The sequence below is a fragment of the Hydra viridissima genome, unplaced genomic scaffold, assembly GCF_058129835.1.
Source record: "Hydra viridissima isolate aposymbiotic clone 2 unplaced genomic scaffold, HvirCarnegie_v1 scaffold_8, whole genome shotgun sequence".
NCBI classification, from domain to species: domain Eukaryota; kingdom Metazoa; phylum Cnidaria; class Hydrozoa; order Anthoathecata; family Hydridae; genus Hydra; species Hydra viridissima.
In genome coordinates, this window is record NW_028324307.1 from 16,935,895 (window position 1) to 17,040,724 (window position 104,830).

General features: G+C 30.4%; 6 protein-coding genes and 10 pseudogenes across 15 annotated transcripts; 5 read left to right on the forward strand and 11 right to left on the reverse strand.

The window, feature by feature from the left end:
- Nucleotides 1-13,629: 13,629 nt before the first annotated feature.
- Nucleotides 13,630-17,475, forward strand: LOC149885390 (uncharacterized; annotated as a pseudogene).
- LOC149885391 (uncharacterized) lies at nt 14,962-15,562 on the forward strand (annotated as a pseudogene).
- A 54-nt stretch (nt 17,476-17,529) lies between the features above and the next one.
- LOC149885392 (uncharacterized) lies at nt 17,530-19,468 on the forward strand (annotated as a pseudogene).
- A 5,035-nt stretch (nt 19,469-24,503) lies between these two features.
- LOC149885393 (uncharacterized) lies at nt 24,504-27,050 on the forward strand (annotated as a pseudogene).
- A 2,082-nt stretch (nt 27,051-29,132) lies between these two features.
- LOC149885394 (uncharacterized) lies at nt 29,133-30,772 on the reverse strand (annotated as a pseudogene).
- A 3,512-nt stretch (nt 30,773-34,284) lies between these two features.
- Nucleotides 34,285-36,473, reverse strand: LOC149885395 (uncharacterized; annotated as a pseudogene).
- A 16,984-nt stretch (nt 36,474-53,457) lies between these two features.
- LOC145181841 (uncharacterized) lies at nt 53,458-54,512 on the reverse strand. Its single transcript, XM_080057015.2, has one exon. The coding sequence runs from the start codon at nt 54,374-54,376 to the stop codon at nt 53,618-53,620; it is 759 nt and encodes a 252-aa protein (XP_079913141.2). The 5' UTR covers nt 54,377-54,512; the 3' UTR covers nt 53,458-53,617.
- Nucleotides 54,513-54,868: 356 nt separating this feature from the next.
- Nucleotides 54,869-56,232, reverse strand: LOC149885396 (uncharacterized; annotated as a pseudogene).
- Nucleotides 56,233-58,344: 2,112 nt separating this feature from the next.
- LOC149885397 (uncharacterized) lies at nt 58,345-59,759 on the reverse strand (the record flags this gene model as incomplete). Its single annotated transcript, XM_090094680.1, has 1 exon — nt 58,345-59,759. A coding segment is annotated over one exon (747 nt), but the record flags the coding sequence as incomplete, so codon positions are not given.
- A 276-nt stretch (nt 59,760-60,035) lies between these two features.
- On the reverse strand, nt 60,036-65,541 carry LOC149885398 (uncharacterized; annotated as a pseudogene).
- An 8,481-nt stretch (nt 65,542-74,022) lies between these two features.
- Nucleotides 74,023-81,684, forward strand: LOC149885399 (uncharacterized). Of its 3 annotated transcripts, none has more exons than XM_090096054.1 (3): nt 74,023-74,239; nt 80,111-80,215; nt 80,348-80,581. In XM_090096054.1, the coding sequence occupies exons 1-3, from the start codon at nt 74,232-74,234 to the stop codon at nt 80,520-80,522; spliced, it is 288 nt and encodes a 95-aa protein (XP_089952180.1). In that variant the 5' UTR covers nt 74,023-74,231; the 3' UTR covers nt 80,523-80,581. The 3 variants fall into 3 exon arrangements, 2 of the variants coding, with proteins under 2 accessions (XP_089952180.1, XP_089952179.1); XM_090096053.1 differs by having other exon boundaries at nt 74,043-74,297; nt 80,348-80,577; XR_016455015.1 differs by lacking the exon at nt 80,348-80,581 and adding an exon at nt 81,597-81,684 and having other exon boundaries at nt 74,044-74,297.
- Nucleotides 74,551-77,678, reverse strand: LOC149885400 (uncharacterized). Of its 2 annotated transcripts, XM_090096653.1 has the most exons (3): nt 76,863-77,678; nt 76,424-76,744; nt 74,551-76,130 (listed from the first exon to the last, which is right to left on the reverse strand). In XM_090096653.1, the coding sequence occupies exons 1-3, from the start codon at nt 77,644-77,646 to the stop codon at nt 74,662-74,664; spliced, it is 2,574 nt and encodes an 857-aa protein (XP_089952779.1). In that variant the 5' UTR covers nt 77,647-77,678; the 3' UTR covers nt 74,551-74,661. The 2 variants fall into 2 exon arrangements, with proteins under 2 accessions (XP_089952779.1, XP_089952780.1); XM_090096654.1 differs by lacking the exons at nt 76,424-76,744; nt 76,863-77,678 and adding an exon at nt 76,215-76,362.
- A 3,660-nt stretch (nt 81,685-85,344) lies between the features above and the next one.
- On the reverse strand, nt 85,345-92,577 carry LOC145184144 (uncharacterized). 7 transcript variants are annotated; one of them, XM_090096463.1, is made up of 12 exons: nt 92,513-92,577; nt 89,048-89,140; nt 88,662-88,770; nt 88,246-88,350; nt 88,050-88,121; nt 87,694-87,777; nt 87,296-87,466; nt 86,795-86,899; nt 86,435-86,628; nt 85,897-86,056; nt 85,610-85,716; nt 85,345-85,480 (listed from the first exon to the last, which is right to left on the reverse strand). In XM_090096463.1, exons 2-12 carry the CDS (start codon nt 89,135-89,137, stop codon nt 85,403-85,405), a joined length of 1,275 nt encoding a protein of 424 aa, XP_089952589.1. In that variant the 5' UTR covers nt 89,138-89,140; nt 92,513-92,577; the 3' UTR covers nt 85,345-85,402. The 7 variants fall into 7 exon arrangements, 5 of the variants coding, with proteins under 5 accessions (XP_089952589.1, XP_089952590.1, XP_089952588.1 ...); XM_090096464.1 differs by having other exon boundaries at nt 86,435-86,613; nt 88,050-88,133; XM_090096462.1 differs by having other exon boundaries at nt 88,050-88,133.
- Nucleotides 92,578-95,186: 2,609 nt separating this feature from the next.
- Nucleotides 95,187-97,220, reverse strand: LOC149885401 (zinc finger BED domain-containing protein 4-like). Its single transcript, XM_090094681.1, has 2 exons — nt 96,916-97,220; nt 95,187-95,755 (listed from the first exon to the last, which is right to left on the reverse strand). The coding sequence occupies exons 1-2, from the start codon at nt 97,193-97,195 to the stop codon at nt 95,187-95,189; spliced, it is 849 nt and encodes a 282-aa protein (XP_089950807.1). The 5' UTR covers nt 97,196-97,220.
- Nucleotides 97,221-98,908: 1,688 nt separating this feature from the next.
- LOC149885402 (uncharacterized) lies at nt 98,909-100,187 on the reverse strand (annotated as a pseudogene).
- Nucleotides 100,188-102,639: 2,452 nt separating this feature from the next.
- Nucleotides 102,640-103,658, reverse strand: LOC149885403 (uncharacterized; annotated as a pseudogene).
- Nucleotides 103,659-104,830: the final 1,172 nt, after the last annotated feature.

Here is a 104,830-nt window from a genome sequence, read left to right on the forward strand (position 1 = left end):
ATGGAATAACCAAAAATATTCAAGAATTTCAGCTTTTTGATGATAGGGAAAAAAAATTGCCAAATGGTCTTACATCGCATCATCACATAAAATAGATTCAAATTAAACGAGTAATTGTTAGACCGCGATCCGTGCATGCTAATCGCATCGGTCTGTGACCTCCCTCTCAGAACCAAGTAATTTTTTCAAAAATAGTACTTTGTAATATGTAATAACATTATCGAAAAAGTTCCCAAGTTTTTCTTCTGCAGTTTTTGAGAAAAAAGTGTTAGAACCCCCTATAAAAATCGATTTACACGACTATCGTTTAGTTTCGTTGAAAATTATAAATAAAAAACTGAACATATTTTTGAATAATTTTTCTCTATCTCATTTAAAATAAATGCGTGCGGCAAATTACTCTTCTTCTTAACAATCGAAACAAAATAAAAACATGGCTGCGGCCGAGTCTTGCAAACTCTCATGTCTTATTCATTTTTCGAATTGTGAAGTTGAACAATTAAGAAATTTTACTAATTTAACTTATGAAAAATTTATTTTATCACAAAATGAATGGCTTATGATAAGTGACGAAAATTTAGAAGCTACGGGTATAGCGCATAAAGATGTAAGTTGCCCTGAAAATTTTGATAAAAAATCTCATTTGGTATATCATATAAAATGTTACAAGTATTTTACAGATGTGTCTAAAATTGAAAGAGCCAAAAAAAGAAAACTGAATAATATATCTGAAAGTTTTAAAATAGAAAAAAAAAAGAGAAAATCTTCCCGTTTGTCATAAGTTAGTATTTCAACAAATTCTTCAGTTTTGCAGCCATTTTGTATTATTTGCAAAAAAAAAAATCTTTACTATACAGATTTTCACGACAAAAAAAGAAAAATACAAAAACTTAGTTTATGTCAAACTTTTGATGGTGGCTTATTGCGTCAAGCAGCTGAAAATAAAAATGATGAAAGTATTTTGTTACACATTAAAGACAAGGATTGCGGTGCTGTTGAGGTGAGATACCATAAAACATGTTACAATGAATATACAAAACTTTATAAATCCTTAATACCACCGTCAGAGACATCTACCAGCAACTTAATGTATAAGTTGTCCTTTGAAGCATTTTGTAGACAAGTTATTGACACTAAAATCATCAAGTTAAAAAACGTTTATCGCCTTTGTTATCTTACTGAATATTTCATAAAAATTGTTAAAAGAGTAGAAAATTTGGATGCTAGCAATTATAAAAGCTGTCGCTTAAAAAAAAAATTAATAAATTGTTATCCTGATTTGGTATTTTATCAGCCATTTCATCACAGTCAAAGTGAATTTGTTTTTTTTGGGGATAGTGCAGTTGTTTTAAATGAAGAAATTGATAAGCTTGATTCTCAAAGTTCACAAGAGTCAGATCTTTGAGAAAATAATGAAACTGAAAGTGAACAAGAGAATAACTTATTTGATGTTAGTTATTCTGCCTTTCATCAAGTTTGTATGAAAATAAGAGAATCCCTTAGATGTGGAATTGGGATTAAAAGTGGTTGGCCACCACCAGCTTCAGATTTTAGTCTTGAAAATATTGAAAGTGGAATTTCACCTACTCTTTTTAATTTTCTGTCAATAATTCTTGGTTATACAGATGAAGTTAATTACACGAGTTATGTCAATAAAGAGTTCAAGCTAAAGTTGAAAGTTTTATCTATTGCCCAAGATTTATTGTTTATCTTTTCAAAAGGTAAAACAATAACATATAAGTCTTAAGCATAAGCTACAGCTATCAAGCAAATGTCCGGCTCCAGTAAACTTGTAAAAATTTTAAATAACTTTGGACATTGCTGTTCGTCAATGACTTTGAGGGGGTTTGAAAGTGCAATTGCAACTTTAAACTCTAATTGCGAATATTCGGTTGTACCAAAGAACATTCAACAAAATATCTTTACTACACTTGTATATGATAATGCAGATTTCACAGAAGAAACTCTTAGCGGTTCTGGAACAACCCATATTGCACATGGTATTTGCATACAAAAACTGCCTAATTGTAATAAACCAGATAATGATTTTTTTTTGAAGTTAGCAAGCGCATAAGGACAGTAAATGTTGAATTGAGTGAAATACCAGTTTATTTTCTGGGAAAAAAATCTCTTAACGTAACAAAATTATTTGAACACAAAGATGTAGTTATAAATGATACTGACATTTGTCAGGAATATTACAGACATCTTAATTTAGCATACATCACTTGTAAATTATCTCAGTTAGATGCAGCAGGAATTTTGCCGTGTTGGACAGGTTTTAACACAATACGCTCATTATACAGTTCAAATAAAGGAAGTATTTCAACAATTACATACTTACCAATTATAAATGCTCCTTTTACTGATATATCCACAATTCATGAAACTTTAAATACTGGTATTAACATAGCTAACAAACTTTTACGTCATCAAAGTGTAATGGTTTTTGATGAGGCGGTTTATGCAAAAATACAGATGGTAAGATGGAAAAACACAGAATTTGTTAATCGAATTGTTGTAAGACTTGGGGATTTCCACATGGTCATGTCCTTTATGTCAGCTGTAGCTAAACTATTTAAAGATGCTGGTTTACAAGTAAAATAATTTTTTTTATATATATTTGCATATATAATATTTGAAGGTTTTTTGCCTTTAAAAACACTTTTATTTTTGTTCTGCATACTGTTAAATTTATTCAAATATATAAATTTTGTTTTATAAGGATATACTCATTGAGTCTGGTGTTATTGCTTGTGGCTCATGCAATGGAGTGATGTCTGGCAAACATTATAATCGTGGTGTTAGAGCTCATAAATTGATGTATGAAGCACTTAGTCGTCTGAGGTTTCAGTCGTTTCTTGCTTCAAAGACCAGAGAAGAAGCTGACATTTTAAATTTTATTTCTGGTATGAAAGAATGTTATGAAGATCCAGACTTTGATGACTATATTCAAAGTCCATTCTTCCAATATATTATTATATGCTATTAGATTTATGTTAATTACCAATGTTCAAAGTCCCAGTTGTTTTATTTCTGGAGTGTCTACTTAGAAATGGTGCAATTAATGCTGCTTCATTTAAGAGCAGTTCGTACTGGAAATTGGGATCTGCATCTATCTACAGTTAACTCTATGTTGGGATGGTTTTTTGTTACAGATCGTATCAACTACAGCAGATATGCATCTTGCTATTGGTTAGAAATGAGTGTACTTAATCAAACTCATAAAGGTATTACCTATTTTTTCTTTTGTGTTGAAGTGTTAAGATCAAGTAAAAAAATTTGTTTTACAACAATATATAGTTTACTTACAAGATATTTATTTTTTGTGTTTTTAAAAACAATATAGAATTATCTTATATGTTTTGATTTTTCCTTTTTTATGTTTGACAGATATTTGTCATGAAATAAGAGAAAACTGGACGGTTAAAAGACAGGCATCATATGGCTTTGCAGATATTGCATGTGACCAAACTTTTAACAGGAGTAGTAAAGTTACAGGTGGTATTGTAGGTATGACACATAAGCCAGGAGCTGTTAAAAGATGGGTGTTAACCCAAGTGGAGAGGGCTTTGTTAACTGAAGCAGCTGAGGAATTTGCAGGTGTATCTTCAATAACACGGTAGACATATTTCTAGTAATAATCCTTCTTTTATTTATGAAAATACATAATTGATTGAATGAATATAATTTTACATTCTAAAATTTTTGAAAAGTTTTATAATCTTGTTTTTTTTATAGATTTTTTAAATTTTTTGAAAGAATGTTTCAAAAGTATATTTTTAAACATGATAGTTGTAGAAAAGACTTGGATGATTCAAGAATTAAAAAGGATGAAGAGGATGTTACATCAATTCTGGAGACTATTAATACAATGGTAAACCTTTTTGATGATGAAAGAAAGGAACTTTTACAGTTAGCAAGTGGGCAAGTTGCCACAGAAAATACTTTAAGAGATATGCTTAGTCTTTGGGAAATAGGAAAACAAAAAGCTGAGAGTTTTATTAACAAAAATATTATTTGCGAAGAGCCAGACATATTTTCTCCAATTAAAAAAACAGTGTTACATACATTTTCCAACATGCACAATAAAGTGCATACTAAAAAAAAATAGGGGAAATGGTGTAAATAAAAAACACCAAAAACTTGTTTGCTAAATTAATCTTGATGGCAAAAAGCAGAGATATTGACATGAAGGAAGATTTAAAGTATCCTCTACGACCTCACCCCTCACCTTATGCCACCGTAGATCATGGATGGCTACAATAAGGCCCGCGGGCCAACTCCGGCCCTGAGCAACATTTTATCCGGCCCGTCAGTTAATTGTAAAGATAATAAAAAAAACTATAAACATATCGATGGCTCCGCGCAAAATCGGACAATCTGCAATCTCCGCGGAAAACAAATTTGGCATATCTGCTTTCTCCGCCAAAAACAAAATTGGCATATCTGCAATCTCCGCGTAAAACAAAATTGGACTATCTGCATTTTTGCCAGATACATTTTTGGACTATCTGCGTTTTTCGGGTGCATAAACTTTTTGTGGTGTTTCTTTAAATATTTGAAGTTTTTTATAAAATTCTACAATTTTTTAAATAATAGCGATTATTTAAACATTTATTAATAGCGATTATTTAAACACAAAACCTTGATCATAACTTGATTAAGTTTGTGAATAATCAAGTAGTTTTAGTTAAGATAAATATGTTAAAAATAACTTATGTTATTGTTAATAATAATATAGCATATGTAACAAAACATTGTTATGTTACATACTAATTGCTAAATTCATCACACATACTTTGTCAATTTTATTTAGCCTTGTTGTTGTGACTAATAACTTTAGATCAAATTAAATTCTTGTTATGTTATGTTGCAATGTAGCTAAGTGGTTTTTATACGCAAGATCTGCATATAAATATATACAGGATGTCTGCCAAATCAGGGAAATGCCAGGGAATTCGGATATCTTCAAAAAAATCAGGGGATTATCAACGAAATTAGGTTAAATTTTATAAAAATCAGGAAAGATGAGTCTTTATCAAACTTATATAACTTAGATAAGTTGTATATAGTTCACGTAATCTAAAAGTTTATTTGGCAGATAGTTTTATGAACTTCACTTGATATATTTAATGTGGGTTGTTTTATTTTTTATAATTTTGCAGTTGAAGAGCATTTTTCTAAACGAGAAATAGGTAAATATCAGGGAAAAGCTAGGAAAATCCAACTTAAAATATTGGCAGACACCCTGTATATATATATATATATATATATATATATATATATATATATATATATATATATATATATATATAAACCTATGTTAGTGTATTCTATAAATAGAGTGCTCAATGGTCTTAAAGAGCAGAGCAGTAAAAAATTAGTAAAAACACTTGTCTATATTTTTCTTCCACAACTTGTTTAACCATCAATATGTAATCAGGAAGGTTAACAAATTAATCAGTAGTTAACATGTTATATATTAACCTTATATATTTGTAAACTTATCTCTCACCATCACTAGGTTCATCAGACTTCCTGATGAACCTACTGATGGTAAAACAAGCTGTCAAAGAAAAAATTAGATAAGTATTTTTGCTAATTTATATACAGCTGCGGACAAAACTACGTGAACGATTGCAAATAGTTTTTTTTAATGAAATTTTCAATGTCTTAAAATAAGTTTGTAGTTTAATACTATATATGGTTGGATAGAGCGTTTTTTGCTCTATAAGACTGTGTAAAGTGTATTCTCTAATAATTTGTTTAAAATTAAACATATCTAAATGTTCAAAAAGCATCAAATATTTTGCGCGACAAAACCACGTGAACGATTTATAAAAGCGTCATTTTTGATGCAACTTATATTATATTCACATCGAAATCAGTGCTTTTAAAAATCGTTCATGTGGTTTTGGTATTTTAAGAACTTACAATCATTTAAATTTCTCAAGATTATTCTGTTTAACATCAAAAAATTAAAAAAATTAAACTATAATGGTTCGTCAAACTGATTCAAAAATTGAAAGCTTGGTTTTGCGTTTGCGCAAAGAAGAAAAATGGTCCATTGGGCAAATTGCAGCTCATGTGAAGATGTCAAAAGGTGGAATACATAAAATTATACACCGAGAAAAGAGCAAAAAGATCGTTAAGAAAGGTGGTCGTCCACGTACTACGGATAAGCGGTAATATTCCTTTAATTTTATTTTTTTAAATATTTAATCTTAATAATATTAATGTTAATGTTAATTTTAATGTTTAACATTTTCTTTTTTAGTACTGATCGAAAAATTGTGCGAAAATCTCTTGAGAATCCACATTTGACAGCCCCTGAAAGCACACGAACGATTCAAAGGCGTTTAAACGAAGGAGGTCTTTATGGGCGCAGACCTGCAAAGACACCATTCCTTAAGCCCAGGCACGTCAAAGATCGCCTACAGTTCGCTAAAGATCACTTAAACTGGACGGTTGAAAATTGGAAAACAGTTTTATGGTCGGATGAAAGTAAATTTAACATGGTTTGCAGCGACGGTCGAGGTTATGTTAGGCGTCCAGTAGGAAAAAGATTTGCAAAAGAGTATACAATAGGAACTGTAAAATTTGGGGGTGGCAATATAATGGTTTAGGGGTGTTTCTCCTGAGCTGGAATTGGTCCGTTGTACCGTGTAAATGGACAATGGACAAATGGTACAATGGACCAACTACAGTGCAGGGAAATATTATCTAATGAAATGTTGCCACACGCTTTAGAAAAAATGCCTCACAATTGGGTTTATCAACATGATAATGACCCTAAACATACAGCTTTGACTGTAAAAAATTGGCTCATAAATAATAGCATAACGGTTTTGAAGTGGGCTGCCCAATCTCCCGACTTAAATCCAATCGAAAATTTATGGATTGAAGTTGAGCGACGCTTGGGAGGTCGCAAATTTCAAAAACCGGATGAACTTTTTCGAGCCGTACAGTATGAATGGGAGGCATTACCAAAACAGTTACTAGAAACTCTTGTAGAATCTATACCAAGACGGTGCAAGGCTGTTATCGATTCTAAAGGCTATGCAACTAAATATTAATGTATGTTTTTTTTAGAATCTATTATTTGTTGATGTTAGTAAAATTATTCTTTTACGTTTGTATAATCGTTCACGTGGTTTTGTCGCGCAAAATATTTGATGCTTTTTGAACATTTAGATATGTTTAATTTTAAACAAATTATTAGAGAATACACTTTACACAGTCTTTTAGAGCAAAAAACGCTCTATCCAACCATATATAGTATTAAACTATAAACTTATTTTAAGACATTGAAAATTTCATTAAAAAAAACTATTTGCAATCGTTCACGTAGTTTTGTCCGCAGCTGTATATATATATATATATATATATATATATAGTAACCTAGATCGTAACTAACAAAAATATTGTTATTAACCTATTTTTGTTCATTAAGCAATCAAACTATGTGGAGTTTTCTTTGTTGTCTATTTAAAACCATTCTTTTTTGGAGATGCTACTTAACTGAACACAAACTAGTTAAAAACTCATGCATGAGTATTAAACATTATGGTTTCCAACTTTTCTTAAACTTGGTTTATCAATAATTAGGATCAAAATCTAACTGAACCTAAGGTTCAGTTGGATTTGAGCTCTAAACCATTAAACATTGGTTTAATCAGATGTCACCTCAACTGCAGTGATGATCAAACAATTTTGGTCCAATTATATTTGATAATTTTACATATCCAAGACTTTGGGATGTAATGATATATAAAAAAGGGTTGTAATTTTTTTACTATGATACAATATAATACAATCAAAAATAGCTGTATTTTTTCTATAAAAGAATAATTACAAAATAACAAAAAAATGCTGTTTTAAATAAACATATCCTTAACTTGCAAATTGATCTGAATATCAGGCTTTTATTACTTTTACAGTATACCCAATATAATAAATCATCACATTTGTAATAGACAATATCAATTACTTGAATTTAAATTATAGTCACATTTAGGTTACTTTTAACTTTAGAAATTATAATTTAACATACAAACACAACTTATCTAAAAACATCTATAATTTTGTAGCCCTAACATATTTTTAAGATCTAACATATTTTATTTGACGATAGCAATAATACACTTGAATTAATTAATTTTGTGAAACTTTGTGTTAAAACTTATATGTGCTAGTATGTTTAATATGTAATGATTCGGTTTCAGTGTGCAAAGTATATAATTTAAGGAGGCACTATGATACAAAACATTCAAAAACTTATAATCAGTTTGTCAACGAGGTGCGGAAAGAAAAATCAATTAAATTGAAAAATAAGTTATTGGAACAAGATTTGTTAAAAAGGGGCAACACTGAAACAGAAAATGCTGCTATTGCAAGTTATGAAGTGACTCTTCTTTTAGCTAAAAATTGTAAACCATTTAGTGATGGGGAAATTATTAAGGAATCTCTTGAAATTGTGTTCAAAAATATTTGTTTTGAAAAATTGAAAATTTTAAGTACTATCTCCCTCTCAAGACAAACAATTACACGAAAAACATGTGATATTGCTGATGATCTGAGCTTGTCATTGACTGAAAAAATAAAAGCATTTCAGTATTATTCAATAGCTATTGATGAATCAACTGATATATCACAAACTGCTCAATCAGCTATTTTTATTCGTGGTATTGATAATGATTTTCTTGTTACTGAAGAGCTACTTGACATCTATCCTATCCAAGGCAAAACAACAGAAGAAGACATTTTTCTTGCCATGAAGAAAGTTTTTAAAAAAATCAACTTGACTTACAACAGATTAATTTCAATTACATCAGATGGTGGCAGCACAATGATTGGAAAAAAAAAGGGTGTTGTTTCCAGACTAGAAAATGAAATGGCAGAAAAAAACTTGTCATTAATTAAGCTGCATTGTATTATTCATCAGCAAAATTTAACAGCAAACAATATGGATGTGGAAAATGTAATGTCTGTATTAGTTAAAGCAATTAACAGCATTAAGTCCAGTGCAATACGAAGTAGGCAATTTGAGGCTTTTCTTGCTGAAAATGACTCTGAATATGGTGGTCTGCTTTATTATACTGAGGTGAGATGGCTTTCTAGAGGTAATATGCTGAAAAGAACTTATGATTTGAGACAAAATATGTTGAATTTTTAAAAATTATCAACAAAGATTATCCACCAGAGCTAGAAGAAAAAGAGTTTATTGAAAAATTTGCATTTCTAGTAGACTTGACCCAACATTACAATATACTTAACAAAGAACTCCAACGAAAAGATAAATTAATTGGAAAAATGCACAACCTTATTCTAGCTTTTCAGTTGAAATTAACTTTGTGGGAGCAGCAGTTGAGAACTGGAAATTTCAGTCATTTTTCCAACTTTGGGTGAGCTGAATTCTGGAAACACAGCAAAATTTGTTACCTGTATTGCTGAATTGAAAACAAGATTTTCAAAAAGGTTTGCAGATGTTAAGAATCATGCAGACAAAATCCAATTGTTCACAGTGCCATTCTCTGCTGATATTGAAACTGTACCAGATAAATTCCAAATGGAGTTAATTGATCTTCAATGCAGCGATGCTTTGAGAGAAGCATGTAATAAACAAAATTTATTGTTATTTTACAAAAATCTTGACCAAAATAAGTACACCAACTTAGTAAACAATGCAAAAATGATGGTGTCTTGTTTGGTAGCACATATTTGTGTGAAAGTGTTTTTTCTCGTATGAAATTTGCAAAATCCAAAACAAGATCTGTACTGACAGATACTAACTTGCAGAATACATTAAGAATCGCAACCAGTCGGTTGCCTATTGACATTAAAAATATTGCGAAAAAAAGGCAGGTTCGCAATTACCAATAAATTATATTCTGTATTATACCTAATAGCCTTGTGACCTAGACTTGTAACACTCAAACACACATATTTACTAGCATATGTTGTTAGCTAGTAAATATGTGTGTTTGAGTGTTATTCCTTTGCAAATCAATATTTTTAAATAAAATATTTTTAAAAAACTATATCATTAAAAATCTCCGGCCCCATTTAACAGTTGAAAAGCTAACTTTGGCCCTTATCAAAAAAGTTGTGGCCACCCCTGCCGTAGATGGAACTTTAGTAAAAACAAAAAAAAGTAATTTGTTGAAAATTCTTGTGGAGCTTTACTAGTGGATGCAATGGCACTGTTACAAACACTACACGTTAGAGTCAAAACGTTTGGTGAGTTTGCTGAATATATATTAAAAGAAATTATTAATCTGTCCAGCTGTTATGGGTGTCAACGTGTTGACTTTGTTTCAGATAGGTATTTTAATCATAGTATTAAAAGTTTAGAACGAGTAAAAAGAATTACTCATGGAACTTCGATTATTCGTATATTAAATACTACAGCCTATACCTCGTCAATGGAAGAAGTTCCTTTTAAATGGCAAAAATAAAGAAGAATTAATAAATTTTTTGTTTACTCATTGAAGTTCATTGAATACATTTTATTTCTCAAATAAGAGTGTTTATTTAACCAATGAAGATAAATGTTATCAATTTATGTTATCAGCAAATAATGTGGTAGTATCTGAAATAATCTCTCTTAAAAAAGACCATGAAGAAGCAGATACTCGATTAATGGCTCACTGTTATCACGCAGCTTCATCTCACCAAAATATTGTAATTTGGAGTCCTGACACTGATGTATTTGTCATTATTTGCAACCGGAAATCAAAACAACAAACGTATAATTAATGTAAGAAAAGTAGCTGATCATTGGGATAGATCTTTTGTAAATGCTGTAGCTGGCTTTCATTCTTTTACAGGTTAATTGGTTAACTTAATTTATCTATCTTTTATTAAATGATTTCCCATTCTTTTTTTGTAAGTTTCACTTCCTTAATACAAACATTTAAAACACTGTAAAATTGTTTAATATGTTTTCTTTTTAGGATGCGATACTACAAGTTCATTTTATGGTAAAGGGAAAGCTTCAGTACTTAAGGTCTTACAAAAAAAAACTGAGTATGAAGGCGTGTTAGCAGAGCTCGGTGAAAATCACTTGATGGCATCAGATTTATTTACTAAAATAGAGATATTTGTGTCACCTTTATGGTAATGACATAGTTTCTTCAGTTAACGAGTTGAGATATGAACTCTTCAAGAGTGGCAATTATAGAGAAGAGCAATTTCCTCCAACTTCAGATGCATTAGTACAACACATACTGAGATGTAATTATCAAGCTTATATCTGGAAACATGCCACTATACCTCTATTGAATATGCCAAGTGTTTTGGAACATGGTTGGACGATGGATGGCGACGAATTGAAGATAAAATGGCTTTCAAATGAAATTGCTCCCGATAGCGTAATAAATTTTTTTAATTGTAGATGCGCGACTGGTTGTAATACAAAACGATGCTCATGTCGGAGTGCAGAACTGACGTGTTCTGATTTATGTCAATGCATTGAATGCGACAATAAAAATTCGAAATTCGCCGAAGATAGCGATGATACTTACAATGGAATAATTTCAAGTGATTCTGATTCTGATATAGATAATCAACAATTGTAAACTTTTATGTTTGTAAGATAATAAAAATAAATTTAAATAAGTGAAATGAACAATTAAATGTACTATCAGTTGTTAAAACGATATCTCAAATTAACTTTTAGACTTACACGATAAAAATTAATTCACTCTTATATACCCATGTAAATGAATGTATAATTGGTTATACATTAAAAATATTTCATATATTTATATACAATTTAGTATTTATGCAGTTACAGCTGCTAAGAACAGTTTTTAGATCACTATTTTATATTACACGACAAAAATCGATTCACTCGATGATATAAAATTAAATCGTAAATTTCTCGAAAACTGCAAGAGGAAAACTTGGGAACTTTTCAAATTCAGAATCAGTATACTTTAAAACGCAAATTTGAAAAAAATAAAGTAGTTCTGAGTGGGAGGTCAAGAAAACTGTTTTCTGATAACATTTTTATATCACGGATCGCGGTCTATGTTTAAATTTAGTAACGTTATGTTTCCAAAACCAATTGAAAAGCAAAAAGTTTAAACTTTTCTGGAAGCATTTTGGGAAGAAACAGTGCATGCCTTATGTGTCAACCAGAGTTAAAAGATGATTACGATGCATTTCTTTTCTTTCTATTCAGAAAATTGTCAATGTTCGTAAACCTTATGCAGATGTACGGATATGTGATCCAAATCGATCTGCTCTTTTTTTTTTTGGTGATTTTTTCTTCAGAAGATATAAGATTTTGAAAAGCGTGGTTATACTTTTGTGGCGCTATTCAACTTTCTCTCTCTCCCCCCCCCCCCCCATAATTTTATGATTGATTCTGATAGAGAATTTAATGCTGATTAAGAATGATATGAAAACATGGGTCAGAAAATTAATGGAAAGTGCTTTTAGTTGAAAGTACAAAGTTATACGACAAATCCCTAATATTCACCATCTTGAATTTCAATTTTACGTTAGACGAAATTTGCTTAAAAAAGTGTTTCCGAATACTTCATGAAGCGTCAAGGTCATCCTCTTCCTTAATGATATTACTAAACTTGTTGATGGTTTAAAAATCGGTATAGTTGTTTTTTATAATCTTCATACTTCAATTAATAATTTCAGTATAAAATACATTTAAGTATTTACAAATAAATGACATTTAAGACAAGCTGAAAAAGTTGATCAAAAAGGAAAACAAAGTTATCATCGAAGTAAGAGTTTGTTCTCGACAATTTTTAAAACGTCATCAAGAAAAAGTATTTTTCTATACTTCTGAAAATTTTAGGAAATTTTATAGATTGGAATATATGCTAAAATCGCTGGCAATTTTGGTAGTAGATTCACTTTTTCTGAAAAAAAATTAAGGCAGTAAATATGCCGTGAAATGTTTTGATTCTGATGTCACGTGACAATCGAACTAGTTTTTAATTGGACTTTTTTAAATCTCTATTGGTTTCGCTAAGTAAATATTATTTATAATTAATATATTTTATAGCATTGCTGTTCATATAAATTCAAAAAAAAGTTTTCTTGTTACATTTTCTAAAACTGGGCTCGCAAAGCAGTATTTCATAGACAACTTTACATTTGCCCCAGATAATAATGAAAACAAATGTTACAATGGACATGTTTTGTTATTGTATATGCAACAATCCAATTCAACTTCAAAAACTGCCAAAAGCATTAATAAAAATTTTGATTTTTATGCAACTCATAGCCAGATATATAATTTGGTAAAGAAATACAAAAAAGTGTACAAACTTAAGTCATCTAACAAAAGAAAACTTGAAGAGTTATGCAAAATCGTTTTTAAAAGTAATGAGCCTTCAACAGTAGCAAAAAGTGGTTTATGTGAATCATCTAATTTAGTTTCAGCACTTATGTAATCAAAAGATTAAATCAAACTATTAAAAGGAAAAACTTAACTAATTCAATTTTAAGGCAAAAACTAGCTGCAGTTTCAGCAAAAAGTTTGATAGTAAAAGAAAATAAATGTTTAAAAAAACATAAAGATAATAAAGCTTAAAAAGAAAGAAAAACAAAATGACTGGAGTTATACCAAATTGATTAAAGATAACCGAATAAAAGGGTCTAGAACATGAAAATATGAACTTGCTATAAAAATTCGATAATTTAAAGGATTCTGCTAATGAGCATTTGCCATTCAAAAAAGATAAAGATATTTACATGGCAGCTACGATTAATGATATATGATGCCATTGTTAACCAGGTACCAACAAAAAGTATTCCAATTTTGTTTCCAAAAATTTTTTAACATTTAGGTATTGCACATATATAAAATATCCCACATCGTAGCACAGTTGAAGAGATGGTTCGTGAATTAGATATAATCAGCGACCTTTATGCTGCTGAAATTGCGATTTCTACAGCCAATCTTACTCTTGGATTTGATGCAACAACCCAAGAAGGAGTACATATAAACTCTATTCATTTTACAACCAAAACACAGTATCATGTTATAGCAATAGATCTGTTGTCAGGTGGTACTGCACACGATTATCAAACTCATTTGTATCTTCAATAGATCAACTTTCCTTTTTGTATTCTAATTTCCATAATTGTGACTATGAAAAGAGCCGCTCAAAAATTATTCAAAACATTACAAACTCTATGACTGACCGAGCTGCCACTAATCATGCAACTGTTCAGCTAATAAATTCTTCTTGGGGAAAAGTTTTAAATGAACTTAATTGTCACTTACACCCTCTTGAAACAATATCCAGCTCTTGCAGGTCTGCATTAAAAATGATTGAAACACATAATGGAGTGCTGTTTGAGAAAGATTGTATCGCTGGTAATATAGTTTTTCAATTGAATAAGATGCAATACAAAGATGGTAAAGGAGATCCTAAAGGTTTTAAAATCTTTTTAGATGAGATGAAACTTACCAAAGGACTCATTCCTTTTTACAGAGGGAACAGATTGCATATTTTGGTTTCATATATGTGGTATATTAATCCAGCACTGCAACTTATTAAATTTTTAAGTACCAGTACAGTTTCATGTGGAGGGCTACAAAGTAGTTTAAGAATAGACTTTATAAATGAAACAGCTAAAAAGGAAATGTGTGTCTCAGGGCTATTGGGAAAGACTTTAACAACACCATGGATGACATTATTTTATCAGTCAGCTACAGGAAGTTTAAGTCATATTGAAGGATAAAGTTGGTTAAAGATGTTTTAAAAAATCTTTATCATGTAAAAGACAATCCTATATTGTTATTTAGCACAAAAGATTTGTTCGGAAATATAATTAAAAATGATAAGTTCTTTGAAGAAGTAGCTTTGGTGTGCCCAAAAGACAAAGAAGTTGAACAAATGATTGTATCCTGTTTATCAGCTATTATTGCTGTTTTGCAAAAGACAATATCAAAGATATTTTAATTTAGAGCTATCAGAACAACTTATAAAAGAGACGCAGACAGCCAGGCTTCATAATATTGATGCAGAAGATGTCATGGGTATGTTCAGTGCTGCTAAACATCGTGCTCCTAACTCTACTTTATGTTTTTTGTCATCAAAATTAAGAGCAATAAAAAATAATGTAAGTGATTACATTGACCAAATAGATAAAGATGAGAAAATGAAAGTTGTCTAATGGGCAATAAACAAAGTTAGAAAAAAGAGAGAGTTAAGTAAAAAAAATATTTTTGAAATAAAGCTTGAAATGATTGATCGTAACATGTTGAAGAAGCAAAAAAAAGAGGATGAAAGTAGAAAAATATTGGCTCTTCAAATTCAAAACCTTAGTTTGTCAGATATTTCAAGAACTAGAGTCTAAGCAATTATCAGACCTCTCCGATATGCTATCAGATACAATAGTTGGTAGAAACATTTGCCATTTATGGTTTAATTCAGAAATGCAAGAAGAAGTGCTTTATTTTGGTAAACTTGAAAAAATGAAGGTAAAAAATGGTAAGCAAGTTTATGTTGAAGCATACTGGAAAGATAATGAATGGGTGGGTGTCAGTGTCAGAAGCAATACCCCCCATCGCCCCTAATCATTTGTTTTTATTCCAACTACTTACAAAATGTTTCTTATTTTTTTCAGCTTTCAATAGATACCAAATTTATGTAAATTGGATCATTTTTACGAAAGTTATGATTAATTTAAGTTAATAATTACAAATTACGATCACAACATTATTCAACTTTCCCTATAAAAAAATTTTGTGCCTAAAAAACACATAACTTTCTGAAATGACAAAAAGATAAAAAATTTGGTATCATTATTTAAGTTATTGAAATCTACTTCTAATAATATCTTTGGTTTTAATACCACAGAATTTTGATTTTTTTTTTTACCACATACCACAAATCATTAAATAAACTGAACTGTCACCTTCACCCCTTTGACACTATCACCAATGCTTGCAAGTCATCACTTAAAGCCTTGGAAACTTCAAAAGGTAAGCTTTTTGGTAGAGATTTTTGTTCAGCTCAATAAACTCCGTTACAAGTACAGCAAAGGTAAATAAATAAATAAGGGTAATGGTAAATAAACTATTTATGATATTATTACTCTAATATTGTTTTGCTAAAAAAATTATGATTTTGAATAATATTCTGAACATAAAAAGTTTGTTGATTAGCATACTTGTTTCAAATTTACAAACAAGCTCTTTGCATTGCACAATTGCTGATAATTTTTTTTTTTAAGGAGATCATCTTAAGGCTTTGTTAACTTTTTGGACAAACATGGCCTGCCCAGAGGAAATAGATTGCACATCCTTTTTCATACCTGTGGAGTTTTGATCCATCACTTCCACAAACTTCAAAGTTTTCTGTTTTCTGGAATACTTTTGTGTGGAGGACTAAGAAATTGTTTGTTCCAAGACTTCACATCTGAAACAGGTTAGATTTTATGGTGTAATAATGACCTTAACATATACTTTATGACATATTTTATTTAATTTAAGGTATCCGTGAGATGTGTGCCCTAGCATTAATTGTAAAGCTACTGACTGGTCCTTGGATGAAAAAGTTCTATGTTGCATCAGCTCATAGACTTGACTACTTGTCTGGCATTCAAGTTGTCAAAGATGTTCGCAACGCACTTGTTGAAAGCAGCACAATGGCCTTTTCTCTTATTCACAGAAAAACAGACTTTTTTGGTGGTGATCTCAATGATCCAGTTTTTAATTCACTTATTGACTTTTCCCCAAGGACTGAAGAAATGAGATGCGCATTAGCCAGCTGCCTAAATGCTATCATTAGTGTTATTGACCGTCAGTATGAGCAACAGTTCAACATGACCTCAACTTATCAATTGAACTCCCAAACACTATCAGCACGACCTCATAACATTGACTCTGAAGAACTAGTAGGTATGTTTAGCGTTGCAAAGCAGAAAGCTTGTAATGCCACTCTTTGTTTCTTGTCATTAAAAATTCGCACATGCAAAAATAGAACAACTCATTTCCTTTCTAAAAAACCAACTGATGTACAAAATAATTGATAGCTTGGTCCATCTCCTCAACCCGAAAAAAGCGGTTAGCAAACATACAATGCCATGAAGAAATGAAGGTGGAGTTGATTAAAGGCATGGCTAAAATGATTAAAATTGAGGAGGACAAATAAAGAAGAAAAGTAGAAAAAGTATTAAAACCTTGCATGCCTCAGCAGATAAAGCAACTGTTTCCTGATTTGGAAAGCAATGCGGCTGCAGATATTGAAGACATTCTCAATAGTACTGCTGTTGGAAAAACTATATGCCACATGTGGCAAGATACTGATACTAACAGTCAAGATATATACTATGACAGACTTCTTAGCATTAAAAAAGAACAGTACCATAAATATAGTTTCTTATTGGAAACCAAATGAGAATGAGGATGATGATGGTGTTGAGTACGATATGACTAAATATCAACTCTCTGCAAACATCATAAGCGGTGATATGGTGATATTATAAACAAATTGTGATTGAATCGATAAAAGTGTGGTATGTTTTATTATATAGAATAAAATGGTTTATATGCTTGTGTTGAATATATCATTTAAAGATAATATGTAAGTCAAATTATTAGAAATATTTTTGCAATTGTAATTATTGTATATATTATGCTCCCCCCAGCATTTTTTTTTTGTAAATTTTTGAAATGATATATTTCTCTCATTTATTATTCGTATATATCAGATCTTATTTCAGGAAGTGGGGTAGTTATTGACATCCAATATTTGTTTGGATGCTGATTCATTAACTAGACAAAATGCTGGTGTTTGGTTATTTTAACAAACCAGTATAACTTGATCAAAGACTAGCCATCCTCTAATGGCTAGTCTATGAACAGATCTATACTTTTTCATTATCATTTTTATATATCACATCTATTTTATTTCAGGTATTATTGTGAGGATTTGTCAAAGCAAACATTAAAAGATCGACTTACTTCTATCGATGTTTAAATGGTAAAATGTGTTATGCATCAGGAGTTAAGTTATTTTGATTTATTTTTAACCTAGGGCATACCAGATATAATTTATTTTGCTTATTATCGCAAGGTTTTATCAGAGCATACTGAAAGTTAGACTTTTGCTTCTGTGGATATTGATACCTCCAGAAGACAAGAATCTACATTTTCTATCTATGATGTCAATTCTGTTTGGTAAATAGAAAAGATGCGTCTTGATTGGATTAGGCTGTCACAATCAGCACGAAAAAGGCTATTTTCATAGCCACAATTCTGTTAAAAACATTACTAAGCAAATGAGTTTTTTTTTTGTTTAACTATTTACATTTATTGAAAAGTTCAACTTCTTGGGGGGGGGGGGGGGGGGGGAGAGAAGTAGAAATCGAAATAAATCGATTACTTTTTTTATTAAAGTGCTATCCGAAAACAGGATCACGAAAATTAGGTATAATTTAAGAAACCAAGAATCGATAAGTTCGTTTTTGACTTCTAGCTGGGTATATAAATACACACTATACACAGCATAAAATAATATATAGTAATGGAATACGCCTTTAATTATATACACAGTATTCATTAAATACTAAAATTGTCGATTTACGTCGTATTTATGTCAAAAGACATCGCACGATGTCAGAACAACGTTGGTAAGACAACATCGTTTTGACGTCGTTATCGCGACGTTATAACAACGTTGTAATAAGTCGGTTGACATCGCCGATGAAAACCCAACGTAAACCCGACGTCGGTTTGACATCGCGTGCCCACTGGGAAGGAGAGTTTTTTGGATGGTGGAGAAAAACGAACTCTTGGTTCCCTCGATTATCATTACAGAAAATACACAGAAGCTGGAAAACCAAAATCAAAGATGGCTGATTATAATAAAAATCTTATTAATCCAATATTATTATATCTTGAAGAGGATCCAGACACAATTATTGAAAATTTAGTTCTAGTACCTGAGTTGCATACATTAATCGGAAGTTACAACTTTTGAAAAACTATTATCAAAATTATGGCCTGGCTTTGAAAAGTGGTTAAACTCAAATTACATATTTTTCAGAGGTTACCATGGCATTGGATTTGATGACAACAATGCCAACAGACTTTTAGATAAGTTAGATGTTCTTTCTCGTGATATTGCTGATCAAGGAAAGCTTGATTTACCACCAGTAATTGAATGTTTAAGAAAGTTTAGATCAATGAAGCAAGCCACCTTTGGAGAAAAAATTGGTGATATTGAATCTGTTGTTTTCGAATTCAAGATGTCTTATGCTAATTTAAGGGATTATATTAATACTTACTTTGAAAACATTTCCTTGAATATACCGTGGAAAGTTCATATTGCAGTTAACCATATTGTACCATTTCTAAAAAGTACCAATACTGATAATGGGCTTGGAATTTACTCTGAATAAGCAGGTGAATCTGTTCATCATGAGTTTAAAAAGACATGGAATAAATATAAGAGACGACAAAGCCACCCAGACTATGCTAAACGATTAAAGTCAATTGTGTAATTTTCAACATTTAATAAATAGCTAACAAGTTTACTATTCAATTTAATATATTTTGCTACACAACTATGCCAAAATTATTATTTACAAAGTATTTTAATAGCATGAAAAATACTTTTAATTGAGTATTGATAAAATAGAATGCTATTTTTGTATTTCAAAGCTTAGTCAAGATATTTTTCACATTAAATGCATTTTATTGTTGTTTTTATACCTACATTCTTTTTTTTTGTAATCTGTTATATAAATGTTCTAACACTTTTTTAATGCCTTTATATTAAGGGAGTACACAAGTATAGAGTAAAAGTTAGGTTTCTTCATGAAATAATGTGAAATATATGAACTTCAATAAAGTTAACGGTGTACCGCCCCTCCCCTTTTATCTAAAGTTTAGATGTGTAAAAATTTTATTCTAGCCATTCCTACAGAGGTTAATACCTTTACTTAACTTATATACTATGTTACTTCTTAATAAGAAAAAAAAAAAATTGGATGTGGGGAGACTTCAAACCTGGCGGTTATTGTGATTCACAGTGCTTTTAGTTGAAATATGCTGTTACTTTTTTAATTTTGTCATCGCGTTGAAAAAACGCCGAATATTTGCGTTTTTCGTGTGAGTTTTAATTTTTATCTGATTGAGCTCAGAGTAAACTAAGTTGATATGTAGGTGTCTTATCTTATACGTTTTCTTATTTTCGGAAGACCTTGGTTAAATAGCGCCTAACTTAATAAGAGCCTTTTGAGGAAATTTCGAGTTCGAAACACGATTATCGCCTAAAAACTTGATTTTTATTTCAATGTTATGCGCGTATATATATTATGAAATAGCTTCTTCTTTTCTTTACTTTCTGGAGCTAATTACTATCACGTAGAGAATCATGATAATTTATACAGAGATAACAAAGAGATGAACAGGACGTAATTTTGACCAATCATTTGAAGAAATATTTTTCCTGTTATTATGATGTAAAAATGTATTTAAATATAATTAAGATACCCGAGTTTTCGAGCTTTCAGTTTAGAAACTTTATTTGTTTAATTTACTTGGGCTTTTACTTCGGGCTTTTTCATAACTGGGAAAATGCTTTTTCTCAAACGCATTTTCGTAGTAAGGAAAAAGCCCGAAGTTCGATTATCTGACCTGGATATGGTACACCATCACTCTTAACCTATTTTTATGAGTGACGATTCGTTGTTTTTTAGAAAATTAATCCTTCATTACGGCAAAGAAATCTGGCATTATGAAAGGTATAACAAATAATGATGGTTAAAATAAGTGATCTGTAATTATCCACAGTTGAAGCAAGAAAATGCATAGATGAGAAAATGTGTTTATGAAAGATTTCTTAATAAAAGAGCGATTAACATGCTTTGCTAGGCGGAAGCGATCACTCCCTTCTTATTTGAGAATCAACGGTCGCGAACAGGAATTGCATTACTAAAGTTAATATTTTTTAAAATTCAAATATTTGGTATGGTCGTTGGTTAAAAATAATATTTCACTATTACAAAACGGAATTGAACTCCTGAGCTTACACTGTACAGCTTAATTATACATTAAGATTAACTAGATGTCTAACTGCCGTAAATCGGCATAAGAAAAAGTGTAGCAAAAATCGGCTACTTTAGGGGGCAAAATCTTTATGCTATTTATCAAAACAAAACAAATGCGAAGATTTAGATTGTTTAATATAATGTAATCAATAAAAAAACCGATACACAAATATCTGAAAAGTTTGATGTCATTTTGATTTTGATTTAAAATTTAATAATTATGTAAAATATGTATTGTTTTTGTTTTCAGCCAAATCAAATCTTAGATATATTTGGATTTTAATCTATAATCTATTAACAAATTGTGCACCTGTGAGTCATTAATTACCCTGAGCAGTAATGCTAGGAGGTATTATAACATAACTGCGAGGTATTATAACAAAACTTGTAATGAATTAATTTTGTAAAACTGTTTTGTCTATTAACTAAGCTCTGTGTGACACAACTTAGAGGTTCCTTCTAGAAACGTTAGAATTTTATTTATGGTTAAACACTTCTTGGTATCATAAAAATCATCATTGCTTTTTTCTATAATTGATTTACCTTCAATAATTAGATAAATTTAATTCAATGTTATGCTATAATCTAGTAAGGTTTTCAACACAAAAAAGGCTCCATAGGTATTCAGGTATATGAAGAATATCTTTCCTTTGAAAAGCGAGTGTTTCAATATTAACAACAAATCAAGAAAAGTAACAGTTATTAAAATTTATTTCATATTTTTATTAGCCACTTTCTAAATCAAGTATATTGGCATCAAATAAGAAAAGAATTTGAAAATCTAAAATCATAGCCTTGAACAAGTTATTAATATGTAAAGTTTACAACCTTATCTAAAATGAAACTTTATTGAATAATGAATTCTAAAAAATTAGTTGAAATGTTTCAATATTAACAAGTTTAATTTTGCCACATGAAAAAAAAGTATATATATACTTTTAATTTTTATTAAATTTATTTGTAAATAATGTTACCAAAATCTTCTGGTAATTTTAATATATAATTTGCGTAAATATACATGCAAATAGACATATTTTATAAATACATATTATATAAATATATATTATATTCATATGTATATTATTCAGTTTTAAAAGCAGATAATTATATTTTTTACTATAATGGAATGTCTTCATAATTACTTATGTTTGTGTTATTATTTATACTTTTATTTTCAGTAAATTGCATGAATCACAGCAAAACTCATCAAAGCTGCTTTCCGAAATTTTGATCAAACAGTTCAAGTTTTAAAACTCATTGCATTTTAAACATTTAATCATTTTGCCTTCAGCAGGCATCCGACAAGAATAGTAAATTTCTATGAACTCAATGCGGCTAACACTGCCTCTTCCTATATTTACACTAACAGTTAGGAACATGGAAAGAACCTATTCTTGAAGGCTTTTTAATAAATGATCTCGCATTATACTTTGCTTAAACAAACAATGCTCTGGTTGTATCTGCTTAGTTAAAGCTGTAGATAATGCAACAGCAAATAAGCCGCAATCATTCCCTCCTTTCTGCTGTTGAACATCCATTATTTTTATAGCAACGTTTTTTTCAGGACATGTTAAAAGAGCAGCCACCTGTTTTTTTCCTTGATCACTCAATGAGTGCAACAAGCTGTCATAAACATGAACTTCATTTAACTTTTGTGTTCCTATCCTGCTAATTGCAAACCAGTGTCCATATCGATCGTGAAGTATCTGGATAAAAGGACTTGTCATAGTAACAAATGGAATATTCAATCCTAAGATTGGATCTTGAAAATCAGAAATTAATGATTGTGTAAAAAGAATCTACTGTGTTTAACTTGCAGGTACTGTGTGCATATTAGGTATATACTTGCGTGATAACCTAGTATACCCAGTTATACCTAATACCTATAATCAGTGGACTTTGTCGATTGCTAGTATACTAGGGACATACATACTCTAATACATAACAAAACATGTAACGTAAAATGGTAGCAATAATGCCATCATATATTACAAAATGTAATTCATACACTGCAAAATAGGTCACATACTGTAAAGTAGATTAAAAATATAATCGATATGCCAAATCGAATATACAATTACCATGTATTTTATTTGTCATATCGACCATATTTGTAATCTTCTTTACAGTGTCACAAATGTTACAAATAATTTGTCATAATGACTATATTTGTAATTTTCTTAACAGTGTATCAAAGTATTTATCATATTGTAACTATGTTATTAGTAACATAGTTACAAAATGATATAATCTATGTTTATAATCTATACCTGCTTGCTCTTCGTCAAATTACCCGCTTTTCATTTATTCTTTTCATTTTCAGTCACAGCGATAAACAGATGTAGATAGATAATTACTAATTTCAGCAAGCATTCTTTCTTCAGCATTATTATTGTATTCATCCATTTTTTAAATTATTTTCAAAATGATGGTAAAAAATCGGCCGCAAATTCATATAATTACACTACGCTCTAGGTCGGACAACTTACTCCAAACTAGGACATTCTACTCCGGAGTAAAATGTCCGATGGGACAGTTTTCTCCGGCGGTCAGTTTTCTTCGTCACAGACTCATCAATTTCAACAATGCACCCAGACCCGCCTATTGGGTCAGCGTTATTGATGAAATATTCAACGCTAATGTCTCTGCAATATTGATTCCAATCAACAATGGTGTGATCAGGTTCAATGTTGAGTTCTTGCCTTATATCGTTTAATGAGAACCCTCGACTTTTTCCTGCGCCTCTACTCCAAACTAATGTCAAGCCTAAAACCTGCCATAAATGTGAATGCGATTTCTCGAAGAAACTGCCTTTTCTAATACTTAAAGGTCTTTTACAGCGCTTAACGGGACATCTCCAAATTACTAAATCGGTCTTGCCGTTTTTTACTTGCTGTGTGCACGGAACGCCACATACACTACAGTTCATGCCTTCGGCCACTAAACCATGAGTTCTGCACCAGCGAATAGTACCTTTTAAGTTATACTTAAATCTTATTCCAATTTCTGTTAGAGAAAGAGAATCAAACTCGTTCATTATCAGTCTTCGAAGAGCCATGTTGCTTAGTACTTTATCACTCTTTGAAAGTGTTAATTTTACGTCGGTATTTGCTTATTTAATATATATTATAACGGGGGTCATACAAAAATGTAAAAAAAAAAAAAAAAAAAAACTTTCAAAGAAGAAGTTAACAGTTTTAAATAAATTTTTTTAAATTAACAAATTTTGTTGCTTAATTTTTTCCTAATAGAAAAATTTTCAAAATTTAATTCTTAGAGGTTTTTTCAATTTTAAAGTTTTAAAAATACAACCCTTACGACGTCTTAACCATTTTATGATACGATCATTATCTACCGATTTGTCTACATTCTCACGTTTTAAATTCGATCTTTCTTTGATATTTTCAATTGATTCAATTTCATTGTAACATTTTAAAATGCTAATAATAATAATTCGGATGGAAACCAGGTCTATTTATTGCGCTAAGTAACGGTAATTAATTTTTGAAAAATGGCGAATATTAGGGTTTTTAGTGGGACTTTTTAAAAAATTTGACATCGAATTGTAAAATCAATATGTTTTTATATTTTTCTGATTCAGCATAAAATTCTCTATCATTATCAGTCATAAAAAAAAAGGGGGGGGGGGAGGGAAAAACTGCAGTAGCGCCAAATATTACTATGTTATCTTAAATAAATAGTGAATCTTTATCTAATCAAATTATAAATTTACAAAGCAGGCACAGTTCAAGAGAAAAATTAACTTCAAAGAAAATAAAATCAAAGAATAGGTTGTCTCATTTGTCTTCAAAGTTAGCTAGCTCTTCTAAAAAATACCAAAATAAGATAGCTTTATTAAAAGCTAAAATAAAGAGCACACCATATCAATTGAAAGTTAAGGCAAAGTGTCAAAAGAAAAGAAGATATTATAAAAGCTTTAAGAGCAGAAGTCAGAGACTTAAAACAATAGTCATAAACATTATTACAGTAGACGTATTCGCAACCTTATAATTACAAGAAAGGCAAAAAAATCAAATGAATCTCCAACATAATTATGTCATAAGGGAAAACAAAATGGCATTATGTCAATTAGAAAATGATATGATTCCGATGGACAATATTGCACTTTCAGATACATCAGAAGACAATAAGCTCATGCATTACTAACAAGAATGATAATTTACAGCATGTTGTTGTCTCATGTCCCTACATGTAACATTCCATTCTTATTCCATAAAGTTGCACAATATTTACGTGTTGAATTTTTACATATTCCTCAGCGTATTACAGTTGAGCAAATGGCTCGTGATATAGGCAGTATACCTGAATTGCAAGCTGCAGAATGGGCTTTATGTAATAATAATCCATCTCTTGGGTTTGATGCAACAACGCAAGAGGGTGTCCATATCAACAGCATCCACTTGACTTTAAATAATATATGTCAAGTGATTGCCCTTGACTAATTACCTGGAGGTACATCTGATGATTACCAAAATCACATATATAATGCAGAGGGTCATATGGCTTAAGTTTATTCAGATTATTTCTCACTTTCCTTTAACGAATTTCTTTTGTTGTAAGCCTATTATTACAAATATATCAAACATAATGACAGAGTTGCAGCAAATCATCTTACCATTACCAAAGTTTGTGCAACCAGGGGTAAGTATTTAAATGAGCTGAACTGTCATTTGCACCCGCTTGATACAATAGCTATTTCATGTCGATCAGCATTACAGTCTTTGGAAAAGGAAAAATGCCTATTATTTGGACACGACTGTATGGCAGTTAAAATTGTTTAAGCAATGAACAAAATGAGATTTAAAGATGGCAAAGGTGATCCGGCAGGATTCGTAAATTTTTTAGACAATAACAAATTGCCACGAGGTACAATTCCAAGATATCGTGGTAATCGTTTTCATATACTCTTCCGTTCTTGTTTCATCTTTATGAAACACCACAACTCTTTTAAGCAATTTCTGACCATTGGAGCAGTAAAGTGTGGCACTTTACAAACATTTCTGCAATCAGTATTTTGTAATACAACTGCCATAAAACAAATGTGTGTTCTAGTATTATTTGGAAAACCTCTTACTGGACCTAGGACCCCTAAATCCCCTTAAATCAAATGTTTTAAAACCTGTCAAAATTATGCTCCATCGATGAGCAGGTTATCAACATGAATTTGGCTTGTCTTAATGCGGTGGAAGATTTTTTGAACCGTCAATATGAGCGATATTTCTCACTTTCTATTACAGAGACACTTTAAAAGGAGACACCTAGTGCAAGGCTTCACAACATAGATAGTGAAGAGTTAATGGGTATGTTTAGTGAAGCGAAAAGAAGAACTCCAAATGCAACAGTTTGTTAAATATCTTGCAAAATAAGATCAAAAAAGAATAGAACTATAGATTTTTTAGATAGTCTTGACCAAATATCTACGAAAAAAATAGTTAAGTGGTCAATGCAAGCAGCTCGTAAAAAAAGAATAAACAATCGACTGAAACACACTGCATTACGAGCAAAGATTTCAAAAAGACAGACATGCAAAAGAGAAAAAATGGATGAAAAAGAAAAAAGAAAGCTGGAGCGAAAGCTGCGTGTTTTTTCTTTTAATGATACGAAAAATTTATATAAGCACTTATCTATTTAACAACTTGATGACTTGTATGATGTAATGTATGAAGGAATTGTTGGAAGAAAACTCTGTTATGAATGGTTTGATACAGATAATAACAAATCGGTCATGTATGATGGGCGAGTAGAAGTAAGTTAGAGAAAAGAAGATAGAATTTATACCATCTCTTATTGGAAAAAGGATAAATCTGATTCAGAAGCTGTTGACCATCTCATAAAAAATTCAGCTTGCTGCTGATGTTATTGCAGGAGAGTTGATTTTTTCATAATTTTGCTGTTTTATTACGTAGTTAAATATTATTTATGTAAAAGTAGAAACCAATATTAATATTACTTTTGTGATTTACGTATTATAAATACACTGGCGAGCAAAAAAAAGTGAACAGTACAATTTTTCAGTAAATTATGTATTATTAATCAATTAAAAATATAATACATAAAATATAACATATCGCTTATATTAAATACATATACATACACATATATACGACTCATTTTGAAAAAAAAAATTAATATTTTGTGTGGCCACCACCATTTTTCATCACTTCATTTAATCGACGCGGCATCGACTCAATTAAATTTGCTATCAAACGGTCAGGTATCGTAACCCAAACTTGTTTTATGGCTGCCCAAAGATCATCCAAAGATGAAATATTATTTTTATGGACCTCTTTATCCATATAGTCCCACAAATTTTCAATGGGATTAAGGTCTGGACTTTGGGCAGGCCAATTTTCAAAAAGGAAGATATTGTTATCCTTGAGCCATTTTTTAACTTGTTTAGACGTATGGCAAGTAGCATTGTCATGTTGAAATTTAATTTCATCCTCTTCTAATTCTTCCAGTGTGGGCAGCAAAGATTTTTGTAGAATACTAATGTATTCTTTGGCATTTATTCGTAATCCATCTTCGACTCTATGCAATCTGCCCACACCTTTGGCAGAAAAACAACCCCAAACCATAATTCCAAGATTACCCTTTACCGTTTGGTGAATACAATCTGGATTTAATTGTTCGTTCTTACGTCTAATGCACATCTGTGGACGATCTGAATGCAAACAAAATCGTGATTCATCTGACCATAATATTTTTGTCCAGTCTGTGTTTTTATTATTTTTTACCCAAGCTAACCTTGCCTTTTTATGGCGTGCTGTAAGAAGAGGTACTTTTTTACATGGGTGTATTTTGAACCCCTGATCTTTAAGACGCCTCGAAATTGTCCATCGGCTAACATTTTTATCATCAGAACACGTAAAAGTTTCTGCGATATGCGTCATAGTGGTTTTTCGATTTTTTAAAACATTGAATTTTAACTTGTGACAATCTCTTTCCGTCATTTTTCTTGGTCTGCCAGAACCTTTTTTTCTAGCTGTTGTTTTATTGTTTTTCTGACATGAAAGTATCTTGTGAACTCCACCAACACTAATGTTTACACCTTGAGCTTTCATAATTTGAATAATTTGGCGTATCGATTTACCGGACGCACTCATTCCAACAATGATTCCTTTTTGTTCCATTGTTAAATGAGGTCCTCTGTGAAAGAAAAATGATAATATTTTTAGAGTAATATATGAAGAAAATATTTATTTAATGATAAACTATGTATTCTAAATGAATTTTTTTTTTTTCATAAGAATCCAATAACATCAAAATTAAAGGGGATTTTTCGTTTTAAATAAGTTAGAGGCATAAATAATAACCAAAATAAAAATTAAAAAAAAATACCTTTTATTTGGAGACATTTTTTTCCTTTTATTTTTTATAATAATAATATAGCGATAATACGACCTATTTCACCCACGCTCTAATATCAACTACAGATTTTGCTGACAACGTGCACTGTATTCATATCTAATGTTTAGAAGTTTATTCATGTTTTCTTTGAAAGATAAACGTAAATTCTTTGATAGTACGAACAAAAATAAACAAGCTTGTATGAGTTTCTGACCAGAGCTCTTTCATTTTATGCGTAAGCAGTCGCTGTTCACTTTTTTTTGCTCGCCAGTGTATATATATAAAAGAAAATAATATATATAAAATATATAAATATTAACTACAGCAAGTGCAAGAAAAGTACTGCAAGTGTTGTGACTTGCAAAAAAGTACAGCAAAAGGTGTGTAAACACCTTTATACCCATTGACACCCTTACACCCACCCAAAGTCTAATATTTGGCAGTGGTTTGGAAGCAAATAATAACTACTTCTAAAAAATAATATGAAAATCACCCATTTTACCAAAACAAAACTTTTTGCATTTATTGACGGTGTAGGTGTTGGTTTGGTACCCCATCTAGCCTCCCTTATACGCCCGGTGGCTAGAAACCAACATGAATCTGTAGCCTACTCTTATACCTAATTTTTGATACCAGTTATAGGCGTTATAAAAGTAATTGACAAATTTATATTAATTTTCGTTAAGAAAAGTATTTTTTTGACCAAAGTTTCTTCATCAAATCCCTGTATTAAAAAATCGGTGTTTAAAACATAACGTTTTATCATATTGTTGGATTTTGATAGTTTTTTCATTTTTAACATATTGTAATAAAGCTTTTTCCAATGATATATAACAATCTAATATTTGATCACATAAAAAATTTCATTTAACATACCTAGAATAGAGATGGTAGTGTTATGAGAAACATTGGCCAAGTTTGGTGCATTAGAAGACAATAGCCACCTGCATTGTTAATACTTAAATAATCATTGTTGATAATATTAAATGGAATATCTTTACTGAAAATAAAAATATGAATCAAAGTTACTAAGATGGTCAAAACCTACAAAACCTACCTTGATGCAAATGCTTTTGGTCTGAACAACTCTATTTCACATCCAACCCATACAACAAACAATTGACAACAAGGTAGCCCCATTTCTTTTTGAAAACTGCATGAACAGTTAAAATCAATATCTATAAAATATGCATTATGCGTAGAAGGGCTGATTACCATGAACCCTGATGTACTTTCATTCTATAACATTAAAAGAAATCAATTAATTAAAAAACAAGCCACAAAAATATCATCAAAATGTACGCATTACTTATGCGAATAAATGACGAGTAAAACTGTGTAATTAGTTTGTTAACAGTATACTCATGACAACAGGCCATCTCGATCTCATTCTGCAATAAATGAGAAGAATAATGAGTGCAGATCTTAAAATACTTTTCTACTAAAGGAGAAGATTTGTTGAATGTTACATTCTTGAATGTATTTTCGAAATCACGATGAGCAGATTCCATGGATCAGAAAAATGACATGCCTAGTAAATTTTTCACTAATAAATCAATATCAATTCGTGACGAAGCAATCAATTTTTTCAAAGTAGCATGGAAGCTAAAATATCATAAAGGCAGATGTCAATAATATGTATTGTATGATGCTCATGACAAGTATAAAAAAACATTACACACTCGAAGAAAAATAACATTTCTAGAAAATACAAGCTTAAGTAAACCAAACCTCTCTATTCGATTATTTGTACGATTGCTAAGGTGACAGACAGATTTGCGACTAAAATCTGTTATTGATTCTTTATATGGAATCCAATTTTCCTCAATATATTTGTAAAAACATGGTATTTGTTTTAAATTATCAATGGCTAAATCAATCTCTAATTCAGTGGTGGCATTCAGCATCTCTTGTGTATACTAAATTAGTAAAAAAAAAAGTATATTTTGTAAAGTACACAAAACAGGCATATTATAAATGTTAGAAATAAATAACAAAATCCAAACTATGTACTTACAAGACAACAAAAATCATTTTGTTTCTGATCTAGGCACAATAGGTTCAAATGACGGTCTATGGTACGTAGAACATGGAAGTAGCATGTAAGAATTTTAACATTCCAACATTTTTTTATGGCATTGATTTCTGCAAGATCTTTAACTACCACAACACATTGTGTTTTTAATAGATCATTGCATGCTGAAAAATATTCAAGAAACTGCTCAATATGAATTTGATCTTCACTTGCGATTATGGCAAATGCTATTGGCTGTCCAACGCCATCACAGTCTTCAACCAATAAAGTGAACAGAGGGTAACGATAATTATTTGTCTAAAAAGTATATTTACTCAACATTTATAGTTATAAATAGTTTGACAATAATCCCTGGCATTTTAGATAAGAAACTTGTTATGTAAAACACAACTAAATTGCAATGCAGCCTTCTCAAGAGCAATATTGTATATCTGGCAATGGGCAGTGCTAGATCCCCACACAACACTTCTTTGGATACAGCACTAAACTTGTTTCTATTCACAATGGATAGTTTATTAAGGTTCCATTTAGTAATTGGATTAGAGATAATTGGAAAAAATTATTCTATTACTATTATTACAATTATTCTCTGTTAGAGTATCATCCTTGACCTTGCAACAATGAATGTATAACCAAAAAATATATATCAATTATTGATAATTATATAAAGGGAAACCTTTTAAATTAAATTAAATAAATAAAAAAATGTATTTAAATTTAAAAAGTTTAAATAAATAGAAATTAGGAAAACTTAGAGCAGAAACATTTTTTAAATAGGGAAAAAAAAGTGCAAACATAAAACTAGTTATTTTTTATTATTATTTTTAAACTGTTAATTTTTTTAAGAGATAAGAGAAACCAGTTATCAGAAGTATCTTTATGCTTCTAAATAATTCATATTAATCATTTATCAAAGACTTAGTTCTATTTGTAAACAAAGTCCCTGCTTTACCTTTCTGTTGTAAATTTATCTATAATGTGGTTTAAACTAACATTTTTTAAAAATGGTTAAAACCAAGGTTTTAAACCATTTAAAATGTAAAATCAATCTGTGTTCATAATTTACGCCAGGTTGCATATATAGCAACCATACTACCAACGATTGGTATGCTCAAAGCTATTTATCTTAGGCTTTCTTATGGCTAATTGATTTCTGCCAACGTAACGATCAGTAGCTCCTGCGAAATAATGTACAACGGCTTTTTGGATATCACTTTCGGATGCACCTTCGGTTGGACCATTTTTTCTTAATGCTCCTGTAAGTTTACATCATCCTTTGTTGTTGAATATAACGCATTATTTGTAACTAAACGTAATGCTAAGAATAAAGTATACATTAGGTATGTTATCAAAAATGTATGATACGTCTAAGTTTATTTCTTTCAATGTTAACAATTATCCCTTAAAGTTTAGAAATAATACCTTCTAGTTTTAGATATACAGCATTGGACGAAACATTTGCAACCAATTATTGCTAATTTAGTTTTTTTATAAATATATAATTTATCTAAACTATATTTGGTACAAATACGATATGTAAATATCAAGTTTCTATTTGATATTTATTCAAATATAATTTTATATTGCACGTAATATATAATTATATTTGCATAAAGTATCGTTACAATTTTATTATATCAATGTAAAAATATATTAACAAGTAAAATAGTAATATCTCTCATAAGTTGTGAGGTGCATAAGTTTCATAGCATTTCCTATAAATTTAAAGGTTGAAAAATCACACACAACAACAACTTATCTTTTTTGGTTTGAACTTGATAAAGAACATCCAGTTTATGAATTTGAATTCGATAAAGAAGATATAATTTCTGAGTTTGAACTCGATGAAGTACATGTAATATCCATTTTTAATTAGTCGTTATGTAGAATACGCAGAAATGGTTCTTATGAGGTTGAGAACGCGACTTCAAAATATCAAAACGATAAAAATTATTCCGCAACAGTCTTATTTTGGTATCTCCCTAGACCTTTTAACGTTCCCCTCTTGTTTTCTAAATCAGCCTAATGAAACGGCTCTCGTATGCCCGTTTCGGACGATTATCGACGTCCATGGACGTCCAAAATATTTTTCAAAGTATGTCTAACCAGATAGTCTAGATGTATGTTTAACCAGAAAGTCTAACTAGATATATCTCTGTGTCTAGATAGAACTATATATGTGACAGAGTGTATATAGTATTTTAGAAATTTTTATCAGAATTTCAAATGCAAATAAAAAAGATGTGCTACACTGAAAACACCTGAAATATGTAAAAAGCATTTACTTTCGAAAATAATAAATATATAAAGCAACAATTTTATGTTGCTTCCTCTTCGTGAATGTCAGCATCGTTAACTATTTTTACTTACGGTAACGCCCGCTTCAATAATAGAGAGCTTACTATATGAAAACTGCAACGGCAACTTAGACGACAAAATCCTGGATCGAGCGGTTTCGATTGGCAGTTGCGGTATTCAAATAAAATTAGTTACGAACTTCCGCTACTAAAAAAAGAATACATCTTGAAACAAACAAAAAAGATTAAAAAATGGCTCCGCTAAAAAATGTTAGAAATAGTTTATTACTTGCATTAGAATCAAATATCATATACGATGAGGAATTTTTACAATTGTACAAATTAAATTTTTCTAAGAATCCAGATTTATCGATTGGGAGTTATAAGCAATTTTGTTTAGAAATCGCAATTAAGCATAATTTCAAATCAAGTTATGAACTTTATCCACTTCTGACTCTACTGGGTCAATACCAAATTCTATCTATATCCACCTCTGATTCTACTGGATTAATACCAGATGCTTTTTCTTCATTTCTTGTTTTCTTTTTATGGTTTTCAATTAAAACATTTAAGTGGTCTCGCACAGCACTTGAATTAACTTTAAAAATTGGTTGACTCGCGTAATTAAGTGCATTTGCAATCTTCTCCCAACTTTTTTCTCTTACTATGGACCATTTTTTTGTACTGGTATGGCTCATGAAGTAATATTTCATGAAAAAAGAAAATCTCATGCTCTTCTGTCCATCTCATTAAACTATGAAATAAAAAAGAACCGGAATAATTTAATTAACTTAAGGTCCATTTTATATATATATATATATATATATATATATATATATATGTATTAAACTTCCTAGACACAGTATTTTACTTTCATGGCTGGGTAAAAAACATTCTGACCGGCTAGCTGATGGCATGAGAGGCTAGCCTACATTTTTTGGCTGGCTAGCCGCCTGATTTTTTTGGCTGCTTAACTGGCAATTATATATATATATAAATTAGTAAAAGCACTTATCTAATTTTTGATTACTTCGACACTGTGTTTCACCACCAGTAGGTTCATCAGGATTCTTCCTGATGAACCTACTGATGGTGAAACACAGTGTTGAAGTAATCAAAAATTAGATAAGTGCTTTTACTAATTTAATTTATTATTGCTCTGTTCTTTTAGAATATTGAGCACTCTGTTTGCAGAATACACTTACATTATTTATATATATATATATATATATATATATATATATATATATATATATATATATATATATATATATATATATGTACATCTGCATATATAGGTATGCAAAATGTGAAAATTATCAAAATACCACAAAGCCCTCGGCATATGCCGAGGTTAATTTATAACAATGTATATATATATATATATATATATATATATATATATATATATATATATATATATATATATATATATATAGTATAATTATGACATATATACAAGTATAATACTGACAGCATTAACCAAAACAAAACAAATTTTTGGATATAATAAATATTCATATATGAAATACAAAGTTAATCAAAATGAAATAAAAACATAAATATTGTCCTAATCCAAAAAATGCAAGACTTAGCCCATAGACCAGCATTTGGATAGTTATCTTGTATGAAACAAACTGCATTCATTCGAAATGGTGCCAAGGAGTATCTCTTTCCATTCAAAATTAAACCAGTCGTGCTAAAAACGCATTTAACAGGTACACTGCCGATGCTCAATGCAAGATAAACCTGAAACAATAGAAACTATGTAAAATATGCAACATTAAACTTCAGAAAAAAATTAATGTTTGCTGTTATTTTTAGAATAGGGAACTTTTCTGCATTATTTTTCCAAAACAGCAAGGCTGGTGATTGATTATCACAAATGGTAAGATAAAGATTTATTTCAGCTTGCAACCCATTGCTAATCTCTAATATTGCTCCAGAGTTTAGTGAAGATTTTGCTATTTCCTGTATTAAAGTCAGTCTAAGTTTTTTAAAATCCTGAACTGCATTTGAGCTTTTACCACTTTCATTATTGTCAATTTATGATACAGAGAAGTTAATCTTTTTATCGGTTCCTGTTTGTGGTAAAATGTTTGAACCAAATAAAGAAGTTTTTATTTTGTCATAGCTGTTTTTTAACAAAATTTCACATTTTTCCTTCGTCAAAACAACGTCACGATTTGCTGGATCAAAACAACACGCTAATTCAACTAAATTAGTAATAACTAACCGTTTCTTAATGCATTTTCTAACTAACTTTTTATATTGTTTTATCGCAGAAGAATCTGTGACTTGAACAATGCAAAAATTTTTAATTTTAGTTACCATGAATGGAAGGCAAGATAAATTTGGTGTTCCCTCGCTAATAAGTAGAGTCAGCTCTCGAAATGGAGATAAAAAATTGCGCAGTTCTTGCAGAAGTTCTAAATCTTCAGGAAGAAAACATAAATCATACTTTCCAATTTTTTTAACACTGTATCAACATGAGTTTTTAGATCTAAGACAGATTCAATCATTTCCAATATACTATTCCATCTTGTTGGGACACTATTTTTTAAAGAACTGTGCTCATGACTTTTTATGACATCATTTTTAGCTTGTATGTCAAAATCTAGAAGTGAATACTCTTCAGAATACTCTTCAAGTGAACTCTCATCAGCTTGACTAACAGATTTAGTTAGCTGTGTTTGTGGAAGAATGCTTACATTTTCAGTTTCAATTTCAAAATCCAGAATTGGATTCTCTTCATCAGCTATTAGCTCGTTAACATGAGTTGTAATTCTTTTGAACAACTCCTCGTCTTTCTCAGTTTCAATTTCATTTGATAGCATATATCCCTTAAAATGTAAAGCTTTTATTACTTCTTTGCATTTGCTTACTAGTAAAGTTAATTCTGGGATTTTTTTTAAGCTATCCGAAGTTAAAAGCAGATGAATTCCATGTGCGGTGCATGTTATACGTTCATGGCCTAATATCTTTGATAATTTTTTCATATTAGCTGCACCATCAGTTGTGTTAAATAATAAAATATGCTTATCTTGAGGTAAAAATTCTTTTAAAACAGTTTTAACAAATCGATAAAGTTGCTCAGAAGTGTGCGTCTCCACTGGCTGAACAGCCAATGTGAAAATTTTAAATCTCCAATCATGCACAACACTTAAACGAATTCCAAAATAAGGTAAACGATTACGCTTGTCAGTCCAACCATCCATCATCAAAGTTCCACTTACGCATGATTGTAGAACTTCTAAGACTCTTTGTTTAACGGAAGAATAAACATTTTTTAGGGCAGATCCAGATATACAGTCAGATGATGGAGGCTGAATAGCTGTATTTTTTGAACAAAAACTTTTAAAACCAGATCTTTCAACTGAACTAAATGGCTTAAGATCTAAACATATTAACAGACAAAGATCTCTGTTGAATTTAAATTGACTTTGTGCTGGTTTATTATTTTGTACAGTACGGACCCAATTATTAATTTTAGAACTAACTGGTAGCTCAAAAGTCTTTCCATGTTTAAAAACAGCATGGTTTAGATGGTTACTAGAAGTTGTCATTGTTGAAGTAACATATACCTTTGATAATCGACCTTCATCGACACGTGATTGCTCTTCGAAACAGTATCTGCAGTACAACTGATTATTAAATAAATAGTTTTGATTAATTTGGTTTCTTGAATCTTTCAAGATTAGTTGACTCATGAAAACCCATGCTTTGGATGTAGCAGCCCTAGATTTGCTGTTAGACACAGGAATCCATCTCAGATCCTTGAGCAAGCAAATTGTTCCCGTTTTTTTTTCAATGGAAACAAACTTATTTACTCGTTCACGAACTGTATATATATATATATATATATATATATATATATATATATATATATATATATATATATATATATATATATTATACAAACAACAATAATAATAATTCGGACCTTTAGAATGATTGTCTCTTTTCATTTTAAAATTTAAATTGCGCTTTTCTTTTTTTTTTATGACAAACATTGACTACTGTTTTCGGACTGCAAGGGACTTTTTTTTATAGCGCGAAAATTAAGGTATTCGAACATACGATATATTAACACGAGACTCATGGAATTCCATGGTTTAACCAAAAACTATATTACGAAGCGATTGGTGATAGGTGATATCATAAAATTAAAAAAAAAAATTGTACATAAACTAATTTAAAGATTTAAATCAATTAACTAACTATGATTGTAACGGCTGGCTATGGCTACTTATTTTCATGGCTGGCGAAGGCATTTTTCACAGCTGGCTAAAAATAAAGCAGTGCTTGGCGACGGCTAGCGGCTAATGGCGGCTTGCGGGTCTAATATCTATATACATACATATATACATTTATATAGAGAGACGGAAAAAACACATACTACAATTTAGTCACTTTGTATTAAGATAAAACTAATTAAACTAAATATTTCTCGACTAGGAGGTAATTCACTGTATTAGAGTGGTAGTCCTCCTTCCTTTAACTAAGTGTTATCAATGGATGATCCAATCGTTTTGCTATCAAACTGGCCTAGTCTTGGCCAGGGAAATCATACAACATCAACAAGACAGCACCACGACTAGTTTAAATCTCTTACAACATCAATTAAGTTGTTTTAGGAACAACATTTTACAATGTCAAACCGAGTAAGATTTTTGGAAGACTCTGATCAGAAAAAGAACCAGATAATATACCAACTTACGACTAAAATAGATGATCTGGAGAAGGAAGTACAAAAAACAGAAAATCTGAACACTTTAACAACCAATTCTAGCCCTTCTGTAAAAAAAAAATAAAGAGGAAGAGTTAATCATGATCACTAAGATAAAGCAGGAGTTGGATGAGAGCAAGCGTAAAAACCCAAAATTTTCTATTTTTTTATGAAAAATTTATTTCTTTTATTTTTGTTAAAATGAAGATCCAAGAAGATATAATTTGGGACATATACACTGTAGAGCTTATTGGTTTTGTTGATTTACGCGATAAAGAAATAAATATTTTTACTTTAAAAAATGTTTAAGAATCAGCTACTCATATTCTTGTAAAGAGCATTGTTAATCCTTTATCAATTAGTTTAGCTACTTTTGCAACTACTGGAATTACATCATTTCAGCTGATGCCTATTTTTTGGAAAACTGTGTGTTACCTTGAAAGTGTGAACTTAAAAGTTATTTCTGCAACAGCTAATGGTGCCTCGCCAAATAGAAAATATTTTAGAATGCATAAGAACTTTAATATGAATTTGTGTAATGTTTAGTTTACAGAGCTCAGAATATTTACTCCAATTAAAAACGTTACATATATTTTTTTTTTTTGAGATGCTCCACACTTGATTAAAACAGCTCGCAACTGCCTTACAAATTCTGGTTCTGGACGAGGTACTCGTTATATGTGGAACAATGGTTTGCACATACTTTGGAGTCATATTTCACAACTTTATTATGAGGACTTAGAATGTGGCTTAAGATTAGTTAATTACCTCACAAGTGATCACATCGATTTAACACCATATTCAGTAATGCGTGTTCATTTGGCAGCTCAAGTGTTAAGTGAAACAGTTGGCAATGTTTTAAAAGAGTTTCCTCAAGAATGGGCAGGAACTGCTCAAATTTGTCTTATGATGGATAAATTTTTTGACTGTTTGAATGTTTCGAGTAAAAATATAGCTGTTAAATTTTAAAAGAAAATTTAAAACAATAGGAATCTGTTAATGACGTGCGTTTTGAATGGCTTGACAGTTTTCTTTTGTATATTAAGAAATGGAAAGAGTCTATTGACAATTGAAATGATAGGAGTTATACTGGTAATGCTAAGTCAAATATGTTTACTTCTTTGCAAACATACGAAGGTATCCAGATAACTGTTCATTCATTCAAAGAGGTTTGTAGGTTTTTCTTAGAACATGGTGTTCCTTACATTCTTTCAGAAAAATTTTGTCAATACGATTTAGAAAACTACTTTGGAAGGCAGCGTGCTATTGGCAACAGACGTGATAATCCCTCTGTCAGTAATGCATGCTGGCTATAATGACAATACTATTAAGTCACAATATTCTGTAAGATCTATTGTTAGTAATGTTCGATGTCAAAGACATAAATTTAATGAGATAGATAATTCACCCTTGCCAAAGAAAAAAAGAAATCTGACAAAATAACAAAATAACTTTTCTAAAGTCCCAGACAGTGGCTATAATCCTGTCAAAACAGCTATTTTCATAGCTATATATAAAAATAATTGCATTATTGGCTAAGAATTCACTTTTAGTGCTTGTGTCAACAATTATTGCTTATTTAAATTTATTTTATCAAGACAAGCGTTCCCCATTGATATAAGCAATTCCTAATAATCTATGATATAAGCAATTCCTAATAATCTATGACTCTCAGGTGCTTACCCTAATCCTGACATTTATATTTTTATCCCCTTCCCAACTTTGTATTAAGCACCTGAGACTATTACATTTAATTAGGCAAGCTGTTCTCAATTTAGGTTCAGATGAAAATTTCCTACACACAAATTGTATTTAAAACATACCATAAATACAAAACTAATAATCTCTTTATTACTTAACATCATATAACTAGCAACATTTTTATTTAAAAAGGATTTAGTTGTTTTAGCCATAACATTTTTATTGATCTTGTGGCTATAAAAATAACCGTTTTGTATTTTTTGAAGCAGATGACTGAAGACTGAAGTTCTGGATCTACAACATTGCTGCACATCGCTTTTCTTATCTCTGTTCTTATAGAAGATTTGCGTGCTTGTCGCTTGTTGATCTGATGTTTCTCATGAATATCTCTAGCATAGGAAAAGTTTTTTACCCTTGTGAACAAAACAAGCATACTTTCAAGAAGAGAGAAAGATATTTCTTTATAAATATGCACTTCAGTACTGTAACATATATTGTTTAAGATACTTATCATCACTGAGTCCTTGAGCATTTTATTAACTAGCTTTTACATTTTATTAACTAAGTTTGTTGTTAATAGATGTTACAAAAGATTTGCTTTGTTTACGAAAAATTGTCTCACATTATATAAAGATATTTTGAGCATACATGCTAGAATTAGGTAAACCACCTCTGTTCTTAGTATCAACGTATATTTGAGTATCATGTGAATCAATTTTACATGCTGATTATATTTCCAAGGATTGTCTTTTGTACTGCTCATCAGATTTAGAAAATTTGAACTTTCAATAAAGTTTTTGCACAACATAACCTGCCAAATATTGAATTATACTTAATTCTTTATCAGAAAAAATATTAGATAATGATATTTCACTAATAGATGAAGCATTATGTTTACTTCCTGAAAGTTCTTTAAGTATGTGATTGGCAACTTCAGTAAGCAAAGTATTGGTCAATAAAACATCTTCGAACTTTGATGGCAATAAATTTTCATAAAGAAGACGATAAAGTTGAGAATAAAATTTTTCTGCACCGCCATAGTATTTTGAAATAAAAACCTGAAATTTTTCCAAAAGAGAAATAGAATCTTCAGTACCAAAACAAACTCTGCTTTGAAAATTTAACTCGAATTTCTACAGGCAAGCATAAATCATTTGACAGTTTATGTCCACATTCTTCAACAATTTTCTTAAGATTAAGATGACTAAACTTTATGGAATTTTTTTCTTCGCTAATTAAGTTGATTTATTCGTGTTTGGAAGTTTTATGTCTTTTCAGGCCATATTTCGTTTTGTAAACTTTAAAACACAAGTCGCACAAAAAATTGGATACAAAACAACCTTCAGATAATAAAAGATCTAGTTCTTGTTCCATTTTCATGTTATCGTGGAAAAATCAATCAGAAATAGCCATATACAGGTCATCAAGCTGTGTTTCTGTGTGAAGTTCACTGCTCATTTTTTAAACTTGTGCAGGGTGAACGGGCCGAATAACAAAATTCATCATTCCTTAACATTCCCTTAATTGTTATCAAAAGATATTTTATCCTGCTTTTGTTACTATGTTTATTGGTGTTTTCAAGTCCAATAATGATAAAGCTGATGGTTTAGAGCCATTTAAAAAACATATTAAAATTTAAAATTGTATTTCTTTTTCATGTTTCTTAAAAATATTTTCATTTATATTTGTTTGTTTCTTTCTTGCTTTCGATAAAATAAACAATAATTCCGGGTTTATCTTTGCGTATTCCGATAATTCCTCCTCCTTAATCCATTCGAATAACGGTTTCCATAGGAAGAGTATGACGCAGCAATTTTCAAACGCTTTATACTCATTGGCATGCCATTTTAGTATATCCTGTTTGTTCTCGCTGTTCATAGTTATCATTTTCAGATGCGGATCAACAGGCAGAGGGTCTTTGTATTTAATGTCTGTTGTGAGTGTTGGAGCTCCTAACAATTGTTTCATTAATTGTACGACACCTGCATGTTCGAATACAAATTCGTCACACCGGTATACTATACAATAAATGAGTGATTGCAGTAGGAAAGGTGATGGATTTGCACTCTTACGGCAATTCCAGTACCCAATTTCGTGGGGTAGGAATCCCGCATACAACAAGTTTGCTAGGAAAGATTTACCTCCGTCTGATGTTCCACACAAAATTTAACCTTTTTTTTTTAAATTTTCGCTAAAAATAAATCTTGCCAATAAAGTAATAAGTCTGTCTACAGTTAGCATGTTTTGTTGTGCAACGTTGCGCAAAATATAAATGACCGCGCCTAGTCTTGATTTATCAGTGCATTCTGCAATTCTACTTATAATTACATTTAAATCGCCAAACTGTAGATAGTTTTGTCTGAAAACGGTTTTTTTCGCAAGTCTCTAACTCTCCTGAAGCCATGTTTAGTTCCAGTGGTCTTAGAGTTTTGCATGATTTTAGTTGTAAGTCATACTGTCGACTGATCATTATTTTCTGACCTATTACCCAGCTAACACAAAACGTTCAAGTACGTTCGAAGAATGTTGGAAACGTTCTTAGAACGTTCTTAGAACGTTTCCGACCGTTTCTAACGTTCTACGTACGTTTCTTGAACGTTTCGTGTTAGCTGGGTAGATAGTTAATGAACGAATTTCTAGCTTGACTTCTTTTAGATTTTCTTTCAGTTCTTATTACATTTATTGGCAAAGGTGCATTTTTATCAAATAAATTTTTATTTACATGATCAAACAATCTTTTCAAAATATTTAAGCACGTTATGGAAGTAGTTCGTACCATTAACGTGCTTAATTTCAACAGAATTTGCATGTGTATTTTGAGATTTTTTTTATAATTGAAGTTGTACTTGCAGGTCTTATTAGTTTTTTTGATATTGGCTTCAACAGGCCTTTTAAATTTGGATGATAACGATGGACAGCTATCCTCCTTAGTGCTACTGTCACTCTTAGCGCAACATGCAAGCTTCTTAGCTGGAGGTGTATTATGTGTTTCATCACCATCTATAGCTGTTTCAACGCTTGATGTAAATTCTAACGTTTCCAACTGTTCCAAAGGAGCTTCGTTGCTGTTTTCTGAAACAAAACACTGAAGGTAAAAACAGCTGCTGTCAATGAACCGTTACTAAATTATTGTCTGTAGTGGACTATAGTAGCTCAGATCATTATCACGTTAATACACACTGTTTATATGTGCAATAAGTTAAACCTCAGCTAGCAAAAAATAATTGGCTTAATGCTGACCCAATCCATTGACTTACATTGGCACAATGTTAGAATAATGCGTTGGGCCAATACCGGAGTGATCATTGGCGCAAGGTTTGACCAGTGATCATTGGTCAATGCTAAAAAGAACGTTTAGCCAATTTTATAATTATACGTTAAGCATGTCTAAAATATTTTAACCCAATATTTAAAATACGTTATAGCAGTACTTAAATTGTAATTTTATTTTACTTGAATCACATTACAGCCAATATAAAGCCTGATTCAATAAAAAGAAACAGGTCAATAAAGTGGTCAATGATGTGCTTGTTTAGCCCGATTTAAATTAAATAATTGGGAAAATAGTCTTTGATTAACGAATGCTTAAATATTTAATCGGAATAAACCGTTAAACTAGGGTTAGGACTATTGTAATTGTAATTGTAAAAATTAAATACAATTACACATTACAATACAATAATATTGTATTGTAATATTACAAAAACAATAAAAAAGTTTTATGGTATTGTATTGCTGTGATGAAAAACAATTACAATAAGTATTGTATTGTTTTTCTTTCTAACAATACAATAAAATTCGAGAACTATTGTATTGTTTTGTTTTAATGAAAACAATTACAATAACTATTGTATTGTTTTGATGGAAACAATTACAATAACTATTGTAGTGTATTACTTTACATTAAAGTAGAAAAGCTTAAATGGACCTTCAAGTTGACCTGAATAACATTGTTTCAGCATTTTTACTCTTCTTGATACTTTGTATCAAAATATGATTAGGATATTTCCTAACAGCATTAGTCAGTTAAATTAAAAATTTGCATGAAAAATAAAATCTCACCTTTTAAATAAACCTTTTGACAGTTTTATAATTTTTAAAAAAATTTTAATAAAAATTTTTTAATTTAAATTTTTTCAAATTAAAATCAAAAATCAAATTAAAAGAATTAAAAAGATAAATTTGTTACTGCAACCAACAAACCCTCTACAAACTGCATTTACCTGATTCAAGTTATAAATCCCACTGAATTATGACTTTGCTGCTGTTGTGATGTATATACACCAGACGAGCCACATCTTTTCAGCCACAATTTTTATGCTCAAGCGAGTATACTGTCATCAACAGTTACTGACGAAATATGTACTTCTAATAACAAATTATCAGTTAAAATCTTTTTTATTTCAAATTAAAACTTACGTCTAGGCTAACTTTTGAGAAGGTAAGGTATCTTTTGAATTCTCTTTCCAATGGAGGGTGCTGATCATCATTTTCAGGTCCAACTGGGAAAGCCATCTCTTCCAAATGCATTCTTAAGATTTCATCAATGTCCTTTTCTTAACTTTGTAGCTCAGCATTAACATCGTTGTTCTTGTTGTCAAGGCGATTATGGTAAGCTTTTGTTGAAGTGTGTTCTTCAATATTCTTTTTTCACCAGTACATCCCTTTTATTGCTGATGATCAAGTCCCCGTCCTCATATCGTTTCTAGAAGTTTGCTTTTTTTTATAAATGAACCTCTAAACAAAGGGTCAAACAAGTTTCCCATGGCGTACGCTTCTATTTTGATGCCTCCCTCAGGGAATCTCTTGTCAAGTTCCTCTTTGACAGCATTGCACCATTGCATCATCGGGCTATCAGGATCCTCACCAATCTTTGCTTGTTCAATCTTTTGCCTAAGGAAGCTGATGTAGAGTTGCATTTCGTAAATGCAAACCTTTTTGTCGATTGAAAGACTCTCTGACGTCTCCCTGAAACATGACAGGACCATGAGCATTTTTTTCAGAAGGTTGAACTCATCAGCAGTTGGCACGTTCTCCCATCCAGGAGTGTTTTGTTTCAACTGCTCCAGTGGTTCCCGCAGCTGTGTGAGTCCAGAGATCATCATCTGATGACTGTTTCAACGGGTAGCAACCAGGGCAGGGAAAACTATGTGTTTCAATCAATTTTGTTTTGTTATTTTTTTGTTAAAATAGTTAAACTATTTCAATTTGTTTCGTAACTACTTTAAATCATTTTTAAGTCTTAACAAACTCACAATGGTTAGCTTCACACTCTGCAACAAGCTGCAGCTGTGCAAGAGGAGAGTAATTTATCCTGGTTGTCACTTTAGTCCCGGCATCATTAGCAGACTTCAAGACATCAGCCTTTTCAATGAGTTGCTGAGAATCGTGTTCAATTTGTGATCTGCACATTGGATTGAAACTTTGTTTAGTGAATCCACTTTTAGGGAAAGGGAGAGTGCAGTTTTCAAAAATCGAAAAGTGACTGACACCCAGAACCCACCTTCTTAACTTGAGCTTATCATTGATGTAGTGCAAGGTTGTCGCTTGATAGGCATCATTAGAGCGAGAGGTCCAATGATCCAACGTTAAGGCCACTTGCTTGCAGTTGGGCAGTTCTTCATCCAAGATTTCAACAAGGCGAACTTTCATGGCTTGGTACAGCAATGGTAGTTTGTACCTAAAATAGAATTAAAAAAATTGTTTTGATTGACTTAAAACTAAAAACATTGATCATTAGTGTCAAGAGTGACGAATCCTGACCGTTATTTTTTTGTCGATGATAGAAATTATAATTACTTATTGTCAGTAATTGAGTTAAATAGGTTAAAATCTTATGTCAATGACGATTTTTAACACTACTATTAAACTACTTTTAAAGTACTTGGCAAAGGTAGAAGAGTGTTTCACGTTGTACTTCTTGCACATAATGCCCATCATCTCGGAAAAAGCAGGTGTGTTGGCATTTATTCCATAGTTGCTTTATCTCTTGTAAGCTGATCATCTGAACGAGGAAGCCACTTGTTTGTAGCTCCGGTATGCTTCCTCTTCTCACCACGGTCAGTATCTTTGACTTCAGCATTGTTGATGGAATTTTGTAGGAGTTTCTTTGCTTTTTCTGCTCTTTCTTCTATCTGGAATTGCTTCCATTCTTCCGCGTGCTTATGCTGAAAATGATATCTGATGCTTAAAGTGGTGCCGTTTGCCATTCCAAGGGTGATTTGCATACCCTTAGACTCACATGCCTTGCACTTGGCCATGACCTGATCACTCTCATTTACTTTAAAACACCCAGACACCACAACTACGCATACGTATAGGATCGGCATGTCCCTTCATATACAAAATTACAACAAAAAAATTTTGACGTACATTTCTTCCAATCACAAATAACAAAAAAAAAAATTTCGTGATCAATATCTCAATAAATTCAGTAAACTTAACAATACTAATAAAAATGTCAGTAAAAATTAGACTTTATAAACTCTTTCTTTAAAATGAGAACTGATTTGGTATGTGGAGCACTATTTTGTAAACAAATAAAATGATGTAAATAACACCATTTATAAAAAAACCCATATCGTAATTTACGAACTTTAACGAAAATTATTAACGGAAGTTTCGTAATTGACGTAAAGATACAAATTATTACGATTGAATTTTCAATTAATTCCGTTTGAAGATAAGTTACGAATCAAATAATTACGTTTATTACGAAAATACAAATAATTTAATCGATTTTCGGAAGATCATTATTTTCTTCGTTCGCGATTAAACTGACGCTAGTTCGGTTAATCGCAATCGTAAGTCTCTTCTCTACTAAAAATGCTATGCGGTGGGATTATGGGAAAGATTTGAAACCTTTATATGATCGTTTGTTTTCTGATTATTCAGTTAGTGCTGCTGTTGCAGATGGTATTGAAGACAAGAAGAAGTTTCGTTCATCAAAGCGGAATAAAAGGTTGGTCTCACCGCAGTTATCATTCTAATAATGGCCGAGCAGCCCCCAAACCAAGAACCGCCAGCATCACCCAATTTCATTATAGAAAGATCGTTTGATCCTTCTAAAGGTTTCTTTGATGAATTTACCGTTGAGAAAGTTTTATATTGTTATTGTAGTTCTACTTCTGGTACTGTTAATGATATACATTATTTTCCCGTTGAATTTCCTAATATATGGACTGATATTGATCAATAATGGCCTGTTGCTGATGCTTTATATTACAGGGTGCGTAAAAAGTTTCCGCACTCAGTATTTACGACGTAAAAACACGTAGAACTATTATAATGTGCCAAAAGTTTAAATATTTATTCTTGAAAACATACTAAACAACAAAAACAAGTCAGATCTCAAAAAGTCCTCCTTTCGCCTTGATATACTCCCTGAGGCGCTTGGGGAATGCTTCAACCGCGGCGGACACCATATCATCGTCAAGAGTGGCCCATTCTTTTTCGAGTGCTTGACATAGAGAGTTCAAATTTGGATGAAGAACAGCTCCAACCTTGGCCTTCATAGTTCCCCAAATGGAATAGTGGAGGGGATTAAGATCCGGGCTGTTTAGAGGCCACTCTTCTCGTGTGATGAAACCCGGAAAATTGGCTTTGCACAAATCCTGGACGACCGTTGCTTTGTTGGCTGGGGCGGAATCCTGTTGAAACGTCCAAAACCGTTGTCCGAAGTGTGAATTGGTCCAAGTTAATACCTCTGTCGTCAAAATATCATCCAGGTAGTTTTGAGCTCTGATTTTCACTCCTTGATCGACAAAAACCAATGGCATCTTGCCGTTTCCTGTAATCGCTCCGAAAACCATCACTGCTTGGGGATGAGCTGTCTTTGAAGCAATTCGACCTTTCTGGTTTGCTTTTTGAACGTTTCCAGCGATTATCCGGTCATTCTGATAGTTCACGAACTGTTTGTCCGTGAAGAGACACTCGTCCGTGAAGAGAATCGTCGACGCGTCCGCCGGCTTCTTGAATCGCTTGAAAGCTCCTTGCAACGGGCCAAACGAGTGGCTTTCATCCAATTATTAAGTCCGTGAGCTTTTTGAATTTTGTACGATAATTTTTCGAGCTTTATGTGGACGATTTGCCGAACTGAACCTTCCGAAATCCCTTCATCCTCGGCGATTTGTCTCATCGATCGTTTGTGTTGTACCGAATCTTGTCGCGGATTTTTTTGACGATTTTACCCGAAGTTGCAGTTTTTGGTCTTCCAGAACGTTTTCCAGAATGGAACCAGTTTCTTCAAGTCGCTCCTAACGGACACGCACCAGACCGATAAACAATCCATTCTCACATTATATTATTTAATGTGTCTACGTCATCAACTTTGTGTATGTCGAGCAGTTTGGTTTTGGGAGTCTTTTGTTTGTTGTTTCGGTAGGTTGTTATAGGTGGGGTTCTCTAAGATCAATGTGCTTATTTACTGAATGTCAGTGTATTAGAATTGTTCGACGGAATAGTTCAGTTCTTGGTATGGATTTTTGATGGGGAAGAACCAGACGGTTGTGGTTACGGATAGGATTGGAGATTTAGGTATTTTAGTTTGTTAAGGTGGATGTCAAAGTAAAACCAGCGGTGTTTATGTGTTTCTAGATTTTGGGATAACCATCTTAGATTGCATATTCGTTTGTTGAACTTTGCGATATTTATCCTAAATCCAAAAATTAGAGTTGAAAAAATTAGGTATGGGGGACATCTATTGCCAAAAAGAAGATTGTGAGCTTAAAGGTCTGCAAATCTGTGATCTCTTGTTTCCAAAAAATAAATTGCGTTGGTAAAGGCCATTGGTGTATTGGGTAAAAGCAGTCCCCGTTCATTTGAGAATACAATCAGTGGCGCTCTCAATCAATGTGGTCGGTCGGTATTGAGTTTGAGAATTCTATAGCTTGTTGAAGCTGCAATTCGATTAGAGCTGTATCCTAAACGATACATATGGACGCTAGTTTCATAATTCCTGTTTCTATACTCACTTTACAGCTACAAGTTCACTTATGTTTTTTTCTAGTATATGGTTCTAATATTGTATGTAAAGTTGGGTTATTCTAGCTTATATCTGCACTTTTTAATTTAGAGTCTATATAAGTTTTAGAATTGGCCTTTTGAGTGGGTTAGGTGACTTTCTAGTTTAATTCTTGACTATTTTACAAACTTCTAGTCTAGTGTAAAATTTCTTTTTTAGGGGGATTAATCCATTTTTTTTAAAATGGGTTCTAATTGATTCTAAATGGATTCTAAGTTCCTGCATATTGTATTTCTACCCTGATTCTCTTAGCTCTAGCCTATTGTCAATAATTGTTTAATAATGACTTATCTCAGTGTATTTCTAGCCTGATTCTCTTAGTTCTAGCCTAATGTTAATATTTGTTTCAATATTGATTTATCTCAGTGTATTTCTAGCCTGATTCTATTAGTTCTAGCCTAGTGCCCATATTCTTTTTAATATTGAATTATCTCAGTGTATTTCTAGCCTGATTCTCTTAGTTCTAGCCTAGTGTAAATATTCGTTTTAGCATTGACATTTTAAATCAGACTATGTTCTCACTTAGAGTATTTTTAGCCTGAATCTTTTAGTGCTGGTATCGTATCAATATTCGTTTTAACAATAGACCTTTATCAGTGCTAGATGTTATTCTAATTCTTCCGTTTTTAGCACAGTCTCATTATTAGTTTTTAAATTTCTAGCCCATTGTCAATATTCGTTACCAAAATTGACTTTTCTAATAAGATTAGGTTTCGGCTAGGATTATTTCCACTCTAGTTTTTTTGAGTTTTGCCTGAGTGTCGATATTCGATTAACCCGTGTTGTGTAATATGTCTCGGTTTGTGTGCTTATTGTAAGCGCTGAAGTGGCTGATATAGAGTACTGAAATTCTTCGCCACAAAAAAATTTTCCATAAGCGGCGCGACTCTCGCATCGAACCCTAGACAGACTAAGATTTCGTTAGTAATTTTCCACAAGGCTACGCAGTCTTAAGGCTAAGCGTGTTTCAAATAATACTAACTTGATATTTCATTAAAGCAGTTGTATACTTACAATTTCTTACTTAATACATAATTGCTGTGAGCTGGACTCTGTTAGAGTAATTCTGTACCAATAGCATATTTCTACCATTATGTAAATACATTTTTTCTTATTTGGAAATAGTTTTGCGTTGCTTGGTCAAGACTAAGCAGTGAACGCCTAAGGGAAGAAATAGCATGAGCCTTAAGATTAGGATTAGAAAAAAATTTTTCGGACAGATATCCAAAGTCAACTGAAGACTCACGCAGATGAAGAAATTAAAGATTCACGCAGATGAAAAAGTTTCAATGCCCCACTATCGTACATGTACAAGATCGTTAAACAGCCATTCCTCTATCAATATTACTTAATACTTTAGAGTCATCAAAGTTATCCTTAATATTTTCATTTCATTTAAAATGGAAGATTCTGATCAAATTTCTGATCAAATTAAAATTCTCCTAAAAGTCTTATTCTCTATGTTCTAGCATTGAGTCCATATTCGCTTTAATATTGTCATTTCGACCCGAAATAAGTTGTTGCTAAGTTTGTTTCTAGCCTAAAGCACTTAATTTTAAATATGTCAATACTCGTTTTAAAATCCATGTTTCGGATTAGATTAGGATTTTCTTAAGGGGTATTTCCAGCCCAGTGTCAATATTCGTTTAAATATTGACTTATCTCAGTGTGTTTCTAGCCTGAAACTCTAAGTTCTAGCCTAGTGTCAGTATTCGTTTAAATATTGACTTATATCTGTGTGATTCTCTTAGTTCTTGCCTAATGTCAATATTACAGCGTATATACATAGTGTCAATACAGCTCTATCTGAATATCAATGTCCCTCTTAACTAATTATAAACAAAACATCTAAATTTTAATGCCTGTTGTAAACGCTCAATTAGCCAATCAAGAGGAAAAAAACTAAATTCCCCGGAAAAAGAATCCGATTTGCGGAGCGACGTAGGCATCGAACTTGAGACGAATTTCGAATGCTTTGTTCATTCTCCACCAAGCTACGCAAACTTTTCCATTCATGTGTTTTATAGTCCTTACCAAGATGCCTATCTGATATAGGCGAGTACTATATTTATAAATTCTTATTTACTAATTACTTTTGGTGAATTCAACCGTATTTGAATTTCTATAGCGGCTACTTAAACGTTGAAAATATATATGTATATGTATATATATATATATATATATATATATATATATATATATATATATATATATATATATATATATATATATATATATATATATATATATATATTAATTTATACACAGCAAATATATGCATCAAATATATATTTTAAAAAAGTTAAACGGGTTTAACTGGCATAAATGCTAGCGAGTAGAAGGGGACTAGTTAGGGAGAAAGAGAATAAGAAAAAAACATTTGTGCTTTGTTCGAATTATTAGTGTAGTAGTTAAGATGACCTTCTCGTCAGGGTCATAATTTTGTCACCATGGCGTTTTGAAGCAACTCTAGCGCTATGTCCCATAACCTACACCACCATTTCAGTCCACTACTATGCTAAAATGAGCCCGTCCTCAAATTTGTAAAGCACTAATGTTTTTGAACTGAATTATGTTCGGGTTATTTTAAGAGGGGAGACTAGCTGGCTGTTTGGTACTATTGTTGTCTACAAAGACAAAGGTAATAGAAAGTAAATGTCCTTACCATTCCCAGTAGGCTCTAAATTTGGATCAAGATCAGTAGTATTGTTTGAATATTACAGTTATAATAGTTAGAAAATAAGTATTCGTTTAAGCAATTTGCCTCTTTGTAAAAGAGAAGTTTTAATTATAGGCTTCAATTTTATACTAATGACGGTCTCTTGGGGCTGGAATAATTTATCATAAATAATAAAATAATAATAAAGTTACAGGAAACCAATCAACATTTCAATTTCTGTGGTTCTTTGCAAGCTGGTTTAAATTAACCCATGCCAAATATTTTGCCTAATGTCAATATCCGTTTTATCGATAGATATTATTCAATGGAAAAACCATGGTATAGTTCCAAGTTATGCTAATATTCGCCTGAGACTCAAGTGGATAAATATATTCATCTTAATCTGCAACTTAATCATAGCTTAAGTCTGCAGTTTTTTTAAAAAAAACTATAGCCAAATTTCAACCATCTGGCCCTATATTGTTATTCGTTTTAAAGTTGATGTTCTTAATTATGTTATTATGTAAATTGTTAGGTTAGGTTTAGGTTCCTTTGAAGTCGATGGGACATACACAGAGTTCAAATCCTTATACCGAGATGTTATATTATTCTAGACAATGGTAATTATAATAATTACAATATTAGCAGTCTAAGTCAATCATAATATTCATAATAATAATAGTAGTAATAGAAGTAGTAATAATAATAATATAAAATAATAATAGTAATAATAATAAAATAGTTGTAATTACACCAATGTTATTAATTATAAAAACTATATCAGCATTATATCAATATATTATCAACTGCTTCTTTTTCGTAAATTTTGCGTGTACAAGTGAGATTCCAATACACCGATTGAGCTTTGTAACGCGCCATTATGATTTGGGAGTTCGAGACCCCGTTGGATGGGTAAAAGTAGAGACAACGTATCAAATCTCCAATTAAAACTTGAGAAAACGAAGTATAAACATCTATCAAAAGCATTCAAATAAAATTTATTTAATTATAAAGTATAATCTAAAAACAAAATTTGTATTTGAATATGCCGAAAGTTAATTGTGCCGTAATTGGTTGTACAAATAGTACATATAGATTGAAATTATGGAAAAGAGAACTATGCAATGAACACCAACAAAATATAAGAAGAGAGGAATGCCAATTATGCGAAAAGCCATTTTTATTATATAAGTTTCCATCAGAAAATCAAAAAAATAAAGACAATTATGGGTCAAAGCTTTAAGAAGAGAATTTATAAATAAGACATTATGGCAGCCAACAGGTAGTGATAGGGTATGCTCCATACACTTTGTTGATGGAATTCCTTCAACTGCAAACCCTACGCCTACTTTATGTCTTGGATATGAAATAAAAACTAATAAATCTAGAAGAAATTTATTAAAACACCCTATACCATTAATCAATTAATTAAAAAGAAGACCACCAAAACTTAAATTATATGTAACAATGGTGAAAGTTAACGTCAATTTTCACTATCTTTACATATAGTTTACTTAGGTTAAACAAATGGAAAAGAAATGAAAAAGTTTGTGAAGATTTCTATTTAAATTTCATTCACCAACATTAAAATATAAATATATCCTCAAATCACAGTATTATCACAGTATATATTTTACTGACAAACATTAAAAAATAAATTTTATCAAGAAATATTTTAAAAACAAAAATAATAGAATTAGAGAAAGATAACAATTAAGAGACAAGGCAAAAGTGGAAAAAAAAACAACTTAGTTTTTAAAAATATGATAAAAGCCTAAATGTAAAAAAATGTTTTTTGAAAAGAGTTAGATTATGTGCTAAAAATAGATTTCAAATAATAATCTTTATAATAATTAATATATTTTTCCTTTAACAAATTCCACAAAGACACATCAAAATTAATTTTATCAACAACTATGCCATGTGGAGTCCATACAACAAAGTATGTAACAATGCACCTTGTAACAGCCATTTGTAACATACATTGGGTGTAATAAGTATGGTTAGTTTTAAGTTTTACATTGACACCCTCTTTTATTAAATATGGTAAATTTAATTCTGTTGGTGTTGTAAAATTGATTTTGTAAGGGCATTTCACCTCAATACATGCTTTAGGACAGCAATCACATGACATTATTCGGTCTGGACTTGCTCCAATGTAAGGATGTTCATAATCCAGGTAAAGTCCACATTCATTCAAAGTAAGATTTTTATGATGACATTTCATTTTTTCATAAAATGCATTCACTGCTTCAACTTCCATTGTACGACCATATTTTAAGGCTGGGATATTGGGGTTAGTAAATGTCAGTCCTGATATTTTTTGGTTTAGTGACCAAAAGTTATGATACCCACCGACAGTTTTTAACTTTATCCATATTCGTTGCTACCTCATGAGCTTTAGAGGCAGTTATAACACTTTTTCGATAGTGATACCAATTTTCATTTTCATTTTGACCTCGTGTTACTAACTCTATTCGTTTTATATTTTCAGCTGACATGTTTACTTTTAAACTTGTAAAAAATTCAGAACAACACGAAGAGGTAGAAATTAAACTGTCAATTCTTGGCAAATCAACTGGTGGCATATCAACGTTTGTCAAAACTTCACGAATAAAGTCTATTTTTAGCTTTGGAACAGCAGTAAACAAAATGCTTGTCGGCACAATATTCTCAAGAGCAGAAGCTACATCATTGATATTTAATAACTGCACTGTATTATTTGATAGAGGATTATATTTTTCTTTTTGTATATCTACTAACTTTCTCTTTTTTTACCTCTTTCGCCAAAATCTTCACGACTAAAGTCAAGATCTTTGATTTTAGAAGGTGCTACTTCTTTTTGAGATGGCAGCCATTCATTTGAAGTGCTTGTACATGCAGGGTTTGTTAATCCGTTTCTTACAGCAGCTTCAACTCTATACATTGCTGCAGCAACATGATTACAAGTTTGACCCATGCCAGCCATGCATGTGCAATGACAGGCTTTTATTTTTGCACTTTTTTCTAATACTAACCACAGTTTATGAAATGTATCATTAATAGATTGTGATCTTCGACATTCTGATTTAAATATACAATAATTTCTTCCTGTTAAATTATGATACATAAGAGGCTGAATCCAGGAAGATTTATAGTAGCTGTATGCTTTTGAGTTTTTATAGTCACTTAAGTCTTTACTTCCTAGTTCTGATGGATTAAACATTAAATAGGTAAATATATCTGGATATAACAACATTGGCCAGAATGGCATACCCTCTTGTTCGTCCATCCAGCCATCAAGAATTTTAAATGGATCAGGTATTTGCATATTGTCTAATTCAAGTTTCAAATTATATTCTTTTTTTAAATCTGCCTCAACTTCTACTGCTGTTTTTATTGGTAGAACATTGTTTTCTATTGCAGCAAATACACGAGCGACTAACTCTTCCTTTTTACCATTTAACTTTAATCCTCTTAACTTTAGATAGTTTTTTAACTCTTCAACTTTCATCTTTGAAATCATATTGTACTCCATGATTGATTTTATAGTAAATATTTGTTTTAGCAGTATTAGTTAGATGTTTATACTTCGTTTTCTCAAGTAAATATTGTAACGGAAGTATCTTTTTACCCCTCCTATTGGAGTTCAGACCTCTTAAAAATGACGTGTTTTAAATTCGCTCAATCGGTGTATTGATTTGGTATCGCGGTAAGATTTTATGGGTGGAAACGGCCATAACTCTCTGAGATTAATGTCCGCTTCTATCAGATGCCAGTTTTTTATTATCCTGCTAATTTGTCTACTAATTTCACTATAGGTTGTTATCAGTGGTATAATTTTGCCTTTAAACATTCTTTTGGGCTTTTCAATTAGTTCGTGTTAGGTACAGCGGAGCGCTTTTCTTACGTTTCTATTGACTATTTTCAATGGATATCCTCTCGTTATCCATGTGCGAGCTAATATTTTTTGTTCCTTCGCTAAGTGTTTATTGTCCGAGATTATCCTGTTGTATCTAAGGGTTTGGCTTTATATAAGGTTAGACTTCTAGTGTGAGGGGTGATTTGAGTCATAGTGGAGGAAGTTCATCGTGTCTGAAGGTTTTCATTTAATTGTTGTGTTGTAATCTTCTTTGTTGTTTTTATATATGGTAATGTCCATGAAGTTAATGGTTGAGACGCATTGATTAAAAGTAAATTTAATGTTGAGATGGAAGCTGTTCATGAATTGACTTCGTTCAGTTCCTCCAGGAAACCATGGAATGCAAAGAATATGTTATCTATAAATCTTTTGTAGAAGGATATTGAGTTAGGGAACTTATCTCTTATTATGGCATCTAGCTTACCCATAAATAAGTTAGCGTAAGGAGGTGCCATTCGTGTTCCCATGGAAGTTCCTGAAATTTGATTGGTTACTGTGAGTCAAGATGGTTTCTAAGATGGTGCTGATGAATGCAATAAGGGGGGGGGGGCAGTTTTTAGGTCTTTTGTCAATTGATGTTTGTTCCATAAACAGTATGACTGCGTTGATTCCGTCCTTGTGTGGTGTGTTTGTGTACAGTGAAGTTACGTCTGCTATTACTAGAATGAAGTTATCTGTTGGAAATGTCTGCGATTGAAGTAGTCTGAGGAAGTGTGTCGTATCTTTGAAGTAGGATGGAAGGAATTCTGCTAATGGTTGGATAAAGTGTGTCATGTATTCCGAGAATTTGTCCGTTGGTCCGTCGCATCCTGAAGCTATCAATCTAAGTGGTATGTTAATTTTATGAATTTTTGGTAATCCATAGAACAACGGTGAACGGTATGTTGTTATCGGTCGTAAGTAATCGGCAGTTTTTTTTATCAATAACGTGGTGAATGAACATGTAATCCACTAAGTTGTTAATGTCCCTAATTACACTTTTTGTGGGGTCATATAGTAGGTTTTTGTAGGTTGTGTTGTCTGACAGTAGTTCACGTATTTTCCGTTCATAATCGTCTGTGTCTAGGATGCATATTCCCCCTCCCTTGTTAGCTTTCTCGATAATGATATTAGGATTAGATCCTAATGGCTTTAGTGCTATCAACATTTTGGGAGGTAAGTTATTTTTCTCCTTGGAAGTGTGAATGTTAAGGAGGGCTAAGATATCTTCATTCACTTTTCTCATGTAGTTTAACACACTCATGCTATCCTTATTTGGGGGTGTCCAATTAGATCTCATGTGGAACGGGTGCCTGTGTTTCTCTGAGGGATTATTATAGAAGTAAAGTTGACGAAGCAGCGTTTTTTTAAAGTTGTTGATGCTGGAAATATACGTGTTGTATATACGTGTTGTAGGGTATATATGTTGGAGTTGATATGAAACTCAATCCTCTAGTTAATAGTTGTTTTTCTTCATCTGACAGCTTATACATAGAAACATTGGTTATGAGCTTGTTCAAAAATAGGTTCGTCAGTTTCGATTTCTCAGCCGAGATTAAACGTTTTTTGATGTAGAGAATGATCAACTTATTACTGATGTTATATATCCTTTATTTGATGTTGCTGATTTGAAAAAAATTCAAGATTTAAAGTTTAAAAATTCTGAGAAAAAACTGTCTACCTTGCCTACTATAAAAATGTACGAGGATTCTGTGTATTTTAACGTTGTGAAGAGTGGTAACCCTATACCTACCAGATTTTCTGACATTGTAAGTACTAAAGATCCTCGTTTTATAGAGCGCAATAACTTAGCTGAAAAGACATCAATTCTTCTAAATGGGTTAAAGATATTGGTCTTAGGAAACCCGTTAAATTATTATTTAAAGATTGTTATTCAACTAATAAGTTTAAATTTAGTGATACTTCTGGTAATTCTTGTGGTCAGCTTATTGATCCTGGTCAGAATGCTGATCGTAAATAGGCTGCTGGTTTTTTTGATGAAACGTGGACTATATTAAATACTTACCCTGCTGGTAATAGATTTGGTCATATAGAGATGCCACATTTCGGAATTAAGAACTTACTTGCTTCGTAGTATTGTTAGTGTTGACGATGTTAATCATAAAAATAATCATAATGATAAACGTTATCCTGTTGGTAATTTGGATACTGTTTATTCTGCTGTTATACCGTGTAATGGGGATTCTAAAAAGCCATTTGGCAATTAACAATGTTTTGATACATTTTTGCAACCGCATTCTAATTTTGATTATTCTGCTATATTAATTAAAAATAGACAGAACTTTGAATGCGTTACCGGTGGTCAATTTGTTGAGAACTAACAATGCGCTTTGGAATAATTTGCCTAATGTTATGCCATTTTTTGGTAATAAATATGTTAAGAGATTGTTGTTTTGTGTTGATCCTGGTTATCCTGAAGGTGAAGTTTTGCTTTCTACTGTTAGAGGTCGTATTAGATTGTGTCACACTATTCAAGTTTTTAGAAGGGAATGGGTATTTGATAGAATGAAATTATATCCTGATGATCCTACTTATAATCGTCCTAAACAAGTACAAGTAAAGTTTGGTTGTGATTCTACGTTTTCAACCGTTACTGTGCCAACTCCTTTTTGTTAAAAGAAAACTCAGCTTAACGTTTGTTAATTGTCATCAAAAGATGTTTTCTCCTGCTTTTATTACCATGCTTGTTTCGGCTTCTCCAAAGGACGACGGATTGAAACATGTTTCAATAGCGTGAGGTTAGGTGACGTAATGTTGATTTTTTGCGGAATAATTAAATATTGATTATGCGAAAAACATTGTTTAATTACTTTTGTGAATATTTAATTATGCGCGGTATATTTATCAAATATATAACATAAGATGTCTTTTAAAATTTAAATTGGTGCTAGTTTTTAGTGGTGGAGTTTTTTCAAAATGCTGTTCAAACGCACTTCATTTGCTTTTTCAATTTTTTACTTATTTTTATTTATTTATAACGAGAAATTTAAATTTTACATATTTTCATATATTATAATATAGTATATTTTTATGCTACATTTCATATACTATAATATAATATAGCATATTTCATATACATATACAAAATGTATATAGTCTATACACATATAGTAAATGTAAATTTGTATTGTATGTCATAATATAATATGTACACATAACAAATATAAAAAAATTAAAATAAGTTTTTAAAAAAATTTACAAGTTTAATACTTTATTTTTGTATATACAAATATACAAAAGCAATTTACATATACTATTTGTGTAACTTTATATATACATTGTTATTCATTCATTTGATTATAAAGTTAATTCTACTTTAAAATTAAATCATTGCAGTGTCAAAGTAGTTACTCTAGATACTTTTAAGGACACTGTGCAGAGTTAAGGTATATATTAGGTAGTTCAACAAAAAAATCAAACTCATTTTATTTCAAAATGACCTATATCATTGGAAACAGCAGAATGAACAATTTCCAAAACAGCAATCCTTTTTTCTCTAACTAAATTTGCTAAAAAGTTATCAATTTTTAAAGATGAAAAATTTTGTGCTTCAAATTCTTTCAAAAATGACCACGAAAGTGACCACGAATGTAACAATTTGAGAGAAATATCAGTGTTACTTAATTATTTATACAGATATTGACCACAAATTTTCAGGGTTGCTTGTTGCATTAATATACTACAATAAAAATTAAAAAAAAACAATGGCAGATTTGGCCATACGCCCCCTTACTACAATAAAAATAAAATAAAACAATGGCGTTTGGGCCATACGCCCCCGTGGAAGCGGTTCGTTAAAGTTTGAATGTACAATAAAGACAAAATAAAAAGAATTTACCATTCCAATAATAGCTTTAAAAAAATTATAAGGAGAAAAATTATAAGGAGATAATAGAAAATTCATAATTGGAAACTTCATTGTTTTTTCGATAGGTAAAAAAAGGGTTACATGTAGACTTTATATAATATATTATAATAAAAACCTCACCCAACTTTATTATAGCAATAAAAAAAACAATGTAAATGAAAATATTGTTTGTACAGATGAAAAAAAAACTTGTTTTAAAGAAATGGATTGCAATTACTAATGTAGAAAACCATAACAGTTTTAAGATATTGTATTTATTGGAAGCTAATGTCTCCCAAAGCAATGTCAGCAAGAAATTCACTTTTTAAAAATGTTTTTCTTTCATTGTTCAAATATTCAACATTGATTAAGTTGTTGTTCTTTTTTGATGAAAAGGAATGAATTCTAACCCATAAAAATAACATCTTTCCCCTCTACATCCCAAATATGATTTATGTTTCTTTGTAGCAAACCAGGATCTCTGTTCAATATCTGCCTGATAATGTCTCTTGTTTCATCAGAAAAGTTGACAAATGTTAATGGTTCCAAATTTTTGTCTAAATTTAGTTTTATTGCTCTTTCTATTTTTCTTCTCTCCGTTTTGTGCCGTTTTTGAGCAGTTTCTACTTGACGTAACTTGGCAGCAGCATCAATTTCAGACTTCCTCACAAGCAAAAGCTTTTTGTTTGCTACTGCTTGTTTAATGGCAAAAGTAATGATATCTTTTTGTTTAGACAGATTCAACTGCATCAACCAATTAAAGGTCTTATTGATTTTGCATTTCACTTTACCGTCTAGAAATCCAGTGGTAGCATTAGGAGCTCTCTTACTCAGTGCATCAAACATACCCGGAGCTCTCTCGCTATACATATTGTGCACTGGTGCTTCAAGTGCACGGTTAATTACATCTCTACTGGGATTGTATAGGGCACCAGAGAGATATGGCGCTAGCTGCCTCTTTAAAACTTTAATAATTCCTTTGGCAAGAGACTTGGCAATTTCTTTAAAATAATTATCAGACTCTACAGTTCTAAGTAAAACAAGTACAGTATCTGTTTGTACCAGCTCACAACTGAAACAATCCACCGGCAATGAAAGCAGGAGTAATGGGTCATTCTTTATTTTTGTAAGCCAACAAAGACATGATTTTAATTATGGAACCTGTTAAATAAAAACAAGTTAATTTATTAGATTATTTTTTTTATTCAGTACATGCATTTAAAATTTTTGCATCAAGTAAAATTAATTGAAATATGTTTTTTTACTGTGGATATCAACCAAAATTAAATCTGTATTATCAACCTGTGTTAAATTTAAATTATGTTATATGTACCATTTCTAAATGACTTCTGTTCTCTTTGTTTTCATAAAAATTGTGTCATCCATAGACCTGTCAAACATTCGCCATACAGTCCTGTAATTAAAAGATAAAAATATATTAGTTAAAAAAAAGATATCTTGTTGACAATGCTTATATAATAACTAAGAATGATTAAACTTATATAATGGATAGTTTTTGATGATACCATACTTTGCATGATACCATAACCAATATGATCTTCATGAACAGGAAATTTCCAAAGTTACAATTTTTACTTTATTAAATGGTGCTTCAGCTTGGCTTAGTGGAAAAGGAACAAAGTTTTTATTTTTAATACATTCAAGAAAGTGGCTCCTAATCTTGTTCCTGTCTAAGGACAATGTTCCTACGTCAGTTTTATTTGATATGTTAAATGCATTGGCTATTGCAAAAACTCCACAATCTACTCCATTTGTTTGCTGTTGGCATTTGAGTATATGAATTGTTAATATTTTACCTTTAGTTTTATAAATGTTACATATTTGTTTCTTGACATGATCATTAACTTTTCCATGAAAAAGACTATCGTAATAGCAAATGGTGTCCACAGGACAATTAACATTTGATACAGTGATCCAATGATATTGACCAGTATGCAATACTTGAATGAATTGACCCTTCTCCTCTTTGAACAAGTATTTTTCCCCTAAGATTGTTTCTTGAAAACCTGATTTAACATGAAATTGATTTTGAAGAATGAATTGAGCAACATTAATACTTAAATCTGTTAGCATTTCGTTGTTCTTTATAATAGTAATTTCAGCTTGTAGCAAAATGAACTGGCTATTGTCAAGGGTAAACCAATCAAAACGATGTTCTTCCTGCGCCGTTTCCCTATCTGTTTCGAGTGGCAAATTTAACAAGTTGTTGTTATTAAACATATTCCATGCAACAATAAATTCATCTTTCTTTGTTTCTAGATTTTCACATGTCTCCAACTCTACCATTTCAAAGGGTAACTTTTTTTTATTATTATTTGTAACTATTGTAACATTTTTTAATGATTTGCGTTTTTCTGTACCTACCTCATGCCGTTCTGAAAAAAAATCATGTTATTTTCGTAAGGGAATATTTAAATTTTGAAACTTACCCTTTTTTTTCTTAACAATTGGTTGTAAATGAACACCTTGTTCATTTGGAATGGAATTATCAAATAAGTTCTTGATTGTTTTTAGAGTGTCTATACCATTTTCTAACACCTCCTCATTGTCAATAATAAAGGAATTATTAACTAATTGTTTAGCAAGATCTCTAAATGCAGCAGCCATAGTATTAAACCATGTTTTTTGTTTTGGAAGTGCCTCCAATTTTATATCCTTGGAATTTATTTCTTTGTGTTCTGCTTCTTTTTCTGTTATAATTTGCTGATTTAGAGTAGGAGAAATGGAAAAATTTTTGGAAAATGCAATTTCTGAATCTAAGTTCAAAAAGGGTGAGTTTATGTATAATTTTGATAAAGTGTACCAATTCCACGCAGGGTATTTATTAAAAATGGCAAAAAAGTGCTAGCAAAGATATCCTGTTGCTTCCCAATCCTGGCAAGTGCAATTAGGCATAGTAACAGAGTCACCAAAAGAAATATCATGAAACTCACCAGAGCTTGCAAAAGATTGACATGTAAACATGCCAGGTTCTCTGATTAAAAGTCTAGACGAGTCAATACGTTGTGCTAAAGACATTTTTTGCAAGCAATGTTTTACAAAGTGTCTTGGCCTATGATGCAAAAAAGATGGAAGATAAGAGCTATACTGGCGATATTGTCCACTAGATTTTGTATTAATCTCACAGTATCTATATATAAAAATAATTTTGACTAATAACTTAATAAACTCACTACAAAGTTTCAAAATCAATTACTACAAATAATCTGAAAAGTTGTTTTAATTTAATAGAAATAAAATATAAAAATAATTGCCAAATGTAAATAGTTAAATGCTGTCAATAAAAGTTTAAACAAAAACTTTTTGATGACGGTAATTAATTCAAAAGTAGATCATCTATTAAAATTAACTCCTTCTACTTTAATAACAAAAATTCAAAAAGTACCTATTGTATAAATCTGGAAATTTGTTTCGATAAGTACTGTTAGCATTGAAGTCAATGATGAATTTTGAAGCTTTTATAAGTAGGAATGTTTAAAGGTTTCATTTTGCCATTCAACACCATTGTTAGTATTAATACTTACCATTAATCGATCCTTACGATAGAAATATGCCCATCTCTATTACAGGCAAATAGAAGTAAATGTTTAGTCACGGATTTTTATATAATTTATAAAGTAACTAAATGGTAAAATTTAATAAATGCATTAAAAATTAAAACCTTAATTTGTGGCAACCACTGTTTTTCTAACCAATTAACCATATTTTTGTGGATAGGATTTTTATACGGATCACTGTCTCTTAAACTTGCCAGTACTGTATTTAAATCTTCAAATGATTGAGCTCTGGCAATTCGTCTTAACTTGCTGAGCATTTCTATTTTAATTTCACTGCCACCATTACTAACTTTGTTAAACCAACGCTCCCATGCTTGTTCACGATGAAAGTCACATATGAGAACTTGGCACTAAACAGTGGAAACTTTAGAACATAAATCATAACTAACTTAATACATACTCAGAGTTTACACCTATTGTGTTGAAATTTCACAGAGTTTTCCCCTTCTTTAAGTCATAATTTTAGAAAAATCGTAACATACCTGGATGTAAAAATTCAATAGCATTTATCTCTTCCGCACAACAGTCAACCATAGCATAAGCTGGATTCCAATTTGGATTCCACTCTTTTATCTTATCAAGAGCCATACGAATATTTATTGTTGACTCTCCTTCGCAAACAAAGGTACCCACAGTTTGGTAGTCCACATTTGTTTTTACCACGAGGAAAAAAAGAGGTAAAGAATATTTGGTTGTTTTATATGTTGCATCCAAAAGAGTAATTTCATTGCCATACCTTTTTAATAATCGTTGCATTTCTTTACTTTGATAAACAAACAAAAATAACTTTCAATTGAGGCATCTACAACAATCTCATTACAATCATCACATTCATCATCTTTCACAGCTTCTGTCTCATTTACCTCAGTTTCACCTATATATATATATATATATATATATATATATATATATATATATATATATATATATATATATATATATATATATACATATATATATATATATCAACAAAAAAGAGAATAAAATAAACAGCGGAGGAAAGATGTGTTAATAAATTTTGTTATCAACACATCTGGTACAATTGGCCAAGTTCAGATAACAGGGTTCCCACAGGAAAAAAAAATCAAAATTCCAGGACTTTCCAGGACAATTTTCCTATTTGTTCCAGGATATTTGCCAAAAAATTTCAGGACTTTTCCAGGATATTTGCCAAAAAAAAAAAAAATTCCAGGTCTTTCCAGGACTGTGGAAACCCTGGATAAGGTGTGACTACGCCAAGCTCAAAGAATTATGTCCACTTCTAACAGTAAGAAGTGGATCATCGAAGATTAAGGGTAAGTTTTACAACTCATCCGTTCAGAGTGTTATGATGTATAACAGTGAAACACTACCAATGAACGTCGATGATGTTCAGCGCTTGGAAAGGACAGAAAAGACCAGATGGAAGTAGGGTGTGACTCTAAAAGACAAGAAAAGAAGTTTAATCTTATCCAAAAATCTGAGGTGAACTGTCAATTCAAAAAAATGATGCAGATGATGTTTACATGAAAACTTATATTGATATGATAATAACGACATACGTTTCATTGTTATTCCTTTAGGTCGAAGAAAAAATCTTTGGCCAGGATTTTGAACTTTCCATTGCTCTATTTTTTTTATAAGACACTCTTGGTCATTATTGGAATGCCGATTCTTTTGTATTGCATCCAGCATATATTTACGAATAATTTTATTAGATGGGAAGAACCTTTTATTTGATCTGCTTGGACACAAACTATTTTGAAATATTTCTTTAGTAACAATGATCTCTAATCTTCTCCGCATTTCATCTACACTTTTAATGAATCCAGAAGATGCAAATATTTCTTCTTTTAATCTATTATCCATTGGCTGGGATATACCTGCGGCCTGAACAAATAGCGTATAATTCCAAAAATTAGATAAAAATTGAATTAAAATGTGAAAAGTAAATTTTATAAAGTGTATGTAATGAAGTTGATTATTATCAATTAATTGTTGCATTTACAAAAAGTAACAAAAAGAGAAAAATACTTAGTAGCAGCAACTTTATGCTACTACTAAAGTATATAATTTATATTTAGATAAAACCGTAAAATGAATAATAAACAGTAAAATGAAACGTCTTTACGATTGGCATAAACTTATGTATTTTGTTGATTGCCGAAGCTAAAAGACATTTTGTTTCGAACTAATATTATTTTCTTAGCATTCTAAAAACGTTCTATTGCTACAACTGTTGTTCACTATACATATTATTTTGACAAAGGGACTTAAAAACACAACTTGTAACTCTTGTCAATAATTAGTAAATAATTAGTAATAAACAATCATAAATAAATAATTAGTAATAAACAAAAATATTAGTAATAAACAATCTAGACAAATCTTACATCTCCAGTAAAGTGATCAGTATGAGAATTTTCTGAAGGAAAGAAAACTAAAAACATTCTTTTTCCAACAGTTTCGTTTCTTGCCATAGCATCTTTAATACATTTAGAAGATTGCACCCTTCTCCATTTAGTACCCTCGATAATCTAAAGCAAAGTTTATTTTAAAGTATTAAATAAAGCAGTTTTTGAGAACATATAATGGGGGTGAAAGCTTATGTCTAAAAAATTATGTTTCCTAAAGTTTTTTTTTTTTTTGAAACTTGTAATATTTTATATCATATATTAGTAAAATAATAATAAAAATAAAATATAAAAATGAAAAGAAAAAAATAATAAGATAAAAATTGAAAAGTAAAATAAAGATACTTATTTTACAATTGTACTTTGTAATTGTGACATTAAAACTTTATGCTGAAAAGCTAATAGTATTTTGCACTTTCTCTTATTAGAAATTTTTATTCATATAAACAAGCTTCTCTATATTATTTAATGCATATGTATGGCCTAATTTTTCATACTATCATTTGATGTTTTGCTCAAAATACAATAATAATTTAACTAGTATTTAATTTTAATTTGACAACTACAATTAAATTTCTTGGTGTCTTGGACCATTACATATTTTTTGAAAAAGTGTGATCCAATACCTAATAAGATAAGTATACAAACAAATTGAAAAAATCACATATTTAGATATATAAATTGTATTTTAATATAGCTGTATAGCAACATGTTGCACAGTTAAACAGTTTATACATGTTAAATATACTGTGTAACAAATATAGAAAAAAACAAACCTTTTTCTCATTTGAGTGCACTTTATATTCTTTTTTAAAAGAGACCTTCCTATCTTTTCCATGCATGCAATCAAGCACTTTACATCCTAAAACCATGAAGGGAGTACCATTAAATGATATTGAATCATCTTCCCATCTTATTCTGTGGTGTTTTGTAGAAGAATCTTTATAGATAGTAACAACAATATCATTAATGATAGATCTTAAAATTAGGAAAAATAAAACTTAGTAATTGCATGCTCAAGTTAGTTCTTCAAAAATGTTATACCTATATTGCCAAAGTTTTTAGCAGCTGTGTAGCATGAAAATTTTGACATAGTATCAGTTTCGTAATTTCTGATCAAAACAAGTACTTCGTCGTATGTCTCTGTAGAAATCCAATTGCCCTCTTATGAAGTAATATGATTTATTAAACAGTAAACAATGTTGTATGAAATAATATGATTTATTAACCCCTTTTTGCATAACTTTTTTATATTGAACTAAACTAATGATTTTAAAAGCATTCAATGGCCTAACATCAAAAAAAAAAACAAAAAAAAAAAAACAAACTATTTTAAGGTAAATAAATTGCAAAATATTTATTTGTATCATATATGATACATCATGCAGTAGTGGAACTTTATGAAGAAATTATAGACTAATGTTTGTTGTTAAACAGAGTGTCTTGGAATATGAGCCTTATAGTTATTTACACTCAATAAAGATGTCATTATAAATAAAAAATTTAATGATGGAAAGCTTTAAAATAGTTGCGGTCCTTATTAATGCACAGTGCAGTTTCACACTTTTCACAAAATGAATATGTCAAGGCGGAGCACTTGTCATATTTGCAACGAGCCCGCTTTTCATTCAATATGCGCCAATGCCCAACTTGATCAAACCGAATCGCAAAAAAAATTTTTGGACCGACACGAGGCGTGATGTCAGCAAGTGATGGACGACCGGCTTTTCGTTTAAGTGACACCTTATACATAAACAACAAATCTGCTACCGCCAGTTTGAATCTGAGAAGTGGAGTTGACGGATTACGCTTCTGCCACAGAATCCAGGCATTGATTACGGACATATCAAGCAAGTGGAAAAAGATCCGATAATATCACTTTTTTGACCGAATCTTGTTCCTGGGTCATTCCAGTAGAATTCAACAAAAGGTTGGTGGCACTATGTCTCAGATTTTGCTCTTCTTTTGAAATTATGTTAATAATAATAAAATATGAACAATTTGAAAATTTCAATGCATTTGCATTATCCGTTACTAAATGATCGGCATTAAAAGATTTGCGATGGAAGCCTACTTTTTAATAAACTGTATTTTTGGCATTTTAATACGTTTATAACTTTTTTCTGTAATATAATAAATGCATATTTTTTTATTTACTAAATAAATGTAACTTAGCCTAGATAAAAAACAAGGTGCAGCTTATTTATTTGATTTCAGAAAAAAAATATCAGCACACAAAACTTGAACAATTTTCATTAAATTGAAAAAAGTACTACTTTTATGCCATTATAATTTTTTTCTGATGTATAATAAACTATGTATAATTTTAGAACTATAATCTTTGCCATAAAAGTAGAATTAAAATTTAAAAAATCTTCATTTATTGTTTAACAGAAAAAATATATACATCGTTAAAAATTGCCATTGATGGAAATCGACAAATTTTGGGCTTAATTAAAATAGTCAGTAAAATTTTCTGATACCTTGTACCAAACTAATAATGACAGCAAATAATATTCATGTATAGTATATTATTTAGCAAATAAAAGTTTTCATTTATTCAGTAACATGTTAAAATGTTTAAAATGCCATTATATATTATGACATAATCTTATAATTTAGCACACTAATCTCCGCCATAACTAATTTTTAGAAATATTTTTACATAAACTGATATTACAATAAAACATTTTTATTCAACAATGCAAAAGTAATGATGCCATCCATACATTATTTCAAATCAAAAAATATAAAATTGTCTTTTATTTGTGCTTTTAGGGTACAATTTCGGCTTCCCCAGAATTTCTTGAGCTCATGTCACAGGTTCCCATAACAGGAATTATGCTGAAATCATGCTGAAAAGTAAATTTATATATAAAAATAAAGATTAGACAGTAAACTAATCTTCTTCAACATAAAATTATGAATGTCTTAGATTATTAAATAAAAATAGGCTGTACATGTTAAGTAATGACTGAATATCTGATTAAATTCATAATTTAATATATTGCACATCATTGTTAAAAAATTGATCATCAACTAAACTAATCATAGTTATGATGGTTATTGACAATTATAAATAGTTTACTAATAATTTATTTCTCATATTTTATCGGAATATATATTGCCTCACCTGATGTCAGTCAATGTGTTGGATACAGAAGTGGATTGTATATTTTCACATACTTTGATTTTTCTGAAATTTCAAAAAAGGAATAAATTACAAAAATGTATGCTTCCTGTTTATTGTTATTGCTATTATTTCTTTTAATTAAAATTATATTTACTTTTTTTTATTAAATAAGCTTTCTTTAACTGGAATAACAAGCGTTCCATTGATATGCTCACTGAGAGTATAAGCAGCAAGACCATTATCTGTTATTCGAAAGGCATGGAAAGATCGGGTTCCTCTTATTGGATCAGTCATCTTTTGGTATCGAGTCTGTAGAAATGATTGGCATTGAGAAACAGCTAACTTATCAACATAGATGAATCTAAAATTAAAAATCATATTTATTCATTACTATATCATTTTTACTAATTATTTTTCATACTTTTTCATTCATTACCATTTTTTAATTATTTTTTTTTTATCATTTATTTTTTTATTTCAATTTTATTATTATTTTATTTTTGTATTTGAACAAATATTCATGATATGTTTGAAGTTGAATTGTAACAATGTTATTGATTCAAAATAAAATACAGTTAGTGAGTGTAAAGTACTTACTCTATTCCTTTAATCTTGTCAATACAACAGTTCATAATTCTTTCAGCATTGTTAAGAAGGTGTCCCTGGAGTGATAACTTAGACAACACTAGTTTCACAGTACCTCCAATACCGTCACATACATTTTTGCCGTGGCTTGTGGCAAAAAAATTCCAGGAGGCTTCTACACCAAAATCGTGTTTGTGGTTTGCAAGATTCACTAAGTTGTATCTAAAATCGTAGAAATGTATGCTGTACAGCTTTACAAAGGTTGTTAATAAGCCTATTATTACAGGTATAGATTACTCACCGATTTTTGTATTGTGCAGCTGATCCATCACTGAAATAATGAATGTGTTTCAATACTGAAACCAATGATTTGAATTTTGGTAAAAGTTCTTTAAGGAATGAGTGAACTGCAACATGGTTATGATCCATGGAGTTTGACAGTATGCAGTAACATTTTGATGTTAAGCCATTGGTTGTGTTGTAGTAGGCAGCAAATGGATGTAATGTCACTTGAGTGGCTGAGAAGTATGCTGCTTGTATGGAATTTTGAACAATACATGTATAATTTTCGGCAAAGTCACCTATAACCAGAATTTCATTTTGCGGTAGAGAATCCTTCAGATTTCTAAGGTATGCAGCTTGTCTATGCCTGACAAATTCATGAATGGATAGTTTCCAAATATCGAGACTTAAATTTTCAATGAACACATGTGCATCTTCTGTGATTGTTGTTAATTCACTGCGGTCAACATTTACCCATTGTTTGAAAGTGTAAGTGTCACTATTTGTAGCATATCTTTCCAGTTCCATCTTTACAGCGTTAACTCCGCCACAGTTTTCACACTTGTGGAGCATGCATTCTTCTGAATTTACACTGCATACTTGTATAGCCATCATGGTTTTTAGCTCTAAGGTACTATCAAGAGCACAAAGTTTGAGTTTTGGGTTTTCATGATACTGACATACGCAAACACTGTGTGTACCAGAAGACCCTGCCAAAACACACCATTTAGGCCTTAAACTGGCAAATGTGGAGAAACCAACCTTTATTTCTGGGTATTTTAATTTGAACGCAGCATAAAGTTCCTTTAAGTTGCATAGAATTAAAATTTTTTGTTTATGTGATTTTCCTACATCAGTATTAACACTAATATAGTCTTTCTTGCCGGGAAGTAAACGAGAATTTTCTTCATTTTCATAAAAATCTTTTATTGTTTTAGTAACATCAGGTGTCAACTTCTTTGGTTTGTTGTTTTCCAATATTCGATCTCCAAGTATGCCTTTTTCATCCCTTAGTTTTCTTGCCTCTCTTACCATATACTGTGTAGTGTTAAACTCTTGCATTGTAAATTCAAGTGTCCAATGTATTGGGACAAGTGTCAGCAATTTTATTTTTTCAGTTATGTTAACTTCTCTGTCATACTTCTCCCTTAACTTCATAACAAAATAGTCTAATGATTCTGCTTTAAGAGTTGTTTCTGCATCACTGGCTTCAATGATATTAACAGAGTTTACTGATTCATTCAGCCTTCGAACTTTAACTTTGACTCTACTTTGAAGTTGTTCATAGCTTCTTTTTTTGCTAATTATAGGGGAATGTCCAAACGATGTTAAACTTATGTTGAGATCTTCAACATTTTTTTTTATATGTCCATCATCTATATAATCAGGATCATTTTCTATTTCAACACTGATTCCATCATTTTTTGCTCTCAGCTTTCTTAAGCAGGGACAACATATCTTTTGGCCAGGAATTAGGGAGTTGTGGATGCTGTGATGAACAAGATTTATAGGGGTTAAATTCTTTTTAATGACCTTTGTGTGAAGATTCAGAGGATTACAACAGCTACGAAAATTATTGCCATAGTATCGAAAATATTCCATTTCATGATGAGTGCAAATTGTCTTCAAGTTTTGTACACTAATTCCTGTTCTCACGCTAAGCAAATATTTATGTTCATGTGTTATATCACAAACATCTGACTTTGAGACATAGGATAATTTGTGGCACTCTTGATTTAAATGATCACCTAATGAACACGTATTGTTAGTCATTATGCCTGAATAATAATAAATTTTTACTATAAACTAAGAGTTAATAGTAAAAATTTCAAATGCTTATAAACTAGTTTCTTTAGTGACTACAATGTCTTTAAAGTGTTTATAATAATTTAAAACTAAATATGTTTTTAAAGATGTTTTACTTCAATTTAACACATACTAACAAAAACCTAAGTACTTTATTAAAAAAAATTCTTTAATTATGGCTTAAAGTTTTCTACATTTTACTTTAATTTACACACACACACACACACACACACACACACACACACACACACACACACACACACACACACACACACACACAGATATATATATATATATATATATATATATATATATATATATATATATATATATATATATATATATATATATATATATATATATACCCAGCAAGCACACAACGTTGAAATAACGTTGATCAACGTCGATCAACGTTATTTCAACGTTGTTTCAACGTTGTGTGCTTGCTGGGTATATATATAAATATATATAAACGCTCATATCTTTTAATAGGTGTCATTTTAACATGTTACTGAATAAATGAAAACTTTTATTTGCTAAATAATATACTATACATGAATATTATTTGCTGTCATTATTAGTTTGGTACAAGGTATCAGAAAATTTTACTGACTATTTTAATTAAGCCCAAAATTTGTCGATTTCCATCAATGGCAATTTTTAACGATGTATATATTTTTTCTGTTAAACAATAAATGAAGATTTTTTAAATTTTAATTCTACTTTTATGGCAAAGATTATAGTTCTAAAATTATACATAGTTTATTATACATCAGAAAAAAATTATAATGGCATAAAAGTAGTACTTTTTTCAATTTAATGAAAATTGTTCAAGTTTTGTGTGCTGATATTTTTTTTCTGAAATCAAATAAATAAGCTGCACCTTGTTTTTTATCTAGGCTAAGTTACATTTATTTAGTAAATAAAAAAATATGCATTTATTATATTACAGAAAAAAGTTATAAACGTATTAAAATGCCAAAAATACAGTTTATTAAAAAGTAGGCTTCCATCGCAAATCTTTTAATGCCGATCATTTAGTAACGGATAATGCAAATGCATTGAAATTTTCAAATTGTTCATATTTTATTATTATTAACATAATTTCAAAAGAAGAGCAAAATCTGAGACATAGTGCCAACAACTTAGATGGAAAATTGTTGAAATCTACTGGAATGACCCTCCTGTAATAGCCAAGTAGGGAATCAAGCAAGTTAACTCCGCCCATGTGCTTGTTGTAGATAGTGACAATTCCCGGACAGGAAATGTTGATATGGCACATATCTTTTCTTGAAAATCTTTTAACCTCGATTGAAGGTTCACTTCCAATAAAATTGGACAGCAAGGTTACAACTTTGTTATCAAACCAGGAAACTAACGATACATCAACTCCGTCAACCTTGGCGACATGTTCGGTAAATGTTCCGCGACCTCTTTGTTTCATTTCCTTATCTGACAAGACTGGGCAATTTCCAACACGGTTCCTACGTGCAGTTCCAACCATTTGAATTCCCCTCTTGAACATATAAACATTCAAACCAATACTGTTGAACCAATTGTCAACATACAATTTATGATTGACGTCATCTGGCAAGACTCAGGCAAGGCGCATGACAACGTTACTACTTACCCCAAGGTCTGGTTCGTTCTCAAGGCAAATGTTGTCACCTCCTCCACAGTAAACTTCAAAATTATAGCTGAAGCCAGAGACACCACTCAGAAAAAAAACTTTAAATCCCCATTTGTGCGGTTTTTTAGGATTGTATTGTTTGATTGAATGTCTCCCTTTGAACGGAACAATCTGTTCATCAACCGCCAAACTTTCTTCAATTGGAATGCTGTTCAGTTATTTTGTTTATAAGAGGGCGAATCTTGAAAAGTTTATCATCTTTGTCAGCAGCACTGTTATCAGCAAAATAAATAATGCTTTTCAATTTTTCAAAGCGGTTGACGGGCATTATATTAGCTACATGAGAAATTCCAATGGAAGACGACCAATAATCTCTTGTGCTAGGGAGTTTGACGATGGACATGTACAAAACGCATGCAACAAAACTAATTATGTCTTCCTCTTTTACAGCAACTGGTTTTTCAGGATTGGTTTGCATGGAATACAACATTGACTGATATGCAATCTCTTGAAAAAGTTCTTTTGGAAAAAGACGATAAAAGTATGACAGTTCTGAATCAAGACAATCCAATAACTCGTCCATTTTTTGTTCATAGTTAGCTTTAAATTTGTGGTCTTCTTGTTTATTTTGAAGGTTTTCAGCTTTCCACAATGGCTGAGAGTTCTTTACAGGCTTTTTTCCATTTGTATTAGCCTTATTGGTAGATGGCACCACTGTTGCACATTGTTTTTGACCAGCGCCAAAATTTGTTCTTCTCAAGATTGAAAGAGGCTGAGTGTTATTACTTTCATCACTTTCATCACTGCTATCAATATCCTCACTGGAAGGAGAAATTGGTAAAAATAGTTCACAATCAGTTATATCTTCCTCATCGTTGGAATCTCCATCTGAGGAGTGGAGATCTAGGTTGTCATCAACGAATTTGATCGAGACAGGCGCCTGCACCCTGTGGATACCAGAAGGCTTTCTCCCATAGAAAGAAGTTGAATTGATTGCTGAAGATTAGAAGAAACAATACAATGGTTTTATAACAAAAGAAATAAAAATAAAACAAAATAAAAAATTACAAATTTTTTTCCTTAGATGCATAATGTATCATTTCTGATACAGTTAAAAAAAGAGTAATGGAGATATGACAGTTCATAAAAATAAGTAAACAAATACACAAGAGGGCTACTAATATGTATAAGAAACTTTGGAAATTTTTTGAGTTTATGATTAAAAGGAATCTTGCTAAACAAAACGATGTACTTACAAAAATTAATTGATTTGCCGCCAGATGCCATTTTGATAACACAAGGAATAAAATTTAAAGTAAAAGTTACAAAAATAATCTAAGTGCGGTGGCCACACTCACCTAAATTTAGTAGGCTTAAAATAATCCCATTTCCCATTAAAAATCTCAGCGCATTCATCCAGAGATACACAATTTATAAACTGTATCATATATGATACAGTATGCAGAAAGGGGTTAAACAGCAAACAAACAGTAAGCAAACAAACAATAAATCTGATGCGTGTATCAACATAATCTTTTTATAAATATGATTTTAATAATTCATTAATAGTATTTTATACCTCCTCCACTCAATGTTTTTTTTTCTAATCTATAATATAATTACTACAGAAATGCTTAACGTTTAACGTTCAACGTCGTTTCGTCATTAGTTACTAGGCTTTGAATTAGTTACTAGGCTTTGAAAGAGCGCGTTCTTCAAATGCACGCGGCCATTGGAGAAAGATCTTTTGAGCGAGTTAAAACTTTTTTCCTTTTGGAATTTAATTATTAGTTTAGATATATTATATAAAGAATCATATTAAGATAAATAACCATCGTCAAGATCATAAGATTATATTATAATTGAAGTAAGTATAAGAAATAGTTATATATACATTTTTATTAGATAAAGTAGAAAGGATTTAAGTTTTTATTAGATAAAGTAGAAAGAATTCAAAGTAGAAAGGATTTTAATTTTTTAAATCGTTTATATTTTGTTTGTTTTAGTTTTTTTTTTAATTTTTTTTTTTATTATTTTAGTTATCAGAAGGAAAATAGGGGTATGGATGTTATTTAAAGTTATACTAATGCTGTTTCCATAAAATTGTTATTTTTACTTTGAAATTTCTGTCATGCTATTAACTATTTTTGTTCTTTTTTAGAAAATTTAGAGAAAAAAAAATTAAAATTTTGTGCCAACACTGACAACGCATGTCACATGTTATTGTATGTAAAGGTTAAATGTTGTTATGAAGATTACAGTTCTTATGAGAAAAAAAAGAAGGTAAAGAGAATTGTTTGTAGACATATTTTGTATCTTTTTAAATTTTCTTACGTCATTTTTAGAATTTTTGTTTGCAGACGTTTATTGTTTGCATATATCCTTTTTTGATATGTACAGTAGGGTGTCCCAAAATTATACAAAAAAACACTTTTTTTTAAAACTCCTCTTGTACACCCAAAATTCCTTGTCTATACTAAGGCAGAAGACAAATACATGCTAAAAAACTACTCTCAGATCATTTTAAGTGCTTACTGTAAAATTCCAAAATCTCTATTTTTTAGCTTTTCAAAATATCAAAATAAAATAAATAACAGTGTGATTATTTTGTCCACTAATATATATTTATATTATCATATAGAGAGCTTTAAATATTTATAAGTTCTTTTTGAGTTACATTCTTTGTTACTTTTTTTCTCTCCTCTCTTGCTATCAATAGTATATTTTGGCGCTGTTCTTCCTTTTGAGAATATTTAAAAAAGTCGTTTATTAAGCCAATGTTTCTTTCAGCGCAGTCATTAATTACACTAAGTCCTTTAACAAAAACTTCAAAAACACCATATGATTCAGTTTTTGAAAAGTTGGGATGAGAAGAAACCCAATCTTTAACTTGATTTGTGATTCCAAGGCGTAAAAATATAAGCCAGCTATCAGCAGTAACAAGTTCTGAAAGCTTGCTGTTTGGTAAGATTAAAACTGGATTAGGTTTTTCCATATTTATATTTTTTTGCTCTGGAACTGGAAAAGAAATTAACGAATTCAAAATCTGATACTTAACAGACATTTCCAAGTGAGAATCAACGAGTGAAAACACAACTATTGCTGGAGAAAGATACCACGAATGTTTATGAAAACTTTTAATCAAAGCATTACCAATATCAGCATTAAATTCATCCTTGATAAGATATGCTGCTTTAAAAGCATTAAAATCATTAAGTACAGCGTGTTGAGCGCATCTAGATTTAAGGTACCATGGAGCATAAAAAACAGCAACAATAAAGGCACATGTTTCTATTTCTTTTTTATTTTCATCAGGTAAAAAGCTTATAACAGTGGATGTCATCTCTAGTGAAAGAATATACAAAGCATCCGCCATAAATCTTGCTTCGTGACAAGCTCCAGGTTGATGAATTTTAAATTCTTTAAGCTTATCAGATTCGACGCCAAAATAAAAAGCCAAATATTTTACAAGGTGATTATAGTCATTTCTTGGAAAAATTTTATTCTCTAATGAATACTTTGCATAATCTTTAGCTGCTAGCGCCAAGATGTGAAGCTTGCTACCTATTTCGAGCTTGTTCCAATCAAATTTTTTCAGTTCTGGAACTCTTGAATTCACAGATTCATGAGAAGTTTCCCAGTTTCTTTGAAAAGCCAAGTACATAGATTTACTTGGACCCTTAGATTTAACTTTAGTGATAGCCTGTATTGCATGATTTATATGAAGTTCATATATGTGGTGACGACACATAAACCAAAACAAACATTTATTAAGAATTCTACTTATTATTATTATAGCTCCGTTTAGTCTACCTGTATTACTTGATGAAGTATCAGTACAGACTCCAATTATATTATCCGCTATTTCAAAGTACTCTAAAATGTTTTGATTAACAATGGCTTGATTTTTTCCTTTAGTGCTCTCTACAGGTATAATTCCAAGTAGGCGATCGTCTTTTGTAGTAAATTCAGGACTGGTAACAGATATAGCAACCCTTTCCTTCTTAACAGTAGTTTTTAACTTTTCCTCTATTTCTTTTACCAACTTACTGTCAAAGTGCAAGATCAAATTCTTTCCTGCCATTTCTTCGTAATAGCTTGATCTGATGGTGGTACCTAAATTAAAAAGAATTTATTTCTCTTTATAACTACTATTGATTGTTTTAATATCAGGGTGTTAGCCAAAATTAAACATTATACCACGTTTTTGCTGTATTGGGAATATTTATTGTTGTTGTTCAGGAAAATATTGGAAATTTTCAAGAAATTGTCCTAAAAAACTCAAAATAAGAATCAAAAAAAAAGTCATTGATTTTTAGGAATTTTGAAACCATTGTGAATTCCCCAATATACACCTTTGGGCTAGCTAACACCCTGAATATAAATATTTTGAATGTAAACAAATCTACCTAAATCTTCAATATACTTGAATCTACTTCTAGCTACTGAGCTTCTAGATATATTTAAGTCATTGACATTTCCGCCTAAAGCTTTAATAACAGCTCCTAGAAACATTGTTTGTGAGCGAATGCTGATTCCGCATCTAACACTAACAGGTGTTGTAGCTAATATAAGATTGTCTCTGTCAAACTCTATTGCAATTTCTGAACAGCCCAACTTAGAGTGTTTTTGACGCTTTAGCTTTGTGTGTGTTGGAAGCTGGGTTTTACCCCTTTCTTGAAAATCTAAATCACTATCACTAGAAACTGAAGATTGGTGAGCAGCAGAACCTAAGTAACAAAAAGCAGTAATTACTTTATAAAGCAAATATAAATTTTAATTAAACCATTATTAAGAATAATTATTTAAAAGTTTTCAATTAAAGTTACAATTTGAGATATCATTTACCTGATGCCTCAAATTCATCTGAGTTATGAGAGATCACTTCATCCATTTCAAAATCAACTTTTCTATCCAATCCAAAATATTCATTAACTCTACATTTTTCTTCATAAGATCTCATTCTTTCATACCTTTTAATTCTTCTTTCAACTCTTTGCTGCATATCAATGTCATATTTATCACTTATTACACCTCTCCTCATTGTTCTTTGATCTTGAAGAAAAGCCAAATCTTCTATAACTGCATCATTCGATCTTGGCATATCTTTATCTGATTTGATTTTATCTTCTATGTTGTTTTGAGAAATATCAAATAAATTCTCAAGAAATTCTTCAAACCGATTTTCGTGATTTTTTTTGGTAATTGTGTTCCAGGAAAGATAACTTGTATTTCGCATAGAAATGTACAGTTTATTTAGTTTAATAGATTTTTTAACAATTTGTACTTCAGATATTATATACTTTCCAAAACCAGCATATTTCCATATGTTTACAACTTTTCTAAGGCAACATATCTCCATACTTTCATAACAAAAATCTTTGTCATGGCAAACCATATCCCTACTCCCACTCTTTGTTTTGCAAGAGAAATTTTCTTGAGTAGACTTGAACCTTTTACTTTTTTCTGTAATAACATACTGATAATATCGTAGAACTGTTCCATTTGTTGGTAGTTGATGTATGGGAAAAACAGAAATTGGACTTCTGAGAATGTAAAGTGGTCGACGCGGGTTTAAATTAACATTATAGTTGGATTTTTTTATTTTAGCAGTCTTCTTTCTTTTCGCCATAACATAAATATATTTTAATTTTTTTATAATTAATTTTTATCAACATTTAATTTGTAATAATAAACTACGCAAAATATTCTTTTGTAAAGAGTAACAGTTTGATTCGTTGTTTTTTTATCAGAAAAAAACGATTGGCTTAAGTTTGTTTACCTTATTTAATCAAGATTGCGGCTTTCAAAGTTGGTGTATTCACAAGTCGATATTTTAAATAAGATAAAGTTGGTTTAATCAAAATCAATAATTGCAAAGAAAACAACTAATTGTCAAAAAAGTACAAAACTAATACTCAAATAATTATTGTATTAAAAACATATCAGTATATATATATATATATATATATATATATATATATATATATATATATATATATATATATATATATATATATATATATATATATATATATATTGTTTTTACAAGTTCTTAATATTTAGAACAGTGATCAAGAAAAGTGTGATAATACTAAGTTATTGAGTTGCCACCATATCCTACTACAAAGCTACCAATATTTTTTTTAATGATTACAGATGTTTAAACTATAAAAAACTACAGTTATTAGAATTGTTAAAAGAGTAAGTTTTTATTTAGAAGAAGCGGAAATATTTGAGTTTAAAAAAAATCAGTATATTTAATAAAATCCCTTTTTTCAAATTTCTACAGTAAGCACTTGAAGTGATCTTAAAAACCTTTTTTCAATACTAGTGGTCTTCTATAAGTGTATAGACAAAGAATTTGGTGTGTACAACTTTTTTTTTTTTTTTTCGTATTTTTGGGACACCCTAATGTACAGTGGTGGCCAAAAGTCTTGGAACAACATATTTTATGTTTTGAAATCAATATATTTGTGTGAAAAACAATTTATTAGTACATTTTTTTATTTTTTTCAATAAAATAAGTGTTTATAACAATTTCAAAGATGATAGGTACATGCACATACATGATTAAAGTTCAATATTTAATGGAAGCATAGTTATTGTCAATTACCATTTGGATACGTTTTGGCATGCTGTTAACAAGTTTTGTACAATAGTCTGGTGTAATTTCATGGCTCCACACTGATTTGATTGCTTCAACTAAATCATTATAGGATCTAGGCTTTTTGGCAGCAGCTTTTACTTTCATAATATGCCAACAATTTTCAATAACATTAAGATCTGGTAATGATCCAGGCCGATTTCCAAGGGTTTGAATTCCTTCATCAGCAAACCACTTCTTTACAATTTTGGCTGTGTGGCATGGTGCACCATCCTGTTGGAAATAAGTGCAGTTCAAGATCTGCATGAAAGGTGGCAACTTCTTCTTCATAACATCCAAATAGACTTTGCTGTTTATTGTGGTATTCTTGGGCATTATCCATAATGGCCCACGTCCTTTGGCAGAAATAGAACCCCAAACCATACAATACACAGGATCCTTGACACTGCTAACTGTATATTTTGGCATATATCTACAGTTTTTTGGTCTTCTTACAAAGTTGTTTGTAACATTAAATTGTTTAATACATGTTTCATCAGAAAAAAGAACTTTAGACCAATTTTCTCCAGTCCAATTTTTGTAGCGCTGACAAAATGTTTTTCGATCTTTTAGGTTTTTTAATGATAAAAAAGGTTTTTTTGCTGGCTTGCATGCCTTCATTTTGAAATCAACCAAAAGCCTTCTTAAAACTGTTCGGTCACTTACTTTTTTCTCAATAAAAATTTCTTTTGAAATCTCATGTGCAGATAGCCGTGGATTTGCATGGCTGATCCGGCCAATAAGTTTGTCAGATCTTGAGGTGGTTGCTCTGGGCCTGCCTGATCTCATCTTTGAAGTAAAATTTAATTGGGGCTCTTCTTTATGCCTTTTTAAAGTTCTACTTACAGTTGATAATGAACAACCAAGCTTTTGAGATATTTCTCTTTGAACTAAACCTTGTTCATATAATGCAGCAATAATTCCTCTTTTTTTAGGTGAAAGTTCTGGCATAATATAGCTGATAAATTTTTATACTAAAGATAATAAACGATAACAGTAAAATAAATAAAAAAATAAATAAGTTCTAAGTATTTTTTTAAACAACATTCTCTTTAAAAATATACCTCAAACCTTCAAAATTTATACTTTAGATCAAAAATAAATTTTTTTGGTCGTTAAATGTTTTGTTCCAAGACTTTTGGCCACCACTGTATGTGTGTGTGGTAATAAGTGCTTTATAGTTTTTTTATCAATGTGTTTTTATAATAATGTAAAGTATTTTTTTACTGTTTGTGTATGTGTTAATATGTGTTACATAATTGTTTTAAAAATGTGTTTAAATATGTATATAAGGTATTTAATTATTTTAGTATATATTTAGCCTTATATACATATTTAAACACATTTATTGTGCTTATAGTTTGTGCATGTTTATATTATGTTCTTTCCATGTTTTTAAAGTGCTCTGACTTGGTAAACATCTACCTGAAAATCAATTATTGTATTTTAGAGAAGGAGCAGAACATATGGCTTTAGATCGTGCAGCTCAGCGTTATATGCACCTAATGGCATGGTTTAAGTTAAATACTGAAAATGAAAGAGCATATTGCTATTCGTATGTAAACATTCCTTATCACTGTATATTTGATGATAAACATTGTAAATGGAAGGTTCGATAAAGGGATCGTAATAAGGTGATAGTAAGAATGTATAAAGTTAATCCAACTGGAGAATTGTTTTTTCTTAGACTGTTACTTTTGCAAGCAAAAGGAGCAACATCTTGGGAGGATGTGCATACTGTTAATGGTATTGTCCTTGAAACGTTTTGTGAAGCATGTGTTTTGAATGGTCTGTTGCAAGATGATACTGAATGGCAGAATACTCTTTTTGAGGCGGTTTTAACACATGCCAAAGAAAATTAGACAGTTGTTTTCAATTATTTTGACCTTTTGTGAACCTGACAATCCTTTCCATCTCTGGAATACATACAAATTTTTTTTTATCGAAGATTTCATTCACCACTCAGTCCCACTTCTAATAGCTGAACAAGCTACTCTTCATCAAATTGAAAAGATTATTAATCAAATGTGTTATATAAAACCATATTTGTTTATAGTTGTATATATGTTTAAATTATGTTGTTTCCATGTTTTCAAAGTGGTGTGATTCGGCATTATGTTGAGCAAGATTAATAACCTTGCCAGCCAAGCGATGTACTTAAAGCAGAGTTGTGACATGGCAGCATATAGTGCTAGGCGGAGTTACTGCTTTGGAGCTAGGTTGTGTTGTCTAGCCTTTTTTAATTATTCTCAAAACACATAATAATGTCTGTTAATGTTTAGCGTAATGTGTATGAGATTATGCAGCTTTGATCTTTAAATCTAGGGTGTTTTCATGTCCTAAATTTGAAGTAATTGAATAACTAATATTGAACATAAAAACAAATATACTTTTATGTATTTTTATGTTCAGTTAAAAGATAAATATAGTTAACTTTAAATTGGTTTTCTAATTTTGCCTTTTATATTTTAACTTGGTTTGTTATCTTCACTGGATTTTAGGATCAAGGATGTTAATATTCTATTGTTATGTGTTATTGTTGTGATGTTTTGTGTTGGTATTCATTTTTAACAATAGAAACCTTCATGTTGGTGACTATTGTAAAAAATGAATTATAGGTTGTTTCATTATCGGAACTTACTGCTTTTATTTATTTACTAAAAGCCAAAACAACATTATGCTAAAAATGCAATTTATACCTTAAATTGTTTTTTTTTAATATATATATATATATATATATAGTATTGTTAATCCTTTTGTACTTCGAAACAGATTTTATTGTTACATTTTCAATAAATGTTTATATTAACTGCCATGTCAAAATGGGTTACTATAAATAGGTAAATCGATTTTCAGTTTTTATGTGGTGTTTTATTTTTTTCTTTTTTGTTGTTTTAATTATGGTATTGTAATTCCTTTTTTTTTTTTTTCTTTAGGATTTACGATTGACGCATTTATACGATTTATAAAAAGAAACCTGATTACCTGTTATTGTAAAATTTGGTCAGTTAAAATGATATAAATGTATGCAATTAGTTCAATTTTTTTTAAATTTTTTCTATTTTATGCCTAATTATTTGCTGTACGTAATTTAGGGAATCTTTTTAAATGGGTGGTTAATATTGTAGTTTAGCGCATTTTTCAATTATCGAGATACTTTAATTTTATAAGGTTTTTAAGAAATTAATTAGCTTCGTTTGCATTTGCAACACTTTTGATGAAAGAAAAAATTCTTATATATGTTTAATTCTTATAAATATTAAAAAGAAAAAATTCTTATACACGTAAATCATTGTTTTACATTTCATTATTCTGGTAAAAGGTCTTCATCAAAAACTTGACTACTCTTAATAAAAATAACTATTCTCCTGATCACCATTAAGGCAAAAACGGGAAAGGGAGGTCTATTATTAGTGTCAAAATATTTAAGAGAATTAAATTTCGAGTAATAAAAGAAATTTTTAGTAAATGGTAGTAAGTTACCGTTTACTAAAAGCTATTGAAACAAAGAGGACATACATATAAAAATGGTCAGATTAGTGCCTTACATAGTAATGGTCAGTTATTTTTAATAAATTTATTTGGCTGTGTGCATTTAACTTTTTAAAGACAATTTCCTGTTTTAAAGAAAAATGTATCAAGGGGATACCAAAAAATTAATAAATCATGTATAATTTACGTTCGCTTAATATTAATCTTATTAATTAAAGTTCATGTTATAAAAAATATAACAAGAATATAGCCTTACTTTTTCGTCAATTTAAAGCATGATAAAGTGTTATTATTTTGTGTTAGTAACTAAAAACATATTGTGTTGAACTTAGTAATGTCGAGGAAAATGGTTCTGCCTTACACTGATGTGACTTACGTCAGTTGTAAATTACTTAAATAATGTTGAATAATTGGTAAATTATTTTACATCCGCATACTTATTTTAATTTTACAGATGGTTTAATTTTTTCAATTTGAAGGCGTTTTTCTAAAATGGTGTAGTTAAGGTTTCGCAACTTTAAATTGTGGAAAACTGCCACTATAAATATGGTCCGTCTGTTAAGTAACAGACCGACCATAACCCGTATTACGGGTTATTTTTTGCTAGTAAATTTAAATCATTATCATCTCCGGAAAACTCATACGATAATACTTGTTTTTCCATTTTTATACTTAATATTTAAACCTTCACGATAAAAGATCAGTGAAACAAAAGAAAACGTGTTTAACCCTTTAAAATATTAATTATATCATAAATTAAAATAAAAATGCTAAAATTAATTATGTTAACTTAGTACTAGACAGTTTGCGGGACAATTGCAGAACAGTTTACAGGACCTAACTTCACGCTATGGAAACATGTACTTACCAGGACGACGATGAGTCAGGGATTAGAGCCATTAGTTAAACGGATTAAGATTTTAAAATGTATTTCGTTTATGTTTTTTAAATATATTGCTGTTTACATTTTCTTGTGTTTTTTTGTGCATTTGGTAATACATACTAATGCTCGGGGATTAACTTTGCTTATTCTGATATTCCGTTTTCTTTTCTTTTATCTATAAGTGGCTTTCCTAAGTACAATATCGTGCATCTGTTTTCGAACGCATTGTATTCTTGAGAATGCCACTTCAAAATATCAGTTTTGTTATCGCTATTCATTGTTATAAGCGTTGGGTGTGGATCTATCGGTAGTGCGTCTTTATATTTAATGTCTGTTGTTAAGGTTGGTGCTCCTTCTAACAGTTTTTTTATTATTTGTTTAACTCGTAGGTGTTCGAAAACCATTTCGTCGCACCTATAAGCTATACAATTAGCTAGCATTTGTAAAAAAATGGAGAAGGGTTTGGACCAGTCGGGTAGTTAAAGTTACCAATTTCATGTGGTAAGAAATGCAGTTTTGATCATTGTTTAGCCATAGGCCCAACGTTGTATGCAACATTGGGCCAATGTTGTATACGAGATTGAGCCTATGTTGTATCGGACTTTGGGCCAATGTATTTTGCAACATTGGCCCAATATTGTATTAAACATTAAGCCAATATTGCATCCAACATTGAACCAATGTTATTATATAATGATATTTTATATTCAACAGAGGATGCGTCGGGCCGACTTTGTGAGCTATCAGGGTAGCTCTTCACTAAATATACAACAACGGTTGTTGTATCAGCACAATGTTTTACTCACCATTGAGTTATTGATCTAAATAGATGATTTTTATCATCACAATAAAACTTATAGACAAATAAAAACGAAATTTTATGATATAACTATAAGATTTTCTTCCATAACTTCGATTTAACTAAGATTTTATTCCATAACTAACTCCGTTAAACACAGTCCAAACATAAAGAAAAGCACAACAAAAAAGTTTTTAATAGAACAACTCCCTAAAAATTATTGAGTAGTTTCGACTGAGTTACTTTTTATCAAAATGTATTTAGCTATTGATCTGAGATGCCCACGGCTATCCGCTTTTCTTCCGCTATCCCTATCAATTGCCTGCCTGAGCCATATTTTAATTAGATCTTCTAATTCAGAATCTTTAGCTGTAAAAGATTTACTTGTCTTCACAGCTTCTGCAAAAGAATTATAACTTTGTTTAATTATGGACACAAAAAAAATAATAAATTTAAATTAACTGTATAGTGCACAAATTAATGTAAATAATTTTTCTAAACCACTTACCAATAACAACAAGCCTAATCATCATTTTACCAATTCCGACTTTTTTTTCTCTTCCGGTATAGTTTAGCTTCAAAGCTAGACTATTAGTAAAAACTGTTCTCAATATGCAGCGCATTGAATCTCCTTCATCTTTTCCACCAATTCGTCCCAAATAATCAACCTGCATGTAGTTATGTATAAGCTAGCTATAGATATGGCTACTTTTGGTTGGATTTACTCAATAGTAATCCGTTAACTAAAAATCATTAAATTTAAAACACTTTTAAAATGTTATGTTTAAAGTACATATCCCAGCTAACAATTAACGTTCAAAAAACGTTCCCACAACGTTCGTTTAGGTTTGCGTGACGTTCGCCGCGAACGTTAGGTGAACTAACTTCTGTGAACTCCGAATTACAGTTCTTGAACGTTCAATACGAACGTTCAAATACCAAACAGCGAACGTTGACATAACATTCAGTGCAAACGTTATACGAACGTTATTTTGACAGCTCTTGAACGTTCACCTTAAACATCATATAACGAACACTGAACGTTAACCCAATGTTTTTCTTTTTTTAAAAATTCATTTTAAACGTAAAAATGTATAGGTTTAAACGGACTTCTGGTTTAAACCTATACATTTGCTAGTTTAGTTTTAGGAATAAACAATACAATGTTTATTCTTAACATTAAACTAACGTTTAGAATCAACAGAATCCTTATTTATTTAACCAGTACAAATTTACCATGTTTTTTAACTGAATTACTTTGAAAGAAAAGCTTATTTGAGCTGATTTTACCATGATTTATTACAATTTTTATTCATTTAAATAAAGTCATAACTGGATGAGCTGTTTACAATTAACAAAAATATTGTCTCTCGCAATAAAATTTTTTTATTCATGATCACTTGTTAACTTGTTAGTACCCTTTATGGTGTTAATTAGTACCCTATAGGGCACTAACAACAATTACATCAATTTAAATTAAATCTAATTACAAAAAAAAAAATCAATAACATAAAATTTATTTTATTTAATTCCACAACCAAAAACGTACAAAGAATGACATTTTAACATTAATCCGTATCGTTAGAATCGGAACTTTCATGTCGTATCAACACATCCTTGCTCGGAGTATTTGCTGCAATTTTTGCCTAAAAAAAATTAAATAAACACTTTCTATCATAAAGACTGAATGAAACACACTAAGATCAGCATTAATAGTAAAAATTTACTATGAATGAACTTTAAACACAGAAAAAAAAGCAATTAAATTCATGTACCTCATAGTTAACTCCTCCTGGTCGATTAGGAGCATGCTTTAAAACCTCCCTAATCTCTTCCTCTATCTTTTGCTCGTTAGCATCTTTGATGATCTTTTTACAAGCTTCTAAATGATTAGTTTAAAATGATATATTTAAAATAGTTAAGAAAAGTACTCAAAAGGTTAACTGCATAACTAAAAACCTAAAAACGTTTATGGTTCATGATTGTTTTTATGACAACTAAGCATTTCAATCATCGCATTTTAAAGTAACTTGCCTTATAAAAATTTTTGGATAAAACTTACTAATCACTACTTGGCATAGTAAACAGCTTTCAAATGATAGTTTTCCTTTCCTGCCATTGAAACTAAACAATGACCAAACTGCGTTTACTGCTGTTGTGCGCATAATGCGCCGAACTGCATCTTTACAATTCCGGCCACCAAGACTTCCAAAATAATTAATCTAAAAAGCAATCATTAAATCAATATTTGTGTAAAGTAGCAAATAAGGTAATTTAAATTGTTATAATAAAATTATACCTAAATTGCTAAATACGTCTATAGTAAAATTTCAAATTGTTATTTGTAGGCTTAAATATACTTTCATAACATAATTCTCAGTATATAGTTTGTCAAGTTATGTGGTACTGGCTACTAAAACTGTATGAATTTCATTGACAAAGTATGGTGATAGAGAGTCAATGGACGATAATATACATTTACAAATATTCCACAATACTACACTTTATAGCACTTTTGGTCTGCTGTCAACTAGAATAATGCATAAATAATGTAAATTTAACACAAGTAGTCTTAATTAAAACAAATTAACAGTAATTACCAGTTTTTTGCGATAACTAGAGTCCTTTAACTTTATCTCAAGCTGTCGCAATTCCTGTTCATTTTTGATTTTCTGGGGTAACACATCGTCAGAAATATCATCCCTGCTTACAGCTACAAGACCTCGAAGCATTGCCTTAATCTCCTCTTGATTTTCAATAATGATGTCTAGTTTCATAGCTAAATAGGACAAATCTGTAGTATCGTTAAAAGTATAGAACAAAGTATAATCTACAAACATTAGTCAAAGTATGGTTTTTTTTTAAACGAAATCTTCATCATTAACAAATAAATAAAATCAAAAACACTACATGCTTATACTAAAAAGACAAAAAACTTATATAAATTGAAAACAACCCACCATTTGTTCCTGCAGTATTGTCACCTGCTCTACCACGAGCAAAAGTGTTGCTGTCTGTCAAACAATTGACCATTGCTCCACCAATACATGGTCTTCTGATACTGGCTTTAATATAAACAATATTTTTTTGTTTTTTTAATAAAAAAATATTTGCCTCATTGAAATTTTTCTTATCCGATAAAACTCAAATGGTTTTCCGTAAAGGACGTTTGCACTCTTTTTCAGAAAGATAAACCTTTATTTAAAAAATTAACAGAAGTAAATTTCATTTTGAATATAGTTTTATTTACTGTAGTTTCTTATTCTGTCAAAAAGTCCATACATACTTTATGGAATTGAATTTCAACATTTTAGAGTCAAGCAGATTTGGGCTTCAAAACTTGTAAGCCGAATGATAAGTAAAAAAAGACCATCAAATTTCGTTTAATTTGTAAAAACCATAAGTACTTTTGTTAAAATTTTGTTGCAAAAATAAATTAAATTATTTTATTTTCTACCAACCATTTTCACTATGCATCCTGTTAGTTGTTGCAAGATTTTGACTTACAGATGTAGAAGGTTGGTAAATAAGGTTTGCAGCAGCTGACACAGAAACAGCTGTGTTTCGCACTTGATGCAACACTTGAGACGAAACAGCTATTTGTTCCTTCGAATGTAGGGATGTATTTTTTCCTTTGAAATAAACAGTTTCTTAATTACTATTATCATCCAAACCCCCATGTGTGGAAACATAGATGTGAAACTTAAAAATAAAATAAAAAATCTCCATGCTTAAATCAGGTTTAATAGTATAGATTACAAATAGCACAGTGCTAGAAACTGGCATTTGCAATAAACAGTTGAATTATGAATTAAAGTATTGCATTATCATTAATAATAATATCGAATTAAACTCTTGCCACTGTTCTGTTTTGCACAATATTTTGGTGCAGATGGAAGAACAATTTTTGTGCTTGGAAGATCATGGTCATCAAAAGAAGTTTCTATAAAAGTAATAAAATTTGAGTTACAAAAGAATGGAATTTAATTTAATTAAATTCGTGCTAAAATACATAATTTAATCAATAACACTCCAGATACATATACATATGTCATAATAGTGAAAAAGATAGCCCTATATGTCATATAAGTCATATAGACAGATAGTGCTATATGCCATATAAGTCATAGAGACATATAGTGCTATATGTCATAATAATGTCAACACATGTTAAATATTAAATACTTTACTATTAAAACAGAAACTAACTCTTGCCTTTGTTTTGTTTTATATTATATATTGATGCTGATAAAAGTTTGATTTTTTTGTTTGGAGGACTGGGATCACCTAAAGAGGTTTCTGTAAAAGTAGCAATAAGAAAGTAATAAAATTTGAGTTACAACTGCATGGAATTGTAAATGCTAGTGTAAGTAAAATCGTTTTACAATAAATAATTTAATCAAATACATACCATCTTCAATATCAGAAGAAGTGTCTTTGTTTGTATCAGTGTCTTCCACATTTGACATTACTAAAGCTCTCTTAGCTAAATCTGATGCCTTGCTATAACTTTCCACTGGTAATATATAAATTTAAATATACTATCCCTCTAAGACCTGATTATTATATTTTAATATATTTAAAATAATGATGTAACATTATTGTATTAAACATATATTGAATCGATTGGATATTTATAAACAATGTTGTAAAATAAAATATTATATTGTTATTGTATATATAAACAGCGGATTTTTCACAGTTTTTTATATAAACACAATGTTGATGCTGTAAAAATGCACCATTACCATATTCATTTTGAAATTCCATTTATATCATATAACAAAATAAAAAACATTTAACCAACAACTTATTTAAAGTCTTTACCTGCTGCCCCAAAAGTCCTAATTTTGTATAAAGGCCATTTTGGATCAGGAAGTTCACTCTTTTTCACTCTGCTCACTGGATCCTTTCTAGGCCAATAACCAAATAGTTGCTAATAAACAAACAGAAAACCATTTCAACATGCATTTAATAACATTTTGAAACACAGTGAATTATCTCGAACCTATTATCTCGAACCTCAGAGGGACCAAGAAAAAAGTTCGAGTTATTCTATAACATGACCTTTTTCCAATAAGTAAAAACAATTTGAGTTACCAAAAGTTTCGATCTCAAAGCGGGGTTAGAGATATTGAGACTTTTAATATTACAAAAATATTACAAAACAGATAACTACACTGCCTTATTAACTAATTGTAGTAATAATATACCTCATTCTCGTAAACTATCCAACTTTTCGGAATTACCTCTACTGATTGCTCATCAATAAACTCAACAACAACGAAGGGACCGCTACTCATTTTCTAAACAAGAAAAATAAGTTATTGTTTCTTAATAATAACTAAATTTCTAAGTTGATAGTTAACTAAATAATTAAAAAACAAACATTAAAACATAAGCGAATTGATTCAGTCACATGAGAACAACTTTTTTTTTAAACATATCTTTTACATATTCAGTTTTACATGTCGTGTAGCAAAGTCAGAAGTATAATTTTTTTCTTATTTTCTTTTTGAATCATAAAAACCTTGCTTTTTATGGCTGCTGATAAAACAACTTCAATAAAAGAATAGTCAAAATTTGCAACATGAACTCCAATAAGTCTGGAGTCACAAGGCATATCAAACAACGACTTTGTTCTTTGAAATATTCTACAACGATATTGTTGTAAGTCAAAATTTATATTTTCCCCTTCTTTGCAAAGAACTTCACAGTATCTTCCATCATGCAACATATAGGAATTATTGGGGCGACTCATGCAAAATTGTTTAGTGTGCAATTTATTCTGTGGGATGATAACATCCATTTCACTAAGACGCTTAACAACCTGGCTAAGCGGAGCTCTACCTGATCTTACCCTTTTTTTTAAAACCTGAAGATAGTTTTCAAAACAAAAACCACTGCACATATCTACATTACCATATCGTTTAGCAACTGCAACTAGGTGTACTAGACTGTGCACATTATATACAAGAAACTGAGGTCCATAAAGATCTTTAGCTTGATCAACAAAATATAAAAGTAATTGATGTGCATAAGTTTCATATTGTCTAACCAACCTAGTACTGACTAATATAGATAAAGCTACACTTAAAATTAAAAAATGTTGAAATAGGTCTTTTCGCAAGACGCTTTTCAGAACAACTTCACCAGTATACAATAAAAATTGCCTGTACTCGGTTCCTTTCCAAAAATCAATTTCATCAAGAGAACGCGGCTTCCTTACAAAGTCTTTAGGAACACATTTTTTTAATTCATGCAATTTTGCACTAATGTCATTCTTATGAGCTGCAGAAATTTTTACTCCTTTTTTGTCAGTATCTCTATTCCAGGTTACCAACAATTTTCGCATTACACCAAGACAAGACTGATGCATATAGTCAATTGGAAAATCCTCAACCATATCTATAGATAAAACACAAAATGGTGATACCAAACCAGTAAGGTGATGATTTGCATCTGATTTTTGACGGAAAGAGCAATTATCTCTCAGTTGCAGTCCAACAATTTCTGGATAAGTCATTCGTCTTTCACAGTAAAAACCTCTTTGGTTACACTTGTCACATCCATTGTAACCAGAATAAAGTTTTACACACTTTATGAAACTTTTAGCAGGTGTATCACAAACAATAAACTTTAATAATATGTTTATTATTTTTGCATTATACTCCAATCCATTTTCAAGCAAACACCTTAGTTCTTCCACAGCTTCATGTAAAAACTGGAGATTGTCAGGTTTTGTTTTACCGTAAGTCAACGCTATGGGAAAAACTATGGGAACAGAATTAACATTAAGAATAGCACATAAAATTGGCCACATGCATGCTTTTGTGCTCGTAAAAAGCGGAAGCCCATCTATGTTCAGAGCGATTTCCAAGTCAAATAAATTGTTTAACTTGTCCTTTTCTTCAAGATGACATAGTATTTTTAGCAAATTTTTTTTAATTCCTAGATAAACATATTCCATACCAGATTTGCAATCAATCTCCACAGTTCTGCATGTTTGCAACAGAGTTCTTACTGTAGCTGGCAATTCAGGGTGCCCATTAATTTTTAGACGTTTCAACAAATCATCACCAGCATTGTGTTTTACATCAGGGAACAGTTGCATCCATTCCTTTATACTGTCACTGAGTGGCATGCTGTTTTTATCAGTTGAATCAGAATCAGAATCAGATTGAACGGAAAACTCTTTTTCTGAGTTGTACTCACTTGAAAGTAATTGTTTCTCCACATCTACACAAATATTACTAGAACATGCAGTAGCCACACCATAATTGCTACAACATGAAATTTTTTTTTCAAAACAATATATCTCAGTGTCGCTGTTGCTTTGACTGTTGTTTTGCTGTTGTGATTGTTGCTGAAGAGACCTCTTAGCTGCCATCCACTTTCGTCTGTATATCTGACGATGCAACTATTTATGAGTATGATCATATAATAAATATGAATACAACATAACTAGTGGTTTCATTTAAAGAAGAATTGATGTAGTAAAAGATAATCACAAAAATTTATATATATATATATATATATATATATATATATATATATATATATATATATATATATATATATATATATATATATATATATATATATAGATCTCTATAAGTCATCTCTATAAATCTTACCGCATCCTTTTTGCTAAAAAACACTTTTTTTTAACAAAAAGGATGCGGTAAGATTTACAGAGATGACTTATAGAGAACTATATATAAATTAAATTAAATTTTGTTATTTTTTAAAGGGAACCACAAAACTCAACATTATAGATCAGAATGATCATTTTTTTATTACTTCAGAATGTTTTCATTTGCGTTTTTTTTACTGTTTTATACTGTTTTTATTATGGATTTTAATTTTTTTTAATATTATTCATTCATGTTTGTTTTTTTATTTATTTAACTATTTATTTACAAAGCGGAGTGTACATAAATAGACTGATTTAGGGAGAACCCTCAAGGAGTAGTACACGCATCAACTGATTTAGGGAGAACTTTTATTTATATGATTTAGTTTCTATAAGAAATAATAATCATAATTAAACTTAGAATAAGAAATAATACTCTTAATTGAGCCTATGAATCATATATGATAAGTATTTATAATTATATTTATAAGTATTATACTCAATTACAAGTACTAATGCTTATTCTGTATGCATACAAACAAATTATTTGTTTATGCATATTACTTGCTTAATAAACAAAATTTAGCAATATGATACTGCTAAAATTTGACAAATTATATGCATTACATAAAATTTGTCAAATTTTATGTAATTTAGCAGTATGATATCATACTGCTAAATGATATCATACTACAAAATTGTATATCAGACTACAAAACTTAGCAGTATGATTTCATACTGCTAAATTTTGTTTAATAAGCAAATAATAGCGAGTAATAGGATTATTCGTACATAATGTTTGGCTAAAGACTTTACCCAAACGTTTGACTAAAGCCTAGAGCCAAACATTATGTACGAATAATCCTATTATATAAATATAATTAAATAGGTATTATAAGTACTATTATAGTGGACAACAATTAGCATCATAGGTTTAATTATAAGTATTATTGATAAATATTAAGAAATAATTTGTTTCAAATTTCTAGAAAAAAATTTGTTATGTAATATGTATTCAAAATATCTTAAAATAGATTTTTACCTTGTTTGCAAAAAACCTTACAGAATACTTCCTTTCGCGTGACTTAAGTAAATTTTTTGGAATGTTTAAATAGGGAGTAATCGGGAATGAAGAACTCGCGCAACCTAATATCGAGTTTCATAATTACAAAATTTAAGAGAACTTTTACGGAACGTTCATACAACGTGCTCGAACGTTCACAACGTTCGTTGAACGTGCTCGAACGTTTTGTGTTAGCTGGGTATATGTATAAACATAATTTTTGAAATAATCTATAAATTTTATACATTTATGTGTAAAAGTATAACCTCTATTTTTACAAATTCATGTTTATATAAAAATGAATAAAAGGTATTATATAAAATGCATCAAGATAATATATTTACCATATGTTTAAATATTTTCTTGTCTTTCAACTTTTCTTCTAAAGTTATTAAATTTTCTACTGTGTCTAGTGGCAATGAGACTCCAGCAGGCGAATCACTAACTGGCATATCTGTTGCCCTTCTGAACCATACTTAAAATCAAATTTGTTGTGTTTTGCAACTCATGTGTTTCAATACTTGCTAATTGAGCGAACAACGCCTGCATATCTTTAGGTGATGCAATGACATCTGGAAATAATAAATGTAATAAATATTCTTAAAAAACTATACAAAAGAAAAACATTTGAAGACATAAATGGAAAAACCGGGCAATGTCCGGTTTTTCTTATTTTGAGAAAATCTTTTTTTGAAGTTTTAAATGCTCCTTAGAGCGTGATTAAATTAGAGTTGAAAAGCCACTTTGAAAAGTACTGGAATTCTTTTCAAAGTGGCTTTTGGACCACATTTCGCTTTTATGCTGATGCAGCACACTTATGATATCCAGCAATTGCACCTAAAACAGATGCAGCACACTTAAGATATCCAGCAGTAGGAGGAAAATACGTACACTTAGACGGAGCAAATACATGGGAAAAATTTGTAAATTTACTAATGGTACAATCATATCTAAAATATGGAGACAAACTATACATATATGAAAATATCCTGTATTGGTAACAAAAGATGTATACGATAAACAGAATACAACATATAATCCAACAACAGGTTACACATTTACACAATTACCAAACTAAGACAGAAACAGATACATGTGGTTCAAAACAAAATACATATTTAATAACGAAATAGTACATATGCTAGGACCAGAATTATTCATAAAAGCGAAATGTGGTCCAAACGATGAGCGATGGATATTAGAAATAACACATTATTGGGAATTTAAAGGATTACGAATTTTAGTTTAACTTGTATATATTAACGTTCAATATTGCTTACATTAATAAAGTTTTTAATTAAATCGAAAATTTAATTAAAAACTTTACTAATGTAAGCAATTCTTCTCTCTTAATCTTACAATCTCGCGCGTCTGGAACATTTTGATAGCGCTGCGATTCACCCCAGGTAAGTGGAATATAGGTCACATCAACACAATACGCTTTAATCAACCATCTCAACTCTAAGCGTCTTGCAAGAGGTTCAGCTTTTCCATCTTTATACAGGGAATGTGCTTTAACATTGGAGGTAAGTATGACAATCTTACTATTAAAAGTAAGAAAGGCACCCTTGATCTGAATTTTATATGGATACCGATCACATAACTTGAAAAGCTCTTGGCATTCGTTGCAATCGCCACGAAAGTCATCCCAGACAACAGCTGATTCATTCTGGTACATGTCCCACCAGGGACCTTTAGTTTTGTAGTATCGCCAAATCAAATGCAAATCGTGATTTTCCAGTTCCAGGAAAACCATGAAAGTATACACAGTTTTAAATGTTCTATCTGGTATTTTTAAATTTGCATACATCATCAGGCTACGATTATACACACACCACGTAGTAAATAATTCCTCGGTTACAGATAAATCTGATACTTTCATACCCTCGTCGATCTTACGCTTTTAAGTAATAAGATTAGATACTTTTTAGATAGATAGATAGATAGATAGATAGATAGATAGATAGATTGATAGATAGATTGATAGATAGATTGATAGATAGATAGATAGATAGATAGATAGATAGATAGATAGATAGATAGATAGATAGGCAGATAGATAGATAGAGTTATAATGAAACTAAACCATAATATTGAAACAAAATCCTAATAGTTATATGGATAGGCACAATGACAATTTCTTTGTGCAGCTGTCGACTAAGTATAAAATAACAACTCTAATATGATCTTGGTTAAATTAGAGAAAGATAAATATTATAAAAAGTTAGTAATAAAACTAGAAAGAAACTAAGTATGCTTTTACTACGGTGCTTCAAAAATGCCTGTTATGGCACCATACTGAACTCTTACACATGAGTCTAGTTTTATCCATATTAGCTTCTGTACACAAAGCTCGTTAAGTACTTCTTCTTTGAACACAACTGCTGATTTATGAGGACCAGTAAAGTTTTCTTTACATTTGGACAGTTATCAAAGTTTGTCAAATCTTGGTATTTGATTTTGATGGAATTCTTTAAAAATATTGACCAATAAAACAAAAAAGTCACTTTACTAATACCAATACTATTACTCTGGTGATTTCATTATTTTATAAGCATCAGTGTTACGTTCGTTCAACTACGGTCAACGAAGTTGAATATAGTTGAACGTAAATAAACGTAACGTAGTTTTGTTTCAATTACGTTACGTTTATTTACGGTATTTTTGTATTAATCATCTTAGTTAAACGTAGTTGAACAAAGTTGAACGTAGTTAAACGGCTATTTTTATATATTTCCACAGCTATTGCCACTGCAGTGTGAGATCCAAGAAAATGCTTGCAACTGATGACTTTTTTAATGAGTTTGAAATTTCTATTGACAAAATGCAAGGTAAGACTCATGTAAGCTTCATTAGCTCTTGATGTCCACGTACCTGAAGTAAGAGCAAAACCATCAACTTCAGGTAGCTCTTGTTCTAACTCTGTAAAGATTTGTTTATGAATCTGTTCATATAGTAAGGGAAGCTTGAACTTTGCAAAAGTTGCAGAGTTCTTAACTGTGACCCTTGGCAGCTGCTTCTTAAAAAATTCTTTTGTTTCTTCATGGTCAGCAACACTGAAAGGCATCGAGAGTGCAACAATCCACCTCATGAAATCCAGGTCAAACTGAAGCTGGCGCTTGTCATAAGTAGAATACTTTGGCTGGAAGAATGATGCAATTGACACAGCACTTTCTTTACGAAGTTTTTTTGAGTTTGCAGGACTTTGTAGACTGTCTGATCCTGAAAAAATATTATTGTTTTCAGTCATCAGAAACATTTTATACATCTCAAATCTAAATAATTTATTTACATTTTTCATTAGTTTATTTATCTCCTTATTAGGCATTCATTATTCGGTTGAGTAGGACAGTGGTACAATTGCAAAAATGGAATGTATTCCTGATTTTTCACTGTATATTAGCCATGAGTATTCTGCTCTTTTATGGTGGACCTGAAGGAACATTATTGGAGAATTCAAATTATTGAACCTAGCCTAAACTATCTGTGTGTCTGTGGAACAGAAAAATTCTTTTAAAACAAATTAAAATTCATACTTAAAAAGTTCACTAATGAGGTACCTTTCAACTCAGTTCCAATGTTTACTCAAGAGGGCTTTCTAGTTTAAAAGGTACCTTAGGCCCATTAGGGCCAAATTTAGAGAATTGATGTGACTGAGCCCGGTTTTTTCAACATCTTTAAAGATAAATAGTTGGGAGTTAGCAAAGTTCACTCCTTCTAAATGTGTCTAAAAACTGATTTCATTATGAACTCAATATTCTGTTTCATAAACCAATCTTTAATTAGTTCAGAGTTTTACTGTGGAACTTATTTTTAAGGCCTAAACTTGAATTAAGCTATCTCACCTCATGCGTGTTCAGGTGTTAAAATTGTTTATTTTGTTAATTTAAGAAGCGGCCAAAGTTTGCAACAAAAATGCTATGAACCCCATTACAAAACTAAATATGTAACAGCTTGATGGGCACTTTTAGATGCTGAATTAAAAAAAACTCAATTAAATATCCCTCTTTCATTTAGAACTTACTGAAATTTTGTAAAAATGAATCAATTCGAGTTGAGTTTTTAAAGTTTATTGATTGAATTATTTTTACTTGTATTAACTTTCTTCTTGTCCTTTCTCTAATGTGTACATTATCTTTTTAATAGGTATGCTGTAAAATCTTTCCTTTCACAGAAATAAATGCACAAAAATATTCTTATCAAAATTTTTTGGGATTTAAGACTTAAAATCAGCTTAAAAATAGTTTTCTATCAAACAATATCTTTAAGCCAGAGGCTTATAAAAACCATGTTGAATTTTTTTACTTGAAATAAGTACCTTACTAAATAGGAATAAAATTTCTATAAACCCACACTGTAGCAAAACAATATTAGTATCTTACCTTTGTCACACTGATTTAACTTTTGTCCTGCTTCTAAAATATCAGCAGATTCAATTGCTGCTTGTCTTTTTCGAGAGGCTTTCTTTTCAAGTACTTCTGCTGCAATTTTCTTGTGTTTTGACTTGAGATGACCCCACAATGCAGCTGTTGAAAGATTTTTACGGCGTAGTGTCACATTAGTGCACAGTCTACATTTAGCTTTTAGGACACCATCAGCATCTGGCTCACAGTCTTCAAAATGCTCCCATAACTCTGATGCTCTAACATTAGTCTCTGTCATTTCTATAGTTTTTGTTTGATGTTTAATATCTAACTAATGACAAGCACTCTCAAATCACAAGTAAAATATTTCATTTTAATCACATTTCGAAAACAAAAACAAAATGGAACAAAAAAAGGTCCTATCTAAAATTTAATCATTCATAGCAATATGTATATATATATATATATATATATATATATATATATATATATATATATATATATATATATATATATATATATATATATATATATATATATATATATATATAATTTTTAGTATTAAATTTGTAAATGTTCTAAATAATGCTTTTCTCTTAAATAATCATTATAGGTTAAAAACTACCAACAAGTTTTCTTTATGAGTAAAAATATTAATTATTTTTAATGTTATGCCTAAAACTTTATGGCACAGATCACTGAATGCAAGATTGCCAACAAATGTTGATGATTTTATTTCATTAACAATATTTCTCATATAGCAACAAAAATTAGCATGCTTCTGTCAGTAAATTGGCAACATGATGTGAAGATTTATCAAGATTTATTAAATTACTCAATTTATGGGAAATAAAAGATAGCATACTAATAAACAATTACTATCTTTGTCAAATTTTTATTTCAATTTTGTTTATTAAATAGCTTACACGATCGGAAATAACTCAATAGTAGTACTAAACTTTTTGTTTTTTACTAAAATTTAGTCAAAATAAATAAAATGTAGGTCCCCAAATGTGGCAATAGCCAGTATTAAGTCCTGAATATCTTTTTTCAGCTTTGATTTAGTACATTTGATATCCTAGTTTTTCATGCATTAAGGTAATTAATTTACATCTTAAATTGACCTAATACCATTGCTAATCTTAGGTTGAAACTATTAGTTGAGGCAACATTCATATATATTTACTAATTGCAAATTGGTAATGAAGTTTTCAATATTTTAACTTATCCTGCTCAACTTTGTTCAACTTCGTTCAACTTTGTTCAACTTCGTTGAATTATTATTTCGTTACGTTCAATTTTGGTTTTTGGGAAGATAAAGTCTGACTACGTTACGTTTCGTTACGGTCACAAAAATGAAGCTAGCACTGGTGCTTATTATTTTATTAGTCAATATTTTCTAGAATATATTTTAATGATATAGACTGTTATATAATGTTAAGGCTGCTTTCAAACGTGCAATTACGTTTTGTTTTGTCTGTCAATCGTTTGACTAAATTTGGATACAAAGAACACTTATGGATTCTTTGGCGCAACTCTTCTAATGTTCCTAATACTGACTGCCCAGTTTCTTTAGGCCATATTAAACATTCCATTTTATTCAAAGAATAAATATTCTATGACATTTTATAACTTTAAACAGAAACCAACATTTTCAGTAAAATACTATAAAAATTAGATTTCATAATTATGACTACATCTAGATTTCATAATTATCATTATATTCGTAATTATCACTACATCTAGATTTATTTTTATCTTCTATTTTTAGAAGAATGTTTAAAAAATTGAGTATTGATCATCAAATGGGTAACAGATTATAGGGGATAGTTACTTTTATAATAAATATTTATTAATGAAAGATTTTTTTTTTTACATTAACAATAACTTTTAAGAACACCTTAATGTGCCACCCTTTCCTTAAGCAATCAATATTTCCTTTTTTTAATTCGGTCAATACTAGCTAGTGCTGCACTTATCGGATGAGGTTTTTCCAACTAAATTACAAAAATTAAATTGGACTTACATTATCATTAACAGATTCATTTTCTATTAGGCGTAAAATTTCAGCCAGTTTGTTGGTCTTCCTTTTTTCAACAAGAAGTTTCTTTTGTTCGACCAAAATAGCCAATGTTATAAACAATAGAGTACTTCTATATACAAGTACAAAATGGTAGAGCTTACGCAAATACAGTATTTTAACTACGCTTCTAAACAAAACAGATTGCTCAACTTTGGTGTACCACAGTGTTTGGTTTTTGGAGCATTATCATCAAAAGTGTCATCAAGCATGTCAAGCTTGCGTTTTTTCAAAGCCATAATCTTTACTTCATTTTTTTAAGAGGAACCTTTTTGACGGATTGAAACTGATGCAAAAGAGTCTGATTCCATAGATGAAACGGGCAATAAAAATATATTCAGGAAAGTACATCAACGAAATTGTGATAATACTATTAAAATAACCTGAAGAATGGTCATCATTAACACGTTTTTTTATTTGAGCACCTTTGATTTAGGAGTCCATTTGTATTTAGGTCCATTTCAGCCTATACGTTCTGAGATTGGAGCCGTATTGTCTGAATCTATAAAAAAAACACAAGGACAATTAAAAGTTGTAGTTACATACACAGAATAGTAAATTTTTAATAAAATTAATATAATATCATACTTGTCATTGTCACAAGTTACCTGAAGATGGGTCTTCATTATAATGTTTACTTTTTTCCACAGCATTGCCTTTAACATAATTGAGAGCAAACTTACTCACTTCATCACTGCTAGGATTTTCGTCAAAATTTCGTCCTTAAAGTTATCCAATAACGTTTCAAATTTACAACATTGGGTAATAGACCCCTTATATATTATGACAGCTAAATGTTGTTTATTTGCAATAAATACATTCATCACATTTTTCTATTAAGTAAAAAAACATTAAATTTGTTTATCTACATACAATAAATAATATAATTGAAACCTTGGCTTCAATTTTTTCAACATCCTTAAAAAGTGGGCTAATCTAAAATAAGGGGCTTATATTTTAGGGTGGACTTTAATTAAAGTATATGCGGTAATTGTCATCTGTAGTTGTGTTTTAATGCACTTACCACTTGAAACTCAAGGCATTCAACGGATGAATAATGCTTAAAAAGTGTAATTGAAAGTGATAAAGGAGGCGTATGACGCTCATGTTTTTCTCAGTCCGTGTACCATAAAATAACAAATGTTGAAGAAAGCTTTTGAGTGTCTACAAAAACCAATTTCTTGATTCTATTTCTACCAGGATAAGCCATTATTTAATAATATAAACCTATAAAGAAAAATTTAAAACAACAAAATCACGATAGTTTTATAAAAGTTATCAAAATACAAAATTTATAAAAAAAAAACTTGCTTGTATAAAATTTATAAAAATGTATTTGTATAAAATGCTTGTATAATTTTTATAAAAATAATTTGTTAATATTGTAAATTATCATTAAAATATTATGTGAATTTTTCTATAAAATATTATGTAACATTTTTATGTAAAATATTATGTAAATTTATATAAAATGCTTTTTTAAAAAAAACAAACATGTATGGTTTATTTATATGTTTATTTTTCACAAAATTTACATTTAGCCACCCTAAGCATATTAGGGACTTTCATTAGGGGTGGTTTCGGCGTATGATATTTCGGTGAAATCTTCATACGGGATAAATGAATCCGTAATTATAACATAAAAAGTTAAATATCTGTGTTTTGAAAATAAAATACAATGGATGATATTTGCTTAAAAAAAAAAAGATTATATAATATGGTTAACAGACCATGGCTTATCAACAAGTGGCACTTTTGACGAGTTACATATCAGAATCAATAAATTTAAACTGTATCCATCCCTAACTGAAAAACTAAAAAGAAAGGCAGAAAGAATTTTTGTATTTAAAACTTTCTTGCATCCTACAAATACCTGCTTTTAACTGCTCCTTGGACTAGTGACGATTCATTGTATCCTTATATAATGTCATCTATGTTTAAAAAGTATGCTTCAAATAAAAGCGAAAGCAGTTTGGGACAGCAACAAAAAGGATATGTTATTTTAACAAGCAGAAAAATTGTGACTGTTAAAGCTTTAACAGATTTTAGTTCACCTGATACCTTGTTTGTAGAGGACTTATAAAAAAATCTTATGGAGAACAATTTCGTCTTGCTGTAATTTTATTTAAAAACAACTTTCCACAAAAAGCTTAATGTAAATGTCATGTTGGTGTCAGAGGGCTATGTTGCCATGTTCTTGCATTATTTTTAAAGCACTTTTATGAAACAAAAAAAAAAAATATTATCCCTTTCTTTTACCGAACAACTTCAAAAAAAGGCATTTTCGGAGTAAAAAAGGTTCAACACCTTATGGTTCCACTTCGTCAAATTAAACTTTCTTCAGTACGTTTTGCTTCAAAAAAAAAAAAAAAAAAAGCACGTGTGGAAAAAATTATTGTTGCAGACTCAGAAAATTCAAATGCAAAAGAGATATTCTTAAAACGAAACTTAGTATAAATTCTAAAATAAAAGTTACACAAATTCATTTTGAATCGCATTGTTTTAATTGCAAAGTCTTCATCACTTTTTGACCACCTTAGTTATCGCTTCACAAAAAATGGCTTTATATTGCTTGATGGATCATGATTATGTTAAAGAAAATCGAACCTATAATCCTAGCCTTAATTTTCGAGATACTAAAAAGTTAACCACAAAAAAATTTATTAATTGTGTTATGGAAAGAACAATTTACACTATTCCTAAAAATATTATAGTATGTATTTTTGGAAATTCTACTCATACAAAATCTTCTAAAGAAAATAATATTACTGAAGTAACTATAAATAATAAAAATATTTTAACAAGCAGAGAAAACAATTTTCTATATTTGCAACATATTTGCAATTGTATTCAGCAACACATACAAGAAAATGCAACAGAAATAAATGTTAACATTTAGAACATATACCCTAATGATCCTAGAGAATATGCAAATTATAAAAATGTTGAGCAAAACTCAGACGCATGGCTAAACATAAGAAAAAACAAAATAACTGAAAGTCAACTTCCTGCATTGTTAGGTGTATATGGTAAAAAAAAAGTTTGAATCCTATTCGAAAATTGTAAAAGAAGGACTTAATGAAAGTGATTTATTAAATAACTGCTTTAGAAATTTCCGTCGTGGTCACCTGTTTGAAAAAGAAGCATTGTTATTTTTTCGAGACCAGTCTTTATCTAATGCTACACCATGTGGTTTCTTTACTTTAACAGAAGATTAAACATACGGTTCAAGTCCTGATACTTTGGTAGCTCCGAACTTATTTCTTGATATGAAAATCAAAGGAGAAAATTCAAAAGAATCATTGTCAAACTTATTTAAATCACCTGCCTATTTTATTCAAACACAACTTTAAATGGTATGTACTCAATCAAACTACTGTTTTCTTATGTCCTATCATCCTGAATCAAAAACTGCTAAGTACTTCCTTATTCAGAGAAATAACATTTCGTGGGATGTAGTAAAATATTTAATGGACAGTATCTTTTCAAACACCAATATCAGATTGGCCACATAAAGAATACAAGTTATTTGCAACTCTAGAAAAGGAAAACCTTCCGAGCTTCGAAAGTATCAAACCATTACGTACCCATATTAATAAAATGATACGTAAACTTCCTATGGTAAATTTTAGTACCTTGTAATAAATAACAATAATAAAAAACTACATAACTACTTTCAAAGAAACATTTTTACATTTATACTTTTGTTCAGGATTTGGTCCAATAGGATCCATTATTAAATTAACAATATAACACAAAGTCTTCCAAGTTGATAAAAGTAAGTCTAGTCTTTGCATAGGCCAAACTGTATTAAGAATTGACCAATATGTAACGCGCCATAAAAATTGTTCAACATGAATTCTAGTTGAAGCAATATTGAAATTTGTTGAAACATCCCCATGTGAAAACCTATCCAAATTTTTTTGTGCTGGTTGGTTTAAATAAACATCTTTCATCGAACAATAATCTTGGACCGCGAAACCTCGATTATCCATTAGTTCATGTTCAGAATAAGCCAACTTAACACACTATTTTTTTCTGTTATTGCACTACCTGATGTTGAACCTGGATAAATGTCCCTGAACAAAAGACCATTTCCATAAGGTAAAATATCAATCAATGCTTTTCCTGTTTGTGTGTTATTGTAATGAGGAAACATAGGAGTGTCTAAATCAAAATTAGTTGCTTCTTGAAATCTAAATTCGGTGCAGTCTATAATCATATCAGTTAGACCATGTCTTCACAAATTTTTCTGGAATTCTTTTTAATAAATATCCATCATTAGGATGAAGATCAACTTCATCAAACAATGTTTCTAAAAATATTATCCATGCAACAAAAAGTCTATTAACTGCTTTCGGAAACTGATAACATATGTACCATAGTCCCAAGTGTAATGCATGAGGACAAGTGGAGAAAATAGAAATAGCCTCACCATGTACTTATCCAATATTTTGTAAATCTATAAGCAAGTTTGTGCAGTGCATCTTTTGTATCCACACAAATAAAATTATTGTTACAAGCAATAACTTTTTAGATTATAATATAGCATAATTAATTTGCGGTACATTTGATAAAACCATAAAACGTATAATACTTGATATTTGCGGTAACAAATAGAATTAGCCTCATCAATAGTTATTTTCAGTTTACTTATATATTTTGATCTGGTGATATGCATTTGTAACTTTTTATTATTATTTGTAAGTTAAACAAAGACTGTGAAATCAGTGCTCATAAAGTTTTTAACATTTGGTTTATGACATATTAATTTAAAATGGGACGTGGTAAGCGTTTATCAAATGAAGAATCAGCAGTAATCAAAGCATACAAAGATACAGGCTTATCTAATCAGGAAATTGCGAAGAAAATTAAAAGATCGCCAAATGTGGTTAAAAATTACTCCAAGATTGGGGTTATTTATGGAGCTTATAAGGGAAGTGTTGGCAAACGTAAAATTGATAATCGTACTAAACGAGTTATTGTACTTTGTGCTGCTGCTCAGCACATGACTGCATCTCAAATTCGTGCTGATTTACAATTACCTGTATCTGTTCAACGTGTGAGACAAATCTTACATAAAGATCCATACACAGTTTGGAAAAAGCGTAATCCAAAACCAAAACTTATTGCTCGTCATAAAGAAGTTAGATTACAATTTGCAAAAGAACACGTCTTGGCAAGAAGAGTGGGATCAAGTTCTCTTTAGTGATGAAAAAAAGTTCAATCTAGATGGTCCTGATGGCCGTCATTACTAGCACAATCTTTGAAAAGACAAAGAAACTTGGATGAGTCATAACATTGGTGGTGGAAATGTTATGGTTTTGGGGGGCTTTTTCCTTTACTGGAAAACTTCTACTGGCATGGATTTCAACAAAAATGAATTAACAGGACTACATTGACTTATTAGAAATAAGTTTGCTTGAACATGGTGAGGAATTGATGGGTGAAAATTTCACTTTCCAACAAGATAATGCTACTATCCATAATTCAAAGCTTACGAAAGCTTGGTTTAGGGAAAAAAATATTCACGTAATGGAATGGCCCGCATGTAGTCCAGATCTTAACCCAATTGAAAATCTATGGGGAATACTTTCTAGAAAGGTTTATGAAAAATGGTAAGCAATTTGAATACACCTTGGATCTAAAAACTCGTACAGAGAAGCTTGGAATGAAATATCTATAGAAACTATCCGAAATCTTGTGAATAGTATGTCAAGTCGCATATTTGAAGTCATTAAAAATTCAGGAAGCAATACTAAAATATTTTTCCATTTGTAATAATTTAAACATACCAATTTATAAACTTTTTAGTTGTAGAAGAAGATGATAAGAAATAAAGCAGATTTATAA

Excerpts from the sequence above, each read along its gene's own strand:
- LOC145181841 (XM_080057015.2), bottom strand. The coding sequence starts at position 54,376 with ATGGAGTACAATATGATTTCAAAGATGAAAGTTGAAGAGTTAAAAAAC.
- LOC149885399 (XM_090096053.1), top strand. The coding sequence starts at position 74,263 with ATGAAGATTACAGTTCTTATGAGAAAAAAAAGAAG. Across the intron at positions 74,298-80,110 it reads CTTATGAGAAAAAAAAGAAG|AGAAGGAGCAGAACATATGG; the intron begins GTAAAGAGAATT and ends ATTGTATTTTAG. Across the intron at positions 80,216-80,347 it reads GAAAGAGCATATTGCTATTC|ACTGTTACTTTTGCAAGCAA; the intron begins GTATGTAAACAT and ends GTTTTTTCTTAG.
- LOC149885400 (XM_090096653.1), bottom strand. The coding sequence starts at position 77,646 with ATGGCGAAAAGAAAGAAGACTGCTAAAATAAAAAAATCCAACTATAAT. Across the intron at positions 76,745-76,862 it reads AGATGAATTTGAGGCATCAG|GTTCTGCTGCTCACCAATCT; the intron begins GTAAATGATATC and ends TTTGTTACTTAG. Across the intron at positions 76,131-76,423 it reads CAAGTATATTGAAGATTTAG|GTACCACCATCAGATCAAGC; the intron begins GTAGATTTGTTT and ends TTTTTAATTTAG.
- LOC145184144 (XM_090096462.1), bottom strand. The coding sequence starts at position 89,137 with ATGAGTAGCGGTCCCTTCGTTGTTGTTGAGTTTATTGATGAGCAATCA. Across the intron at positions 88,134-88,245 it reads TTCTTCTGATATTGAAGATG|AAACCTCTTTAGGTGATCCC; the intron begins GTATGTATTTGA and ends CTACTTTTACAG. Across the intron at positions 87,778-88,049 it reads TAATATAAAACAAAACAAAG|AAACTTCTTTTGATGACCAT; the intron begins GCAAGAGTTAGT and ends TTACTTTTATAG.
- LOC149885401 (XM_090094681.1), bottom strand. The coding sequence starts at position 97,195 with ATGACAGAGACTAATGTTAGAGCATCAGAGTTATGGGAGCATTTTGAA. Across the intron at positions 95,756-96,915 it reads GTTAAATCAGTGTGACAAAG|GATCAGACAGTCTACAAAGT; the intron begins GTAAGATACTAA and ends ATATTTTTTCAG.